Source organism: Columba livia, chromosome 5, assembly GCF_036013475.1.
Source record: "Columba livia isolate bColLiv1 breed racing homer chromosome 5, bColLiv1.pat.W.v2, whole genome shotgun sequence".
Taxonomy (NCBI): domain Eukaryota; kingdom Metazoa; phylum Chordata; class Aves; order Columbiformes; family Columbidae; genus Columba; species Columba livia.
In genome coordinates, this window is record NC_088606.1 from 61,751,772 (window position 1) to 61,874,431 (window position 122,660).

At 36.0% G+C, this 122,660-nt stretch overlaps 1 long non-coding RNA gene across 2 annotated transcripts; it reads left to right on the top strand.

The window, feature by feature from the left end:
- Window positions 1-14,549: 14,549 nt before the first annotated feature.
- On the top strand, window positions 14,550-109,640 carry LOC110354916 (uncharacterized). 2 transcript variants are annotated; one of them, XR_002407166.2, is made up of 8 exons: window positions 14,550-14,656; window positions 50,137-50,271; window positions 50,736-50,897; window positions 102,762-102,862; window positions 103,651-103,802; window positions 107,920-108,073; window positions 109,266-109,357; window positions 109,526-109,640. It is a non-coding gene; the product is annotated as an uncharacterized LOC110354916 (long non-coding RNA). The 2 variants fall into 2 exon arrangements; XR_002407168.2 differs by lacking the exons at window positions 109,266-109,357; window positions 109,526-109,640 and adding an exon at window positions 108,819-108,930.
- The last annotated feature ends 13,020 nt before the right edge of the window (window positions 109,641-122,660 follow it).

Consider the following 122,660-nt stretch of genomic DNA (forward strand, 5'->3'; position numbering starts at 1 on the left):
TATTGGAATTATTTTTGAGATGTGATTTATTTTAGATTAAATGTTTGTCTTCCATAGCCTAATACACTAAATTGTCTGCTCAGCTATGGTGGACTTATTCTGTCACATTCACTTTTTAGTCTTTATAAAGAGTGAAGTCTGCATTTATTCTGAGTGATTTGGACTGCACAGTGTCCATGTTCTCAAACAGGATTTCAGCATCCATGAAGTAAATAATATTGAAGGGAAAAAGTTCTAGCTACACCTCCCAGAAGTTTCTGTTGTTCATTGTACGTCCTTAACACTTCTGGGGGTGCGCTCTCTGTTCAAAACCAAAACTCAGACTCGTTATTGTCAGAGTCCCAAGCTGATGTGATGTTGGCTGCTGTCCTTTGTAAACAGCTTTTCCTTACAACACTGCTAAGGTGTAAGTCTAGGTCTCTATGGTTTTGCTCTGAAAAACAGTATACAGATCTGGGTTTTAACAAAGCTTTTAAATACACCCTCAACTTTAGGAACTGTTACTTTTATAAGATTCATTTCCACTATCTTATTTGAGTCCTTCAATGATTGTTTTCACCCAGGGGGGCCACCTGATTTCCCCAGTACACAGAATATAATTACTTTTTAATAGGCAAAAGCAACTCTTGTAAATGTCTCTGCATTGGGTAATAATAATAATAATAATAAAGCTACTAAAAATTACAAATTTCAAAATATAATTTAGCTTTATAGTGTGATCCACCTGAATCTGCCCTGTAGCCACGCAGAGGCTGAAAGACATGACATTGCTGAAAATCCAGAATGAGTGCAGTGGTGCTCATCAAACCCATGTTTAACTGCATGGACTAGATCAGCTGTGAGCTGCAAATCTGCATTATAGGTGGGAGTTTACAGTCCAATCATGATTTTACTCTCTGAAACTATATTGATGGGCTTTTCCTTTGGGGCTTTTCCTATTGATCTGCCTCCTAAAAATACTGAATGTTCATCACACTGGTTTTGGTGGGAAAAGGATGCTGTTTCTCCTGTATTTTTTATTACCTAAGAAATGTTCTATAGTCTAAGGATGTGTTGTAAATGTTTCAGAACATGGATAAAGGTTATTTCCTCTGTGAACCGGCATGAGTTTCACGGGATGGTATAACGATCGTGACTTTTTTTTCTCCAGTTGTATTTGGCTCAACAAAAAAGAAATTTCAATTTCAATGTCAATGTGAAGAATAAGTAATGTTTTTAGATGAAAAAAAGGATTATTTTAAAATTAGTGAAGTTTGTAATTTTTAACAATAGTCAAATCTAGACTACAGCTATGTGTGCTCTTGAAAATACTTCTACATATGAATAGCTTAACAGATATGAATGTAACAGCCCTGATTTCCCTTGTAGAACAACAATATTGTTTACAGAACCTCCAGTTTTTATTATTAAATCTCAGAGGTGGAATCTTTAATTAATTGGTGTGGAGTGTAAGGAAGCCATCTTAGCTAGGTGGACAAAAATAACATTTTAATGTCTTTTCCCCTAAGTCTGAATCCAGATGATTCAGCAGCTGTGAGTTTTACTCTGTTTTAAACAAGAAACGTGAAATAGCACAAAGACTTGTTAAGGTTCACTTATGTGCTTTTGAGTCACTAAACATTCTAATATTTATTCAGAAAACCTGGAGTCTAATATATTTAGAGCGTTATTCCTTATAATTTAATAGACAAAATTGAGTGCCCGAATATGTTTGTTTCCTCCAATCTTCAACCATCTCGTCTTTATAAAATGAAGACAGCATTTCCAAATATCACGAGTGAATTCAGAAAGTGGATGAAACGTGTGAATTCCCTTCTGGAAGTCCATTTACAAAAGGAAGGTCCAGGGCAGCGCTGCTGTAGCTCTGCACGGTGGTGATGGTGAGGCTTTCCTGAGACAACCAGCAGCCACATCTCTTTTCCCATACATAAATGGCAGTCAGCAATAGCTAGAAACAAAAGCCCCCTCTCTCACTCCCTGAATACAGTGACATTCATTCTCAGAGAAGCAGGGGCAGCTTTTTGAAAGCAGACTTCTTCAGTCCAACAATAACACACAATGAGTTATTGACTTGTTTATATATGGAGCTCTTTTCAGTAACTAACTCTGACTCCCCACAGTCTGGACAAATGATTGATTTCGTTGTTAGAAAAAGAGAAAGCTCTTGCACTAAACTCTGTAGTGCAAACTACTTTTTCCCCGTTTGTTCCCCCAGTGAATAGGACCTTATTAAAATGCACTTTCCAAAAAATACCTGCAGCTGGCCTTTATAAGCATGTTTTGTATATATAAATAAGTAATTTGTCCCACTCTTTTGTATGGTAACAAACCATTGGAGAATCTTGTCAACATATATATGAAGGTTGAGTGTCATAGGATTGTGGTTAGATATTTTTTATATCGATATGCATATAAAGCATAATTTTTAAAGTATTTGCAGTAGCTGTTCGCTATTTGTTTTCAAATACTAACATTAAAAACTTCATAGGCATGACTTTTTTATTGAGAGATTCCTATTTCCTTTTGACACCAGTTGTTAATGTTATATGTCATACATGTGTTTTGATACATTTTTTATATATGATCAACTAAACAAATATGTTAATAAATGTTAACTAATCTTGTAACTTTTGCACATTGTTGTCGCATATCATCGAATATGTTTTATTTTTCGATACATTGTTTATGTTAATTCTTCATATACATACTGGCACAATATTTTATTTTAAAGAATGCGAGCCTTCTTATGTCCTCCTTTATTGCTATGGGGTTTCTTTAATAAGTAAACAAGTATTTAGTTTATTGCTTAGACATTTAAATACTGAGACATTACTTCAAAAGGTGCTGCATTTTTCCAACAGCTGCCTTGCAGGAACAAGTTTTATACAGCAATAAAATGGATGCAGAGTTCTACTGGGCCCTGCAATTTGTTCATTACAAAACATTGTGGGAAGTGCTCATTAGAATGTTGCTGAAGGTCTGTTTGCAATGCATTTTATTAACATACAGAAATGACATGAGGAATTAATGGAGTTAGTGCCACATTACTCCTGCTTCTCCTGGTTCTTGCACCTGTGGAATTGTGTTAGCCAGGGCACACAGAATGTAAAATGCTAGCAGATCAAGTGCAAAATGCTAGCATTTTACTGCAATGTGACAAAATGCTGTAAAAAGCTACTCAAGTTAGAAGGAAATAAAGTATCATATCCCTTTTATCCACGTGAATATTCCTTGTGTTTCTTACAAGAATTAAGGAAGTGTGGATTTTTGATTAGTATGGCTTTCTATGGCTATCAAGAGAGAACTGCAAAAGTGTAAATCATGGATTTCTAACCTGGAATATCAGCCTTGAAACCTGCTGATTTTGTTATTCTAGTTCTGTGAGTTAATCATGTCACACCTTGTTTTTACCAGTTTGTGTTTTTTCCATCTTTTGTGTATGAATTTCTTGTATCTCCTTTCTTTTAATTCTTAATCTTTAATTTGTTTTCCAAACAAAAATATTTTTGCTTATCATACTTACTTCATTATTTTAATATAAATTTAATGATGTTTTCCTAACATAAACTCCCTTTTGGAGTGCTAGCACAGACAGGCCACCAGTTTACATCTGTCATTAATCCTGCCCAGGCAGATCTGATTAACAGAATATGTAATATGAACATAATTCATGATATTATATCAGTATATTCTGAGTATATATCAGAGTATTTATCAGTATATTCCAAGGTTCACAAAGCCTTGCTAGAACCTAGTTAGCATTACCAAAGATTCCATTTTTAAAAAATCCCTGGTGGGTAAGTTGTGAGCAGAAAAAATTAACTAAATGTCTTTGCTCTTATCCATTTTCACGTGAAAAGCTGTATTTTCTATAGAAGTCCATGCGTAGAACAGGAATTTTCTGCAGAAATTAGTGCCCTTCTTGTTATCTTTAATTTCTGTGTGTTGTGCTCTGTGCCTGGTGGGCGCAGCTCAGGAGCTCATGGCAGCGTCATTCTGAACTGGTTGTGGAGGGTCGGGGGAGGAAAAGGAAGAGCTATTCTTCTGTGGAGCGTCTCTCGCCTTTTGTGAAGACCCAGGGATCCATAGGGTTTTCCTGTGATCTCAACGTTTCCAAACTTACAATTGACTTGTCCCTCCCCCTGTGTATCTGAATGTCCTGGGACAGACCCTCGGCTGCAGTGAAGTGGTGTCAGTTGGAGTTGGTGGCTTTTTACTCATTTAATTGAGTGGCACACAAACCTGGACTTACGCCTTCTCCACCAAAGCCTTTCAGGAAATCTCAGAATGGCAGCTTTGTAGAGCTTTTTAGCTTTTATCTCTCCTACAGCTTCAGGTGTTACCCAAGGAAACAGATAAGGATGAACAGGAACAGATCCATTATGTTGCAGTTATCTGAGTATATTTGTTTCATTGGACAGGCTACACTCATTTGACTGGAGAAATATATCTGTTTTCTGTCTGAAATGTAAGCAACAAATTACATATTTTTTCATTTAGTATAGTCCCATTTGACAGTAATAAGCATGATACAAGGACAAAATTAGATGTGTACTGAAGAAATAGGACACAGTATTTGTGTCTTTTTTCCGTTCAACGGAAGTAAAGATGCAGAATGCAAACGTGCAAAGAGTCGTGTCTCAAAACAACTCACAGTATCGCAGTATGTTTGGGATTGGAAGGGACCTCAAAAGATCATCTAGTCCTTTGGCTTAAGCTGTTGTTTAATTTTTCTTTAGAGGTGTTTTGGTTTTCGTTATGCATCTATATGTTCTGAAATCCTTAGTAGTGCCATAAGAATTTGTCAAAATAAAGTTCTCAGATTCTTTGCAAGTGCCCTGGCACTTTCTCACATGTTTAGAATCAGAATTTTAATGTTATTTTTTGTCAAATGAAGGACATGCCTTATAGAGCTGACTTTGTTAGCCCTCTGCTCATGCCAGGAAGAAAATGTTTCTGTGCTAAGGCTAACAGTAACCATCTTTAACTTTTATATTTACTTAAAAGCTTCCCCATCTGCTCCCAGTTCTTCTGGTTCTGCTTTCAGCTGTAATTGCTGAAGACCAGTGGGTGTACTGGTGTCAATCAAACGTCCTGGTGACAACAGGCATGTACAGAGCCTTTTTCCTTTTGAGACATTTCATTTCCCACACTTAGATGAACAGTTTGAATTGTTGCAGACTTCGGGACAGTAGCTGAAATCCGGGTTTCATTTGAGTTAATAACTGGTGCTCTCAAACCGATCTCTTCTGGGGTATCCAGAGAAAGGCAAAAACTTCATGGAACACCGACTGTTCGGAAGCGGAAAACGCAGATGTGAGGCCAGAACTGACCATAGGTGGGGTACAAGTATCATTCCAATAGTTCCACCTCAATGAGTTGGAGACTGGGAGTTTTAAACAACCCGTACAAAAACAATGGACTACTGTCAAAAGTTGCCTGGTTTTAGGGTTTTTTTTAACCTTATCTCCACTGCATATGAATTAAGACGCTGTTTTTCTGACTTTAAAATACTAACCGCTGAAAAATGTGTATGAAGTTTTTAGGTTATTCATTCTAAAACATTTTATATTTTCCTACAGTTTTATTGCAAGTCACACAAACCTTAATGACATTCAAAATACCTTTTCAGGCTGATGCAGAATAAAAAACAAATGCACATAGAAATTCTTATATGAAAATATATAAGAAAATATCACATATGTTTATATCAGATGCTTCATATGGGTTTTTAATCCTTGTGTATGTAGTATGTTATTTTTCATTTCTCAGTTGGGTTTTGCTATTGATGTTCACAAGGGAAAAATCATAAGATATTCTTTCAATAAGATAGGAATTATATTTAACACAATATGAAGTTAATTGTATAAAACAATTTTGTTGACAATCAACAGAAAAAAAGACCATAAAGACTATATTTGAAGGCCAGAAAAGTAATAATTTGTAAAACTAAATTTAGAGCTGTTTTCAATCTCCAAATAAAAATGGGACACTTTTCTACCACTGTGTTTCTTAATGACCCAGTAAGGCCAAATGCCAAGAATATTTTCATATGTCTATAGGATAGAGATTTCTCAATCTTTAGATTAATGTCTTTTTTCTGTGAAGTATTGTGGTGCCCAGATGCAAAGGGTAATTTTACCATCAGATAGAGCAAGAGCTCTACTAGGCAAGAACTAACAGCTCGATATTCTTCTGTACGTTGACTTTAGGAACACACAATAAATTCTCTGAGATGCGTATATACGTGTGACCCTATTTTAAACTTAGTCTCTCATTGGCCTATGATTCAGTTCCATTAATAAATATAACCGTACTTTCAGAAACAAACAAGTACCTTGGAAAGTCAGGATTAATAATGACTAGAACAAAAAAACTCAGTCCTTATTGAAGTAAATGAACTTTACAATGAACGATGGCTTTCATGTATAATATTTTTCAAAAATTATTCGTATTCTGGGATGTTTCTGTATATAAGGCATTGGCCACTTTGATGACACTGGATCTGTTAAAACTTGAAAAGTATTTGTAAGTTGCTTAGATTGGCAAGGTTGGCGACTGATTTTCTCTTTTCTTTGTGAAAACTATTTCCTTTCCCCCAGGTTTTTTTCCTCTTTTTAATTCTATATAGAGTGGGTCTGACGTGAACTCTTTAACATTCTTCTCTTTTCTAACCCTTTCTATTTACGTATTTTCTACAGTGTAAAAATACATTGAAGATTCACTTCTAGCTCAAATTAACTCAAAAAACGAGTAGTGTCATTAGCATCCATGGTTACAATCAAATATTCTTTTTTGTTGACATCTAACATTGATTAAAAAAGAAGTAAAAGTTGCTAGTTCTGTGTAACAAGCAGTGCATACCTAACTATTTGGCTCTCAAACATAATTTTGGTAAGTGCAATTTCATTCCCGTTTCCTCACTCTGCCAGAATGGAAATAAATTATTTCAGCCTTTTTACTTGCACAGATGATTTCTCCCTCATGACCAGTTTCAGTACCTTTACTTGAATGATGAAAATATATAGCAAGGCCTAGATCCTCTGTCCTTATTGCTACCAGCCTGCTTTCTGCTGATGTGTTTGGAACAAAGGAAAAACCCCCAGTGGTTGGGTCTTCCCACTCAAAGGATGGGTGGGAAGCTTGAAATGAGGTAAATATTCAATATATTCCCATATATTCTGTGTAGCAGCTGTAAATATGTTTAATGTCAAGTGTGACTCCAGCGCAGTATCCAACCCCATGTAGAGGATGGATTCATCCTTCCTCTAGAGGAAACCTCCCTGACTGCAGTGATCATAGAAAATTGTTCTCATATACTCAACAGAAGTTTTGGTATATGTCATATTTTTTATCAATTCTGCACATTTCTAAGGAAACTAGGGTTGTTTTCTTCAAATTTTGTTTCCTACATTTTTATATGCAATCCCTTTTACTAGTAAAATAGTATTTAAGAGATTTTTCACCCTAGCAAAATATTTAGTATTCAGTTCAGAGTTTAAGTAATTCCTTTGCTTTTGTTAGAACTGTGTTGCTGTTCTAAAGAAAAATGTTAAACTCTACTCTGTTACATTCTTTTAGGAAAAAAAGTATAGTTTACAATGTGAATATTTAGTATGTTAGTCATAAGATTATTCAGGAAATATCATAAGGAAAAAACATTAAATCAAACATTTTGCTTACAATAGCTCATCATAGAAAGTTGACAGTGTATTCTATAAGTGACATATTAATACAAAATTCATTTTCCCTAATAGTAACTTGTGTTGGACATGACTTGTTTTCAGTAACATTATTTTCGTTGTTATCTACTAATTTCTAACAAATCTTAAAGAAAGCAGGCTCACTAAACAGTGTCTGCATGTAAATCTCAATCTTGAACTCCTTACTTCAGCAGAAATCCAAACCCATCTGCCTGAGGTTGGAATGAATAACGTCTCCAGTCTAATGCACTTGGTAATTTTATCTCTGCCTGCTGAAAAACATGTACAAAAATAAAAAGCTTTTAATGACCCATCACTTATTACCAGAAATATGGAGATAGAAAACAAACACTATTTATTATTACCATAACAGAAATATCGCCCAGAACCACCCTTGAGATGTTTAGGAGGCCATGATTATAAAAAGGCACAACAAAATTTAACTAGAGAAAGAGAAATATGTGTTAAGTGGGTAATGTAGTTACATCTTTTTGGTTCTAGATGCATGAGATCTTCCTGTACATGTTATTCAGTTAATTTACAAACACTGAAATTTTTATTTAGTGCTCGCAAATGAATACCCTGCATATACAAATCCACAAGTTTTATTTTAATTTTTGTAAATCGCATGCAATAGCCCTTCAGGGTTTTCATTAATCTTCAGCAGGGTGTTTTAACTACCTTCCTAAAAACTTCTGGCACAGTGAAAAGTATGGAAGTGGTGCCAGGTACTGCAGTACCCAGTCCCCAAGCACCTGATACAAGAGACGTCACACGTGTGTTTGAAGGAGTTGGAATCTGAACGGCAGAATTCTCCATTACCAATGATGAAGGACCTGGGATGAAGTAAGAAGCTACTCCAAACTACTCCGATATTGCTCAGAGGATGTGGGCTCATTTACTTTGTCTTTTGGATAACTCAATCGGTTGTCAATATTTCACATATCCTTTGACGTGCATATTAATTTTAATAACACTTGACATTAGCATGGATGATAATACTTCCATGTTAAATGATCCAGCTTTATTTTTAAATATTCCTTTTTTTTGTAATTTGCTTAACTAAATAATTTCTTACAAGTGTAATTCAAATAAAAGATGTTGTATCACATTAGTGGACATATTATTTATCATCTATATTATGAAAAATAATGAAAGTAGATATAGTTAGTCAATCCAAGATTAAATTTTTATCGCTAACAATGAGATGCTCAAGCTAGCAAATAGTGACCGATTGTTTAATGCGATTGGTATCACTTCAGTACATGGTATTTTTTCATATTATTTAAAATGTGCCAAATCAAAGCATTTGCACCCATAGTAAATCACTAACTGTGGCACCATCACAGCCTTGCTCTTGGATTTTTTTTGTTTTCTGATTACCTGTTGAATAACCTTGTTTCTGTTTTACAATTTAAGTAATAAAGGTCCATGAAATTTCCATGTCTTTCTGTCCTTAGCATTCCTCCTGTGAGATTCTAAAACGTGAGTGCTATCAAAGCCATATTTGGAAAGCATTTGGGCATATGAACATGCAGGTAGGTACAGAATGTGATTTTTCAGATTCTGGGCAGTATTTTCTCTCTATTGGGAGTGAAAATGCTGGAAACTTTGATGAGGAAGTCATCACTTTGCAGAATTACTTACTCATTAAGAAAAGCCTTCCTCATGACTCCTGATGCCATTTGTTTTGCCTGGTTTAGAAAATAATTACACATGCTGAGCTCGGATCCCAGTACAAATCAATACTGAAGTTGCTGAAGCTTGGCTGATCTTTACCAGCTGAGGATTTGTTTCACTAAACATGAACTCTTATTGCTGTTCTTACAATTGTGTATCTCCTGCCCCTTGTTCAGATCTCAATTGACAGGTTCAGTGCAAAGTGGCTCAGAGCAGTCACTGATAACATGAGTGGACTCTGAGTAATAGAGCACTTAAACTGACAGCTGACTTCGCGGGGCCAAACTGAACAGGAGGGGCATGAAGAGATACTGATCGTAGACTTTATAGGTAGACATGATAAAAATAATTGATACTTGTATTTGCTGTGGGTTTGCAGTAGCACTAATAGACTTAAACTTATAAAATACCTTACAGGGTTGTCTTGAAGCCTGTGTACTGCATAATCATAGGCAGTTCATTAATTCTTAAGGTATTATAAACATTATATTATAAGTATTTACCAATCCAGGTACAAATGACACAGTCATCCCTCACCTTTCTGGGCAGAGATTCTGGAAGAAGAAAACAGTTTTAGTGGAGCAAGAAAAATACGTTTCTTTCATAATGCAGAATTTTGTACAGCTGTGATATACAGGGGACCTCAACCTCTCTCCCGTTACCCTGTTGTTGCCAGCCAAGGAGATGACCCTTCTCTGTTTTTAATGAGAAAAGTAGCTTATGCTTTGCATGTGTTTTGTTTTTCCTTTTTTTGCCCTACGTTGTGTTCATTTACCATTCCCTCACCCAACTCCTGTACAAGTGTCACTTCCATGATGAGTTTTCCTGGAGAATGAGGAGTAAAATGTGTAGGCCCTCTGTAGCACAATGAAAGCACGCATTTTTTTCAACTTATGCGTACGTAAGCCTTCCTTTGTGAATAAGACTCATAGGGTCAGATAATGTTTAAAGGGAAAGGCTTTATGTCTCTCAGGCCTGCATGTTTCCACATGGATGCTTCTACACACACACAGATTGAATTATGAACAGACCTATTAATGCTGGGATCACAAAAGGTCAAGTTTTGTCTTCTTTTACCTCTATTCAGAATTGCTTTTGAAAGGAGGGAAAAAAGGGATTTGGAGAAAAAAAAAAAAAAGATTCATGATGAAGAATTTTACAGGTTTTGGGGTTTTTTTCTGTCCTTTTGCAACATCTGGGAGCTGGAAAAAAAAATCTTCTTATGTAAAATAGTATTGTATAACGAGATTTTAATATATCTCACTTGGGTCACTTGTAGGGCTACCCTATGGAATGACCTGCTACCTAAGGAACAAAAACACTAAAAAGGAACTTGAGCAAAATTTTCCTGCTACTATAGTGGATATGTTTAACTCAAGAAAAATCATAAAAATATTATATGAAAAAACTTTTTTTTTTTTTTTTAAATAATAAATAGAGGTCTAGACCCTAAAATACTTTCTCACGAAAATCTTACATTGAAGTTGAACTAATGCTTCAGAACCTTCAGAGTATTAATTTGAAAAGTTATATTAAACTTGTACATAGAAATGGATGTTACAAAGTACTCTGCCAGATCCTACCATATGTATTATTTAGATTATTTTCACCAATATCTTTTCAAGAGGAAAATCAAATCACATTGTTGAAGACTTTTTACTGCTGTATTTTCATGTTCTATATCCAGCTATGCAGACTCATGAAATCACTCTCAGACCTAGAAATATTTTCTGCTATATTTTCTACAGAAAACATGGTTGACAAACACAGAACTGAGACTGAAATAATACTTTTAAGATGCCAAAAGGCTAACATTATACCCTAAAGCTCTACATTACATTTGGTCTCTTTTTATGTTTATATGTTTGTATGTGTGCATGACGGAGAGCAAATACTTGCAAATATGAATCTCAAAAGTACACTACTGCTCACTTTTTGTAATGCTAAAAATGTGTTACTATGTCTTCATGCTTTGTTTGTATTGGCAAAAAATGGTACAAGATATCCTGAAGTAGAAAAATGCACAAGTGATACTGAATTTTTAAATTGATTAGGGCTTGTCATTAGTCATGCAGGTTCAGAGAAACCTAAGCAAGCCAAAGAATTAGTAATTATGATAAAGAATTAAATGCATTAATAGCAAACGTGATACATACTGGAAAGAATAATTGGTGTTTTTAATATAATTTAAAAATTGCTGATTCTAAAATTGACTGTTACCGCTCAATAAAATCATCTAGTAATCCCTATAGGCTGGATTAAATGAGAGCTATTACAGGAAATCAACTCTGATGTTGTATAAAATCAGGAAAGAAAATGATAGCAAAATATTTTAATGCTCTTATCTAAATGGCACCATCTGAATTTCATACATATTTTCGCAGGAATAGGAAAGTAAGATACAGTAAAAATACAAATGGCTTGAAGATTTGTTTTCAAAAAGACTACAAATATTTTATTTATAGTAAAAATGGAAAGTCTGTAGCTCAACTAGGATGTAAGTTATAACTTGCATAAAATAGAAATTCCAGATGAGATTCAACAAAAATAAGGCTCATTATATTTTTTCTTCTATGTACTTAATGAAATTCCAGAACTCACTTTTGCAAGATACCATTGATTACTGTATCTTTGATGTTTGAAACAAGCGAAAACAAACACATAATTGTTCTACTGCTTCAGAAAATCAAAGTTTGCATAATATGGGGAAAAAATGTGTAGTAAGTCATTGACTTAGTAGGGCTGATACTTCCGTGAAGAATGTTTTGCGTCTCTGTAGTAAGGGTCAATGCCAGAGACCCAGCTGGACTGGACTGGATTGAGTGGTATGTGGCAAAGTTCATACACTTTTTTAATATACAGAAATCTGTAGGCCTTCTTTTTCATACCTGAAGTCTTTTATCAGTAACGGAATAGAATAAGACATATAATGATCTAGAAATAAAGAAGCATAATCTGTATTTGAGCTGTTGGATAACCTTTCCCCTTCAATGTATGTCCTTCAAACAAAAAGCAGAATAAATAAAACTGAAAAATCTCATACAATTTAGAACTTCATGGTTGCCTTGATAGTGTGAATATGGGCTTCTGTATGTACATACATACTCTACAGTAAAACAGAATAAGAAAATCATGTGATTGCCCATGCAATACAAAGCTATAACTCTTTAATTGCCATGCACAATCTGTCCTGGTTATTTCTTTTAAGCCATTAAAACTAACAGTATATGTAATCTAATTTTCTTTAAGTTAGATGCACAATTACATACGTGTCAAGGGTTTAGATCGTGGGGTGACAATAAAACCCTGGCAGATGTGTTGTTAAACTCCTCTCCTCCCCACTTCCCCTCCCTCTCCCCACTTCCCACTAAGGACAGGCAATCAGGAGGGAAAGAATGACAGAGAGAAGAGAGTTGGAAAAAATTAAAGATGTTTTACTAATGCTACTAATAAGAATAGAGAAAATAATACAAAATGTACAAAACCAATCTTGAAAGTCTCAGCAACTGCAGAGCCGGCACCCAAAGTCCTGGACTGGACTCTGAAGCCAACTGGAGCTGGATTCAGTCTGTTACTAGGCCTCAGTTTGCAGGAGCGACTAGCAAGGTCCTCTCCTAATGTGGGCCATAAGCAGAATGGAAAAGGGAAAAGCAAAGGGAAAAAGGGATGAGATCCTCATGATCTCCCACTTTTATATGAAGTATTCACGTGAATGGAATGTTATACACAGTTGGTCGGTTTCTTGGTCACTTGTTTCTTGTCACCCCTCTCGCGAGATGTCCATCCATGCTTATCAATAAGTTTGCATTCCATTGCTCGGTTTACCAAAACATGTGTCTGGTTCTCCAGGAAAATGCAGCTAATATGAAGGTCTTAGCTGACAGGCAAAATTCACTGAAAGAGAAACTTGTTTTTTAACAAAACCAGGACAATATGAAAAATGAATCTGGGAACACAAATGGGGACCACTGGAGGCATTAGCTCAAACATACTGTGGTCCCAGTATTTTATTTGTGCTTGTAAGTGTAAAGCTTACATTTTCGAGTAAGATACAAAGCTTGATATTTCCATAATGAAAAATAACGCCATCATTGTAGCCATCATTTAAATTACATAACTGGTCTATGGGTGGTGAGACTTTGCAATTCAGAAACGTGAAAATTCTGAAACCAAAAGGGTTGAGAGAGTTTGAGATGGCTTTTTGGAAGTATGCCTCTTTCGAGCATCCTGCTCATTTTAGCCATTTCTGAACGCTAATTTCATTAGCATTTCTTAATGGTTTATGAAATTTAACAGTATGATGGTGATGACCTATTTTTAACGGGTCCAATAGTGTGAATTTTAAACTGTAACTACACTCTTACTCTGTTTGTCCAATATACGCATTTCAACACTGGAAAGGCTCCCTTTATTTTTTTAAAAGGACATGTAAGGATAGTCTTGATTTTTGAATGCATGGCAGGGATGTTTTTTACTTTATTTAGACTTCTTTGGTTTGACACATTCTCTTGTCTTTCCCAAATTAATAAAGAATAAAAGTCTGGTTCTAATAGTAATGAAAATATGGCATGAAAGATGTGTAAACATATTGAAATTATCTTAATGAAAGCTGGAAGAATATGTGCTAAATATATTCAAAGAAACATGTATAGTTAATAAATATAACTTCTTTTGGAGTTAAAGAATTACTTAGTCCTTTTTTTTTTTAATATAGGCCATAGGTTTGTGAGTATGGAATTTGTAGATTACAAATTATGGAAATAATGTATGTGTTGTTTAAGATAATTTTAAGTGTATAATTACTGGTGTTTTGTGTGGTTGTCTACTGAATGCAAAATAAAGTGGGAGAAAAACTCTATTTATTCCTTGCATTTCCCACTCTTGTATGTGGTTCTGCCTCTTTTTCACTAGAGGCATAAAAACATACCTATATTAGAAATAGGTTGATATGTAGAAGTTACACATATGTATTATATGTCCTGTCCAAGTTGGAAGAGTAAAAACCCCATATTTTCTAAAGGTTTATGAGGAAAATTCTGGTAGGAGTGATATCACCTTCAGCTCTTCACCTGTTGTAATTTAACCGTGCAGGTGAGAACACTGATTGACAAATTACAAGCAGCTGTGCAAAGCTATAGAGGTCATTGCTCTAAACTTCCTCCACAACCACAAAGCAGGAGCAGTGATGTCTTTTCTATCTGTGTATATATAAATATAAAAAGAAGAGCTTCCTACAAACAGAGGTTCATTGTAGGATCTGTATATGAAGCAAGGTATGTTTCAAAAGTGGGGTTTTTTGGTGTGTTTTTTAAATATGTATTAATACCTTGATTTAAAAAAAAATCTTGGCTTCTACTTGATAATATTGTGTATATCTCTGAATTCTGAGGTATATTTGTTCCAAGGAGTGTGTTTCTCATCATTTGGAGGAGGGTGCTTAGTGATGATTTCTAGTAGTTTTTAAGTTGTTAAAATAAGTAGAAGTTACCAATTTATTTCACGAATTAGTTTTGAAAGTCAGTGAGCAGAACATGTATGCATTTAAACTCCCTTACTGAAAGCTAAATTGTCTGAAATTAAACTGCACTTCCTAGTAGTTTTTTCTGGAATGTTAAAAACCTTAACAGAATTGTTTGAAGATCTATAGTATTCATGAGAACGGATATTTATAAACTCAGGAAAACACGCTTTAAGTTGCGACTGTGTTCTAAGGTATGCTTGATGTTACCTTAACAGGCAAATATTCAAAGAAATTCTGATCAGTAGCATATCCACTTTGGATGTGGATATGGACGTCCACTCAGACCTAGTAGATAGCCATGTGAGAACCAAAATAATTCAGAATTATTTTTACACAGTAAAGTTTGCTTTACAGCACCTACAAGAGTGTTAGGTACCTCTTAAAGAGTCTAACAAGTTCAAATGAAGACAACAGGAGAATGTTGCTGATTTTGTTCAGTTTGGGTCAACTTCACGAACAGCTTGGAAACATGTTTGGAACTTGCTGTTTTCACTTTTTTTTTCAGCTTAGCCTGTCCTTGTCTTTCAACAATTTTGTTGTTATAGTGATAATTCTAAATCTTGTTTCTTGGTCTCTGTTACATTAGCAGTGTAGCTGATGTCTTCTTTCTCTTTCTTTGCTCTTTGTCAGAAGGAAATTGGATGGATGTCTAATTTTCAGATATCTTTTGTTTGTACTGAGTACTGTGGGTCTGTTATATATCTACAGGAAACATCTAGAATTTGTTGTTACCGCTAAGAAATTAACTTTCCATATGGTCTACCTTTTCTAGGAAAGCCTAGTTCTAAAACCAGAATTTTTCCTTTTTGTATTATGGCGTTTTTCTGTATTATAAGCAGTGGTAATTTCAGAGTTTGCTTTGGAAAAAAAAAAATCTTAATATATTTAATTTATTCACCACAGAAGAAAACAAGTCTTATGCAGTTCAAATTGTGCTGGTGTCACTTTACAACTGTTCTAGCAAAGTCTCTAGAAAGTATGTATAGCTCAGTTGTACAGCAGTGAGGAGACATTACATAGACTGATATTCAATACTAAACATTCAGGAAATTAAGAATACCTCTTTATTTCTTACCATGATACCCTGTTCAAGCTGGATAAGGAGTGAAATATAATGTGAGGTTAATTAATTAAAATCTATCACAGTTGGTGGCATGTGGTGGTTTTGTTTGGTGGTTTGGGTTTTGTTGGTTGGTTGGTTTGGTGCTGTGTGTGTGTTTTGTTTGGGTTTTTTGGTTTTGCTTGTTTTTTGTGTGGTATGGTTGGTTGATTTTTTTTTTTCTCCCATATTCTGGATGTGAGAAACTTTTAAGTGAGCATAAGGAAATCTGTGATTGTATCTGTCAGGATTATCCTGAGAACAATCAGCTTTGAGGTCTAGAGCCTCCAGATGTTGCAAGTTATCTCATTATTTAGTTTACTTTAGTAACTAGTGATTGAATTCACTAGTGATTCAATCAGTTTAGTGATTGAACATGGTACCTACATAGCAACACAGATGTGGGAATTAGACCTATACTTTCCTATTTGGATATTTGTTACAACTAAACCAAATCCATAGTAGCACTTTGCTCTCCAGACACATTCAAAGTGAATTACTGGCTGAAACTAAAATACTTGCCTGTCAATATGCACATATATAGTTAACTTTCATGTTTTCCTGAACTGATCAGTGAGAAAGTAATTTTGACTTTGCATCATTCTGGCTTATGCTATTCAAATATCCTGATTTTTCTGCAGCTGTCCCTAATGTCTATGGTCTGACCAGGCAAGAATCAGGGCACCTGTGACCTCAGGAACTGCAGCGCTTCTGAATACGGAGGGTTGGTGGGGCTCTGGGTGTGGCTGGAGCCAAGTGACAAGTCTGAGTTTGTTGTTTGTTTTGTTTCTTTTTTGTGTTTGGGTGTGTTTTTTTTTTTAATGACAATATTTGAAATTCTAGAGGTTTTAAAGCAGCTTTACAGAATCACAGAATGGTTGTGGTTGGAAGGGACCTCTGGAGATCACCCAGTCCAACCCACCTACTAAAGCAGGTTCATCGGAGCAGATCACACAGGAATGTGTCCAGATGGGTTTGAATGTCTCCAGAGGAGACTCCACAGCCTCTCCAGGCAGCCTGTTCCAGGGCTCTGGCACCCTCAAAGTAAAGAAGTTTCTCCTCATGTTTAAATGGAATCTCCTGTGCTTCAGTCTGTGCCCATTGCCCCTCATCCTGTTATTGGGCACCACTGGAAAGAGTCTGGTCCCTCCTCTTGACACCCACCCTTGAGATATTTATAAACATTGATAACATCATCTCTCAGCCTTCTCTTCTCTTTAGGTGTTTTGGGTTTTCCGTTTCCTTAAATTTCCTTTCTTGGGTGAGTCATAGCATGGCTACTGAAGACAAGCTTGTTCCACCTCCTTGTGTGGTGGAACTGTATTCTCCTTGTGTGGTGGAACTGTATTCTCCTTGTGTGGTGGAACTGTATTCTCCTTGTGTGGTGGAACTGTATTCTCCTTGTGTGGTGGAACTGTATTCCACGTGTCTTGTAGGTAGGCGTATTATCATACCACAGTTGTATGCTTTCAGTCAGTTGGCTTTGGTCTTCTCAAGCTTTGGTATTGTTCCTAAATAGTTGAAATAAAACATTTTTAGCACTACCTAGATATTTTTACTTTTGATTAAGTTATGATTGTGGGTTAGAAAAAACATTTCTGTAACTTGAAGTACATCAACAATTCACTGAAAATAATTTATTTTTGTGACATTAAGAGCAATACTTGCTTGTTAGCATGTATTGGAATCTTAGGTATCTATCACAAAGATAGTTGTCATCTTGTATAAGTCACTTAAAAAAAAAAGCTTTCAGTTCTCTTTAGAATTTGTGATGACTGTTGTCTTTAGTGTATCTCTGTGATACATCTGGACTGAGAGTGCAGTGAACATCCTTATGGAAGCTTTAACACTGTCTGACAAAAGCTATGTTGTGCAGAGGAGTACTTGTTTTAGTTTTCATCACCAAACTACAAAAGGAGAGTAATTGTCAGCAGGCAGAAACTTTTTCTTTTTTTTGTGTTTCTGTGAACCATTTTAGTCTTCAGTAGACTTGATGGTGGGGTTTTCTTATTGATCATTTGAAGCAATGCTTTTGAACTTTTTTTTTTTAAGGATTGTGCTCTCATGACTATTTATGATATATACATTGTAATTTGCTGAAATATGTTTTCACGTTATACCTAAGAATCCCAGATTGAATCAAATATATTCCACACATACTTCAGCACTGCACTTCCTAACTAATTCATAGATCACAATAGGACCCTGATATTGACTTTACTACATGCAGGAATAGGGCTTGAATAGCTTTTGATTGAAACATCATGTTTAAGCTCATGCTGAATTAAAATGTAAGTCAAATATATTTCAGATATAAAAATGTATTCCGAGAGACTTGTATGTTGTAACAATCAGCCTTGATATGTAGATTTTTCAACACTTTTATCTGATGAGAATTTTTTTCACTGCCTTCATAGAAATTGAGAATATTTCCTTACAAGTGCAATAGAAAGACTATTCATGTGGTCAAGAGTTTAATTTAAAAAAAAATGCACAGGACGAAGTGTTGTTGCTCATAGAGCTGAGTTGCAAAGTGAGATGCTCTTTATTTTAGGTGCAATTTTGACCCCAATCTTTTTATTTTATTGTTCTCTGGTTCATGGTTATTTCTTATTACATTACAAAATAGCTGCAAGGTTAAAAGTTTGTTTCATTGTGCATTCCCCCACTTTCCCTTCCAGTACCCAGTAAATACTTGTCTAAGCACTTCCACAATGCTGACACATCTGGCTATCCATCTTAAATTGCCATTGAATCAAGCATTGTATATGTGCAGACTGACTCTTAATTAAATCATATATAACCAAACCATACTGTAGGTAAAGAAGCATGTTCCATGGTTTTTAAAAAATAAAGGTGACTGACGTGAATGGAGAGTGTACCACACAATGCATTCTTGTAATAAGTGCTGTGCAGCACTATTTGCTTTAATCCTTCGGTGTCTGCACTCACAGGTTGAATTATTTTGAAGTGCCTGTGCTTACTTCTGTAGAATGCCAAGATATTACATCATACGTCCACAGGGAATTTAGGTCTGGGTTTGTAGACTAAGGTTGTTTAGCTCTGGTTTGCATACAAAACATTTTCTTTTGTATGACATTAAAAGATAGCATTTCTGCATGTTTGCGGCTATAACTAAAAATGATGCATTTTGGTGTATTCTGCTGTTTTAGGTGAATTCCAAATACCCAGCTGCCACTTGATAGTATAGTGACAAAATTTTTAAGCTGTTTGTGTAGCGAGGTTTGCGCTGGTTATCTGACACTTTTCATCAAAAGATGGTGTTGTTTCATCTATGCAATTATGCACTGACTGTGCATTTGGATTAGTGTTTCTCACCAAGGGCCTGATTCTCCTCATACAGATAAAAATTTCAACTTGGAGCAAATAGCTGAAAGAATCTAAACTTTCAGTTAAAAGCAGAGTTCAGTTTTTCAAATTTATTTCTTGTTACACAGATCAAACATGGATATGCATATATAAATGCCTGTGTATTTGTGTATGGTATGTATGTATTTAAAACAACAAACAAATTGTCTACATACCATTTTCACAATTGTCAGTTCTTAAGAACTGCCACGTTGGAAGTTTGTAAACTGCTCTTCAGGCTTCAGTTTTCACTTTATTCTTCAGAGAGAACTTCAGGGATAAACTTCATGGATGGTCTATGTGTCTGTTTTGAGATGGATTGCATCAAATATGGAAAATGTGGCACCAGTTCTAGGTAACTTCAGTGTCCTTGCAGCACCAAGAGTTGAATAAAGATCCATGAGAACTGGAAGCCATAAAGGGCGGCTTCTGTGTTTGTCATGACTAGGTGATCTGGTTTACTTGAGCTGATTAAAGTTGTGGGGGTTTTTGTTTTGTTTTCGTGTTTGTTTTTTTTTTTTTTTTTAAATAGATAAAACATTAATTCTGAGACTTTGGTCTTTAGTTGTGTTTCATATACAGACCTTTTTTAGGGAACTATCCCAATCTGACCCTTTAATGGGTTTTACTTTAAACCATTTTATTCTGTAAGAATGGGATTAAGAACGTGGCTATGCTCTGGATTTGGGAAGCTCTAAAGACTGCATTAAGTATTTAAATTTTCTTTGGAATCAAAAAGGACACTGAAAATATCTGGGTATTTTTTGTACTACGCAGTCATTAAAAAATACAGAAAATAGTCTAAATCTTTTCTGAATAGATTAAAATCTGTTGAGCAGCAAACATTCATGTCTACCAAATTTTTGTTCTTCCCAGACACTGTAATATGAAAATACAGATGTAGAAAGGAAAGTTAAATAGGTGGGAATTAACAAATACTTTCCCTCTCCTAAAAGAATGATTTTATCAACTTAAATGAGAGGGGTTTTAGAGTTCTCTGTATTGTAGCAATGACAGAGTCATATTTGACTCAAGTGGTTTGCTTCCAGCTCTCCAAAAGTCCTCTGTACCTGAGAACTCATCTTTGCATTTGTTATCCAAAGGGCAGTAAAGCACAGGTTCATCTTCCTTGCCTTCCCTCCATCTTGGCAGTTATTATATCTGTTTGTCTGTGCCTGAGTGAGAAGTAGTTTCTGCTATAATGTAGGAAATGGGAACTGCTCAGTCTCTTGGTGTAACACCTGCTGTGAGACCTGGTTTAGTGGTTTAGTCACTTGGTTTAGTGGTGCTGGAGGGAACTAGGGTGGGCCCTGTGTGTTGTCCAGCAACATCACCTATTGATTTGGGTTTGGCAGCTGGCATGAGCTTCCTGCTGATCCAGAGATCCTTCATTCTACTGTGCTACAGCATCTCAAAGCAAAGTAGTGATACTTGAGGCAATATAAATAGCGTTTTCTTAATTTCAGAAAAGCCAATGACCATACACTCAGCCTTTTGGAAAGATTTCTTTAGAAGTGTCTTGCCTTGGGCTTTTTTTAATGTTATCTCTAGCTGTAATAATTAATTCCTCTGCCTTCTTATGTGTATATCTATTGTTCTGTTTATCCTGTTGTAGGAGACTGTAGCAACACATTCTTTCCATGACTTAGACAAATGATGAAAAAGATATCTTCCAATTAACATTTAGTTTATCAGATCAGTGATCTTTGTTTTAACTGTTTTTAACAGTAGGTTGTAAAGTATGAACTGTTGTTACTTTCTCTGTTAAGACCTGTTTGCTGAGATCCAAGCCTGTGACTTGCGCCTTTGTGGCCCTTTATTCCTTTAAGGGTTAAAGTATTGGATCAAAGGGGAAGTTCTTTCCACCGTGCCAGACATTAAGAACTTCTGTTGGCATTGCTTAGGTGTTTTGAAGGGGATTGCCTTCTGAAGTTCACTTAACACTGTCTTATCGAGCCTGTTGTGGTGCTGGCCACCTGCCACTTTCCACCATCCACAGGTTGCAAAGCACAGGGTGAGGGACCCTTTTATCAAAACTAAATTTGTTGTGAGAGGAAAGTTTCTTTGCGGTCTCAGAAAAGAGGGCTGTCCTTCTTATTTTCTCCTTAGAAGGTATCAGGTTTGGGTAGTATGGGCAGTATCTTCCCTCAGGAGGTGATTCTTTGGATCATTTTGTCTCAGTTGCAGAAGATCCTGGATGAGGACAGACTTAAGGCTCAACATGCTTGTTGCTTTTCAGCCAGAGCCCTTTCAAACTGTGTAAGACATGTGAAGAACTACTGTGACATGGTTATGATTCTCTTCTGTGAAGTGATATAAAATAAAGTCACCCTTGCTGTCCTCACAGTGTGCTGACATCTGAAATGTCATATTTCCTGTTTTCATACCTTTTTTAAAAAAGTGGAAGGGGGCATAAAGAGGCAGTTATGGAAGTTGCTTCTGTATGCAGTAGTAATCGACATGACTTACTACAGACTACATGGAACTGACCTCGTGGGAGATCCTTACCCACAGAACACATAAAAAGGTTGTAGTGTTTATATGCTGATATATGAAGCACAGAGCTCATATAGAGAAAGCTCTAAATTTTGTATTGCCTTTGCATTGCTTCAGTTTTGCTGAAAACGCTGTTGTGAAGCATTTTCATATGAAAGAGAAATAGTTGCTCAGAGGCTAAAATAGAAAGTACAGGACTTAACATTCACAAAATATCTGATAGATTTAAGGAGCATTAGGCTTTATGTAGCTGAGATACTTCAGAAAATTCTATTTAAGACTATGAACAGCAATGGACTATGTCCATCTTATAAACGAGAAACCCCTGTATATTTGGTATTTTTCATACAGTAGCGTAGTACTTTTTAAGTGCAGATTTTAATGGCACATCAATAGTGATAGCTATGGAATTTTCAAATTCCTCCTTATTTTCTTTTAAGGCAAAAGACAGAGAAACACCAGGAGTTTTTCAGACAGTGTCTGTGTCTAGTAAGGAGGCTCTAGATAGCAAATGAGTGAATACTGATGGTCCTGCAAACACTCTAAATGCAGTTTGGTAGGTTTTACTTGATTAGCTCATGTGTGGTCCCTGGACTGAATGACTTATTTGTGATCAGGGCACATCAGATATGTTGCTGCAATGCAATGTTCTCCTTAGCTTCATGCCAAAGGAATCCCGCTCCACATTCCAAGACACCGGCATGGGAAGAATGTGGGAAGTGGGGATGGCTGGAGATCTGCCTCAGAGCTGCTTCTCTATGTCTAAATTAAAATGCTGGTGTAGATGAATCTAAAGGATTGCTGAGAGATGGTAGTTTTATTTTGTATCTTTAACTTGTGTATATTTGTTTTTCTGGTATATGAAGATGAGAAAGGCATATGGTAAGTACTGCTTTATTCATTAAAAATAACCAGGAAATTACTGAGAATCAATCCAGGGCTATTACCAAAAAAAGTAAATGACCACTTCTAATCCAGGTGTTCGATTGTTCAGAATTAAATTAAGTTTTTACTTAAAATTGGAATCTTACAGCTTTGATTGGTGACCACTAAGGTTGCCACAGGGATTGATATGTGGGGCCTTTCCTACATTGGAGGGGCAGCAATCACCATGTGCAACAGGACACTTGCCAGGTAGAGATGCACAGCTCGCTGTGCTCAGGCATTTGAGATGCCATCATGACACTGATGTGCAGGCAGAATTCCCAGAGGACGAGTGACAATAGAACTCAAGCCCTGGTACAAGCCTTTGCTGGCATTTCTACTCCATAGGTATTTAATGGACATAATGGGCTTAGCTTTTATCTATGTGACTTTGAGTGAGAGAGCAGCTGATTTATCTGCTGCCATGTTATCTTAGCTCATTCCTTACATAGCCAGCATTTTTTGTGGTGAAAACATGTAGAAACCCTCTTTATTCCTTGTCTAACCAGATGGTCATATAATATCACTTGGTTAATTAATTTGAAGTTTGTATCTGGATGAAGGTGTTTAGTTTCAAAATGACTGTTTTCTTTTGTACCCCTTCTGGCAACTGCTTTTACAAAAGTGACAAATGACTTACACTTTCTTCATAACTCTAATACTTTCTTCCAGTTTGATGGGCATATTAACTTATAGTGTAGTTCTGATAGTGCTTCTCATTCTGTAGCCCAGCTCTCGTGCACAGAGGTCTTTAAACTATAGATTGTCAATACAGTTGCAAAGTTGGTCAGACTGCAGTTTCTGTGTAAACTTCTGTATTTTCTGTAAGTAGGTGTCTTTCCTTAATTGGGAGTTATTGTTTTATTAGTAAAATAGTCCAGCTCTGGGGAAGCCTGGTAGAATCTATGAACAAGCTGATCTATGCTCAAGTATGACTACTTGAAAAATAGATTTAGTGTATCCATTAATGAATAAAAATTTGAATTATGTTGCTTGTCACTGAAACACCATCATTCATAAAAGCTACATTCATCTGCTTTGAAAGCAGCTGGTCCCATTCCTAGAGTTCTTTATTGAAAATCTCTTTACACTAGTGACATTTCCTTTTCTGAAAGTGTTTTTCAGTAGTGATAATTTCTGGCAAACCACAAAAAATTGTCCAGAATTTATTTAATTGCATTCAGAGCTACATCCAAGTTCCTGTATGAACTAGTTTTGAATGTCACTTCTATCAGTAGCTGTGCTTTATACAGCATGCTTCTCCTTCGGAGTCAGGTGTCTGTAGGAATGTTTATTTTAGCCAGGTCAGAATACTAATTCGTTACTCCAGCTGACAGCCCAGATAAACTGAAGACTTTGACATGTGAGACTTCCTACTTCAATTGTTGTGAACAAAGTACACTGAATGAGAGCTGTTTGGAGGGGAAAAATAATGTAATAAACACATACTTTAGGGTATTTGAAAGCAGCTTTTTGCTGAATTCAACAAATGTGCAATGACATCAGAATATGTAGCTGTTACTTTAAAAATGCTCTATATTTGTGATGTCTTGTACTCTTTTATTCCTTCCCCACTGAGGCTTTTTGTTTCATTCTGCTTGTTCCTTCATTTTTGTTTATGGCAGAACACTATACTCAGTACAGATCCAGACATAGAGTGTGTTGGTTGATTAGTGTCAATCTATTTCCATACCTGTTTTAAGTTTCTCCTGTTATGTGATTTAGTTCTGTAGTTTAATTTTCTTTTACTAATTAAGATTGACTACTGAGAACTCCACCATTAGTGCTATCTTTATGTCCAAAGTTCACACATGAAGAACCTGTCTGAGGTGACATAATTCCATCCACAAGTATCTTTTTATTTGTGAACAGACTAATCCAAGAACTGCTTCAAGGGGGATTATTTTGTGAAAATAAGTATTTGTCATAAATACAATATATCTAATCTGAAGTTGTTTCTTTTCTGTCAATGTTTCAGCATTGTTCAGTTTATGTTGCTGTTAGTAAAACAGCATAGGGGAAACTGTGATGCAAATAACGAAGACTCTCACTAGAGAAATTCTTAATCCTTGCTACTGTTGATATCAGTCCTACCCTATCAATACTGGAAACAGTGGAAGTCTCTTCTTGCAAGCCATTAGTGTCAGGCTTGTTTTTAAGTAGATCTGCTCAAAGTCATGTTGCATGACACACAACGTTATGTGCTGGGTTGTTACCGCTATTGATTGCCAATGGCGTCTGGGTGAACTCGGGCTGGGGACGATGATGTTAAGGTTTGTGCACTTAGACAAACCTATTTCACCCTGAACAGAAACCCAAGAGCTCCCAAATGATTATCATATCTCAGTTGAAGGGCAGTGACAAATAGCTCAGAGACTATTAAATCTTAAATTACTCTATTTTTTTGGATAAAGTACATGACTACCTCTACACTGCATACCTATGATATGAAATTGTTAAGGTATGTTTATGAATAAAAATACCTTTCATATGAAAAAAATTTAGATGCTTTAAAATGCTTTTCATCATTTTCAGGTGTTCTATTCAGAGACCAGAAAACCAGAAAGGTGGCTGTGTGCAGAGTTTAGCGCGGTGATTCCTGGGTCTCAATGTCTTCCTGATGTACAATCCTCTCCTTGGAAAGATAAGACACTTTACAGCTTTTGTGTATGAAAGAACCCACCATATTACTGCAAACTTATTTGGAGAGGAGAAAACAAACAGAAAAACCCAACAAACCGCAATACACACCACCAAACACGCTCCATTGTTTTTCAAATTATGCCTGATTTGTTCTACTTTTGTCTGCTAGATTAAACATTCCTTCATATAGGGAGTCAATGCACCACTCAATATCAATGAAACCCACATTATTTGTAGATGAATGAACCCACATTTTACTGTAGGGGTCTCTGGGGATGGAACCCCTTGTTTCTGTTCTTGAAACAACAGGGATTGCTACCTATAAGGCCTTTTGTTCCTGGAATCTGTGAGTTGATTAAAGTTCAAACAAAAGATTATTTATTTATTTCCTCTACACATAAAAGGGACATAAAACAAGTTGTAAAAATAAGAAAGGACCCCTATGATCTTATTTACACTTTGATCTTTTCTTGATGGTTTCTTGAAGTTCATGTCAGCTTCTTTACTATTCTGTATGTAACATGCTCTATCTTTGCCTGTAAATTTCCTTGCTGGTATATTCTCTTTTATTGACATACCCTTGATTTTCTCACTGTTTGCACAAGCTCTTCCTTTTTTAAAAAAACAAACAACAAAACATTTTAGTGCTTTGCATCTTCAATCCTAGACTCACAGTGGAAAAAATAAGCTTTGTCTAGCAGAGAGATAATGGGGCATTTGGTAGTCCCATACATCGTCTTGTTTGGGGGGTTATTTCTCCTCCCATATGTATCATTGATAAAATTTGTGTTTCTCCCTCTGCTTCGCCTCTTTTCTTTCATGTTGTTCAGGAATACAATAATGCATTGGTTATGTCTCTGGAGTTTTAAGTGACCTGTTAGTCATTCCAATCTTCTTTAGCTTAGGTCTTGGTGCCAATCTTGGTAAGCTGCCTGCTAGAGTTAAGGGAGCGTGATTTAATTCCCAGCTCAGTCAAGGTGTGTAGGAATTGCAGACATCTGCCCATAAGTGTTGCTTGATAAGGCTTCAGTGTTTTCTCACCCAAGGGTGCAAAAAAATTCCAGGGAGGCTCATTAGGGTGTTGGTTTCTTTTACAGCTTAAATATGATGTTCAGGACTTTAATGGTTCCAGTCTTTGGGCCTGTGGCCACCATTGGAGAGATTTTACATCATGTTGATTGAGAGCATAGAAGTAGTCTAGCTCTTAGACTAGACTGATCTTATACACTTGGGTTGTCTTGTTGTTTAGCACAAGCTATACCTATAGATAGTGTCTAGATTTCTCTCCTGCTTGTTTCCTGACTTAATTTTAACTCAAGACTACTTGGTTTTCTCCTAGCCTTGCATCTTTAAGAATTAATCTGTCCAAATCTTGACATGAGAAGGGGGATTTTTGTGGCTTCCTATTTATTAAATACTTAGTTTGTCAATGAGACATCTGTTGGGATGGTGCTCTCCTTGTCAATGTGTTACAGGATGCATTAGAGCCAGTTGTGAGTTTCCTGAAGGGGGGAACTTAAATGGTGTCAGATAAGCTCAACTGGTGGAAAGATGGGGAAGGATGAGATACAGATGTGCCTTGCATGGGTACTTCAAAGGCAAAACCTCCTCATTATTTGATTAGAAGAGTTATCAGTAATCATGACTGTGGCCTCTGTATCTATTGTGTGGCATAGATATTTCATTATTCCAATGTTTTCATTATAATCAAAATATAATTTAATATTTTTGCATGGAAATTATGTTGTGGGTTGGTTTGTTTGTTTTACACAGAAATTCATGCTACAGTCCTCCTTATTCAAGAGACTGGCTGGTTGGGTTTTAGTCTCTGTCAACAGCAATGAAATATCTAAGCTAGTTGTCTAAGCTGTTTATGTTACCCGTGGAGAGAGATATATAATGATGCAAAATGTCTTGTTTAATTCTAAATCCAGTATGAATTGCCCCAGGTAGGTGCCTGTCTCATCTTATAGATTATAGAATAATCCTGAACAACTATTATAGCTTAGAATAGATGACTTTTAAAAATCTCGTTTCTTCTAAATGAAACAAGTACTCCTTTTAATAACTGGTGGCTGAAATAGTTGTTGTGGTTACTCAAATTTAAACTGTCATGCCTCCATTCCTTCTGTAAATGTATGGAAGTGAATGTGCTATCTATAGGCTTTTATTCATCTTCTCCTGCATATATGTATATCTCTGATAGGTAAATTAGTGAGTCAACTAAACTTAGAAGCATGTTTATACAAAAACTCAGATTTCAAATAATACAATGCATTTTTTAAATATTACTGCAGACTATGGAACAATAATGTAAGATTAAGTGAACCATAAGTGTAACATCAACTACTGGAGTATTACCTTTATTTTTCCATGAGTAATCATTAGATACTTCAAAAATTGATGTGAACTGGCTAATGTTCTTGGGTTCGTAGGAACTGAAATACCAAGGCAATTGTTGTAACAGTCTGGAAAACACTGTTTGGTGTCTAGTGTTCATTTCTAGTATTTAGTTACCCACCATCATGTAACTGGTTACTGAAGATATGGAAGCCTATATATGTGCTTGTGTGTGTGTATATATGTATATATGTATTTATGTGTGTGTATATATATATATATATAAATATATATATATGCGCCTGACCTCCATTCTTGAGCTCAAATTAGAACTTCAATATATGTAATATATCAATTGTATCTATTGCTCTGCCTAACTATCCTTCTCCTTCCTTAGTATTCCTTCCTAATGTGCCTGCACTGAGTGTGATGAGGAGGTAATTGAATGCAGTGGTAAGATGGGCATGATAACGTGCATTAATGTTTCTTCTAGTGACAAATCTTTTAAAGTAGTCTCTGTCCTTGGCACTTCATCCACATATTGATGCCCCATTTTCTCTTGTTTTAAGAAAAAAAAGAAAAACAAACACAATCTTTTTATCGCACAGCTACAAAACCAGTTATACCGTCACAGGTGAAGAGCGTGTTTAAGTTTGGTAACAAACACGTAAGAGGACATAGAGCAGAAGGAGAAACGAGGGTTTCACCAGAACCGTGACTGAAGAAAAGCAGAATATAAGCGACTGTGCTTTGAGAGTTATTATTTACAGGGAAGTTGCTGTTTAAGTCAGAGGGGGGTGGGGGGGGAGGGAAGTCCTGAGGATCGGAATCACCTTTACAGTGTGACAAGACAGTGAATTGTGTATCAGTGCTAGTGCTGGGGAGCTCGATGCCACTGATGGGAAGGTGAGGTCTGTAAATGAAATAGCCTTCGCGATGAGGTTGTGAATCGGTTCGTGACAAAGAAACGCCGCCTGGTCAGGGCTGCTCTGGGTGGGACAAGCAAAAGAACCACAGTCGGAAGTTACAGGAGGTTTGCGGTATTATTGCCAAACTATCGATCGTCCGGGGGGGTCGGCAGGAGGGAGAGGAGCTCTCCCGCTAGAAGCTGAGCAAGCTCGGTGAGAACAGAAGCGAAACAGTTTCCAGCGTGGGCACGAAACCCTCCGGCCTCCCGTGGGCGCTGGGGGTAGATGGTGGGGCTGGCTGGTGGTCCTGGCGCGCCCCCTGCCGGAGCAGCGCCGCGCTCGCCTCCTGTCGGGGCCGCGCCCGCTCCGAGCTGCCCTGGGAATTGATGTAATTACCGCTTGTTTGGGCTTCGCCGGTTAGGAAGTAAAACCGGTTTGGCGTAGATGTTGTTCTTGCTGGTTTGTTTTTCTTTTCTCGTTATTGTTGGCGCGATTTGGCGAAGGTTTCAGTGCTTAACGTGTCTCGAACCTGCGGGGCTCGGTCTTCCTGCTTAGTCTTTTCGTGAGAAAGGTGAAAGAAACTAAAACTCTGCTTTTATTGAACTGAATGGGTCCCCCCCCACCCCCCCAAAGGAAAACAAACAAACAAAAAACCCCAAACCCACAAACCCCCCCACCCAAAACAAGAAAAAACAACCAAACAAAAGAACACAAACAAAACCCCAAATCCCCACACAAACCAACCAAAACCCAAACTAAACCAAAACCTGATCAAAACAAGCACCCAACAATGCACACACGCCTTCCCCCCCCCTCCCAAATAACAACAACCACCCCCCCCAACAACAAGAAACCAAAACCAAACTTTGCTTTATTATAGTAGAGACTACAGGTAGGAGCGAAGTGTTTGCAACTGTCAGCAATATCTTCCCTGTCAAACTAACAAGAGGGGAAGTCTGATAACCTCCAGGTAAAAGCCCTTTGATTTTTATTTTAAATTCTGATAAAATTTTAGAGGTCTTGTTTGAGGCAGGATTGTTTGTGGAATATGACATCTCTGTCTCTACTTTCTGTCTTAATGCCTTGTCATAGTTCTTGATGTCTGCCTGTCAGCACAGCAAGAGGGATTTTTTCATGTCTGAATAGTCACCTTAATGATAGCAGATGGAAACACCACAGGGGGTCCAAGCCCATCACACTGTCATTGTCACAGACTGCCCTGACCTGCTTCCACTCCGCTATTTTTTTGTCCCTTTTAAAAGGAGAAATGGATGGTAATTGAAAAGGATCTTAAGCAAGACTTACGAAGCTGAAGACAACATGATTCCCCGCTATCTCACTCTGTTTTCACAAATAAAGTCTTAACCTCTTAAGCACCAATAAGAGTAGAAAGAAAGCTAAATTGGTAAAGCTTTATAAGGACTGGCCTACCAAAGCTTTTTCTTTCCCCTCCTCAGGAGCATCCAAGCTGTGTTGCATCCTTCTCGTGGTTGGCTCGTGTTTAATTCCTTAGATATATTGGGTTTTGAATAGAATTATTGATCTCCTAATGAAAACTGTGCATGCGCTATTAATTCAGGGCTGTGTGATATGTTTTTATCGTTACAATATGAAGATATGGTTATCAACAGGAAACTTCTAGGCTCAAGTCTAAAGCTAGTTGTGACAACTCATAAATACATTGTTGTTTGCATTGGCATTTTAGGACTTTTTTATTAAGACTCTCTAATCTGACTTGAGAAAATTGTATTAAATCAGAAGCAGTTAGAAATTAGGTTTGGGTGTTCTGATAAATTTTGATTTTTAAAAAAAACCCTTAATCATTACAACTTTTAGAAAGTGATATAACAATGGAATAGTGAAAGAGAATTTTAGTTGTGTGTAGGCTTTTGTTTAATATCACATAATACTTAAATATCCTTCATATCCATAGAGGGAAAATCAAAAGCTATCAGTGTTACTGGATCATAAATAACTTTGGAAAGTTAGGACTGCGGTGTTTTACAGTGAAAGTGGGAGTTCTGAAGTATCAACAGCTTATGGATTTGAATGTCCTTTCTGCTATATAGAAGTAATATTATTCTGATTTTAAACATTAGAATAGTTTTAAACTATTTTTAGTACAAATATTTCTAATAATTTTATTATCTTAAATTTTGGCAGGAATATATAAAATACATTAAGTTACAATAGCATCATATGCTAATTATCTCCATGTTACTCAGAAGCTATTAAATAAAAATGAAGAATAGCATGAAAGCTGGGTTAACTTCTTAAAATTTTGGATGATAACAAATTCAGGATGCAGAGGAAATAGTGAAGTAAATTAAATAATTTTGTAGAGTATTCCATTTAAATGAAAGTGACACACTGAGAATTAAATGCTTCTAGGTACTAAAAGGTGAGATCAGACACTTGCTGTGTTTGATTTATTGCTTTTGTTTTTTTTTTCTTATTTTTATTTTAGAATTACCTTGAAATGCTCACATTTGACAAAATTAAATGTATTAAGTGACTGTGCACTTCTGGAAAAGCTACTGAGGCACCTGTCTAAATCCTTAGGCAATGAGTTACCTTTAAAAGCCCGGCTGTGATCTGCATGTTTGACTGCACCAGTGATCAAGTTAATTGATTTCTTTTTATTATTTATTTTTCTAACCAGCGCTAAATCTATTTTCAGTAACATTCTAGGTAGTTTCAGAGTAAGTTAAAATTGCAAAGTAAGCTTTAAAAAAACCCCTTAGTGGCAAATCTTCCTGTCATTGTTCGGAAAAGATTCTAACTGAAGCGTTAATCTTTTTATTGTAGTTTGTTCATATAAGCCAATTTTACTATTTCATGCATTGGAAAGGGATTGCTGTGGCTATCATATCCATATACAAATGGTCAACTTTAAACCAATAAAACATACTAATTCATAACTTAATGGAATTACATATTACATGAAGGTTAATAACGAATAGCAATAGTAGTCTGACTTTAAACATAGTTTTACTCTTTTTCTCCCTGCCTGCCCCCATCAATTTATGATGGATTTACTTAAAAGTACAGTAGTATATTGTGTGAATAACTTATGCTTTCTTGTATAATTTTTTAACATATTTTGGTGTGCATTTCTTCTTTGTTTTGGTGTTTTTTTTTTTTTTTTTTACTGTTAGGGAGTTGTATTTCGGTCCATTAAAGGGTTTTGATTATAGAGTCAAACTGACAAACAATGCTGGCCAGTTTCACCAGAATGAATGAAGTGGTTTTGTTTGTTTGTTTTGAGCTGCCTTGTCAATATCCCTGCAGTAAAACAGAACAATAAACCCACGGGGAAAAATAGGATTTAAAAACAAACAGCTCCCCAAAAAACCCCAAGAAGCCACCAAACCATTAACCTTGATTTTTGATTATCTGCCTGAAATACCTAAATAGACAACAGCAAGATAAATGCTGGTGTAGTGGAAACCATTTATGTGCAAAGTACTGTAAAGTGTACACAGTGGAAAATGTTTTCTAATTTATTTGAATAATACTTATCCTAGCTGTGACTTACATCTGAAAATAATGAATTTTTAGGATGTCTTACCATATCCTTTATTAAAAAGAACATACTTTGCTGTTTTTATTTCTAACAGATTGAATGCTTTCAGATATATAACTGTAATAGGTCATCTGTCGGTAACAGTCTTTGGGTATGTAATCATTGTAGTTCAGGTAAATAATATCAAAATAAGCATAATTTCCTAATTTTATCTAAAGACATGTATAATGCTTGTAAATCATAAACGATAACCAGCAACTGCCTTTATCATATAGTTCACATATCTTTCTTTTCAAGCAGTTCTTATTTGTGCCATTATAAAAGCTAGTGGTAGAGATACCATCACATTGGATTATTTCCTGTAAACTATAAGTTAAAAAATGTAAAAAGCTGGCTGCTGACAGAGTTTAGTATCTGAGTGGAAGCAGCTGAACTGAAACCAGAAAGTGGCTGTTAGGTTGTTAGTTTTCTGTACAGTATATAAGAACGCAATATAGTTGTTAGCATTGCCTTTCTTAATCACTCTGCAGAACATCTATTGCTATGTTTTTTGCCAATGTGTATCTATAATCTCATTACCAGCTTTGCAGCTGTTTGGTTTTACCCAAAGATCTGCTTTGAGGTTATTTCTGTTTCCAGGTCTCCCTTAAATTGTGTTCTCAGGTTGACCTTTGGCAGTGACCACAGCTGAAAACAGTGGTATTGCAGTTTATTTAGAAAGCTTTTCTGGATCCTAATGTTTACCTGCTGTTTGGATGTGACAAGTGCGTTAATTCCTGCTTTGTCAAAGTTCTGGGAAATAGTAAAATAGTTGGGCTTAGAGTGGGAAAAGAGACTTTAAAACAAACAAACCAACAAAACAACTTTGGAAAGCTGGCCTTGTGAATCTCCTTAGACGTGCTGATTGATAACAATATAGTTCAACATTATCACCAGTTCTTTGTGGTTTCAATAGGTACAACAATTAATTTATTACATCTTTCTTATAACAGGCTGTGTCCTACAACAAATGTGAATGTCATCTCCCTTCCTGTCTGCTGAAGTTTAATAGGTTATTTCAGTTCTGTCCTTACTGGAAATTGAAATAAAAATAAAGGACACTTGTTTTGACATTTGCTGAAATGTATCATAGGTGAAAATTACCAATATGCTAAACCAGAAGCTGTTTTGGTTTCTTAATGCCTTATGTGCCCTTTTGTCCATTGTGTTATCTTGATCCTATAAGTGCCTGCATATCCAGTTTCCCAGTGGTCAACATGAAGTGTATGAGCAGCTTTGTTCAGTTTAAGGAGAACACATATGTGGTCAGCACAGGCAGACATCATTGTGTTTTGTAGAATTGAGATCTATTTTTCCATTATTACCTGTATGCATTGATTTTTATTTTTTTATTTTTTTTTTTTAAGTACTAGCCAAGTCGGTTATCTACAATAATAGTCTAAATTTGTCTTTTGGAAGTCTCTCATTGCTCTTGCTCACTGGCTGGCTTTTTGAAGGATGGTTGAGGTTTGCACAAGCAAGTTCTGTGTGTTGTTCTTTTTATTATTATTATTATTATTATTATTATTATTATTATTATTATTATTATTGTTTATTTAACACAATGCTCACGTGCATCTCTAGCAAGTAATCATGACATTTGCTTAATGTAGTTTTTCCTTTTCCATTATCTCTCCCATGCTCAGTTTTCCTGAGGTGCCCTAGGTAAGGTTTGAAGGACTTGGCTGTGAATGCCCAGATTTTCTACAGGACAGCTCTTGTGTGGCTACAGAATCCAAGTTGATTCTCTAATGAAGAAAACCTTGGGAATGTATCTGTCAGGATGAACTTTAGTGTAGATTTATATTGGTATGGGACAAAATGAACTTTTTGCAGGGAAAAAGTAGCAGCTTCAGGAAATGGAATGTACACCAATTGATGTTGGTTACAGATGCTGGAGGCAAACCTGCCCATCAGTGAAGTTCATGGCAAAATTCCAAGCCTGCAGGAAACCTTGTATTCCTCTGGATCTGTGATGCCAGAAAACTGTTTCACTGTCATTATCTTCCTCTCTAGAGCTTTCAATTTGGAGCACATGTTAGAAGCCGAGAGAGAAAATATGTCTGGACATCACTATATTCATAATCCCTGGAGTCAGTATTGCTGTGGTTGTTTGGAATGGTTGAGTACTGTTTTATCCAACATCTGTGGTCAGCAAAAATGGAATTAGATGATAATTTATTTCTTCTTTATTCCAGTTTAACTGAAAGGATGGCATGGAGCTTGTGTCTATTTTCTATGGTTTCAATTTACTTCAGCTTTATGCTGATTACTGCTATACTATTATAAAACACTAGTTATGTCTTATTGGTACACTTCATTCTTTTTTCTGAACAGTAATGAGGCCAAAATGGGAATCTCAGAAGAGAAAACACTAGTTCAAGAAAAGACATCCTTGCCAAAGTTCTAAAAATTGATATTTTTGCTTTTGTTTAGCCTGAGTTGAGACACCCACAAAATGTTCAGTGTACAGACTGACCTGCATTTCAACAGCTTGGCCAGGATTGACATGAAAAGCTGTTATATCCAGTAGAATGCCAGTATGTTCATTTTTGTTGTAACATAATAAAAGTAATGTTACCTAATAGTTATTTTATGCATCTGATTCTCACTTCCTGCTTTTTTACAATTTAAGATCCTAAATTTTCCTTGTATGGCCTGTGGATCATCAGGATCCTGTTGCAGTTATGTTAGTTTTTACGAAAGTACCATAAATTCACATCCTTCAAGGATTAAAGACTTTTTTTTTTTTACAGCATTTATTTTCGTATCAGGTTTGGAAGTGAATGCATGTTAAAAATATCTATAGGAAAAGATACAGGAAGCATATCTTTATTTATAAGAGATTTTAGAATATTATTCTGAAACCATGATTTTCTTACATAGTCTCAATGCAGAAGTAATTAGCATATGAAATCAAGTGTATTAATAACTGAATACTTAAGTGTTTAGGTACAAATTAAACTTTTTACTCATGTGAAATGAAGAGACAATTTATCTGTAAGAAGCAGGTACTGAACTAGGATTGATAACCCATGTGATATAAAGTAGTTATCTAGACTACAGTTAATTGAGGTGAATACACATTTTTAAAGAGCTATTAATTTAATCCTGAAGTAAATTTCCAGATTTCCTGAATTACACTCCATTGGTACTTATTTCTCATAATTGGCTGTGAAACTGGATTGGCCCAGATGTAGATATTGGAAGTGACCTGAGATGAACCTCCTTTCTATGGCTATTCCTGACTCAGCAATGGGCAAGTGTGTTGGCTTTAGAAGAATTTCAATAATTTTGGTTAGGGGGTCTTTACACAGCAGTTTGCCACAATGATCACTGCAACACAATGATTTTTGGATGAATTCCTGATCTGATTCCACTACTGTGTACAACTCAGCAGACAGCACTGGACCAGTTGGTTCCATTTGTTGATGGGATGTGAGAAGAGCACAGGCAAAAGAAGCAAGAATTAATACTCCCCCAACTTGAGTTTTGCCCAACTTCTTTTTGACAACAGAATTGTAATATGCTCAGCATTTTTTTTAATAGTCAATTTAAATAGTGTTTATTCTTTATGCAATGGTTTTATATTTTATCAACACAGTGGTCTAATTTCTCTGAAAGCCATTTTATGATCAGAAACATTTGGATATTCCCAGTTGAAATATATTATAAAATGAAAGAAGTAGCTAATACAAACTTAAAATCAGAATTTGTGCTTATCTGTTGTGCCTTTTGATATTAGAAATCAGGATGAAAGAATTCTATAGTCAAGCATCTGGAGTGAACACTGTATTATAAATTGTAATGTGATAGCTTCAAAAGGGACTTCTAAAAGCTAAATTCAGGGTAAAGGTGCCAGATACAGTATTCTTATTTTTCAGAAGCTTATAGTTCAGTGAGGTACAGAGAGCACTAAGAGGATTACACTAAGAGGAAGAAGGCTCAGATGTGTGTTCTGTATGTATATACTTCAAAAATGTCACCAGGTCTAGGTATTAGAGCAGAGCCCCTGGCTGTTACTCTTAATCTTTTGTTGCCAGATAGAACCTCTCCAGCAGAGGAGAATTCAGGAGGTATAATCCTTGTGTGTAAACCTGGGATTGTAGTGAACCTTGACAATTACAGCCTGTTGTTCTTTTATCACTGTTGAGAAGGATCATCTATAAACCAGCAAGTTGGGATAGACAACCATCAACAGACACAATTTCAGCATTTTAGCAGCTGTTTGGGTTTTTTGGTGGGGGTGGTGGCAAGAGACTTGTTGGGGTTGTGTGTTTGTGGTTTGGTGGTATTTGTTTCTTTGGGTGGGTTGGTTGGTTGTTCTTTTTGACAAGTGCTGCCTTTGGTACAGTCTATTTTGGTGAAGAGTTATCCTGCCCCCTTCTGTGTTTGGTCTGTTGTAGAATGTGGAACAACTTAACTTTCTCTGTAAAGGTTACTAATTTCTTTCATTCATAGTGGGAAATTGTCAGTGTTTTATGGATAATTCAAGTATGACTCATGCCATTGCGTGCTTTACATTCCCATTCAATTAAGGTATTTTGAATGGAAGAAAGCATAACGTGAAAATAATTGAGACCCATTTATGAATTAAACACCTTAAGCAGAGCTTTAGCACTTTGTCAAACAATAGTTATTAAAATATATGTTTGTCATTATTAAAAAAATTATAAGAGGAAAAAGCTTGTTACCTACAGTATTGGTTTGCTGTGCTGACATTTTTATTGAAGTCCTTTTCTCCTCTAATATATTTTTAATATTACAGACTTTCATTTAGCTGACCAATGAACAAACCCTTCTCATGATCCTATTTACCCTTTTTGTTCTGTAGGCTGTTATTAGATGTGTTGTACTCTTGTATGTGTTTCTAAGTTTTATAACTTTATTAAAGGAGAATTTAGTGATTTTTGTCTTATGAATGCTTAAAGAAAACTCCGAAGTGTGACAAAGGCACCCTGTGTAAGAAGTGTGATAGAATGGTTTTGTGTGGCACAATAAAACAATCAGTATAATTTTTCTTGCTATTTACAAACTTCACAAACTCTTTCAACTTTGACTGTGACCGCTCTAGCTCAGCTAATTCCTCTGTAACTGACTGTCATGGGCTGGTAGTCTGGAACAAAATATAAAATACACTGAAAGAGTTTAAGTCCCTCAAAAGAAAGTTAATGGCCAGTCATTTCTATAGATGCCATTATTGCTGCTTCTGCATTTTTAAACATTGAGGTGGTATAAGAAGAGCATGATGTTGACCCTTTGTGTGCTGTCATAACGATGATGCTTCTTTGTATTCCTGGGAGTTGGTCAGTGATCGGCCACTAAATGAAATATTGGAAGGTTAAAACCTTTAACCTAAAACTAATTCATTAATATTACTATGCTTCACAGATTTTTTTTTCTTCATACCTTACGCAAATAGGCCAATTTGTAAAAGAAGTCATATACACAGAAAGAGAGCTTTGCATTGTAAGTCCAAAGTGCATTTTGTGTTAATAGATATACTGTGTTGTTAACAAATTGTGAGTGTAATAATATTAACTTATCTTGATAGGTTTAGGTGCTTTGTGCCTTTGCCACAGAGAATGTGATGATGGCATTTCCCAGAGAAAACACTTTCGGAAGCTATCAGTACTCTTGGTGTTCTGGCCTCCGGCTAACGTATGGCTGATCTCTACATATTGTACCCATAGCCTGTGATGCTGTTGTGACAACATGAAAAATCAGCCATGAACAAACTCTGTGGGAATCTGAATTGGGCTCTGCAGTCTGACCATCTAGCTGAGAACTTCTAATCTTTCCTTGAAAAAGGCTTGAAAATAATACTCATTGTCCTCATGAATACGCTGTAAATAACTATAAGGAACAGAAAAACAACTGAATCAGATAATTCCTGAACAACAGGAGGAAGTTTTGTTTGAAATTGTTTGAAATTGTTACCACTCCTATCTAACTTGAGACTTTTTTCACTTAAAATACCTCTTCAACTATTCAGATGCTCTGGTGAATTACTTGGGTCAGTAAGTTTACCTAGAGAAGGCGTAAGTTAGTGCAAAGTTCACTTGGTTCTAGGCTTTTATTCCAACTAGCTCTTGTTCAAAATCAGATTTTAGAAGTGAAATCTAATAATCAAGTTTTTACCTCTGTGATTCAGTTTCAATGGAAAACAAAATACCTTATTTCCAGTCTGGAATTTTCCTAACTAGGAAAGTGATGTTTTGAAACTTCAGTAACAATAATTTGTTCTCAGCAGGAAACAACTTATCTGTATAGTTTTAATCACATATTTTATAGCATTAAGATCAGCTAGTTAACAATAAATATTATGGACTTCTATGGAGTTTTTTTACAAAACTTTAGAAAAATGATAGAGGCTATGTAGTCAACATCTGCTTCTTGCATATTGTTTTTTTAGTGCATTTGTTTGTATTGTTGTTTTCTCCATACCTTTTCACTGCAGGGCTGTGTGGGACTTTTACTGTTTGTAGAGTTTTCTGTATGTGCACTTACAGTACAAAAAAGACCAGTATAAGGGAGAAGTTGGTAAACTTGTGTGAGTCTAAAGGGCCACCAAACTGGTCAGGGGGCTGGAGTGAGATGCTATGAAAAGTGGCTGTGGGAAGTGAGCTGCTTTAGCCTGGGCTAGGGAAGACTTGTGGAGAACTAATAGAAGTCTTCTGATACCTGTAAAGAGGTTACTAGTAAGATGAATCCAGGCTCTTTACAGAGGTCCATGGTGGGAGAGTGAAAGGCAATGGTCATAAGTTGAAAGGGGAGAGCTTTATATGAGGAAAAAAAAATCATCCTTTTAAGGATGGTTAAGCATTGAAACAAGGTGTCCAAAGCATTATAGAATCTCCGTCTTTGGAGGTTTTTAAGACCTGAAAAGACCAAGCCCTGAACAACTAGGTTCAAATTCAGTGCTGATGCAGCTCTGAACAGGATTTTGGAATAGGTGAGCCTCCTCAGGATCCTTTTCAACATGGATGATGCTGTAACTTAATCTTTTACTTGTCACTAAAGCCTTACAAAAGGGCTTTTTTGATGAAATGCTTCCTAGAAACAATGGAGCTGATGTGATCCTGCATTTGACTGTGGTCCTTCTACTTTATTCCAACAATGTAAATCGTGTCATATTGTTAACAACTATACTGACTTTATAGGCAAGAATTTTTCCTCTTTTTCCATTCTCTTAGCTGACAGCAGAGGGAGTGTATTCAAATGAGAGTTCCTACTCAAATTCTGGAGTGAAGGGTAGAGGCAGGATTTTTGATACAGCCAAAACCAAGTTCTTGGCCAGCCCAGAGTACATAACTTGATTTCTTGGCAGGGATCCTGTTGGAGACAATGGCAACTGGGGGGGGAAACTACTGCTCCTGTCCTATACTTTACTTACCCTCAATTAACAATATAGCATAATTGGATACAATAAACTGCAACTGCTATGACTTCTGAACTAATTGCTGAAGAAAAGGAGAAAACTGCTATTTGCCACTTTATAGTGCACTTCAACTGAAAGCAAGAATATCAAACCTTTTAGAGAGCTTTGAAAAGTCTTAGAATATGTGTTTGAACCCAAGCTATACTGATCTTCACAATGAAAGGCTGGAGTGTATTTAAAAATACTTCTACATGAAAAACAAGTGACATAACAGTAAAAAAATAAAGCAGTTTTGTGATATATGTTTTTAAAAAGTATATTGCATACCAGATATTATTAAAGCCTTGCATAGCCTGCAGTCACATGCCAAAGACCTTTTATTGATGTTCTGGACACTGATTGCTTCCACTGCATTACATTTGTTGTGAAGCTTCACCTCCTGATGAATGTAACCAGTTGCTGGATGCTAAATCAGTCCTATCAAGTTCAAGTCAAAGGGCTGGTGACAGCAGAAACTTTCCACATTCACCAAGTACCTCAGCATATTGCCAACTTTATTGCTAATTGTGAACTACTTTACTGTGCGCCTTTATCTGAAAGGAGATGGTGATACCCTATGTAGCCCATCATTCAGTCAGCAGAACAAGTACTTACCCAATTACTGGTTTAGCCTGGGATAGTGTTACACTAACTATTTTTTTGAGTTTTGGTTTCTGTCAAGAATTAAAAGGACAAATTATACAAACAGCTCATTCTAGGGGTTTACACTCTAAGTTGTGTCTAAGTGATGTACAGAGTTTAGCTAAAGTCAAACTTATTTCTGTTGTTCATAGGTGGGTTTTTTTTTTGGTATGTTTGTTTTTTACTGATACACCTAGATGGAAGCCACATGACTGTGACCATCCAAAGTCCATTCCTGAAGTCTCAGTGTATGCCTTTTCTGAATTTATTACTTGTAGTTTATGTTTTTAGTGTGGCTTATGGGAGAGATTAACAGTACCCTTGAAATATGTAAAACCATATCAGATTATTTTTGATAATCCTATCAAATCTGGATGTTGATAGACTTTTGAACTGACCTAAGCTAAATCTCTATTTCACTGCAGAGAAAGGAATATATTTTGAAGTGTCTAATTCTGTTGTGTGGCAAACAATGAATTGAATGCATTTTAAGAGGCTTTTTTTATTCTCATATAAACTTGTCTGAGTAAGAGTGTCTGGTAATACAGGTCTTGTTGTGGTTCCAAGATACATGATTGACAGCATAGTACCTCAGTCATTCTCCAGCTATATTATCTTTATCATATTTGAGTAAGGACAAGTGGTCTTTGTGTAATAAAAATATTAATATTTGTGATTTAAAAGCTTTTTTTTTTAAAAAAATTCTTTCAAGACAAGTCTCTTTACATCTAAATATTTGGCTTACTGATGTTCAACCTGTGCATGAAGTATATAACTGGAAGCCAAGACTGAACTTAAGACCCTCAGAAGCTCAGTTAAGCCAGGACAGGGCAGTCAGAAAGCTCATTTGAATCCACCTGAAAATGCTTTGGCATGGAAAGCTCACGATACTGGCGCTTTCATGATTTCCAGTCTTTGCTGTTGCAGTTAAGCTGGCAATTCAGGAAAAACTCGTCTCATGGTGTTTCCATTTCTGGCCTTAGGCTGCAGAAGAAAATGCAAAACCAGTGAAAGTTCAGATACAAAGCTTTATCAGAACCTATACAATCATTCAGTGCAGTTTTTGGATATGCTGCTGAAACACTTATTTTCATGCGTAATTGAACCAAATAATGTTTTGCTGGTATTCTGCAGTTCACAGGTAAACTTCAATTATTGTTTGTTTGTCTCTTGCTGTTCTATAGCATAACATTGAAACATTTTGAGATATTCAGCTATATTCATATAGCAGGTTTTTCTTAGGAATGATAAACCATCTTTGCAAACTGAAAATTTTTGTGAAGTTATTTCTTAATCAGTGGCTCAGAAGTATTATTTATGGTTGTACAGAAAGATGTATAAGCAGAAAACCTTCATTGAAATACATGTAGAAAACCTACCAATATTCCTAATATAGAACAGCTATTGGGGCATTTTCTGCTGTAACTTTTTGAGAAGGACTGAAATTTGTAACTGTGTGAGTCACTGTAACTGACACTGTCCTTTATAGAACAATTCTCTCTATTTCTAATTTTTTCTTACCCTATAGCCATTGTAGTAAAATGCTGAAAGCAAAATAATGACTTTATTTTAAAATGGAGTTAATTGAAAAATATTTTGGAGCTGTTGATTTCTAGCAGAGCTTTAAGTGATCTGCTTCTGTAGTAAATGCACACATTGGAAGCAAAAGCAGTTGGAACTGGACTTTAGGTATGTTTAACCAGCATCATTTCAGACTTGGAATAAAACTTTATATTGGCTCATAGAGTATAGATTTGTTTCAATCTTTGCAGTTCACTGAACTTTTTTTTCTGTGCATACATATTTCAAGTAAACTCTGTAGTTATAAGTATAACAAGTGACACGTTATGGACCCTAAATCGTTGCACTGTGAAATATGCACAGAAAAAGGACAAATGAAGATATCAAGGGTCTGTTCCATTTCGCACTGAACTGTAAAATGCCACCCTTGTTGTACAGAAGATCACTGGTTCTGAGCAGGGCTCATTGACTGCTAAGTTGTGGATAGTGTTTCACTTTCTGCAACTGTTAATATCCTGGGTTATCCAGGCATAATGACCTCTCTATTTGTGACACATTGTTGAATTTTCTGGTTCTTTTAACTTATTCAAACCTTTTTTTTCACCCCCCTTCTTCTTCTTTTCTCTCTCTCTCTCCATTCATTGGAAGGCTGGGAGCATTCTGAATTGAGCTGCAGGACAGAGTTGCCTTGCTGTTGGTCAGCCAATTACAGTTGAAATTGGTGGTGGTGGCACATCTGTAGATGAATATAAACCAAAGTATACAGGAGAGGTACTCTACATGTGAACAAGCTTTTCTGTATGTATATATATATGTGCATATACTTTGGATAAAATTGGAACAACTGCAATACTGTTTGGTAGCTGTTAAATATGATATAGTAAATAATCATGCTATTGTAATCCAGATTATGTTATAGCTGGCATTTGATATTTAAATTCTGTCTGGAAGTAAATTCCAGCTTTATAACTAGCCACTAAATTACAATTTAAGCATGATAACTCATCAATTAAATATTTTAAATGCTGATAAAGATTTGTACATTAAGAACTTTGCCACTTTAAGATGTAAATTAAAAAAGGGGGTTATATCTAGTGTGCCAACAGCTGGTTTCCAGGGCTGAATGCTTCCTCTGATCTTGTAAGGATCTGAAGATGGTGGAAGTGTACCGTCTTATCTCAGATTAGGACCCATGCCTATAATACTTTTCTTCTCTTTGTTCCCCACCAAAACTAAAAGTGTTTATTTGGTTTTTATTTCCCTGGTGTATTCTGGATAGCTCCAGTTTACTCTGGCTCTACAGGTGAGAAAGCTGAATTTTGGAGTTTTAGCTGCCTCCAACCACAGGCAGAATGCATTTGTGTATACCTGGAATATATCAGGTGTATGAATATTTTGCTTATCTTAAACGTTGTTGTCCTCTTCTATACTATGTTTTCTGACTCACTCCCTCATAAGATCTGTAAATCTTTCCAGACTTCAAAAACATAATAGAAAAAAACTTGCTAACTTCAGAGGACTTGGAAACCCAGGTTCCACATAGCAAATACTACAGTGGATCTAATATTCAATACCTGAGCTTTTTCTCCTTGTACCAATCTGTGTTTTTTGTCTCAGTCACTGAAATGTTCTGAAATTCTCTGTTAGTAAACTGAAGCCTCTATAATGTGTTGAGCTTATACCAGAAAAAGCTGTATGTCAGATTTAGATATTGATGATAGTCTTCCATATTCTTGAAGAGCCTTAAAGGAATCCACCTTTTCTATGTGGCTTTTATAAAAGCACCTGCAAATATTTACAGCATTTGCTATAGCTAAGCCTAGGCCACCACAGATGCGTCAAGGGGAAAGTTCTCTACATAGATTATACCTATAAACTTGTTCAGCATGAGACCTCATTTGCCAAGATGGAGATGTTCCCAGTGGCCTAGCTCTGAGGTTCACTGTGCCTTTTATGCCTGGACCTCACAGAAAAGAAACAACTGCACAGGATAGGGCAAATGTTTTACTAGACCATTGGGCACATTGATTTTTATTTTCATGGATATGTAGATCAAATTGAAATAACCTAAAGGGGCTGATGTGATACCCTGGGACTGTTAGAGATGTCAAGATTCATAGTAAGGCTGTATGTTTCTAATTCTTGGTACTCCCTGTAGAAAAATAGCATGGGGTGTCACTGAGATCTGTCACTCGCTGACACTTATGGAAAAAATAACCCTTACCTCTGCCAGATGTTCCCAAGACATGTCCCAGATGAATAAGATTGTGTACTGAACCTAGTTTTGATTTATTTACATTTAAAGCAAGTGTTATGCAAGTCAGACTCGCGTGATCCTGGCTGGCTGATATATCCTTAAGCAACTGTCTAAATATTGGAATGCGAAGAATTCTCTTTTGCCTGATGTAGGACGTTACTTCAGAAATGTGTTTCTGTAAACACCCTGAAACTACAGAGCAGGAACAGCTTCTATTTTAAGACTTGATAAGATTACATCTATTTAAGCAACCTCCACTATAAAATGTCAAAATTAATAGTGAATGAAGAAATTTGGAAAACGGAAATTAAGAAAAACAAAACAGAAACAAAAACTTATTTGAAATTTGAACTTCTGAATTTGCCAGGAATACTACACTTTCAACAAGTTTAAATATTTTTAAATGAATTTTTAGGGCTTGAGGAAAAACAGTGTTATATGAGATACTTAAATCTCAGAGAAAGTAGGAATATAAACTGTATTTTAAACATCAGTATCACTATACTTTTCAGTATGTGTACAGTGCCTTTTTAGTTTTTCTTTTTTTGAAGCTGTTCTTCAGTTCCAAAAAACTGTATCAAACTTAGACCAAGATAAAGTTTTCATTACAACATACAACTTTAGCAGGTTTACCTGTGACAATTTAAGGTGAACTTTTATGATGATCTGATTTTTGTTCAGTTAATATAGATAACATAAGCTTATCTAATGTGTAGAACTTGCCAGATTATCAGGGATATCACACTTCTTGCCTTATAGGAATACAAACTTTTCTTCCTTCTTAGCATGGTGGTGTTCCCAGTTTGCATATCTAGCATAGAAAAGTTGTTTGGACTCTCTCTTGATATGTAAAGAAATGTTGATTGTAATGAAAAAGCATCCACAAGAAACTAGTTAGGGACAGTTGATTAATTTTACATAGTCTGAATCGGGGGCTGATTTTTTTTTTTTCAACATGTAAATAACTAAATATTTGGACTGGCTTCAATAACCTTACTACAAAGGCTTTACATTCCAACATGTTAGACTTCCAAAGCTCCATAATTTTTTTGTAAACCCTTGGAAATGAAGAGAATTCTGAGGTTGAAAATCAGGTTTGGATTATTATTCCAGGGAGATATGATGCTTTCTGATGTATTTATTAAGTATTAATGAAATAAAATGAAAGTACTAATGAAATAAAATCTTATATATGCACATACAGATATATATCTTTGAATCTATGAGTAAAATAAGATATGTAAGTGTATGTGTTAAGAAAATGAATGGGGCTACCTCTGGCTGGTGACAGGTTGCCAGAGGTATTCCTGAGGGCTCAGTTCTAGGGCCAGTTCATTTCAGTATCTTTAGCAATGGTGTGGATGCAGGTGTTGAATGTGCCATTAGCAAGCTTGATGTTGATACCAAACTGGGACATGCTGTTCATGATCTTGAGGGACAAAAGACCTTGCAAGAGAAGACTAGATAGATTGGAGCACTGGGCTATGATTAATGGGATGGAATTTAACAAGTTGAAATGCCAAATTCTGCACTTAGGATGGAGTAATGCCAAACACAAATATAAAATGGGAGAGGAGTGCCTGGAGATGCAGATCTCATCCTGGTGTGCATCAACACAGCATGACCAGCCATACTCAACGTTCTTATGGCCTTGCCTTGAGTGCTGTGTCTGGTGCTGCACCCCACAATTTAAGAAGGATGTGAAGGTCCCTGAATGTGCCCAGAGAAAGGCAACAAAGCTGATAAAAGGGCCGGAAGGAATGTCCTGTGAGGAGCAGCTGAGGAATTTGGGTTTACCTATTATAGTTTGGAGAAAAGGAGGCTGAGGGGTGATCTCATGGTTCTCCACAGCTTCTTGAGGAGGGGATGTGGAGAGAGAGGTCCTGATCTCCTTTCCTTGAGATCCAGTGATGGGATGTGTGGGCATGGTTCAAAGCTGTGCCAGAAGAGGGTTAGATGGGACATCAGGAAGTGTTTCTTTACCAAAAGGGTGGCCAAACACTGGAAGAGGCTTCCTGGAGAAGTGGTTGATGCTGCAGGCCTGTCAGCTTTTAAGTGGCATTTGGACAATGCCCTTATTGATAAGCTCTATCTTTTGGTCAGCTCTGAAGTGGTCAGGCAGTTGGACTAGATGATCATTGTAGGTCCCTTCCAAATGAAATATTCTATTCTGGATAGAAAGAAAAAGAATTTTCAAAAATCTTTTTCTTAATGTGTTTTGTGTTCAAATTGTGTGAAATGCTAATGGGAAATGGAGTAATTTGGAACCCAATTTTAAAATTCCAGTGTCCTCGGTATCATGTAGAGCTAGAAAACTGTTCTGGTGGAGGTGGATTTTCTGGTTTAGTTTGCATTATTATAAGAATAAATTAATTCCTTCGCATTTCAAAAAGTCTTAATGTGTGACTCATTTTGCATTCTTTTTATCCAATCTAATAACTGTAGAGAACTTATATCTCTTTCGCATCTTTATTTACTGCATTAGATGCTTATTCATAGTGTTAGTTTCAGAAATCAAGTATGTTTTCCCTTGCAAAATCATGCTATTTGAAGTGTAAATGCCATTTTCTCTGCTAATTTATTTTTGTGCTTTGGTAAAATGAGATATAACTCCTTGAATTACTCATTTTGTAGCAGGGACAAAAGCATGATCTATCAAGTGAGCTTAAGAAATAATGGCTCCATCTACTGTGAAGTATGGCATTTTCTCTGCATTTGCTGAATGCTGGATTTTGGGAGACTTTTTTGTTTTTCTACAGGGTGTTCCCTTTTTCTATATGGAAACCCTCAACAAATGATGTTTGATGCTGTAATATTATTTCCTGTTCATGTTATTTTTATAAACATTTCTTATTTATTGTGTAAATAGAAACTGTATTTTATGAAAACGTTCTTAAAGTTAATTGAACCAGTTCATTATTTTACTTGTGGATTTTGATTTTTTTTTAATGCTGTTTCTTGAATTGTATTGTACATTTGATTCAATTATGTAGTAAAAATAGATCTTATTTAATCAGTATAGTAAACTGTGATAACTAGAAGTCAGTCTTTAGAAGAGAGGCAACTCTTTTAGAGTCTAAAGAGCAATTTGCATCTAAACTGAGCTGGATGCTTCACTGATTTTATATAAATTTGTTAACAGAGGCTTAAAATGCATTCTAGGATAGAAGTTAAGACCCTTAAGCTCAAGCTTAGTAGCTACTAACACATTCCACTAACATTTAACAAGCACAAAATACAGATAATTAATTTGTAGAACAAACATGGCAAAAAAATTTAGTATATAATGAAATGTTCTTTGTATTTTTATTGTAAATCATACAACAACTTTGTGCAAAATTAATGTGCCTTGGGGAGAATTTTAAGATGCAATCCTTGATATTGTTACAGATGAAACTCAGTGAGTCTTTATCAAAACAGGTGTCTTAAACTAGCACTGAATAACTACAAATTTTTTTTCTTCAGGTCTAAGCAGAAATGCCAAATTTAGAAACACCCTTTCCCCCAGTGAAGTAGAAAAAGTAATTGCAATAGAAGATTTTTTCAAAATAGCATTGAAGTACTGTTTGCTTTTGCGAATTCTTGCACAGGTGAAGAAAAAAAGCCTCTTTAAAACAGTTGATTAAACCAAAAGGAATTTTCCTGGAAAAACATATTGCTGAGAGGTTCTTTTATAGTAAGTTTGGTCAGATCAAGCATTTGAATGACAACAAAAATCTAGATGGTGCCAAGGGGCAATGGCCTTCAGTGCAGAGTGACAGAGGAGCTGTTCTTCATTTGTGTCTGTTATGGTTGGGGATCTCGGTCAACAGCTTGTTCAGAGTCTGTTTCGTAGCTCAGGTGGTTTGTACAAGTTATTATCAGGATCTGCGAGTGAAGTGTGGTACAGTACTCACAGAAATGTGGTGTTATCCCCAGCAGTCTTGTTCTTGTCAAATAAATAAGAGGTTTTGTGTTAGCGTAGCAGTGGGTTATATCCACTGATTTGTGCTGATTCTTTGAATTGTTGACATAGTCTTCAAAATGTACCTTTTTTTGAGTTCCCCAGAAGTGTTTGGAACATCTGCAGTACTGTTCATCTTGGGAAAACTGCAGAGAACCACTGTCCAGTCAGAAGTCAATACCAGAGGCTCCAGCACCAGCCCTCCTTTTTATCCTTTTACTTGGACATTAGATTCTGTTACTTACACAACTCTAAGAGTCTGAAACAGATACCATGTTCCCTTTGCTTTCTCTCTTAGCTGGAGTTATGCCACAACAATGGGTAATGACTATCATCTTACACTGTTAATTTGAACTTAAGTCAGTTCTCTGCTTGTATTCATTGCATGGTTTCTTCTGGCAGTAGTGGTGGGGATCAGGCAGAAAAGGTGAAAAATAGGAGGCAAAGAAACCAGAATCCCTTTCTTAGCAATGCTGCTGAATGTGAAGTAGTTCTAGAGGAAGAATTTGTTATTGAAAGAAACAGAATCTTAGCAAGTTATCCATGCAGCCAAGTCTGAAAAATACACCAGAAATCTAAGTGTATTACATCAGAATTAAAATACAAGTGGAACTATGAAGCAGAAAAGTTTCCTAATGTATTGTCTATACAAGGTGATCAATAGCAGGAGAGAGAGAATTATTGGTTGGCAAAGAATTCTTTTTCTCAGGAAATAAAAGCACAGCCCTGTTTGTAGTACCCTTACTGTTGAAGGCGTTTATTTTAAAGTAAATATAAATAGTCCTAAATTGGAAATATCTGCACTGATTGAAAAAATTTGATGGAAGGCTAAAGAAAAAGTGAGGCAACTGAAGGTAAAACCTGAGCTTTATTCTTAGGAATGTCTAGTAAAATGAAAACTTAAAAGATTTTTTTAACATCATAAAGTATTCTCAAAATATGAGCAAAAAAGGTTTTTTTAAGACCTTGAGGGCAGGTTTCAGTTTTGGTATTCTGCTTGCTACTTGAGCTTAGACATTTCACTCAATCTGTGGGATGTCTGTGCAGCGTTGGCTTTAGAAAATATGCTCAAGGTGTAATATTACCTGCCTTATAAGTGAAATTGCTTATGTTTATTCACTAATGAGAGGTGGAACAGAAAAAGTTGGCTTTTCTTATACTCATGAGATGCTTTAATAGATTATTGATTTCAATTTGTTGAAGTGTTAACTGTCAAAGTATTTGAATAGCTCCTATTTTTTGATCCAGTTTAGTGTAGTTCATACCTATACACTTTCTATTAAAAATAGTACATGTGCTCACAGAAGTTTAAACTATGATTTTCACTTTAAATAAATATTTCATATAAAGCCCATTTCATCATGAGACAGTGGACTTGAATTGAAATAGCTTGAATTGAATGCTTGAATTGAAATAGCACCTCAGAAACTGTCATGCAGTCACTTCACAGACTGAGCTGAAGAGATAGAATTGATCATATTATTGTGGTACGAGTTCTAGGTATTATAAGGTTAAATAGCTGAGATGTTAATGTCTTGAATTCAGCAGAATGTAATTATTAAATTGTGATTTTATTTTTTTTTAAGGCATTTTGCCATGTAAGCAAGGAGCAATGAAGGCAAATTGGCTTAATTAAAGCAGTAAAATCTTCTTTGGTTTCAAAACCATTAGGAAGGCTTTTTCTCTGTGTGATGTGTTTTGATTTCAGAATATGCTGTTTTAAATATTTTTAATACATTCCATCCAAATTCATACCTTAATGTCGCCTATACTTAAATATTACCTATAGACAGAGATACAAATTTTTCTTTCTTCCTATTTAAAAGAATTATAATTTCATGAGCTGTCACTCTTTATTCTGAAATTGGTATATAACATTAAAATGATTTATGTTTTTCACTTTGTTGCATATGTAAAGGTCACTATATTAGGCCGACTTTGAAAACTTTGTGAAATACAAAGTTATTTAAATGCAGCAACTTTAGTGACATTGCATACACCAACAACCACTTTTCCCGTTATTCCTGGTGTTTAGACTGTTGTGATTCTGCTGATGTAGCTGATGTTTTCCTTCATTATTCCTCTGCCTTTGTCCTTTCCTACAGGCTTACCCTGAGTTTGTCCTGACCTACCTAGAGGAACTAAATGAAAGAGAGGAGGTGACCCAGACAGAAAACCGCATTCACCATGGGGCCTGGTCTGCAGCTCATCAGGAGATAGACAGCAGCTCAGCAGAAGAGGTCAGAGCATTAAGCCAGAGGCAGGTCAGAGACAGCCCTTTCAAAAACACGTCCTGAAAAGAGAAATATCAGTCTGGAAGTCAACTTCTTTCCTTAAATAAATAACCTCATTTGATTTCTTAATTTAAGGAGACATTTATAAATTAGAGAAGTAATAGCTATATACAGGATTTTAATGGATAAACACTTATACACATTTATGTCTCAGAACAGTTTAAGCTTATAGCCCATGTAGGACAAATCTTTGAAATTTCATGTTTCCTAGATGGAAAAACCCAAGGGAGGGAAGGAAACCAACAAAAAAAAGTCACTAGATTTCCAGATTTGTGCTTCTTGATGCATCTTGACATAGCTATTTGTATTTCTGACATTTTCTGCTAATCAACAGCCTTACTTGAAAAAGGAGACACACATTATTTTAATTAGCAATAGATAAATTACATGGTTGTACTTCCATCTCTTAGGTTCTGAAAAAAAAAAAATGTCAGCAACCCCAATCAGAAACAACTTTCAGGACCTTTGGACGCCTGTTTAATGCCTGCGGATCCCCTAGGGGAGACTCCACAGCTGACAGTGGCACTGGTGAGGAAACCAGAAGAGAAACATCCTAAGGCCTCAGCTCAAAGGTAAGCCACTGACAGAACTGATATTTATTGTTCAATGACATTAGATGTTTTCCTTCAGTTTCATGTAAGATTGATTTCCTGGATACTATTGAAATATCTCAGAAACCCTCTGGCTGATAAGCAAACAGGGATTTTGACCAATATTAATGAAAAGGGGTGACATTTATGTGCTTTTTTAATTTATTCTGGAGATTGATGTGGCTGATGTTTGGTAGTAACTTTTTAATTTTTATCTACAGATCTCACATCATAAGAATTACATAAAGAAATAGGACTTGTAGCAACGTTGTGACACATTTTGTGCCACAAGACTTAAGTGTAAATGGTAAAGGCTCTGTTAGAACTCTGAAAGTCATACTGAGCCAAAATATTAAGTGATATAGTCACTTTCAATATAGTACTGTATTTTAATTTCAATTAAATAATAAATAGGAGTGTTCTTAATAGAGCAGGCAGAAGACTTTGCCTTTCTTTAGATAACTGAAACTGTCTTTTACAAATGGCATATAGCCAGTAATTTTGGGGTATTTGGGTATTTTTAGATGCTTTTGAAAATGGACCTCTTGGATGAAAGACCATGACACATCACTTGTTATTAAAGTTGAACTTGTTAATGTTGCTACAACTGGAAATAAGTCAGTAACAGTAATATACTGGTAACTGCAAGCAACAACTGGATTTGTTTTATCTGTGTTATTGTAACTCTTCCCTAGGAAGTATCACCCTTACAGAACCCATAGATTTGCTCCTCTGGTCCTCCTTCAAGGACAAGTAGTTCTGGTGGTTCATTTATAACATTATCTTGTAAATATTCAGACTTAAAGTATCCAAAATATTTCTCAAATGTGTCTGAAGACTATGACATGATTGAGGTATCTCTAGGTATTTGCTATCAGTAGTTTTGGGGGAACTGCATAGGTAGAGGTAGATTACCTGTAACTTTGTTTTTTAATGAATCAAAGAAATTTAAAGCTTTGTTAAACATATATGATTTAACTACTAGTAAGTACTGTTGCATTTTTACAACGTATAATCAATATTAACTTCATTATTTAGTTTATTGGCTCTTTCAAAATGTGCCTTCTGCAGTGTAAGGTGAAGGTTTATACAAGAACCTTTTCTCCACAATGCTTTGAATGTGAATTGTTACTCTTTAAATACACGATATGATTCAGGGTCACCGTATTTAACTTGATTTAAGTACAACAGGATAAGTTCTTCACCTAGATGTTCATGCTTTTAGCCTCAGGTAACAGCGTATAAATATTAAGCTAAAAAATCTCTTCTTGCAGAACACAGACATCTGATTTAGAAAGCTGTCTACAGTCAAGATAGCCTTTAAGCACTGAATGCTTGACTTTCTATGTCTTCATGCATCTCTTCCCACCAAAAGTGGAGTTATGGAGTCCAAAGCATTTTCTGGAACTAGAATTAAATCTAGAAAAATACATTTTAATACTAAAATAACACTATTGTACTGTCAGAAAACTTTGCTATTAAGTAACAATGGTAACTAAAAACTTCTGCATTGGGAGGTACTAAGTGATTTAAATCCTCTTTTGCTATTTTTTCACTATACTGTGATAAATACTAGTGTATTCCATTAAATAGCTGCCACATTCCAACCTGTAGTTGGTAGAATACTTTCAATGCCTGAAAGGTGATATAAGAAATAAGAGAGATGGGTTTTTACTTATCCTTTGTGATTTGAAAAGCTGATCAGTTTCCAAGTAGCAATAAAATTTGCCATATTTTACAAAATAACATGAGAAACCATTATAAGTGCAAATAAGACATGAATTCTGTGTTAGTAGGGGAAACTATATATCTGTGTACTAGAAATTTTGTTTCAGGAGTTGGTCCAGCTGTATGAGTCAATAAGGTGAAGATTATTATCACTATTTTTACTGAGAAGATCAAATTGATTTTTTTAAGACTCTTTTTGGTTAACTGCCCTGCACAACATATTTGTAGATTTTTGCAAAACTTTGACATACTGAGAAAGGAAGGGAACTATCACTAAAGGGAGATTCAGCTGCCCAGACATAAGTGTTTAGAGCAATTTTTAGGTGTTGAAGAGTGTATCACTAGGCTTTCAGCTGTTCCAGATTACTACAAGTCTCCTATCAGACCTGTGTTGTATCTATGAGAACATGCAGATCCTTCGGGTACATCAGCAGTCTCGAATACCAGCAAGTGTCTATTTTTGAGCTATTAAGACCTGACCTAAGAAGTTCCTTTTCCATCTTAGTGATTTGGAGGGATATGCATTTCAGAGCTGTCATTCTTAGTGTTTTTCTGGTTTGGATTCTGAGAAACAGTCACACATTAATGGTGAGCCACAACAGCATGAAGTTGCAAGAAAACCTATTCTATAGGATGCTACTGTAGGAAGAGTGCTATGAAAAGGGCTAAGTTTCAAAACATGTGGTTGATTAGGCTGCAAGATTGTCTGTTTGCTGTGATTTTCATACAATTAGACTTTGTTATTCACTTTTGCTGGTTGAAGGCTGCAGTCAGCACCTTTCTTACCTTCATGTTGTTTAGCCAGTTGCGTGTTACCCTGTGGTACATGATAGTGAAGATAACAAGGGAATGAGCTTGCTGGTTGTGGTGATGGTGTTGTGGTAGTTTTGGTTTCATTCTTGTTTTGTTTATGTTGTATTTGTGGTGGTGTTTGTGTGTGTCACAGCAAGTCATTAGCATCTTTGGGGACATCTTATTCAGTGTTCTTTCCAATGTTTTTTCAATGCATCTGATACTTGTACCAATTCATGTAATACCCATAAGGTATAAAAACCTGAACCTCATCTCTGATTTACCTGACTGAATCCCTGAGTTTTTATGTGAAAAACTAATCTATTCCAACAAACAATATTGCACAAAAAATCCTTTCTAAATGACAAGTATTGTTGCAAACAGACTAAAATGCAATCATAAGCCACTTGCTAGGCAGGGAGGGTTCAAGTTGCCAAAAAGATGTGGCCTTCAGGATATGGCTGGGAGGTGGGCTGGATGGCTGGGATTTCTGTACTTCCTGCAGTGCATAAGAACTAATGACTTAAGTAACTAATGGCCACTAATTTCCTTCCCATCCTTATTCTCATCCTTGCTGTTCATGTATAGAAAAAAGCAAATCCCATTTTTTGTTGTTTGTTTTTTTAATGGACACTTGTAGAAAGACATTACATGGTATTATCTTTGCCTTGATGAAGATAACAACTTAATGTTTTGGGTGTTACCTTGTGGAACTGTAACCCCTGTAACTACTGACAGTATTTTAAGTTACTTCTCTCATTCTTGTGATCTTACTTATTGGTCACAACTAGAAAAGTAAGAGAGTGTTCTTGTATCATCAGAGGTAACAGATTTGTACTGTCCTAGCAGAATCCTCAATTTGTGAGTGTCCCTTTAGAAGACAGTAGTCACATTTCTAAAATTAGTCACCTGTTGTAATGCAGTTTTGGGTATGGGCCTTAGTGAATCAATTTGCTTCTGTAAGGAAGCTTGATTTCATGAGATTCTGAATATTTTGTTTCCAATCCAGAAATGCATTTAAGTATTCTCCAAGTACAGTACATGCTAGGTACAAGCATTCTTGGATCTGGGTCAGAATGCTTGTGACCTTGTTGTTTTCTATACTAAGACAGACACATCTGGGACAGTTGGTTTAATTTTAATTTTTCTGAATCAGGTGGTTAGATTCAGTTACTACATTTCTATAAGACTTATTAGTGTAGAAAAATGATTAAGAAATACTCCTAAGGAGATGGAAATGTTCTTCTGATTCCAACAAGATACGGCCATGAATTGGTACAATTGTTTGTAACTGTTAAGCAAATGCTTGAACCTTGATTCTTTATACACTGTTCATTCATTGCAAATTCCAAGTGGGCAAAACATGGCTAAAAGTTGTATTCTACATCTTATTGTAAATTATGATTACTCTATGAAGACGGATGGGAGTGTAATAAATAAATTTATCTTAAAAATCTATTTATACATGTTCCACTTAAAACAAAAATGCTGCATTTTCTGCACTTAAAATGTATGTATCAGTTTTAAGTACACCCTCACATTTCTATTTGTGAAAACCACCTCTATGAGAAAAACATCTTTCCACTGAGTTGCATTGATTTTCTGTGATGTATATCTGCTATACAAGTGTTCTAAAGGTTAAAGCTTTGAACTGGTGGCAAATTAGCTTTCATTATCTGCTTTAGTTGCATCTTGACAAAATTATTCTAATAGCTGTGTCTGCTACAGATACAGACCCACTTCTCTGCTCATCACAGAGAGAAAATGTGATACATCCTTTTGAAAATGAAGGGAAGGTATAAACATTAAATTCCCATTTTCAGGAAGCATTTGAAGATATTTGTTTACATTAGGATACCAATTTGAGCAGCTTACCTTTATTTAAATGCAATAAGAACTGGGGAGTGGAGGGGGGCTGGGGAAGACTGTAGCAGCCGACAAAGCATGGTGACCCAGCTTGTCACCCAGTGACCTGTGAGAAGGAAATAATGAACTGTGAGTAGCTGTCATCTTAACTGTTTCTGACAGTTTGGCTATGGGCACATCTGTGTTAGTTGCATGGAAAGGCCTTTGTTGTTTTCCCACTAGTGACTTTGCAGACCGCTGTGGGGTTTGCTGGCTGCCCTGCTCTTACACTTCCCCTCCTTTTTTAGTAGTAAGAGCAGCTGCCACTGATAGAGCTGACATTTCTTTTAATGATTTACTTGGCATTTATACCACTAAAAAAAAGAAATTACATCAAAATGGAATTTTTGGTTATTATAAATGAAAATATTTGCTGTATCTAAGATCTGATGTAAGCACACCTATAAACAGTCATATCTATGTAACTTGCAGCAGGCTTCAATGTTTGTTGGTACCCTTCCTTCATAATATCTTGTCATACTTAACTATTTTGAGTGAATTGAGACTACTCATAATATTTTACATAATCCAGTGTACAATGAAACTAGGCAGCTTTTCATGGTTAAATGACATATTATGAAACAAAGACACACACACATGCACACACTCCCCATTTATTTAGCATTATAGGAAGCAATTGCTTCCTTTTGCAGATTGACCGAATGATGCATGGCTTTTCTGGTACAGTACTGCTAAATCTTGGATAACTTTTCACGCACTATTATTAGCATTTTCAGCTAGGAGACTGTTAAATATAGGCATGCCTGCTCTCATAATAGTCGTTAGTTAAGAAAAACATGACTTATGGAAATTGAATGGCTAACACAAGAACTTCTAAAGTTTAGAGCTATTTTAACAAAGTGTAAATATTTTATATGGTTGATATACCTTATTGCTTTTATGTTATAATATGCCTGGAGTAGGTTAATACAAATTGCTTTGCAGGAGTTGAATATGAAATACTTCAGGCACTAAACCAAATGTACAGCATGCTGAAGCTGAAATTTTGTGTTAATTGTTTTCCTGATGTAGGTCTTAGGGACCTTAAAGTTGTCTCCTCATATTCATGCATTTTTATTTTTTTATTAGTCTCTTTAGCTGTTTCTTGTTCTAAGTTTGAGCTGTACTTAATAGCGTTCACATGCAAGGGAAAAGAAATTTGTATTTCAACTCTGAGGACACAGATTCATGAGTTAGATCCTTTGGGGGCTGTAGCACAGCATATGCAACATGATCTAGAATACAGGTCACAGTCTCTTGCCTAACTAGGTGGTGATGGAGTCATTAGACATACATAATAACAGGTCCCATTGCTCTGTTTTTGCTCTATCACTAGTGCAACCCTCTGTCCTTGTTCAGAGATATTGTGATGAACAGGAGCTATGCAACTACGGCACGATTCTCTACTGTGTGATACAGAGTTTAGAGAGGGATTGTTGGTGTCTTCTGAATGGATGTTTTCATGTATGTGTAATATGAAATAAGTAAAAAAAAAGGCAAAAAAAACCCCCAGAATTTTATTGAATGATGATGGTCTTCTAATCACAATGAGATCTCGCTTTCCTGAGGATGTGGAAAAAGATTGTGCATTCTCTGAGTAGATTTGCAGCCTATTTATATAACATAAACCAAAAAAGGTTTAGTGAGAGGATGCCTGTATAAAGAGAGGAGGTGACTTGCCTGGGTTTGTGTGGCTGCCACTGGCAGAGTCCGGGTGCACCAAAGGGGATGATCTGGTTCCCTGTCTGGTACCTGCTGGACCCCAATGCCTCTTAGCTGTTAAAAAACCTTGTGTGCCTCCTGGGTATGAAGAAAGGGTTTGTACGTCTTGCATCCCACCCCAGTTGTGCCTCCTCACTATGGCAGTACATTTCACGAACTGGGAAGTGCAGCAACAATTGCAGCTACACTAATGGTTTAATAATTCTTTTGTCATGGTTAGGTAAATATGAAGGCTAGTCCATAGAAGACTTGCAATTTGTTTTTTCTCTATATTGTATGAAGCAGTGAATCAGTTCCACACCTCTGCATTGGGCTATTCAGCTCTAAAAGTGTTTGTGAAAGGAAGGTGAATGTATTAACTAAAACTTGAAGTTATAGATTACTTTCTCCTGGTGGAAGTAAATGAGAGCTGGGACACCAAGAGCTTTTTTCAAAGTCATTGAAGTCTATTATTTGTCTTAGCAAATGTTAATGTCGTGGAGAAACTTTAAATATTGCTTGAAGCCATAGAGTTGCGTAGAAACATCTATGAGTTTCTGTAGCTTGCTTATTCTTTGCAGAGTTATTACCCTGCTTTCACATTTATATTTGTGTGCATTTAACATAGCTTTGCTAGGTTAAAGGCATTATTCTTCTCGCTAAACTGCTGTTGAAAAATAACAAATTGTACGTTAATACATATTACAAAGTGGTAGAGATAGTGCTCCTCAACTTGGTTTTGAGAAAATGTTACTAGTTTTATTTGTATCACTTGCAAAAGAAAAATACATAATCTTAGGATTCTAGCTTGAGACTTTTGGTGATTCAAATACCTCATTAGACAAGTGACTAATTTGGAATATTTAATTGGAGAAAAGGGTTTCAAATTAATTAGTCCTCTGGGTATATTCATCCTACACAGAAGATTTAAGGAGAAGCAGTTAAGAATAAGAGTATCCCCTATAGGTTGTTTTTGTGCTTTTTTTTGTTGTTGTTGTTTTGTGTTTTTTTTTTTTTTAAGGTAAAATTAACCCCTAATTTGCGAAGTAGTTTGCAGTATCTTGTTTGGGGTGTCGTCTTTAGTACAATCAGTTACTCGGTTGCATGTTTTTGTTTTCTCTGGTTTTGATGAATTGCTAAACTTGACCTTGGGGAGAACTTTGCAATATAAAGTACACTGATTGAGTCCAAGGAAGGACATGGCCTGTCTCTTTATAACTCCCATTGGGTTTGAGCATGATCAGCACTTTTCTTGCCATTTAAAGCTGAGGAGGTGTGTTAAAGTTGTGATATGTCTTCATCAAAAAATTTACTACAGCAAGGAGTTGAATAGCAGATGCATATTTTGACAATTTCACTTAGAAACCATATCCCTTCTTTTCAGAACTTTTCAATATTTGGGCTGCAGGAATTATCACAGAAACATAAAAAAATGTATTTTAATACAATATCTTAATATGCGAAGTATAGATAAGATAATGAGTTTGAAAGCAAAATGAGTGGAACTCTTATTTGCTGGTTAGTTGGACACTTGCTCAACTTTTGTTACTTGCAACCACCATCTTAACAAAACACCAGTGATTAACCACTAGTCATAAAATATCCACTGTTTGAACAGCGGTAATTGATCTTACATCCCCAAATGCAACAACTACTTCTTTTGACAGAGCCTGTGGACTATTTAATCTGATATTAGTGGAAGAAGCTATATTTATCAGTCTTGAAGGTTTTAAAGAAAATTAAAGTTTTCAATGAAAAAATAAGGATACACTTATTTTTCAGAAAAATTGCATAAATTTTATAGATATATATATATTTTCTTCATACAAAATGCTAGCCTTATGTTTGCTTTGTATATCAAAGTAAATGATGAATAAAGAAGAATCTGAGCTGCTATAAAAAGCTGGAGGCTGAAATCACAAGAGAAACAAAATGGAATGTCTTGCATTATGTTTTTGCAGGATCTCATTTACCCATAGATAAGTGCTTAAGTCTACATAAAACAAAATATGACTTAATTGGCATACTTTTATCTAAGTAAAAATTCAATTTTTTTAACCTTCAAAATGCATTGTTACATTTTTGTAGAGCTCAGTCATGTTCATAATTGCTAGTTAATAACCTATTTAAATGGTATGAAGTACTCTTCTTTTGGGTTAGCTTAAAACAGGCAAAAAACCCCCTCACCTGTTATATGTACATTATGTTTAAAAGCATACACCTATCTTTATCCAGGTTCATGTATTTATCAAGTGCTTATTATCATCTTGTTATCAAGAAAAGCAAACTGAATGAATTAATGAACTTGAATAATAAAGACCACAGCAGGAACTGAGTTACTGATAACATAACTGGTTAGCAAAGGTTGCTGCTTTTTTAGTGCTTAACATACTGGAATAGGAGACAGAAGGAATGAAAGGGTTTCTTAGACAGCCAACATATGTCAAGTATAAATCAAGCAACTCTTGTAATCCTTACTGATTTGTCAAAATTAAAAGGGACATGCTATTTTTCTTTTGATTATGGAATAGAAATAAGCTCATAAACAATCTAACTGTGGTCTTGTCTTATGTGAGTTACAACCTCTTAGCCCATGCCAGTCAGGTTTCAGGATTTTGGTTTTCTTTCCTCCTCCTGTTCTTGGATTTGAAGACACTTCATTAAGCAATAGCAGCAATATCAAGTTATTTAGTTGTATTTAAATTAATCCTGCTTTACAAAACAAACACCAAACCAGCAAACAAAATCTCAACCTCTTCCAACAATACAGGGAGGCTATAGAAAATACTGGAGAGATGTAATTATGAAGAAAGATGGGATGTGCAGAATACAAAAGAACAAAATAAATAAAGAAACTCCTGAGGATGGTGCACAAATACTCTCCTGAGGTTTTATTTTATGTCACAATAAGTGGTTTCAGAGGTTTTTTTGTGGGGCTGTTTTGTGGGTTGTTTTTTTGGTTCAGGGAGCGGGGGTGGTTTGTTTGTGGTTGGTTTGTTTGTTTTTTTCCCTTCTCCAAGATGTAACTTTGTTTCTGAATGATACACAAGAGCAAAGAGAGAAAGGGAAATGTATTTCTTCTTAGTTTATATTTCGAAGCAATCAAACCATAATCCAAATATAATTTAATTAATGAAGGTAAAAGTAGAGAATTTATCCTAAATTGCAGAAAAAATGAATAATAGTTACATAATAGTTGAATAGTTAGTTACATAATCCTTGTTTCTTGCTAAAAAAATAAGTAAATCTGGAAGTCACAGTGAAATTGTTGTATCTGAGGAACTGGGCTGAATTTCTATTGAGATCAGACGGGGTGGTGTGGGGTTTAGTGTTTTTGTTGTGGTGGGCTTCTGGTTGTGTTGTGTTTTGGTTTTGATTGTGAAAATATTGAGACTTAAAGTTAGGAAAAGTTAGAAAATGTGTCGGTGACTCTGAAATTGAGAGAATCTGATAGATTTATTATATGGTATGTGACAAAAAAAATTTAAAAGAAAGCTTTATGCCAGTAATCCTCATGTCAGTGAAAAGTCTTAGGATATTAAAATTGAGAAATGTTGTTTTACTTAGTCACTTATCTCATTACACTGAGCATACATCCCCCCCGGACAAAGATAGAACTGACAAATGTGCAACCACCTTCCCACTCCTAAGAAAAGACAAGCAAATTAGCTCTATGTGCTGTTGGAGCTTCTGCAATAATAATAGAGATTAATTTGTAACTGTGTTCCCCCTACTCCTCCAGCCACCTATAGGTGATGGAAATGGTTGTGAATGGCAAGAAACAAGGAGGAAAACCAGTGGCAGAGATTTCCCTCCTCGCTATGTGTAGTCTATTCTCTTCCATTCATATTCATAAAATGACAGAAATTAAAGATGAGAAAAATTTAATAGGTCATAATAAAAAAATCTTTCAATGAGGACAGGGTTGTTTCCTGCAGTATCTTGTGCTTTACCTGGCTCAATTTTAAAAGACTGAAGGAATGAGACTTCTATCGCTTCCCTTGGGGGTGTCTTTTCTACAGTATAATAGCCATCCTCTCTGTTAGAAATATTTTTTCTGACTTTCAGCCAAAAAATATCATCTGCTCAATTTAGTCCCATCAATCCTTTTGTACTACATAGGTTTGCACCTTTCCCATATTTTTGGTATTAATTTTATCCCACTTGATTTGACAGAGAAGCTTAGTTAAGTCATACACAGTTACTTTGCTAGTCTATTTAAACAAGAAATGCATCTTGCTGGATTTGTCACATTACTTTGACTCACCTCAGTTCTAGGGGGAACTTACGCTCCATTGCAATGGTGCTTACCAGAAAAATGTGTTTCTGAAGCATTGTAACCATTACTTTTTCTACATGCTGACTCGCATGCCTGCCTTTATACTATTTTACACTGTAACCCCATTTGAGTGGTGATTCTGGCACTTCAGAGCCTTAACAGGAAGTGGGTTTTTATTAAGCTTTTATTCAATTTTCCAAATGTGTTTGGAAAATGTAGGATCCAAAATTTAGTGTTCAGAAGTGGCTTTGACACTTTTGTGCATAGCTTTAATGAGCTTTCAATAGGGCAAATATAAGGTCTTAAATATTTATATTGTATTCAAAGCAAAAGGGAAAAGGTAAGCACTGGCAAGTCCTTGCATCATCTCAGCTTTTTGGCTGAAGGCCTTTTTCAAAGTGTTGTGCTTCTGATTTTTTACTTCTTCACTGTAAGATCAGTTTTACTCAATCTAACTACAGGTATTTTTAATAGGACTGGGTGAGTATATTGTTTTTCTAATGCAGTTTCTTAAATAACATTTTCATGCAAATTAAAAAAATCGGTTAATCTGAAGTTCATTCTTAAATGTATCTTATTTTTCTATTAATGTTGCTTCATGTGAGAGTACTGTACCATACCAAGATGGACAGTATTCCTAATCCAAACACATTTATATCAACTAATTTAACTTTGTGTCAAAGTAGTAGTGCCTTTTTCTATTTCCCCCACATCCCAGTAAAAAGTTAAACTGGTAAAAGCATGTTTTCTGTTGTAATTTCAGTGTTATGTTTATCAAAGATCCTCTCCTTTCTTATTTTTGAGTGATTGATTATGGCTGGTGGAACTTTGTTGCATAGATGTGGTCTTAAAGCTCACAAGGATCACTGTTCTTGGTACAGTGGACAGAGAGGTCTAAGTAGCACTGTGACCACGTATTGAGTCATCCTACTATATTACTCATACTGTTTTTTTTTCACATGAAGACACTCGGAAACTAGAAAGTCAGTGGGCAGTTTTTTTGATAGTTTTTGTTTTTCAGAACTCTACAAATTTACCTCTAATACGTGGAATGGAATCAAGAACAAAACTGAGTTCCTTTTACTTCTATATTCTATATTTTAATCAACTTTCTTTAGGGATTCAACTTTTTTTTTGTTGTTGCTGTTGTCTGACATTACAGCTGTTTATAAATGTATTAAAGAGTGCATGTGAAAGCAATATTTAACCTTATTTGACTGTTACAATATGGAATTATATTTAAAAGTTAGTGTGGTATTTTTGGAAATAAAAGAAATCTAAAAGCCCAATGTGAAATGATTTGCCCATTTGCGAAGTTAGCTATTAAAGTATGTATGTGTATGTGTTGGTATTTCTGGGTGTGTGGATATGTGTGCTTATATAAAGATGTCAGACCTGTAAACATTTGTTGCCATAGGTGGCTTGATGAGGGAGAAGGGGGGAAACAAAATCAAAACCCCCAAAAACAACCAACCAATAACCAAAATAGCCACCAAAAAAAAAAAAAAAAAACATCGCAAGACAACAACAAAAACCAATGAATCAAAAAACTCCACAAACAAACCCATCAAAAGCCTGTGGAGATGCTCAGCATCCTGCAGTATCTGGTCCTCCAGCTGCTGGTTCTCCTTATGTTGTCACTTTGGTGTCAGTAGCACTGGGACCAGATTTTGCAAGTCTGTACGAAAGGAATGTACATCTACAGACCCTGACAACTTTATACGCAAGCAAGGATTTGTTAATTTAAATTCTCTTCCAATCCAGATTTTTCAATCCGGGTACTCCCTTCCAAGGTTTTCTGGGATATAGGGACAAGTCCACATTTCACGAGGCATAACTTCTATGTCTGAAACGCTTTCTGATTTAAAAACTAGAAATGAATCACTAAAGAGAGCCGGTAGGGCATTTCCAAAATATCATAATAGTACCTGAAGATGACCAAACTTTTCAGGAAAACATGGAAAATACAGGTTTGAATTGTATGAGATTTTCCCCTTGCAACTGGTGTGTCTTAGATGAATTTTTTCTTGGCTTTTTCCTGTTAACTTTTTATCTTCTACATCTGCCGCCTGAAGTATCATGTGCTGCTCCTTCTTCTGTCTGCTGCATCTTTCCCAAATTATAACAGCAAGAATGATTACTGGTATATTCCCTATTTTTCATGTATTTCATCCGTCTTTTTTCTTCTTTCAGCTTAATATTACGGTCTTTGAGATAATGATAGTTGTTTGCTTTCAGATGTTTTGTTCCTAATTTAATGCTTACTGAATTAATTCATTTTCAGATGTCTTTCACCACATTTTAAGAACAGTTTTCCTACAAACTGGAAGACATGTTCACTAATAATGCACAGCCAACATGAAGACAGTAAGTTAAAAATTTTAAAATGTGATTACTTATTCCCTTCTAATTTGGTTCCAAAAAGGCAGAAGTAAAAGTTACTTAATTTTACTGAATTATAAACCTTGATTTGTGTTAAACAAAGCCACATGACTTTCAATAAGATGCAGATTTTGTTTTACTTATTCTAAAGTGAATTGATAATGACACATGAAACCAATAACAGAAATATTTTATTTTGCCAAACCTCCAAAAAATCTTGAAGACATAACACACATTTTTATTAGCAAATAACTAAACTATTGGAACTTTAGCTTTCTTTATGAACTCTATGGCAGTCATTTTCAAAAAACATTTCTCACAGTGGAGCTTTTATTCATTTTTCATTTGACTTTGCCAGTAGGGACCTCTGTTCAGTGTTTCATCCAGAGAAGACACCTTTGACAGTGTGGTTGCTCTTCCCCTATGAGCACTGTGCCTCCGTGTCATTGCTGAATTAGAGCCTAAGTTTTTGTGTTGTCCTTCAACCCCTGACCATCCGGCCTGAAGGCAAGAATATCACTGGCACAGCTATGCTGAGCAATAAGCAGAGAGCATGCAAAGGTGAAACAGTGGAACCAGTAAAAACTAACCATTTTTGTATGTTTTCCTCCTTTTTTTTAAGAAAAAAGCAAAATCCTGTTTCTTTTCTCTTGAAGCTTGAGTCTGACTTTAGGCAGCTTTGGCTTGTTCACTGACCCAGGAACAAGTACCATCATCCTATTAGTACCCTGAATGTGAGATAACCATACCATGTCAGTCACTTGAACTGCAGTCTGTACGTATGTTTTGAGGCAGATGAAGATAATGTATTTGGGTTTTTGAGGGGGCGGTGGTGTTTCCTCATGGTGACAATTATGATTATGCCAGTATTTCCAAAACACAAAATACTTCAGCCAGATGAGCAGTAGCATATTTACAGGATATATAAGTTAAGGGAGTGGTATTTAAGTAATCAAAATATCCAGACTAAACTTTTAACGGGTGTCTTTCAAGTGACTGGGATGATTTTTTTCTTCCTAGAAATGAATAAGTTTAAAATCAGTTATAAAACAGAAGAAATGAAGGCTGGAATTCGGATTCAGCCTTAATATCCTGACTGCTAATTGTTTACTTTGGAAAATAAAACCACATGATTATTAATTTTTCATAGATTGTAGATGACACTTTACATCAACATGCTAATCTTGCAATAATTGTTACTTAATAAAATTAAACCCCAAGACCTCAGTCTTTCCTTCTGCTGTAGCCTAGTCAGATACTACAAAATGGTTGTAAAGCTGTGAATTTGGTTCCTGGTGGCTCCCAATGCTACTGGGACATTGGACCCTTGTATCAAGATTGCTCTGGCATTTCACTTCACTCTGTGATATAGAGTGACTGAATTAAAGGAACTCTGTGTAATTCTCGATTGAAATTGAAAAGCAGCAGTCAGATGGGGAAGGATGAGGCCCTTTTTAATTTCCATTCTAACTCTTTGTGTCTGTTTCAGCACAAAGCAACAGTAAGCAAGCTAATAATATAGATGCTTAAACACTCCCTATTGCTTAAGTCAGGCTTAATGTAACAAGACATGTTTTATTCTTCCAAACCCTTAGGGAACGATTCAGTTCCTTGGGCATTCTCTTCATCCTTCCCTGATTTTGGTATCAAGAGAACTTATTCTGGCCTTTGCTGAAATTACTTGTAATATAACAAATTTTTTTTCTAAGAATGCTTATTACATAGTCTAAAAGAATTTTTACTCATCTTCCCTCTAACTCCATCAGTTGGGAGAATGGGATATTGGGATGGAAGAGAAGCAGGGGGAGGAGGGAACCTGTTTCTTAAGGTCTTGGTTCTCAATATAGAGAAATTTTGACAAGAAAAAAAAGATTCCTTGCTAGATTATGTAATTTCAAAACTGAGATCCATCACCATCAGTCATTTAATAAAAACATGTATCAAATACTTTATTAAGCATTGCTGGTATTTAAATGCAAAAGAACACAGTAACAAGAAGGTAATAAATGTATATAGTATAGATCAGAACACTGTAATTATCTCAGGAAGAAAAGCAATGTATTTGCTTTCTCGGTAGTTTTGTACCTAGGTACACATGTTTGCGGTAAATAGCGGCATTTACTGAAATTCCAAATTATTATTTCTAAAACTTCTGAAAATACATTCCTTGCACACTTTCATTAAATGTACTTTTTAAAATCCTGTATATATGTTAGAAAAAGTCAAATATGTTCCAAAGGAACACTGAATTCTAGGCTTTGCATAGATACAGCACTTGTATGTATACTTAAAAAGAAACAGTGTTTTAAAATTACTTCAAGACAATGAAAAAAATAATCTAATCCTTAATTGTTTTTTTTTTTATTTTCAACTGTAGTGCTTTTTTCATCCAGACAGATAATTTCCTGGAATGTTGCAATACCTTGCACAGATTCTGTCTGCTTAGTTTAAATGAAAATTCTGTGTATCATATAATCTTCTTATTTAAAATGTTGATGGAAATGGTTTGCTCAACTGTTATGACCTTTATCCTTATGAAATGTATAGTGTCTAAATGATTAATTTGAAGCCACATCCATTCTGCATATTTTCTACTGTACATTGTGGCAACATAAATGCCTGAAGAGATATGAGCGTTCCTCTACCAATCATCATTTTTAACATAAAATATATCACATGCATACTGAAATACTATTTTTAATGTGTTTAGACTATATATATATTTATATGCGTTTTTCAAGGGGAAAAAATATGAAGAGGTAGGTTCCTTACTTTATTGTCCTTAAAAACCTCAGCAACACCTTATTACTTTGAAGCTTAGTTGGAAATAATGTGTAGCCAACAAATACAGACTTAGGTTTTATGGATAACAGAGAAATAAAATAGATTAGAAGGAACATTACCTAGGAAACACTACACATTCATTTTGTTCCAGTGTAGTTGAATATTTAGATTACAATGATTGTTCAGGATTTAATGGCAACTTGATAGAAATAATTGTATAAATAGGTTGGATTCTAGGAAAACACTTTTTTTACTATGAGCAAGGTAATATTGAATCTGAAAACAATCTTACTAGCCCTGATATTGATCTGTGGGATTTACCTTGCAAGATTCTCAGCTTTTTTTTCCCCAAATATAGTGAAGCCTTTATGCATCTGGTTAACTGAACAGTATTAGTGTTTAATTTTTAGGGAGACTTTTCAGATGCACAGGTTTGCTTTGCTTAACGTTGCCTGTGTGCTCAATACAATTTTGTGTAGGATTACAATATCTGATTTGTCAGAGTACAGAACTACGATGTAGGAGATGACTCAAAATACAGGGAACTTTTAACTGCAGAAAACAGTGTCTGGATCTAATTATTTTCTCCTTCATTTGTCTAACTTATAAGCCAGAGCCACCCAGGTTCCTACCTTTGTACTGTTAATATTATGGAATTACGGAATATTAGGGGTCTTAGATCACCCTTCTGCATACTAAATATTTCTGTCTCTGCTAATTAAACAAGTTTTTAGACATTTACATTGGATGTTTGGTGCATTTAAATCTATGTTCATAGCACTGTCAGTAGAATGTCTACTGTAGGACTGAGATTATCCTAACTTTTGATTTGTAAGAGAAGGCTTAAAACCTGCCATTTTCCTCAATACTGGTAGAACTGAAATAGTTTTTAATGTGCCCATAAGAGAGCTAAATAAACCTTTTCTATTGACTAACACGTGAAAATACAATCGGTAATTCTTTTGTAAGAGAGATGATGTCCTAGTATTTTCCTTATTCCTAATGGGTCTCTTGGTATGCCAAATGAATATGGAAGTGGGAAGGAAGGAGTTGCATTTTGCGCTTTTAATACATAATACATCATCATACTGTGTTATAATTTTGTTTTGCTTAAGCTCATAAGAACCCAGGTAAAAATAACCGCGTTCAGAAGTAGTTTCCTCCGCTTAACAGTCTCCAAGGGAGGAATCTCTAAATTAGTTTCTTCCCCCCCGCTCAAGCAAACACACAGCCCCTCACGTTGGTCCCATTAACGCTCGGTAATAAGTTTAGTCTTCAAATATCAATAAGACGATGCGGTCCTGATGGAAGTTAAATGTCCCTAAATCCCATGAATTGATCTGCGGGAGCTGTTTTTCCGCCTGAGCGGCGCGGGCGCCCAGCCGTACATCCGCAGAGCGGCGGAGGTCATGGGGAGGAAGGAGGAGCGGGCTGGGCGGCGCGGCCGCGCTCTGCTCCCGACAGTGGCTTCGCTTCGGCAAAGGCAAGTGAAGCGCGTAGCCCATGCTCAGTGGCATTTCCAAATGCAGCTCAGCTGGGGGCCTCTGCTTATTGCATCAGTGGCACATACTGAGGGGAGAAGGGAAAAAAAGGAAATACATAATTTTGTGGAAGTAGTAGATCGCAATCTCCCCCCCTTCTCCTTCAAAATCGTCACCAGCACACACTAATAGCTCTAATAGATACAGATTTTATGCATATTTCAGTCACAGCAGTATTTCTAATGCATATGTGAAAGGGTCCTTAATTTATGTCTACCAACTGTGTGGTGCCCTTCTTTTGGGTAATGTCACCGTCCTAATGGTGTTTCTATTATACTCAAAGGTAGCAAATGAGGCTTATTGCAGGAAGGTAATTGATTTTCACTGAGTGAAAATGTAAATAGCCACAAGAAATCCTATGAAAGACAAGCAGTTCGGAATTGCCAGAAAAAAATTATTCATATACATTACTTATTGGTGTTAGTACCTGTAAAATATTTCTTATTATAAGAAACCCACAATGACTATATTTCACATTAGTTTATTTCAAATTGAAGTAAAAATTGGAGAGTGTAGATGATTTTTGCCTTTGCCAGTTTGACTGTGCATTTTATGAAAATTACCATCCTGTTTGGCAAGGGTGCTTCATTTTGTCAGGTTTCTCTCAAGTGGAAGTGAATAAAATTCCTGATATAGACGTGTAAAGAAAAATGGTTCTTTGGGATTTCAGTAGTAAGAGGTAGTAATTTAATGCCCCCTTTTTGTGGATTGTCAGTGTGAGCTTTCCTTTGCATCTTGAAGGGTTATTGAGGATGCTGTGTTTTACTCAGACCTTAGGATTCCAGGAGAATGCATGAGTTAAAAAGAAAACATGCTCTTCATGTTCTGGCTGCATCACAGCCACCGTTTTAGGGAATTGTTTTAGGTCAGCAAAAATAGCCACCTGTGGTTACAGTCTTTCTGTGTATTTTGCAAAGTGTGTAGGGTTTGTTGTGGTGGTTTTTTTCCGCTCAGAATATTGTCTTCCCATTATTTTTGTTATCCACAGTGTGCTCCTGATTGCCAAAGTGATACCTGCTACGAAGGGCAAAGCTGATTAGATGCACATTTATCTCCTTTCAATGTTGCACTGAGAGTTTAAAGTTCTGTGTGTTTTATGATCAAGGACTGATGGCAATAGGTTATTTTTCTCCCATGAATAAACTTATTTTTGAATCTTCCAGTGAGTAAATGACAGGAAATCCTGCACATTTTCATCCCTGCTGACTCCATCCATTATCTCCTAAGTCAGTTTTGTCCCAGCATAGTTGTTTGGAGGTTTTTGTCATGTAATTATTATTTTAATAACTAAAACTCACTCTACAAATAATTAATTTTGTTTAGATTTGGAACACTTTTGGCTTCATAACTAATGAGCAGTTATCCTTCTGCAGTCTGCTTGAAGGAAAATAAAAAGCACAACAGAGATTTCACTTAAACTAAGAAGTTGAGAATGCTCCAAGTTTTAACATGGAATAATAATACCGGTGTTAAAGATGAATGTAAAAGTTCTCATATTCAAAAGGTCTCAGAAAGTTACAGATGAAATTGTATTGGTTTATTTAATGTCTACATTTAGTATTTTTCTGTACATTTATTTTGTATATTCTGGCTCGTATATATAAGCATAGTTCAAGGTTTGGAATGTGTGGAAGTGCAAAGCAGATGAGAAAGCTCTAATTATACAATGAAGCAAAAATTCTGAGTGTTTCTTTTATGTCAAATGCCTGTCTCCAGTTTTAGGAAACCTACTGCTTGACTCTTTTTAAAACCTATGGGTTTTTTAAAAATAAATACTTTATTTGTTGAAATAACTTTTCACTTTTAATCCAAAAAAATTACATCTTGACTTTCAGAAATCTTGTATAGTTAGCAGTATTGCAACCTTAACTCTAAACAGATGAGAACTTTAGTTTAACATCTTAGATGTACAGAGTACCTGTCTGTTATTCCCTGTTTCAATTTGGCATTAATTCATGAATGCTGTTTGCATCTTCATATGTGGTGTTACCAAAGCAGTGGCTCTGGTGCTTTTTAAAAGTGTTTTTACAGTAAGCCTGTTTTTGTCTCTGAAAGAAATCTGCAGATTGTCTGGTACACTTGTTAATGGTGCACTCGATAGTCTTTTAATTTGTAGGTCTCCAGATTAGAAAGTAAAAAAGGTTTTAACAAAAGTAAATAGAAGGACTCGGGAAACAAATCTGAATTGTATGTTTTGTCTCCATAGTTTCAGTAGCGTGGCCTATTCAGGCAGGTCTCTACTAATAAAACTATGGAGGGATCAAATACAAAACAGAAGGAAAACTTCTGTGCAGAAACATTCCACTGTTCAGCAGAGAAAACCTGCTTAGATAAGAAAATACTTGGCAAAATGTTAAATCTGTCCAGTCATTACATGAATATATGGCTGTATTATATAGCCATAGGTTCCATTGCTCTAATTATTACAATCTAACAGTGAAGTCTGACATCTTATGTATTTTTGCTTAAAACTAAAAGAGTAGCTGGCAGTGTGTAATTCTATAGGAGAGATTTGAATCTGGAAAGTTGAATACTGGTTAATTGAGAGTATTTGAAACTTGAATCCAAATGCTTTTAAAAACTCATGCCATTTTGTTGTTTGACACTAATTTTCTACACAGCATGTATTAGCAATGACTGAAATTAGCTCCCAGTGAATTGTAGTTAAGCTATTTTACTCATCTGCAAGGAGTTTCTGATGGCAGCACTATCTGTTTTTTTTTCTTTTTTTCCTTTAATAATTGAATTCTCTGAGAATTTAGAGCTCATGGAAAATGAAGTTGACAGCCTTGTAGGCTTCCAGCTTCACAATACCAATACAGCATCATTAGTGGAGTTTCCACCACCACAGGTCTCAGCCCTGACCTAGAGATGCAGATTTAGACTCTAACCCAGTACCAATTCTTACAGTTCCACTGAACTTGACTAATTCAATGAACTGGCAGTTTACACCAGGTGAGGATTTGACCGCTACTTCAAAGTGACAGTGGCTTTATGGGGTCATGGGTGAAATCATAACCAGACCAAGATCAATGTGGGTTAGTTAGCCTTTGACTTTTGTGGGACCAGGACTTCACCCCTCGCAACCTTCCCACTAAACTGTTCTTGTTACCAAGAATGTCAGTGGTGCCAGGTCTGATGGCAGGTTTCCAGAAACAAGTCTTCACTAGAAGTTACATTGAATCTATTTATCTTCCCAAACCTATTCTTTATATTGAGCTGACTAATCTCAGGCAGTATCAAAGTACTTCTCGAGCATTAAAGAGTACATGAAAAAAAGAACCATAGCTAGGTTGGTAGATGTGCGCTTACCCTCTAATTTTTTTCTTTTCTAACATTTCTATAAAATCCACATGTGCTATATTATGATATACTAGCACATGTTTTGAATCATACTGCATACTATGATCTAGTAATTATCTAATGGATGTGGAAAATACATGTATCTCCTGGAAAAGAGGGATGATTCTTTGAGCTTTGGACATGCTGGACTTTATTTTGGGAATTTGAATCTGAAACATTACAGCGTAAAATTAGCAAAGTTGTGTGTTTTCAGATCAGGACTTTTAACAGGCGAACAGATTTGCAGTGGTAAGGTAAAGGTGGTATTTGACCTTCTTCACCATTCTCCACCCCTTACAAAGCAAATAAATTATGATGGCTAGTTAGTATTCGTAAGAAGTCACCAAAGAGAGGATTTGCCTTAGAATAAATATGATTGAATTAGAAATGCATAGTACTGATACCCTGACCTCAAGTAAATGGGTTCCCTGTTTATGAAAATGTACTGAGATAGACTTCTCTGTTAGTCTGTTAATTGTCTCTGTCTATTAAGTTTGTAATTCAATTCCAAGCTTAATTGAAAGGCTTTATGCAGGAAGGTATGAGGGGAATGGCAGTTCATTCAGACTTTTGCAGAAACTAATCAGAATACTCTGAAAATTGATACATATCTGCATCTTAAAATAGGAAATGTCTCTTTTTATAGAGTAGATCAATTATTTTTAGGATCTTAATTAAAAATTATTGTAAATTGCTTTAAACTTTTGTAAGGAATTAATGTTAAGCTTTGGAGATGCTGTTTCTTTAATATTGTTCTGCAGTTAACATTTCTAAGCTCTGAAGCAACTGATAAAGTAGTTGAAGTAAGTAAATAAGTAATAAAAAGCACATCAAAGTAGTTATGATGAGACAGCCAGATGGCAGAGAATTGCAGTTCTTGCTGTAATTTTATCAAAATTACTATTGTCATGGCATGTTAGTTTTCATAAGAATTTGTACAGTCACTGATCTTATACAGACAAATTAATTTCAGGTTCTCTCATGTGTAGTCACATAACAGCTATACTTGAGCACGCACAAAGGAAAATTAAATAATCATAGTCACATAAACTTGAAAAGCGGCACAATTTAAGTTTACTATTCCATAACGTCTTGGGATCAGTGATCATTTTTCTTATGGCAGACTCAATTTGATCTACAGCAGTTCTGCCATTATATAGTTTCTGCTGCATTTAATCTTCATTATGAAAAGATATAGTATCATCTAATAGGGTGGAATTAGTAGTAATGCACAAGCATTGTAATAATTCCTAGGAGTTATATCATTTCATGGAGTTTCATACTTTTTCCCCTCTCATAAAGCTACTGGGATGAAAATAACCATTAATTGAACCATTTAAGTTTCATAAATATGTTATCGTTACGTGTTCCTTTCTTCGGTAAAGGATACCCTGTATATTATAAATGCTTGCAGAGGGGAAAAGATTGGGAGTTACATACAGTGAAGACATAATCCTATTTTGGTTCTCATCCCAGGTAGAATAATGGCAGGTTTGAATCCTCTTTTCTTCCCCACCACCATGCAACCCAAGGGAGGCAGCCCCATGGCAAACCCTGAGGGGGTTCCTCTCCTGAAACTGGACTTTCTAGGCAACTGGTTTTTCCTGCTGTTTCTGTTGTTACATGATTCTGTGTGAATCCTCCTGCATTAAGAAATTATGGGTAAAATAGATATGTAGGCATAGAACATTTAATCTGGTTTTAAAGATTGCTGTAGTAGATGTCTTTTGTGTCCTTAGTTGATTTAAGGCGGTGTAAGACCACCATTTTTTGGAGTTGCTAGTTCTGAGGCTTTGGGACTAGCTTTTTATAGACTCATATTTCTCTGTGTTGAACATGATTTCCTAAATAAAACAAATAAATAAGAATAATAATAAAAGAAGCTGAAAAACCTAACGGAGAAATTATCAAGCCAATATAATAGTGATAGACCTTCATGGTGCTGGGAGCTTGTCAGCTTCCTTAGTAATGCCAAGAAAAACAACAAAGTAGAGGAACCCAAAATGTCAGTTATGTTTTCACTTTGCTGAAATTATATTGACTTCAATTTTTCCTGAGTTTAAAGTCAACTATCTAAAATACAGTCTTATTGTAGTTGAAATTACTAAATTAAGACTTTTATACTCTTACTTTAAACATCTGTGCCAAAGTTAGATTTTTATGCACATACTCCTTTTATCGCTTTCTAACAAGTACAAAAACATCTCAGTGCAAGAATGCAGTTGTTCAATGTGATGGTCATAGCAGTTGGCCCAGAAAGTGGTGCTGATGAATTAAAATTAAGGGAGTCTCAGTATAGATGATGGTATGCTGACAGTATGAAGGTATAAATGAAATCCACGTTGTATTTGTGCCGGCTTTTTTAGTGTAGTTGTTTGACTGACTCCTTTGCAGAGACATTCTTTGTCTACAGAGATTATTGGTGGGGTTTTTTTAGGCTTTACATTACAAAGGGAAATGATCAAGAGCATCAGCAGGTCTCCTAGAGAATGATTTAAAAACCAAACAAACAAAACAATACCCCAAGCAAGTGTGAAATAGTAACTAAAACAAAAAATGTGATTATGAACAGATTACTGCTCATGATATTAACATTTGAAATGTAGAAATATCTCTATATAAGTGCATACAAATTTGAAGTCATAAGAACATAGACGTATATATAAAGAGATACCTTGAAAACCTTTATTTGAGAATGAGAGAATTTAATGCTGGTTTTTAAGTGTAAAATCAGCATAAGGAAGCAAATTTAGTGCTGTTCTCTGAGTTTATTTTTCATCCCTCTGTAGCTCCCCAGTTATAAAAACAGTCAAGTAGAGTTCTGAGAATTGTGCGTGTGGTTCTCATTGATATCAAAATACTTATGATATTTTAATCACTGAAATTTGTTAAATTCTAGTGACTGTTTAGTGAATGTCTAATCACAAGAATGTGGCAAAATACCATGGAAACATCAGATTATTTTTCCATAAACAGTTATCGACACATCTGAGAGAGTACATTTGGCATGAGAAATAATTATTGATAGAATTCTAAGAGCAATTTGCAATTTGGTGGGCAGGTTGTTTCAGTTTAGTCCACGACCGACTTCTGTTGCTTGGACAGTTTTACAACTGAAGTTCTGCTGGGCTGCTATAGTGCTGCAGAGCTGGACATTATTGCTCCATAGGGTACCAAACTGATGGATGCTTGCATAAGTAAGCTTAGACTGAAGCTAAAGAATTGGCTCCTGAATGGATTATCCCACTGTTACAGAATGAAATAGCTGTTATGGAAAGTGGCCTTATTTATCCTGTACTTTGTGCTGTTTTCACATGTTCTGTTTGTGGCGTTTACTTCACGTGAATGTGGTTTCCAGTCTGCAGATCACCCGCAACAGACATGTGCAGGGAGAGAAAAATTGCTACCATTTTAAAAGGCTACAAGCAAACTCTGAATGAGAGTGAATGTTAATGTAGTAATTCTTCTTTGATATAAATTCTAACAATATATTGATTTTGATGAGCTGATGGTATTTTTTCTTGAGATTGTAAGCAATAAATAGAAAGCTGAAAATATACTGTGAAGCTGTGTTCAGCCACACATCGAACTCATGTATATTTATGCAAAAAAAAAAATCACTCCAACTGGAATAACAATGGTCTGATAAGATGATGATTTTAATTTAAAATAGCAACAATAAATACACAAACCTACCAACATTATGGAAACAAATCCTGCTTGAGAAATCTACCACAAAATAGAATAGTTGAAAACTACCATTGAAACACCTGGAGGGAGGGAAGATCGAAAGACAAAAGGAAAAATTAAGCAAGTAATAATATGAGCAGCTGGAGACAAAAAAGAGGGAAAAAAAAAAATAGCGGTTGATGGGAGAGAGGAAAAAAAAAAAAAAAAGGAACGTTTTGTTGAAAACCTATTATTACCAAGAAACAATTTTCAATGTGGTTAAAAATCATGTTTAACAACAAAACCAAAACTTAATTCATTAAATACCCAAAAGCCACTTTACTTGGAGGCTAGTGAAAATAGTTTTAATCCTGTACTTTTTTCCTGTTGGGTAAAATTGAAATAAATGTTATTTTAAACAAAGGCTTGCATTTCTCTGTTTTTCAAAGGGTAAGATATTGGTAACAATGGGAAAGAAACAACAGTGAGCAAATAATCTTAGTATATGGGATAAGGTGTCCCCAACAGGCCCCTGGATACTGATTCAACAAGCTTATACTTGTATGGTAAAAAAACCCCACTCTAATTTAGCTGTATTTTAAACAACCAATAATTGGGCTCCTAAATATATATATCAAAAAGGAAAAGACATTAGACAATACTGAAGTAGTCAAGGTAGATCCATGTTTGAACAGCAGTTCACCCACAGGACATGGATTGCAGAATTATGGTTACATTTGCTTCCTTTGTATTGGGGTAAATGTTTAATAGTTTGAATAGTCTGGTAATATTACTCTTACATTCCACTTATCTCCTCTGTTCTCTACATTGCCATGCTGTTGTTCTGAGACTGAAAATATGTATCGTTTTGCCTTTCCATTTAAAATTGGTTAAAACAAAATTAGAAATAGGGTAGACCAGATTTGATGTGCTTCAGGAGACATGAAGTAGACATTTCCTGTTCTGTCCTATTGAGTGATTCCTCATGGAGAATCCATGTCCAGTTTTGAAGACTTGTCAGGGGAACCTCTTGGTGATTCTTCTTATTGATCTTGAAAAAAAGAATTTTCAATCACTTTTCTGTGCTTTCTCTCTTCGATTTAACAGTAACTATAAGTCCTAAGTATAGCTCAGGGTGAGTGGAATGTATCTTGTGGCACTGAAATGCCTTTTAGCAGCTCTATTTGTTATAGTAATGTGGGATTTTTGTTCTAGAGGGTCTCCTGAATATATAGGGAAATCTGGATTATTGCAAATACCCGAATAGGTGCTGTCTGAGTATAGGAAAATTTATTCTATAAAATATCTAGTTTAAATAGGGAGAACTCTTCCAAAATGTACACTTAAAAACCAAACTTGCAAATCCAAAAAACAAAATGCAAAAAAACAAAACACAAAACGAGAAACCAAAACAACAACCACCAAAACCCCAAAACTTAAACAAAAAAGAAACCCCAACCAAAGCCAGTCATAAGGTAAATCTAATGAATTTCTAACAAAATCAATTAAGGTGCAAAATTATAAACAGGGACATGTCCTCATGTGGAAGTGTTAATTCCACAAATGTCATGCTGCTCATCTAGGGAGGTGGATTTGTGGCCATGGTGTGTGGAGCTGGCCCGGTGTCTGCCAGTTGTCTGCCCTCAGCTCTTCCTCCTGGCACTTTTGGGAGCAGCCAGGCAACTGTCAATGATGATCAAACTTTATTCAGGAGGGGCCACGTAGAGAATCTTGTGTTTGTAAAAGGAGCTGCTGGCCACTGCCAATGGACAGTGCCCTGAAGGAGGAGAACATGGGCAGGAGCAACAAATAATGTCAGTGAGAAGGAAGCCAAGGAAGGTATGGTTTAACAATACTGCTTTTTGGTATGTTCTGTGTCAGAAAAGTGTATAAACAGTTATCTTTACTGGCAACATATGCTTCTGTGTGACACTTTTACCTTCTATACACAGATATGCATTTCTCTTCACCATGCTGAGAGCTAAAAAAATACTTTTATTTTTTTTTAAAGGAACTTATTTAGGAAAAAACTCATGTTAAATAGCTTTTTAATGTGAAAATGCCTACTGCTTTGTCTAGAGATATACAGTAATAGTACTCAATAGTGGTTATTAACTACTGGAATAACCAGTTCCCCGTGTGGCAGAGCTTTAAGTGACACCCAGAGATCATGGCAATGGACAGTGAGATGCAGAGAGACAATCTTCACTGTCTCTGTGCATTATACTTTATTGGCCTCATGGACAGATAGAGAGTGCCTGCTTGCTGTTCCCGGGGGAAAAATATTTTTAGATATGTTAAATGAAGCATGCTAGTGTTGTTTATGTTTTAAAGGACCAGAAGTACACATAGCACTTTACAAATGTGTACCAAAGCAAAGTTCCTGCCCTTGAAAGCACCTGATGCACAAAACGAACTTTAATTGTATGGACTAACAAGCAACAGCTACCTGGAAACAGCAGAGAGAGAAAAAACCTTCTTTCATTAGCTATGCTAAAATTAATACACAAGTAGTGTGATAAATACATAATGGAATTATCTGCAGCAGGGCCAAAAGACTCTCTTCTGGCCCTTGTGTTTTTTGTCCTCTCACCTTGCCCTTACTTCCATTGCCTCCCCCACAAAAACAAAACAACAAACAAATAAAAACAAACAAAACCCCCAAAAAAACACAAACACCACCCAGAACAACACCACCACAAACAAAAAAAACCACACTCTTCCAAGAGAAACAAAAAAAAGTCAACCAACCAACAAAACCCAAACACCAAACCCTTGAATTGAATTCAGTTCCTTGCAAGAAGGTTTTACCACCAAATGGAGACAATTTATGTATATTTTCATCTGCGAAGACAACACCTTGAGTGAATAATTTATGAGGAGGCACATCCCATTCTCAAATGAGAACTTAATGCACAGATATTCACTATAGAGTGCAGATAGAGTAGGCTTTTAAATTTTATTTTAGACTGTCGTGATTGCCTATGCTGACCCACTTGTGTTGCTTTATTGCTTGTGTGACAACATGACTTCTTAGCCCTTAGGCAATCCAGAGATAGAATTCAGACAGCTGTTTATCCTTAATTCACTGACAACAGGGTCTGTTTCCTAAGAAGTACTCAATTGGTTGTTTAGGTACTCAGATTCTTAAGTTTAGCATTTCTAACTTTAAAAGTATGATGTGTGTTTTTTTGAAAGTGCCAGAGGCATGTTAACTTCTGAGTAGAACACTCCTTGATGTGCAATGTCCTCTTCATTTGGAGTCATGAGATAGCTACAACAAAGCACTTCTCCTGCTGTGATGGCATGCAGGAACGACAATTTCTAAGACATCTTTCAGAAATCTTTAGGTCACACTAAAATCTATTTATCTGCATGTTTTCAAATTTAGTAATTCATTGTTTTCATAAAGTAATCATACTTTACTAACAGAAGGTACTTGCTCTTCTTTCCAATGCTTTCTTATTGAATTTGCAGTGAACACGAATTGTTTAATCAGATGTTTTAGTTAAGAAAATGTGTGACTACTTTTGGAAAATCTACAGAATTTAGTATAAACAGATTCTAAAGTTTCTCTTATACCTTTTAGCCCTTCTGGGTCAACAAAATAGACAAAAGATCGAGGAAGTAGAGAAATATTACTGTCAGAATTTCCTTTAAGTAGGTAGAAGTTTATGAAGGCACAAAAGAGTAGTGGTGATAAGGCTACAGCTTCTGAAGTATTTTAAAAATAGTTAAGAATCACTACTACATGCATGTTTGTCTAGTAAATGGGATATTCCTGCCAGGCCTAACCTATTAACTTTTTCTTTTATTGGTAAAAAAGTTATGGAGCCACTAAGTTATTTCTTGGTATTCTTCTGTTTCTGTATTGCAGTGAAACAGCCAGATGCTTTTTCAAATATACATCTCCCTCCCAGTGGTATCTCTTAAAATTCCCAATGTAATAAATACATATCCTTTGTATATTTGTATACTGAAAATAGGTTTTGAAGATACACTTTAAAATGAAAATTCTTTTCAAGCTTCTTAACAACTTCTGTCTGTTGCATATGAGAACAGAGAAGGCTGCTCTTGGAGATCAGTCTTGGATATCTTGATTTGGATTTTGTAGTTTGGAGAATTGAAGCTGGTGTGGAGTGTTGTGCTTTAATCCCAGCTGGCAACTAAGCACCACGCAGCCGCTCGCTTACTCTCCCCTGGGTGGGATGGGGGAGAGATTCAGAAGAGCAAAAGTGAGAAAACTTGTGGGTTGAGATACAGGTGGGTTAATTGGTAAAGCAAAAGCCACAAGTAGAGCAAAACAATGAATTCATTCACTGCTTCCCATCGGCAGGCAGGTGTTTGGCCATCTCCAGGAAAGCAGAGCTCTACCATGCGTGACACTTACTTGGGAAGGAGAACATCAGAACTCCGAACATACACTTTTTTTTTTCCTCTTCTCCCAAAATATATACTGAGCATGACATTGTATGGTATGGAAAAGATCCTTTTGGCCAGTTGGGGTAAACTCTTCTGGCTGCACCCCCTTCCAGGTTCTTCTGTTCCTGGCACAGTGTGAGAAACTGAAAAGTCCTTGACTACTTAGCAACAACTAAAACATCGGTGTGTTATCAACATTATTCTCATTCTAAATACAAAACACAGCACTATATGAGTTTCTCAGAAGAAAAACAACTTTCTCAGTCAAAACCAGGACACAGAAGAAAGTCTGTGGAGCTGATAAACATAATACAGAACCTTGAGTAACCTGCTGTCCTTTTATTGAAAACTTCTAAGTCTATAGGGACTGTAATCAGTGAACATCAAGAAACTTGTCAGACAAAGGTATTTATGTAATATTTTCTTCAGATAAACAGCAGTCTGGATTTTGGTGAGCCCCAGTACTGACGGACTTCTCTAGGGGAAAGTCCCCTCTGTGTAGAAGCCCTGATCTGTACCTGGCTTTTTGCAGCCAAAGAAAGGAATAATCAGATGGGAACATTTTCCTTCCTACTTTTCTTACCAGAACATGGCTGTCATTAATAAACTGGTTAAGCTTTTGTCATGTTTGGTAAAGGCCAGTTGTCTACTTCTCTTACCAATTAGATATAATGCTCAACTTTTTACAAAATGTTCCCAAATTTGTAGAGACTCTCTCAAATCCAGAAAGACTTGCCTGTGTACAGCTTCCCAACAGCTGGTCCTATGCCTAAGGAGGGATGAACTAATATATTTTGTTCCAAGGATCAAGATGAAAAAGTGGAGAAGGAGCTAATGTTTGAAGCAGATTTTTCATCGTACCGTATGTCTGGAGTAACCTCAGAGTAACTGAGTTGCTGGCCTATATTAGTAATTTCTTTTGTAATTTCTTTGTAATCTTCACTTCTGGTAATTTTCATCCTTCTGTGAACATTGCCTTCCTGGCTAGTCACATTAATCAAGAGCTCATGATATTCAGGCACTTGTGATTTCACAGAGACCAGGCAGCTCATTTGATTATAGAAAGAGCTTATTATTATTATTATTTAGTAAGTCATCCAACCATTCATTTAATCTGAAAGGTCCAAAGCCTTAGCACTCTCAAGTTCAAGGTCTGCCTGGATGAATTAAACCATATTTGAAGTTTGAGATACCAGAGTTCTGGAATCATCAAGATTTTGTTTAAAATTTTTTTTAGGTGTGATTTTTCTTGTTCACTTTCTCTTAATACAAAAGCTGTAGCTTTTGCTCCTTCACTTTTCAGATCACTTGTTGATTTCTCTACAAGAGATCCGAAGAGTTTGTCAGAAGAAATAGGGAAATAACTTGGCAGAATATATTACTGTTGCAAATGATGCTCTTTCTCTTCTCGGTTCTTCAGAATTCTTTTTAAGAAAGAGAAGGGGGCTTTAAGTCTTTCATTACCTCAGGCAGGACTCACAAATCTACACATAATGTGCATTGCTGTCCCCAAAGTCTAACTGCTTTTAAATTGTTCATAAAGTGTATGACACTGCTGTTACTGTGTTAGTGAGCAGAGGCATTAATTTTGAAGGAGTTAGTGAATGCACCTATAGTATGATAAACCTCCATATAGTAAGCCAGTCTTGCTAACTAGAATTTTAAGGAGAAATTATTACTTCTAACAAGGAGTTGGATTTTCTATAAAATACTTTAGCTTAGAATAGGAAAGCATTCCAACAATAAAAAATAATTTTTCTGTGTGGTATGAAGTCTATAAACCGAATTTATTGTAGAACTATGTAATTGGGACTACTACTGGTAATATAGTTCTAATAGCTCTAATACCTAGAAATATCTATCACAGACTATTCTGAAAATTAAGCAACTTAGAAAATGATGTAAGTTATAGCATTGTTCCACTGTGGAAGCTATTACATCCCAAGCCACATAAATTTAATTATTACTAAAGCAAATATCTTACACAGAAATCAGTGTGCTACACAGTAGGAAATGCTATAAAATCAACTGACTCCAACAAGATGACACTTAACTATATTTTCAGTATTCTATGCCACTAGTTTTCCTCATAATCTCATGTGAAGTGTTGCATTAGTCATTTTAATAACAATAAAGGTAGAGATCAATGCTGCAAATCCACAGTATTAAAAAACCATTAATGTCTTTCCTAAAAATCTTAGAGGAAGGAATGGAAATTGAAAGGAAATCTGGACTCTAAAAAAAATTCAACACAGGGTGAATATGCTCCCTCTGTAATATTTAATACTTTTTTTTACTTGCTTCCCTCTTTAGTTTTCTCTTTTCTGCTGTGGTAATTATCAGTGTATATATCCCATTCTGCTCAAAGGAGTATTTAGAAATGAATGCCTCATTCACCTTTAGCGTCTTAATGATACTACAGGGTAAGCAAGCATGCTCCACATTCTGCATTTTATTTTTAAGGTTGGAAAACACTAGTCTTCAGCAAAAGAAAGTGGTATTTGTGATGTTAGTCAGTAAAGCCCCAAAACTTCCCTGGGGGTTTTCACGGGCCATTGGGAGCAAATGCCCAGTTTGCAGGTCAAAATTCGCAGCGCTGCTAGAACCTATGTACATAAAATCTGATGTGCTCCATTGAACACTGTATTTCTCCTGTCTTGTTCTGACATTACTCACAGTGAAACAGCCAAAACAATCTAGATCAATTCAGTCCTTTCTGGGTGGTAAGCAAGGAAACCGTTCAAATCTGTTACTTTGCAGAGATTTGCAAAACTTTAAAAAAAATTCATGTTTTCCTTTAACTTGGAGATCATGGTTACTGTGGAGGAAGGGAAAAAATTGTTTCAAAACTAATAACTGAATTCTCTGCTAGGATTCAGCTGGTACATTTCCTAGGAAACTTTGTCTTGCAGTAGAAACAATATTGGCAATTATAACCAGGTCTTCTCTTTTGTTACCTTCCCTTTTTAGAGTGATTCAACTTCTCTTAAGTTTCCACATAGTCTTGTGAAGTCTCTTTATGTCACAATTACGTGTTGTGAAAGTGACACTTCACATCTATGGACAAGTTGGAAGTGTTTAGGAAATAAAGAATAGTTAGAAAAACGTGGGGCAATCTTCTGCTACCCCGTAGATAAGTAGCTGAGGTTTCCTAATACCTCCAAAGGGAAAACAAGCATAGAAGAACTTGCTAACCATTGTGCATTGAGCTGTCACCTTCAATGTACCTTTGAAATTCCGGCTGTTTCTTAAAGGGGAAGATGGGAAACAGAAAGTGTGTAGTTTCATTCGCGTAGACTTTGTCAGAAAGTGCGGCTGTGATATGATTTCTGTCAGAAACAATCTGCTTGAAATTTTTCTGTCTTTACTTTTGAACATGGACTTGCTTGTCTGTATTCTAACCCTAGGTGATGGGATCTGCTGCCTTGTCAGATAACATTTGAGTTCACTCACTACCTGCTTGTTGACTAGCGCACAGACTCACTGTGGTGGCAGGGAAAGCCTTAAGGCTACTCAGCATCTGTCTCTTCTTGTAATTAGTTGCAGCCTTGTGTATAGGGCAAAACAGAGAATTTTTTATTTTTTTATATTTTTTTTTTTTTCCTGTGGAAGAGTAATGTGCACAGACAGGAGTTTTTAAACTGCAAAAGAGTTTGCTAGTACTTGTCATTCTTCTTTTTCAAGATGGAATAGCTTCTTTTTACCTACTGGGAATGAAGTGTTGACATCCTTTTTTTTTTTTTTTTTTTTGTTTTCAAGTTACTCCAAGGACATAGATTTTTTGGGAAAGCTGAGCCCAATATTTCTGTTCTTACACCTGATGGAGCCCATTTTTGTGGGAGATTGGTGATTATGCTTCCTCAGACTCCTGCTCAAGTGATTTTGTTGCTTCATGTAAGAGGATGCCTTGCTAGCAGACTGAGGATTTGCATGTTTTAAGTAACCAGCACATGCTGTCATCACTGAACGCTACTCGGAGAAGCCTCCATGAATCAAACTTCAAGGAAAAAAAATATCAAAATAGCAGTTTTGAATATTTGAATGCCTGTTTCACACATTAACATGACAATTTTATATAGTTAGCAAGTAAATAAGTGTATGCATTCCTGGGATTGACTTTAATCTTCATATAGAAACACAATAAATTCCTTACAGAGCTTGTGGTAGTTTGGTGTGAGAGCAGGAAACATAATCTGGATTTTTAGAAAGAATTTATCTATTGCTGTAGATTTTAATCTCTTGCAGCATTATATATATATATATATATATATATAAATGAAAAAAGATCAAGAAAAAAGCTGTGCATTGATATAATGCTTAAAATTTATAAAATAGGGGAGTAGTAGATTGGTGTAACACACGTAAATCATCATTCAAGATGTAAACCAAGCCTAACTAATATAGATGGGAGCAAACTTTTTGAAGAGGCAAATCATTCTTTAGTTGGTTGTACCTGAATTTCTTCTGTAGAAGCCACCATCAGTGGTGGGACTTGATGGATCTGAGTGTTGCTATGGCAGGCACTAAATATTAGATTTTTAAAGACCTTATCATCATTAAGAGTAGTGAGGTTTACGAAAAAGAAAATCCTATTCTGTATTCCACTTTTTCCATTTTCCAGCTTAATCTGACGTGGACCATAATTTGGGTATTTTCCATTCCCATTTTTATTTGAATGGGCACAATGTATAACTAATGCAAAGGTGGAGGCATTATTTTAAAAATCTGTTCTCAGGATTAAAATATGTCATTTAGATATTTCTGTTCTAGGGTATTATTTTTTATATCTGAGGAGTGGACTGAGCTGAGCTAGACTTCTCACTCAGAATTTTCTGGTGAGTTAAGATACACTTTTCATGTGCTGCAGCAAAGACAGACATATCAAATCTCTAGAAGGCACTATGTAGACATCATTTAAATAATTAATTATACCAGAATAATAACATGAAGAAGTTTGATGTCCATTTAAGGGAGTAGATGACATTTGCTAAGTTCCTTAGAACTTAAGTGGGAGCCAAGGCTCGTCTCAAGTCAGTGGGAAACTCTTCAGAGTTTCACCTGTACTGACTTCTTACTGTGTTCTGACTTGTGGCACTGGTGGCAGACTGGTCACCAGTGGTGTTCCCCAGGGCTCGGTGTTGGGTCCAGTTTTGTTGAATCTCTTTATTAATTATGTGGATGAGGGGATTGAGTGCACCTTCAGTAAGTTTGCAGACAACACCAAGTTGGGTGCAAGTGTTGATCTGCTGGAGTGTAGGAAGGTTCTACAGAGGGATCTGGACCTTCTGGGTTGTTGGGCTGAGGTCAATTGTATGAGGTTCAACAAAGCCAAGTGCTGGTTTCTGCACTTGGGTCACAACAACCCCAGGCAGTGCTACAGGCTTGGAAGAGTGGCTGGAAAGTGCGTGGTGGAAAAGGACCTGTGGGTGTTGGTCGACAGCTGGCTGAACATAAGCCAGTGTGTGCCCGGGTGGCCAAAAAGGCCAGCGGCATCCTGGCTTGTATCAGGAACAGTGTTGTCAGCAGCACTAGGGCAGTGATCGCTCCTTGTACTTGACACTGCTGAGGCCGCACCTCAAATACTGTGTTCAGTTTTGAGTCCCTCACTACAAGGAAACCAGTGAGGTGCTGGAGAGAGTTCAGAGAAGGGCAAAGAAGCTGGTGAGGGGTCTGGAGCGCAAGTGTGATGAGGAGCAGCTGAGGTAACTGGGGCTGTTCAGCCTGGAGACAAGGAGGCTGAGGGGAGATCTTATTGCTGTCTACAGCTACCTGAAAGGAGGCTGGAGCATGGAGGGTGTTGGTCTCTTCTCCCAGGTAGCAAGGATAAAAGGAAATGCACTCATGTTGCACCAGGGAAGGTTTAGATTGTATATTAGGAAAAATTTGTTCACTGAAAGTGTTGCCAAGCATTGGAGAAGGCTGCCATAGAGCTCTTTATGTATTAACATCTGTCTCCCTCTTTTCAAAGAAAGTATTTATCTCATATTATGAATATTAATTTTATCTTTCTGTTATTTTGGCAGTAATACTTAACTTTGAATAGAATTTTTCACTTACGATTGCAAGGAACTTTACAAATCAAGGTAGTATTTTCTTTTTAGAGAGAGGAAAACTAAGGCATGGATACATTAAATGATTTGTCAAAGGCTAGCAGGAAACAGAATCTGTGTTTCTCAACTTGGAGCCTAGTAATGTCTACTGATGTCTGTGTAGAGAAGTCTGTATTTAGATTAGGATGAATTTATCTTTCTAATATGCTAATATATCAAACTGTCTTTATTGTACATTCATTTTTCCAAGACTGTTTTGATTATAATATGGACTTCCAGAATACACACTGCATGACTTCTGTTGCTAAGATGATGAATGGACTAGAGCATCCCTTCTATAAAGAGGAGCTGGGGCTGTACAGCCTGGAGAGGAGAAGGCTGAGAGGGGGATCTCACTGTGTACAAATATTTCAAGGGATGATGTAAAGGAGATGGGGCCAAGCTCTTTTCAGTCATGCCCAGTGACAGGGCAAGAGGCAATGGGCACAAACCAAAATGCAGGAGGTTACTCCTGAATGTAAGGAAACCTTCTCTTACTGTGGGGATGACTGAGCACCAGCACACGTTGCCCAGAGAAGTTGTAGAGTCTCCATCTTCAGAGATGCTCAAAAGCCACCTGGACATGGTCCTGGGAGACTGTTTCTAGGTGGCCCTGCTTGAGCAGGGGGGGTTGGACAAGGTGACCTTCACAAGTCCCTTCAAACGTCAGACATTCTGTTCTTGTTTCGTGGTCAATAGTGAAGAAATGAAGAATGACATTCTTCTCAGTCAGTTTTCAATAAACATTTTCAGCAGTAAACACTTTTTTATCTGTTACTTTACCCCCTTTTTTTTTTTATTCTTGGATCTATTCTTTTTGCAGGATAAGAAAACTTTATTATTCTTTAAAATATCCTTATCAATAGTATGTAAGGAAAATGAAGGAGTACCGACCTATGTTCAGTGACATCACTTTGAGCTTGACCTGACAGTGTGCTTTGTGAGAATCCAGAGAACTCGACAAAACACCATCACGAAGGGAATTGTGGAAAGACTGTTATCAGGAGTACAAAGCTCAGTTCAGATCAAGTTCAGTTAACTATTGTGAACTATATTTGGGTTCTAGATGTATCTAAAAATCATAATTATTTAGCTTATGGTAGGCTGTGTGCTAGTCTGTGCAATATGCTAGCTGCATCCGTTTGGGTGTCCTTCAATCACAGGTCTCCCCTAAAGTTCAGGGATGACATGGTGGTAGAGGCCACATGTGAATCACCCAGTTATAGAAACAGAGGCTACCAGCATAATAATTTTGTGCTGTGAGTACTAAATTCACTTGAACAGTACAAAGATACTCCAACAAGTCTGTTCTTCTAGCAACAACAGACATCCCTCATTATTTTTACTTCGTTATCTCAGCTGCGCCCACGATAATGTCTGCATATGCAACATCTGTCAAATATTAAGAAGTCCACCAAAATAAACATTTAAGATTCCAGGTAACAGCAATCAGAGTTCAGGAAAATGTATGAAAGGAACAAATGAGAAATAATTTAGCCAAATATTTCTCAGTAAGAATTACATGCAAATATATTTTTGTCCATATTCATAAAGTATGATTTCCAAGTTTATTCAATTTATTTTCTCTATCAAAAATTGTCTTAGTTCCAAAATATTTCCTTTCTGTGACACCTGTATTTTTTTTTTTTTGGAGCGTATAACTTCAGTAAAAGTTTTTTTTTTTTTTTTGAGCATCCACCCTGATAAAAGATATTTTAAGGACATTTAAGTTTGATTCTCTGCTTTTGGGTCACTACGCTCATAACCAGAAAGGAAAGTCTGTTGTTGTCTTCCATGCAGCACTTCCCTCTGAGCATTGTGCTTTCAATACATGGGCATGATGCCAAAGGTTGGTACCTAAACAGCGAAAATGGAACAACTTGCCACCTGACTTCTGAAAGGAGGGACGTGTCACAGTGGCAGTATTGCTTTCATAATTTCCTTTGCTTTCTCTCTTTTTAGTTTTCATCATACCTCTGTCTTTTTGCACTATTAGAGTGTTTTTGTATTTTTCAAAGCCTGGTCCCTGTGCTTGGAGCCCAGCTCTCTCCTCATGCCCATTCCCTGTTGAGAGCATCACTCTGAGTTCAAGGGGTGCGGGTGTAGCATCGTGAGGGACACACTGGGTCTGCCTTGGTGGTGATTGTCTTCAACTTCAAACTGTGGCTGAACCTGTCAAAATCACTTCAACTGACAGCCCTGAGGAAGCCAACAATGCGACTCAACATATCTCCTAAAAGTTCCTTATCCGCTTCCCAGATTGACAAAAAAAACAGACCTTGCAATCCATGTGTGTGTATAGGAAATCCATATATATACATATATATATATATGTAAAATCTTTTCAATATATATTACTCTCTTGTTTTTTATTAATTAATTAAATTTAATTTAACCAAAGGATGTATATGGACTTCTTTTTTAGGCTGGAATATACCGACAATATTTTTTCTCCTTTCTGTTCTCCACGTTTTAACTGAGAATACATAAATGTTACATAAATGTTACATAAATGTTTATTTTTGTTTATTTTTGTTTGGTTTCGGAGCTGTTTTACAATACAATGGCAAATAAGGTACCAGCAAATGGTCTTTGAGAAGAGGGGGATATGCATACATTGTGGTTTTTAATGTTTCCACTCCTTGCCCTAAAATGTATGCAGTATGATCATGTGCTGTTAAACAACTGGTATTTTCCATCCTGGAATGTTTGCCAGTGGCTGGTAAAGTAATCTCTTTATGCCTGTCTTATATCCCATAAGATTATAGTGGTAAGTATTTGGAATTAAACACCAGGATATCACTTTTAACGTTTTCAGTTGATTCAGAACCCTCAGTGTAAGCTGGTACATAGTACTTTTTCATATATTACTTATTATAATAGCAGAACTATTCCAGTAGAACATTATGACTACAGCTTATAAGAAATAATATGGGTATCTGTGACACAGAGTAATATATAGAAACCTGTCATATACGGAAGGTGGACTTGATAAATATCTTGTTGCATTTATGTATTAATACAGTCAGAGGATATTTTCTATAGAAGATGCTAAAGCTTTAACAAAAAGGTGGTGAATGGTAACAATTTTAAGCTTGGTTCCATTTTACAGCATTCTAAATAGGGCAATTGATCTTGTAATATTTTAAACAGGTTTTGCTCTTTATAACCTGGTCTTTTCCAACATTTTTTTTTTAAGGCAAAACAGTCTCTTTTTTTAAAAAATGTAAGTAGCTAATGTTCATTCCTAATGCTTTAGGTTTCAAAATTCTTTTTATGAATAGCTGAATTGCATGATTTGTGTGGTCAACCTGTTAGATAGGATGCAAACTCAGTGCAGTACAGTCTTTTTCAAAACCCATAACTACAGGGATTGAATATCTGAACATTAAAAATGATGGGTCACATGTTGTTGGATGTGTTTAAGAGCATCAGATGTGGCGTTCTTGGCTGGAGGCTGGACGGAGGTCTGGATTTATGGAGAAGGGTATCAGGACTCTTGTTGGCTTTGCTACAGTGGTGATCTCAGCTGTTATGTTGGTAGTTTATTAAGTGACATGGAACTTGCAGGATTTAAGGAGCTGGTCTGAGCATAAAAATGATCGTGTCTGCGTGCATGTAAACGTATATTCTATTTGGATATGAAATAACATCCATTCAGCAGTACAATTTAATGAAAGGGAGCTCATTAAATTGTGGGTTAATCAAACCTACGAAATAACAGCTTTCATATGTGTAATATATAAAGGGGCATCATTTTCTCTAGTGCCATAAGATAATCTGGTACATGGGTCCCTTTTTTTGAAAGTCTAACTGATAAAGACCATCTTTTCTGTGTTACACATCACATTTACTCCTCTGAGATTAGCTTTAGGGATATTGATTTGTGGAAAAACTTGTAAAAGGAGTCTCTGAACATATTACATTTTTCAGAACACGGTTCTGAAGAAGAACTTCTCAAAATTCAGCTGCTTTATGAGAGATCACTTTTCATGAGAACACATTTGTACACCTGGATACAAATTTCAGGTGCAAATTAGAGGAACAAGTGTTCATATTTCTGATTGCTATTTATTTTACAGCTCTAAAATTTAAAGTTGTGGTTGATATTGCCTTCTTCCTTAGTGCCACAGAGAAACAGTTTTGTTGTTTTCCTACAGGAAGATAAATTTGTTTTAAAATAAATAACAAGATGAGTTTTTCACACTTATACTCTTCAATATTAGTATAAGTAATTATATAATGTCCATCAGTATAACCTGCTAATCTAAATTATTTTTGAAAGCCTGTTGTCTATCAAACTCTTAGTTTTCAAATTTGATAGCCAGATGCATACATACAGATGTATCTAGAGATACATACAATAAGGCAGAATGTATTCATTTGTAAACAGAACTTACATATTTGTGCGTGTTAACAGCTTTTACTCTAGTGTTATAAGATTGTTTATGTAAAGCCTTTTCCACTATACTATACCACTGGATGATTTCTTGAATTCTATCTAAAAATATAAATAAATTAGGTACTCTAAGTATGCTAACAAATGCATTTTTTTTTGTCTTCACTAAGCAATATATTTTTGCAAGTACATTTGGTTTTATTCTGAAATTGGAAAAATCTCCTTATGTCACTTTGCCATCATCAAATGTTTACAAGGGCATAAGGAATATAAAACAAAAACAATTTTTAGAATTTTGTTAAGATTCATGTTTATCACAGTGTGGACAAAAATGCAAAAAGAAGCATTTTCTTTTCTATTCCTGTTACATTAGAAAAGTTCATGCCCTGCTCTTAGCATTTTCCAACACAGCTGTAGAGTAGTTTAAAGCCTATTTTTTAAATAAGTGATGCTCAATTTGTCTTTGATGATCCGCATGATTCAGGTGAGATGGGAGCACGGTCGGGCCCTTATTTGCATAAAAATTAATCACAGAAAAATGTAAATTGATAAAATTTTGCCTGGCTTTTCCCCCCTATTCGAAAACCCATGGATGGCTCCCAGAAGCAATCATCTCAGTATGGTGCCGCGTTGGATGCTACACAAATGATCACATTTGTGTTGAATACTCACTCATTTAAATGTCAGCACTGACGGGGCGGTACATCACTAGAAAAAAAATGAAAAATAAATACACAGCAGCTGAAGACCATCAAATCTCTGAGCACTCTTTAGAGATATATGATCTAATGTGAAAAAATTGTAGATTAATTATCCTTTTTCAAAATGGTAATTGTTTTAGTATCACATCAGAAAAAAAATGTGCAATTTATTTGGAATCAAACAAAAACCAGTAATGTTAAATACGTCATTACATCATTGTGTTTATTAGAAGGCTACAATTAATTCCTGAGGCTCCTTTGGTCTCCAGAACTGCATAAAATGAAACAAAAGAGCATTGCTATGAATCTTCAAACACATTTTAATCCTACAAATAATTTAACCAACACAAATGAAGTAGTAACCATTCAAAATCACAAACTTTGTATTTTTATCTGCAAGATATGTTTTGTTTTTCTAAACTATATACTTGCGTGACGTTGCTGTCGTACAATAGCATGTCTTAAACCTTTATGAATTTTTCATCTTTCCAAAGGAAGGAAATGGTTTTCCTTATTTTATATATGTATAACTGAAGCACGGGTATTGTAGAAAAATTGCAAAAGCTCCTGAGAGTCGGCAGCACAAAATCCAGCCCCTTCTGTAATTCTATATGAGAATTAAACTTACTTCTGCTTCCTTATGGTGTAAATTTTGTATGAGAGTGTAAATAAATGTGTTGTCCTGGTTATGGCTCTGAATTAGCATTTCTAACTGAGTTAAATCCAGCACAGACAGAAGAAATAGTAGTTTGCACTTTTTTTTTTTTCCCACCTTCTGACTTTAAGACGCAATCTCTAGAAAATTATAGCAACATGAGGACTTCTCTAATTTATAATCATCTGTAATAGGTCGGCCACAGTGCATTAGATTAGTGTGTTAGATCTTCAGGAGCTGGAATGCAGCATTTCAATAATGTAGCCTGAGACTGAACTGAGAGGACAAATTTAAAGAAAACCCCATTGATTATGCCCACATGGAGAGCTTTGAATATTAGTATGATAAACATTGTAGGCTATTTTTTTTTTCCTCCTTAGGATTTTTTTATTTAGAGGGATCTGGCAGTAGTTGCATGTGTGGATTATCAGAGATGTTCTCTCACTTTAATTCACGTGCCTCACCTTCCATACAATTTACTGTGCCAGTATATTAAATGTCTAATGCACATACAAAAAAACCACCTTTACCATCATTTCACAGAACTAAATCTGATTTTTTTGCAACTATATTAAATGCAGAAGAATAGTTCCACTTATAGACAGGATAATGTATTTTGTGGCTTTTGTCTTTTGTTGTTGGAATGGATGATTCAAATCCTGGCTGCACTGAAATCAGTGGGAGTTTTGCCAGTGGTTTCAGTTCAGCAAGAATTTAACTAAGGGTATATATTATTTATTTTATGAAAATGTAAAGTAGTTGTAGTTTTGCATGGAAGCAATTATATTTATATTCTGTGTGGGAAGAGAATATATGGCTGATGAAGAAGGCTTCAATAGTATCTGATAGGTGAGAATGCTGACTTAGTGCCTTTTGTTGTTTAGTGGTTTATTGGCATATTATGGGTGAGAATTTAACCCCATATTGGAGGACTGGGGAGTTTTTGAGATTACTGTCCTTCACATTGTTCATGTATATCAGTGTCAGTGCTGCTACTGTTGTTGTGTCTTTATTTTTCATCCATTCTGGTTGAGCATTTAGACTGCTTTTGGCTGGCCTATTGGGCACACAGATACTTCTCTTATACTCCACTGTAAAACAACCACTGTTCCTGTGACCTCATGCCTACTTATTGTCTCCTTGTGTTTCTGTTTCTTTCTGTGTTCCTGCTATACATTTAAATCTTAAATATTCATGCTAGACGGTGCCTACCTATATAATCTGGAAATAATCTGCAAGAAAAACAATTAGGCTGTACATGGAACATGAAGGAATAAGTGTGTGTGGAGGGACATTGTGACCAGGAGCGGGAACATGACCGTATGAGAAAGATGCGGTTAATACGTAAGTGATAGCATATGTGCCACGCATTGTTCACTTGAGAGTATCTGCACCATAGATAGCTACTTCAGATTCTGCATACTGGGCTTGTTTTCCAAAATTTGCTATCTCTCACTAATTGATACCTGCTTTAACTCTTGTAGAAGTGGGTATGTCATCAGCTCTTTGGGTCACCTCCCCACCCCAGCCTTCTCAGTGGGGATAAGAAGTCTACACAGGAGGCTTTTCTGCCTTCTGCAGTAAACCAGAAGTGCTGACCCTGTTGTCCCCAGTAGGTGCTTGGAGAGATGTACCCTTTAGGGTAGGATTGTAGATGCCACATATCACTCCAGATCAACAAACTGATGCAGCATCTCTCCCTCAGCTACACTGGACTTCTCTAGTGGAGGTTGACTCAGAGCTAAGGCAAGAAATATTAATAAAAGGAAAATCTCAAAAAGCAATGGCCCTTTCCTAAAGTTTTTTTCTTTTTATAGGTAAAAGGGAAAGGATTTGTTTTCTTTCCCTCTCCCTAAACGCCTGTATGTGAAGTCCAGAATATCTTACTTGGTCAGATATATTTGGAGAGATATCTATAAGTAGTGTAATACTGATATGTAAAGAATATGCAGTTTACAAGTGGAAAGGAAGTATTCATTTCCATCAGATTTCATGAAACTTCTATCTTTTATAAATACTAAACATAGGATATAATTTTGACAAATAAGTTAATTTTAGCTTAGATTTCTTCAAGCCTAATACAAAAAGTAACTGGATTTTCCAGAGCACGTACAGTTTCTGCTGACTTCTAGCTCCTCACTAAATAGTCTTTGAAAATCTCTTTACTCTTCACAGCAGAATTCAGAGTGCAATTTTAAATGCCAAGGTTTGACAACTGTAGATGGTATTAAAGAACAAGGAAATTAAAGACAGAAAAAGAAAAAATGTGTATTTATATGTTGCAGGCTGAATAACTGAAGAAAAACATTTGTCCTTGGCAATAACAGAATCCTGATCTGTTAATTTTTTTTGTATGTGTTTAATAAAGATATGCGGATTAGGCTACTTGGGGTTCACCGAAGTAATTATTATGTACAGTATCATATTCAAATTATATATTGTGCTGCAGTTTGCTTCACTGCAGTATTAGAAAGGATATAATTGTTTGATGGAAAGGTCCTCTCTTTATACCTTGAAAACTTTTATTTTTAATCTTTTATTTCATGTCTATCTTTCACGCAAGAAGAAATTCATATTACTGTCCCCATGTAATGGGAGCCTTCTGAGAAAATATGGGAGAGAAGAGTTTTGATTTGGGGTTAGTTGGTTTGTTTTGAGTGCGTTTTGGGTTTTTTTAAGTTATTTCATTGCTGCCTTTAAAAGAGTTCATCCTACCAAACAGGCATATCTACATCTTTCTCTCTTATTCAGAGCCCTTAGACTCAAATTATCGAGGGGAAAAACACTGCTCTGAAATTCACTTCATCATCACCAAAATCAAGTCCAAGGGATGTGGTTACCCTGTTGCTTTTCATATCCCATTACAGATTCTCTAATGGCCTTTTATTCCTGCTTTCCTCTGGTGGTTGTGGATACACAGACCCAGCATGGCTTGTGGAAGCTTTTTATTATCAGGAAGACAGACTATGTGTAATTACCTCCTCCTCTTTGGAAAAGAAGTAAAGGAAAGGGACTGTGAGTGCAACAAGAATAGCCCTAATTCAGAAAAAGGCTAAAAAAAAGCAAACACAAACCACCTGGTCTAACAGGGACTCTGGCAATGCGAAATCACTGCAAATCGTAAACAAACATTGTAGTTGTTTGAATATAACAAACCACTGAGTACATGTGGATGGCTGAATAGATACCTATTTGTTTCCCCAAGCTACTTGGCCTGTAACATTTTCCCTAGAAAAGCAGAACTAGACTCAAGTTTTGGTAGCAATAAACAGTCCAGTTATATGAAATACAGAATACATGTGAATCATTGAAAGAAATGGAACCGAGAAAAAAAGCTACATTATTATTGTCGTCGTTGTTCATCTGCCAAGTGCTGAAGAACGAAATACCCTGCTGGTAAAATATTCTGAAAGGACAGCCTGGATTATTTTCAGTATGGACCACAAACTATACATAAAATCTTCCATGCCTTGGCTAGGACAGTAGTTCTCACTGATCAGTTTCATATAAGCAGGTAGGCATTTTTTTTTCAGGGTAGATGTCAGTACTGAATAGTACTGACCTAAAGACAACAAAACAATATTGCTAAAACTTCTCATTTCCATAATAGTCAGAAAAACTCATAATCTTGATTAAGATATGAGTACTTAGATGGAATCAGGTGGAAGCACATATTGATGATTCAAGTTCCTTGCTTCCATATTACAGATAAATTTGCTGAGTGGTTACCAGGGAGGTCAATGTATATTAACTAAGCTCAGCCATTGACTTTCTGACCCTCAAGCAGCCTGCCTAACTCTTTTTTTTTTTCTTTAATTTTTCTCTTCCTCCCTCTTCACACTATTTAGAAATCTGTAGGACAGCTATAGACCACATCATCATGTTCTCTTAGAAGTATTATCTTCTTGAAAAATAACCCTGCATTTTCTTTAGCTTGGGTGTGCTGTTTGTCATATCAATCAGCAAATTTTAGTACATTCACTTCTTAGACAGAACTGAATACCCTGAAGAGGACTCAGGTGAAGCCAATTCATCATTCTCACTCTCGAACAGAAAGTCGTGAATGGCTTCTACCAGTACGATAATAATTGATGCTTTACTTCCTTTTCTCTTTGAAAGATGCAATAGTGCAAACAAACCTAAAGAAATCAGCCCAGGCTGTATTAATTCCAGCCTGTTTGTGATCAAATGTCAGCAGTCTGCTAGTGTAATCTGGCAAACACCTACTATGGCTCTGCTACCCTGAGCAGATGTTTTCAAGAGGATCCTCTTGGATGTATTGTCCCAATGTGGTTGCATACACACACTGCAGTGAGCTACAGCTAGGCTCAGCCAAATAAAAAATGAAGTTTGATTGCCATTGGGAAATCTGCCCACACTTCAGTTCCATGTGTTTAAATGATTTTTAAGTCAAAACATCATCAGGAGGTCCCATCCTTCAGGCAATAGGGAGATAGTACATCAGCACAAGAACTCCCAGATACTTTTACCTTAAACAGCAGCCTAAATAATAGGATTTACTATTAGCCTGATTTTTAACTTTATATAATTCAAACATGTCAGATTTCCTCACTGTATTGTGTAGTTACTTTCTGCTAATTATGTGCTCTCTCACTCTGATGTCACCTTCTTAAATCACTAGCCACCTCTTACATCTTAACCCAAAATATCTGCAAAGTGATGTCCTGGCAGTTGTTTAGCTGCATGCAATTATCTTTCCCTGTTGGCTTTTCTCTTTTAGTGTCTCTTAACTGTTCAAAACTTGTTCATATGAAGTTAAAGAAAGAGAGCAAATGTGTGATATCTGTCCTTGTTCCTGACTGATGCGTGAGAACCCTCTCTAGCTGCTAAGTGGGAGATTGTTCTGTGGTAAGGACAACTAAACACATTGTGGTAGGCTCAATATATTGACTTGATGTGGGGAGAGTGAACTAAAACATATGGATTTATTTTTGTTTATTTCCAGGAGATTAAAAATAATCCTTGATTTCACAAAAATTTAATCAAGTATGATAATGTGTTTTCTACTTCAAACAAAGTAAATTTCAAAACATTGGTAAGGATTTTTTTTTTTGTGGCTTACATAAAAATATAATCAGGAGTTACCATTGCTAAATAAATATCACACATATTAAGCCTGGAGATAAAACTCTGGTGCTTTGTTTATAGTTTGCCTTGAATTTTGTGAGCTACATCTGCATATATGTGGGTGACAGAGATTCAGACTTGCTAGTCAAATCATGAGTTAATTTTATTTTCTTTGAGACAGCTATGAAACAAACAAACCAACCCCCAAAAAACCCTACAAACAAAAAACACACCAAAAAACCCCACAAAAACAAAACAAACAAAACCATTCGCAACCCTGCAATCTGTAATAAACTGAATACAAAGATGAAGTACGTTTAGCTGGCAGTTCCTGTGGCTCAGCAGCTAGAAAAGGGTGTCAGGAAGCGTTGTGTGAATCACTGTCTCCACCTAGTGCTGGCTGCAAAAATCAGACTTCTAAACCCTCAAAGGTGACACTACAAACATAGGAGATTCTGTAATGATATGAATTTTTTTTTAAAATATATAGTTACTATAATTGTAGTCATCAATCCATTGTAGTTTAAAATATATCAGCTTTTCATTTGTAACACACAAGGTTTATAAATTGCCTATAAAAATTCACCAGGTGTTGAAATTTGCCAGCCTCACGGGGTTTTTTGCAAAAACTTTTTGTTATAAACTGTGTTAATAATAATACAGAAAACTTGGCAGAAACTTCACAGAACAATGAAGTACAGTCATTGATATTGAGCATCTGGTTCAAAAGCCTTTTTTAGTACCATTAGGATCAGAAGAAATATAAAGATAAGGACTAATTTCCAGCTGGCAAGGTATATACATTAAAAACTGGCCACTACGTTGTAGGCAGTGCTCTGAGTCAGGAGAAAGGAGGCGGGGGCAGTGCACAACTTAGTTCAAGTAGTTGAAACTGAAACAATTACACTACAACAGTTTCCTAACAGTGAAACAAATATATTCTATTTAGAGTAAGAGAGGACTGGGAGCTGCTATAAAAGGTTATAGTGCTATAAAAACCTCAAAACCTGACTGGGGTCCTTGGGTTTTTTGGTGGGTATATTGTATTTTTTTATTTTAATTGTGCAAGTCACAACAATAAGGGAAATTCACCATTGTAATTTTAATCTAACCCATTTTTATCCCTTTGAATATTTTTAAATCAATTTTTTTTTTTTTCTGATCATGAATACTAACTGATTTATCTGGTCTTGCTCAAATTAGACACTGGCACATCTCACTGGTTTTGTAGGATAGCTTCTAAACTTGTGTATGATCAATTTAAATTCAAGATTAAGATTGAGTCTTTGCTTTGAGCTACAACAGGAAAGTTAAATAAGGCAAGACAAGAACAGTAATGAATTGTTTTTACTCATTTAAAACAGACTTCAAGCATTGTTTAGATCAAGTTTTACTACTTATTATACAAAACATATGTATTAAGTGGAAAGGTTTTTGTCCTTATCTTATCCAGACATTGGAGACAAAAAATTGGGGTAACTTTTACTGACTCTGAGCTGTGACTCCTCAGGAATGTAGAACATAAACCTCTGAGTGTTGTGTCAGGTGCTTTCCTGTATCTTCCACCTGAGGATAAATATGACAGTAAAAACAATTAGCTATTAAAATGAACATAAACTAAAACTTGACATTATAGTTTCAAATAATTAAAATAATTTGCAAGGTGAATTGAAATTTTCAATTTTCACTGTACTGTTGTGTGGACCTTTGGATTTAACATTTCTATAAGTAAAGTTGTCCTAGTTCCGGTCAGTCTGACCTGGAGTCAATTGTGAAGATTAAAATAAACAGAAAACAAAGCCAAATGGAATCTCAATCTGTTCTGTTAAGCCCAAACTAAAGAAATAAAATGTATCAATAAAAATTCACTTATTTTTTGTGCATAAATTACACAGAAGCTCTAGCAGCTTCTTGGTAGAGAGCAGCATCTTTCAACTGTTCTGTCTGGTCTGCACTGTTGCAATGTTCTTTTGTGAGGTTTTGTGAACATCCCTTGAAATATGTGTGGAAGTTTTATCTGGACATCTCCTTAAGCACGTAATGCAGACTTCAAGCTTCAGAATTCACACTTTTGACTTGCCTACCTGTAGTTTCACAAGAAATCTGATAAAAGAATGGAAGAAATTTTACTTAATCATAATCTTCTGTCGTAATTTTCTAAGACTTAACTATGTTTTCAGATGGCTGTGAGAGGAGAGGCATGAAGGGACAATGAAACCTGGCCAGTGGACACATTCTAAAGAGAGAATCCCTTGTGGAATGAGGTAACATACATGTTGCCCATCATTCCAAATGGATAATTTAACACAGTAATTGCAGCACAAGAAGAAATAGCATTTATGGTAGTTGGTTTAGTTTATTCTAAATCTAACAAAGCAGAGTAGGCTTAATTTGCTGTGCAGACATACCATGTAAAGGTGGCTATTTGAAAATGAATAAATGAAAATAGTTTGTGGTTTTGATAAACTACAAGAAGTGTAATTAAGCTTTGGAATTTGCTTTGTTGACCTTTTAATGCTGAAACACCAAGTTTTCGGAGACCACTGTTTCCCTAACAGCATCATACTGAGTGTTTAGCTTTTTAGAGAAACCTTTTTTTTTTACATTGTTTATTTCATTGATGTTCACCTGTAAATCAGATAAAGTCACCAATAAGAGACACCTTGTTAGCACCGGATGAACTTGGCCCAGTGATATACTTCCACACCTGCAGTACTTATTTCCATTTAACAACTTGATCTGTTCTGTTTGTTTGGTTGTTTGTTTTTAAATATACCCAGAAACCTTAAATTACAGCAACAGCAGTTTTATTGCTTGAAGAATACAGCTCCATTTTTAGTCACATTTAACATACTTGTTGCAATTAGCAGCTACTAAGTACAACTTGGAACGTTTTAGGCTGACGTAACTGAAGTCTGAGTGATGAAGTTTTACAACTGTATTAAATCTAGACTTGTCAGATCAGCTTTGCTCAATAAAATAATTAATCGGCAATTGAATCAAAAGTTGTCTGCTTGACTAGGTGACTTATCTGTCAGGCTGTGTAATTTTAGTAGCCTCCACAAACCAATATATCTTTTCAGATAGAAGTAAAAAAATTACACAAGGGGAAGGAAAAGACACGGTATAATTTATGTACGCTCAACACTCATTGAAGAAGGGGGAAAACGCCAGTCATATCAAAAACTGTTTAAAATAGTTGGATGCGTTTCTAATAGTAATTTCCACTAGGGATGTTCTCCAGTCGCATCTGATTGTAAAATTAGAAGGCAAAGTATTCTGCAAGACAGTATAACCCTAATCCTGAAAAGCCTTAGTTATGCTTCATTTCTGCAAGCCAAGGGAACTCTTCATGTTAGTGAAGTTTAAAGGGCGTTTGTTGTATTTGCAGAATAAAGGTCATATGCAAGATGTAATGGATCCTCTGGAATACTTATTTTGAAACTTCAGATGATTTTGCATATCCAAGATTGAGAAGCTAGAAATATCTTCATTTGCCTGTCAGTCTATGTGTTCTTATATATTAGATGTTGTTGTTCTGTATAAACATTTACTATATACTTGTGTGAGGTTAATTTTAAATAAACACAGTGTTCTCTGCAACACACTCTGCACTAATAAGTCAAAGCAGAAATTGAGAAGGTTTGTTGGAGCAAATGTATCAAATGCAAGTCACGTTTTGCTCTTTCACTGAAAGCATTTTTACTAGCCACTTGAAGTACTGCTTATTCTTAATAGCCCATTCACTATAGAAGTCCCCAGTCAAGAAGCCTTATTGCTTTATACCTTTGAAACTGCAAGTTTGATGTAACGGAGATAGAGACAAAAGCAAAAGCCATCAGCTGCTATTGGTTGAGATATCACAAATGTGTGAAAAAGATAATGAGGAGACATTAATTCATTTTAATAGAGGTATAATATTAATTTATTTGAATGTGGTTATCTTTAACTTGAGTACATATTCAACTTGAAAAAAGTCAGTTATCCACAATTTAATCAGAAAATTACACCAAAAGCCGCAGTACAAAAGTCACCACTTTTTATTATGTAATTAATTCATTTCTTAGTTCAGACAGACATTGAAAATTACCCTTTGAGCATATCTGACCTTCTCAACAGTTTTGCATGTACAGAGTCTCTTCCTTCCAGTCCCTTCTGTTATTTTCAGAAGTAACTTCTGGACTTCCAAGCTAGAGTGGATGTCTTCCTTTACATAGAAAATGTGAGCCATATAGAACTTGGGAGGATTTTATTATTTTTTAGTATTTTTTGCTCCATTACTGTTTATACAATCCATGGGTGTGAGGCCATGAAGATGGAAAACAAATATTTCCAGTTGAAGTTTATCAAAAAGGTGTTGCCTATTGGCATAGCTCTGGTTCTGCTGGGTAGTGACGTTCCCAGTTCTTCACTAACCTGCCCCACTGAGGTTCAGTCTGTGGTGGTGTAGAGAGTTCTGGCTTGATATACACAAGATTTTAACCTATGGCACTCCCTGTGAAAATGCTTTTAGAAGGTGCCTGTTGGTTGGACAGGGACTGGGATCCTAACATTGACAACAGGTTGGAACCGCTGACTCAGAAATTAGTGGTTTTCTCATTTATAGCTTTTGGGCAAATAGGTGCTCGTGTTTAGCTGTCTTGGTCAAAACTAAGATGGCGTGTTTGTCATTGTATTGGTGGCCCTGAAAAGATTAAAAAGGATAAAATAGAGACTCATATGATGGGTTTATGAAGACCAAGTTTGAATCTTAATAAAGATGGTTTTGCAATATAGAAACAATATGTGATTTATTGAAATAACAGTGTGTGTTGGAAATTACCTTATTCTGTAGTAACTATCACACTGAAAAGTGATTTCATGATGACCATGAGGGCTGTCCTGTCAAAGGTTTTTGCAGCCAGCCATTTAAAACACACATCAACTCTTAAACAGTTATTTAAACATCTCTCAGTAAAATATTGAAAATATTTGATCCATTATATATATAATATATTTAATAAAGTTGATAAACCCCACACATTTTACATTAAAATTTTATGTGAAAAAGTATAACACATATCCCATTAAAAACTTGGATGAAAGAATAAGTTGAATATATTGTTTCTTTTATTGTTAGCAGGGATGTTACCTTTTGACCTTCCTTTTGAGATTTTTTTAGAACGTTTGATGCTTCTGATTGTAGTTTAATATTACTTTCTTCACATTGATTAAATACACTTCATACATCACTGAACAATGAGTAACATTCAAATAAGGCTGTCCACTGAACTGTCTGCAAAAATGATAAAGTAAAAAATTAATCTCCGAAGTAAAGTCAAGCCTGAAATTGAAATCTTTGACGCATACATTTCATAATTAGTTCATTCTGCTATATCTAAAATGCAAATATAGTGCTCTTAAAATAATTCGGATCTTCTTGCATGGAACATTAATGAATTGTTTTAGCTTCTGCACCTCTGACTTCGACAGACTTTGACTTTGCTGTAGTTTTCTTTCTCAAGTTGTTGAATTTTCTCTTCTGTGAGACTACTTAAATTACTCCTCCTTATCTCCTGGGTTGCTCTAACATTTATTTCAGTCAGTGGATCCACCTACATGTCAAGGGAAAAGAATTTCGCAAAATATGTGCAGAATCAAGGGTATAGTTGAAAGGATGTAAGGATATAGTTGAAAAAGTCCCCCCATTGCTCTGTCATCAGCCACTTCTGTGACTATTTTTAATGGCCCAGCTCTGTGTAGGACTATTATTTAAACTTGAGCAGTGAAATTATCCTGTCACAGGGGAGTGTTGTTGTTTTGGGTTATTAGATGTTTTGTTTCGTTTGGGTTTTTTTGTTGGTTGGGTTATTTTGCATGTGTGTGGAGGGGGATTGTTTTGTTTTGTATTTACATGTGTTAGCTTGGGTCATTTTCATCAAACAATTTACTTGGTGACCACAGCAGCATTAAGCAGGTGAAAGCAAGAGTTTGATAATGGGCAGCAATGTTGTTGACACGCCACATCTCACCAGAAACCTTCTGGAGGGTACAATGCTCTACTTGCATTCATATGGCAATGGTCTTGAGTGGTAACATTAAAAAAAGGATAGAGTTGCTGTCTTATGGCTTTTCTAGGCTTAATTTTTGTGAAGATTTTCAAGATCAAGTTTTGAATTTATGTCCCTGAATCTCACTTAAATGTCTAAATCATCCTCTAGCTTGGGCTGAGTTCCTGTTTTATGTGAAAGCGCTGATGAGTTAACATATTTCATGGTTTTAGCCTGATGAGAACTGAAGGGTTAAGTCATAGGTAATAGCTGTGTTAAAATAAGAAGCAGATAGTAATGCTCTTTGTCACTTCTAAGACAATAAATTGTTACATTTCAGGGTGAAAACACTGGAGTAAATGACGCAGCTTTACTGATGAACAGAAGGAAAATGAATCTTATATTGTACTCAAAAAACATGGCCTCCTACACCATTCACAAGTAAGTCTTTTGTTAGAATTCAGCTTATGAATAAGGAAAATCTTCATTTCATAACATGATCTAAGCAAGAAAAATAATTACTAAGGAGGAATATGTAATGCTTATGAAAGATCAGTCTCCTATATTCTAAGAAAACATATAGATAAGCTGATTAAAACAGAAAGCCAGAAGACTGAATCACTCAGCTACAGTACAAATGTGCTCTCTTACTTTCCATGTCTAATCCTTATTTAGGCTTGTATAAAATGAGCATTTATTAACAGATATTTTCCTGCAACTTAACAAAATAGCATTCAAGATCATGGTGGAAAGCTCTGAACAGCAGGTGGTATAAAAGTGATGTTCTTTTAGATGTATGTGTAGCTCTTAAAATGACAGCAGGAGAAAAGGTAAGGATGTCAACAGAGGAAAGGCACAGCAGAAAATCAGAGTGAAAATACCAGAGATGGGTAAAATAGATTCAGATATCACTTATGATGTACACCTTGAATAGTCCTATAATTTTGCCAGTATCCATGTCTCAGTCTTTATGTCTGGGGTTTAGGATATAGACAGGGGAAAAAAAATGTTCAACCATAATGATGTCTTAGAAGTCCTGAAAGAATTCTGGAGATTGTAAAGTTGGGATAAATGTTCAAAATTATTGTATTTCCTTCAAAAACTGAGATTCTTACTGATTTTTATACAATAACACAAGTACATTTTTGTCAATGCTCTAGCAGTGCTTTGTTACTAACCCTTTACAATGGTAAAAAATTAGACAATGGTATCTATCTTTGCATTCATAGCTAGCTGTGGAAGTAAAAGGCAAGAACTGCTGGAGCCAAAATTTCTGTGGGCAGATGTTCTACTACTTTGGGAGAAGAAAAAAAATTAAGGAGCTGGAGGAAGATATAGAAGAAAAAAGTGACAATATGGAAAAGTACTTAAATCATAATTTGTAAGTAATCTGGAACTGTCGTACCAGTAGCTGCGATCCATCACTTTTAGCATAACAGAGGTAGATATATGAAATCCTTTAGATGCAGTTACTTATAGATTACAAACTATTGTGGTATTTCTACAGGACTATCCACAAAAATGATCTTTAATCTAATTAGGTTAATTTTCCTAGACCACCTCTGTGGTTAACACAGAAATTCAGTGCCCAATGGACATGATAGGAAGCCCATTTTTTCTGCTTGTAGATGAGCCCTTGTGAACTCAGCCTTGTGGATGCTTATGAGACTGTGCTGCCTGTATTTTTAAACAAGGCATTTCATTTGTGCCTTTTGGAAATAACACATTATTAACAAAAAACCCCAAGACCAGCCTTGCATCAGTGTTGAACTCTTTGTAGCTCTTCTATCCGAATGGTTGCACATGCAAAGTGATAATATTTGTCAAATTCTCAAGAACTTATAGACCAAAACAGGAGGGAAGGAAATGAGGCATGATTTGGAATCAGGAAGTAACAGAAGACTAAGAAAGAAGAGAAAGCATGAGGATCAGGAAGTTGAAGTGGGAGACAGTTAATCAGTAACTAAAAACCAGAATAAGATTTATAAAACTCTTTTGAGACAATGGGTTAAATTCGCACTGATCATAGATTTTTGCTTTCCTCTTGTGATGTTTGCACCACTTTCTGTCCCCTCAGGTGTGTATCAGTAAGAATTCAAAAGCTAAAGTTTGAATTTAGATGTTTGAGTTTGATAGAACCACATTTCACCTAAAAGAAAGCAAATTTCTCTAACCTTCTATAACTTCATATGTGACTTGTATTCTGACTTTTGTTGATAAAACGAGAATAAGGTATAATTTGACATAGGAAATTATAAGTGTGCAAGCTAGTTGGAATAAACTGTGGATAAAGCAAACAGTTGTAGATGCCATACATCTTATTTGAGGTTGAAGGAATTTTAGTTTGCATCGAATTTTTCACTTTATTTTCTTACCCATTAAAAGACTATATATTGACCCTGAGTATCTGAGAAAAAAGAAATGGGAAATTTTTAATATATAAAAATGTAAAAGCCTCTCTTAGATATTATGTATTTGAAATTTAGAATGCGTGTGTGTTAGAATAAGATTGTCGTTGTTCCCAGGTCATTCTGTGTTACAAATTTTAAACTGTGTTGAGGGTTTAGGTTGTGGGGTGACAATAAAACCCTGGCAGATGTATTGTTAACCTCCTCTCCCCGCCATCTTCCCCCTTTTGCCCCTCCCTCTCCCCCCTTCCCACTCAGGACAGGTGATCGGGAGGGAAAGAAGGACAGAGAGAAGAGAGGTGGAAAAAAAATTAAAGATGTTTTACTAATGCTACTAATAAGAATGGAGAAAATAATACAAAATATACAAAACCAATCTTGAAAGTCTCAGCAACTGCAGAGCTGGCACCCAAAGTCCTGGACTGGACTCTGCAGCCAACCGGAGCTGGATTCAGTCTGTCACCAGGCCTCAGTTCGCAGAGACCACTAGCAAGATCCTCTCCTAATGCCGGCCATAAGTTAAAAGGGAAAAAAGGGACGAGATCCTTGTGATCTCCCACTTTTATATGAAGTATTCACGTGAATGGAATGTTATACACAGTTGGTCAGTTTCTTGGTCATCAGTTTCTCGTTGCCCTTCTCATGAGATGTCCATCTGTGCTTATCAATAAGTTTGTATTCCATTGCTATGTTTACCAAAACATGTGTCTGGTTCTCCAGGAAAATGCAGCTAACATGAAGCTTTAGGTGACAGGCAAATTGACTAAAAGAGAAACTTGTTTTTTAACAAAACCAGGACAAACTGTTTCCACAATAATCACCTCAGGCCATTTGTTTCATTATAGCATCAAGGTAAAAGTCAAGAGTTTTTAAGTAACACTGACAGCACTAAATGCACTGTTCTTCCTCAGCAGCTCGGTGGTTGGCCACCCAAGCAGTTAATCTCTAATAATTAAAGAAATCTCCCCTTGCTCAATGACAGAACACCCATAAATGATTATACAACCCCATTATTGAAAAAGAAAAGTATTATGCTTGTTTCAACATTTTACCATGTAAGTTCATTGAAATTCATTAATCTGCTCTAGTGTGAAACAGCTTTTTCTGGAAACAATTGAATTCTTAAAACAGCAGAGGTAGGCAGAGGGCAATGTACTTGCTTGAACATCAACTGTAGAAAGTAGCTGCACTTACTGCAGGGAGCAACAGATGGCGATATTTTCCTATATGTTAAGAGTTAAATACGGTGTCTCACTCCAACAGTTGTAAATCAAATATTGACAGTTATTGAAATCCAGCATAAAGATAGTTTTTCAGAAACTGAGTTCATATGTGACTTCTGGATAAATGTTGATTTTTAGAAGCAGATTACTTTGTAAAAACAACAAACAACCTATTTTATATATCCAGAATTTAAATATAAAAATATCCTAAAGTCTTTCCCTGCTAAAGGTCACTCTCTAGCTTAATTACTGCATGACTGTTGAGCCCAGAAGATGATATGATGTGAGAGAACACCAGGAAAAAGATGGTCCCCAGGGAACATTGTTAACACAAGGGATTTTACCTGTTTAGAAAAGATGCAGAACCCAGGTCTGCAAAAGGTGAAGGGGCTAATTTTGCTACTTGCTGAAAAAGGCTCCATAAATTTCCCATGCAGCAACAGGACATGTACTTGGCCTTTGCATGCGAATGTGAGGAGGTGGCTCGTAGCAAAACGAAAGAGCTGGTTCTGCCTGCCAAGCCCTTGAGCGCCTGTAGACACACACAGGAGCTATGGGACTGTGACTGTGTCCAGTATTCACTGGTGGGTGCCCATGGGAACTGCCGTAATTTCTGCTGCCTTGTCCATAAAGCACACTGATTCTCAATCAATCTTTTAGCCTGTTTTTCTCTAGTATTTAAAGTTAATAAAAAGTGAGTTTTTCCTGCCTCTAACATAGAGAGGATAGTAAATTATAAGTGGGACTGTTGCTGCTCCACAGCCAAATTCCTGCCACATCAGAAACTATGCTGGGTTCTAGTTCCTAGAAAGAAGTATTAGTGTGTTAACATACTGCTACTGGATTTAAAAATAATAATAATAATAATAATAAAGTTTTTTTAATATATATATATATATAAATATACACAAACATAAAAGTGAAATCATGACTGTGCTAAAGAGAACAAAATCCCTGTCATTCACTGTAGAATACATTTCACAACTTTGTCTAAGATATGGATATACCTTTGTGGAGGCTTTTGGTTGTTTATTTATTTATTTTTATTATTATTTTATTTATTTTTTTAAAAGGAATTTACATACAAAGTCAAACCATAAAGAAGATTCTTGCATTTTAAAATATTAATACTCCTGGCAAAAATTGTTGGTGAAATTGATGATAAAGCTGGATCCTCAAAAGACGAAGAAGGATCATTTAAGAATGATGATCTGCTAAAAATCACAAGACAGTGATTTATTTATATTTTCTTTGGAATATTTTCCCATCCAGTTCCCCTTCCTCTGCTTTTTGTGGTTTTCTTTTAAAACCCAACCTTCCAATTCTATCTCCACAAGTCTGCCACAAGTACTTACTTTTCTATTTTGGTTCTCATAATGGAGTTAGAAACCTGGGCTATAAAAAGTGGACTCTGAAGACTAATATTTGTGTATAACACTCAATATTTTAAATTCACTGAGCATTTTATCAATGTGAAATTCAGCTGTTTATTCCGACCTCAAACACAGCTGTCTGCAGGATTTAAGAAAGTGCAACCCAGCAGTTTGAGTTTGGAGACCTGTATGTTATAAACCAGTCATTCCCAGGCCCTGATTTTGGGAGTGTGGGACTATGACCTGGATGCTGGGAGGTTACATTATAGGAAAGTCACTGGATGATAGAGATCTCACTGGGGAAAGGGAATGACAACTGACAGTGTCATGCAGGCTCGTGTCTTCATCAGTGTGATGAACGCAAACTCTTTTTATTATTTCTTAGAAAATATATGCAACTTTGTAGATGGTTCTCCACTTTATTGTGTTTGAGAAATAATTGTGTTTAGTGCTTTAATGGGGCCTCAATATTCTTCTGTCATTTCCTTTATTAGCCGCTATTTCCTGCCAAGAATCCCGCAAATGAATTTGAAGAAAGTTAATGAGCTAGTCTAATGATGGATTGCTTTCAAGACTGATCTCAAGGAACTTTCTTCCCATCCAGTGCATGAATCATCGCCATTCAGCAGTGGACTGTTGGACAGACAGGTGAAGTGCTCTTTGCTTTAAAGCTTTCTCAACATGAGGAACGATCTTAGGACCACAGTATCATCAAATAAAAATGCTGTGCTGTTATGCAGACTCAGATTAGTATTAATATAATAAACCCAGACACTCTGTCCTTCAAAAACAGAGAGAAAACATTAGCATGTATGCACCATTTGCCTTTAATCCCAGAGACACACTGAACTTGCTCAAAATGCCAACATTTTTATAGATTGCTGTGCAGTTTACTACACTTCTTTCCCTTAAGAGATGAAACACAGCAGCAGCCTGACAGAAAATACATTAAACCAGTCAGAGGACCCATGAAGAGAGAAACTCCATCTTTCTGCAGTAATGAGAGAAATTCAAAGTAGGTTTCTTCAACAGAGGAAAGTTTCTGACTCCCACAGCAGCATTCCCTTTGCATCTCCTGTAAATCAAAACAAGTTCACAATACTGAAGATTTATATGTCCAGGACTATATTTTCAAGTTCTTCTATACATTTCTGACAAATTTTTCACTATATCTCAACTTGTGCAACTATTTTGCGTGAGAACTAAAATCCAAAGAAAACTCAGCAGAGTTCACCTATTTTAGTACTCACAAATTGATTGTAATAAGAAAAGGTTTTAACTTTCCTGAACGCCTTTTGTTTTGTTTCCTCTCAAAAATAGAACCACACATGCTTTTGTTTTTCTTCTGTAGGATCCAACGTGCTTTATTTCCTCATATAAAATCTTTTTTCAGAGACAATACTCTATGGTTGTTATTACTGAAATACTTAGTTTGAGCTGGCTGCAACTCTATGTGTTGTATGAACTGCATCGCCACAGAATTGCTGCTGCAGTTACACTGGAGGTACAGTTCAAGTTTCAGAAGGCAAGATTGTATTGTGTTATAGAAGTAGTTTTTCTTACATTAATATGGGAAACGACGCCACCTTTTGAAGGTGTTGATGTTGCTTTAATGTTATTCTTTATCCGTGCTTGAGAAGTTGTTTCTAGTTAAAATATGTGCTGGTAGATGCTAGAACCATTCCAGAAATTATTCTAGAAACTAATCTAGCAGACAACTAAAGCTTTAGTATAGGACTAAACTGTCACTGGCTGATTAGCTTGGCAGGGTCTTACTAACTGTTATATTCAAGAAGAGCACCTGCAACTTTCCTCCTCTGGTTTTGCAACCATTTTTCAGGGGCCAAGTGCGTATTATCTGGCTGAGTGCAAAGACTGACAAGTTTCCTTAGTGAAGGGACAAACTGTTCTGAGAGATGCCGGCTTGAAAAGGTGAGTAATTTGAAAGGGTTAATTAACACAAAGTGTACTAATAGAGCATGGATAACTGGATAAATCTGAAACTCTACTCTTCTACAGCAGAATATATTGTGACTCTAAAAGCAACAACTGAAAATATGAAAAAAAAATCCACATAATTTAACTTTTCTTCAACAACAGCCATTGATAGTGTCATGGATTGTAAATGAGCAATATGAACAACCAGGAAAGGAGCATGAAGGAAGAGCTGGAATCTGGAACATTGCTGAAGGAATGACTATGGACACTGCAGGTAATGAGACAATCTTTAAAAGTCTTAGTTAACTGTTTTTTTTGTGTGGAATTGTGTGTATATGGTTTTTCACACAGGTACAGCATTTTGTTACAGAGGTGAAAGAAAACCCTTTCTGAATAAATGCTTTAAACTATCTTTAGAAATCCTTTACGCTGACTTTCACTTTCTTACAGAAAAACGAACTCTATTAGAAAAAATATTAACATTGTAAAAACATAGTGATAATTTTTAGTTTTTATTAGCTTCTTTTTAGTTTAATCTTGCCTCCAAAAATAGCTCTTTCAGACTAAGTACGAATTGCATTACAGATAGATTTTACTTTGAAAAGATTGTGAAAAGTTGAAGGGAATACACCTATAAGGCTAGAAGTCTACATCATCCAAAGCAATGATGTGCCTAATTTGAGACCATAATTAATGTCACTGTAGGTACAAATTACACTAGTTGCTACCTAACTGACCATTACTTTTACAAATTTTTAATCTATGTAAACAACTGCAGTTATTGCACCAGTTAATTAAATGCTATTGAAAATCAGACTTGGTGTAAAGGTTATATTAAGTAAATATCAGACTACTTAAAATTATTAATTGATCAGTATTGTATGCAAAATGATTTACATTTCAGAGTAAGCTTTTGAAGTATCTTTATGATATCACTGTTAATCATTTTTATTGCTTCTGTGATGCATCTGTGAGTATGTAAAGATTGATTGTTCTTAATACCTTTAAAATAATTGGGAGAAAAAGAGGACTATTAGGATTGCAAATCAATTTTATATGCTAGTCAATCAAGAGAGTAAGAAAAAAGAAATAAAGGTTGGAAATTAACTCAAAGGTATAACAAACATTAAAAGTGTCAAAGAATTTTCATATTAAATTCACAATTATATTTTTATATTCTGAGTTATTAGATGAATATCAGTCATGTAAATTCAGATAAGAATTACAACCATTCCAAAATATAATTTAGTTTATTGAAAGTTTTAAAATTTAAGTCATGCAATAAATTGTGGGAATTAGATACCACAAACAGGTGGCTCCCTGCCTCACACAATACCAATTAATTAATTCATTATGTTTAAGGCAACATGAAGAGACATTACAGGAGAGGAGAGACCAGAAATTAAGTTTTGCTAAACACGTAACTAATATGCAAAAGAAGAATAGCACTTTTGGGGTTAATGTCTCTTTGTCTTCATTAGTTTTAAATGTGTAATAGCCTGTTTTCACAGTGATGAGATTTCTCATCAATTGTATTGTAGTTTATATTATAAGAGGCTCCTGAGAGGAACACAAGCAGAATGAGGCCCCTTGGCTTCTTTAATGACACTTTAACAGCCAAACTACAATGTAAAATAGAGGATGCAAACACCTACGCTGTTTTTTAATAAAAGTAATGTGGCTGATTTCTCTTGTGCTTTGCTCTGCTGTCAATTTGTGAAAAGACTTCACATAACTAGGACCCATGAGGTTCAACCTGGAGATCGGATGTTATCTTGGGACTGAAAAAGCTGACTGGAAAATGACTTCCATGTGCATTTGAAGCCTAATTTTAGGGACTTGGGTTAAAACATCACTCTACAAGAGAAACTGAATTAAATCAAGGACTACAGACTGAAGTACCCAGCGAAAAGCATGTCACTTTCTTGGTTTATGGGTGACTTTCTTGGTTTTCAGTGCCTTCTCTTTCCAATCACCTTTTATGCACCAAAATAAATATCTTGATGTTGTGCACAATTTCTGTCCAAGTGCTGTGACAGCTGCACACTTGAATTCTTCCTGTAACTCTGAAAATCTCCAACAACACTTATTTTTTCAGCCCACAAGGTGATTTCTTCTTCACAGTGATTAGATCCATGCTTATCTCATTTATATATATATTTTATTTTCCTTCCTCTTCCAGTTCTTAACCAATATTCATTCATCCTTTGTCCATCTTCAGGCAGCTTTTACCTGGTTGCAGCTGTACTCTCACCCTCAGATAATCAACACCATTTACCTCTCGTAAATATGATAAAGCTCAACGAAAGGTGATAATAAAGGGATAATTGCATGGTAGTTATCACTCTGTAGGTATAACTAGTAACAGTAGGGATTCCCAACATATCGTCTATTCTTCAAAAACTGTCAGTGTCATTTCTTTTTTTATGCTTTTGCTAGCAAAACTGAATCGATGGACTAAGAATGTATACAGCTAACTTTAATGAGTGGCCTAAATGCTAGCGTGCTGCTTAGAGAATTAATAGATGGCAGATGATAAAACATGTATCTCTTTCACAAAGCTATGATGTTGGAAAGAATTGTGATTTGCTCTATCAAAAATAAGTAAACAAAAGAAGCAAATCTAGAAAGGGAAAGCCAAACAAATTGAGGAAGAAAATCACTTTAAAAACTGGAAAAAAACCCATATTTTTAAAATTTTAGAATGTTCAAAAGCTTTTCTGGTGTTGTTGTGCTATATAAAATGAATGTAAACCCCATTTGGTATTGCTTCAAACAACAGCAGCAGTGGTATTTTCAAATTGTGGCTTTAACATCTTGTGTGCTTTGACTGGTTTAAGTGTTATTCTGTGTATTAGTAGCGGAAAGACCAATATATACACAGTATATTTTTCCACCTTTTTGATGTCAGTGAAAATTTTTCTGCTTGTGTTTCAAATACAAATTTTGTCACTTCCTAGAAGAAATTTGAGACTCCTTAACACTGCTTATTAAATTTTGAATTCTAGTTAATTAATAGTGTGTGACTTGGTTACTGGTAAGACTCTCTGTTCTTTGTACCTTGTTATGGAACAATGGACAGAATTTTAAAATGTGGACATATACTGACTCAGCATTTTCTCTTCAAGCATCTTAGCAGAGCTATCCAAGCTACAGTTTAAGAATACAATTCTAGCATTAAACAAATCCTGGAATATGTGTGCAGAAGAGATTCTTTTGGCCCCAAGTCCTCTAATAATTTGATTTACTGGGTAAAACTGCCCACACGCTGAGTGCTAGCTATCCTGAGGGAAACTTTGGAGGGAACCAGCCATCCAGCGAGACCTGGACAGGCTGGAGAGTTTGGCAGGGAAAAAATTGATGAAATACAACAAGGGGAAGTGTAGAGTCTTGCATCTAGGTAGGAACAACCCCAGGTTCCAGTATAAGTTGGGGAATGACCTATTAGAGAGCAGTGTAAGGGAAAGGGACCTGGGGGTCCTGGTGGACAGCAGGATGACCATGAGCCAGCACTGGGCCCTTGTGGCCAGGAAGGTCAATGGCATCCTGGGGTGCATTAGAAGGGGGATAGTTAGTAGGTTGAGAGAGGTTCTCCTGCCCCTCTACTCTGCCCAGTTGAGACCACATCTGGAATATTGTGTCCAGTTCTGGGCCCCTCAGTTCCAGAAGGACAGGGACCTGCTGGAGAGAGTCCAGTGCAGGGCAACAAAGATGATGGAGTGGAGCCTCTCCCTTATGAGGAAAGGCTGAGGGAGCTGGGGCTCTTTAGCTTGGAGAAGAGGACTGAGGGGTGACCTCATTAATGTTTACAGATATGCAAAGGTTGAGTGTCAGGAGGATGGAGCCGGTCTCTTCTCGGTGTCAGCCAGTGGTAGGACAAGAGGTAATGAGTTCAAACTGGAACACAAGAGGTTCCACTTAAATTTGAAAAGAAACTTCTCAGTGAGGGTGACAGACACTGGAACAGGCTGCCCGGGGGGTTGTGGAGTCTCCTCCTCTGGAGACATTCCAACCCGCCTGGACACCTTCCTGTGTAACCTCATCTGGGTGTTCCTGCGCCGGCAGGGGGATTGGACTGGATGAGCTTTCGAGGTCCCTTCCAATCCCTGACATTCTGTGATTCTGTGAAGAGAAGATGCAACATTTTTAGTTTTTAACTGTATATAATGCAAATTTGGATGATCATGCTTGTATCTACTAATTTCTATAGTTAAATATCTTTTATTTGTCTTTGAGAACCACAATGAGAGAAAAAGCAGGCAATTCATTCCTGATCTTATTTGCTTTAAATCTCCTATTTAATTGTACATATAACAGTATCACTACATAAATTGTTAAAGTAAAAACATTGTGATTCAGAACAGAGTATCAAAAAGTTAGCTCTAGTCAAACTACAGAGAAATTATATGCTTTAATCTGCTTTTGGAAAGTTAACTTTTAAAGCTTTATTAACATAGGAAAATATTAAATATTACCATATTTTATGCTTTTGCATTTGGACATACCATTCCATGTCATACAGTTTTAGCCATAACATAACCCTGAATTATAATGCAAATAAATTATAGATTTAAAAGCTGCCGTCTTCCTACTATAAATAACCAGTGCTGTCACTGAAAAGTAGTAGGCGAATAAATCTGAGTGTTTTACCTTCCCTTTTGCTAAAGGCAGCGTTTTAAAGTAGTGTTTACCTGGCATCAGAAAGCCAAATATTCTGAAAAAAAAAAAAAATCAGTTGGGAGTTACTGCACATTATGTTTCCATCTTTTATCTGTTTAAGAGAACAGTAACATAGTCTTATATCAGAAGTAAAAATTGATCTCATTGAAATCCATAGGATCTTCAGAACCTAAAGAACACAGGAATTAAAGGATTTGGCTACCAGTAACAGTTTTTTTGTATTGTTTAATGGCCACAAACAGCCTCTATGGAACACGAACACGTTGCGGAAAATTTGCTATATAATTCATAGGTATGCAATTATTCCACACCATCTTCGCCTAATGAAATCCAAGATTTTGTACCAGAACAGGCCTGTTCCCAAAGTACATTATCACTCCCTTACTCACATCATACATGCTGGAATTTGAAGTTTTTGCTGAAGCATTCTCCTTTATATGAGGCAAGCAAACAAGTGTGTCATGTGTGTGACTGTGGACACAGGGTCATTGCTGAGCTGGGTCTTGGTGGCAGAGAAGCGTATGAAATGCTGACGGTTTCATTTTCTTGCTCTTCTTGCCTTTGTACTAAGTATAACACGACCAGAGTAACCATAATGGGTGGACAATGAAGTGATCTGGGGGAGGTACGCACATAGATTAATTTCATAAGATACTTCATACTGGTTTAGGTTTATGCATATCAGACAAACCCAACATCCTGAGCCCTCCGGGCAGATGAAGAATGAAAAGGCTGGATAGTTTTATGGAGAGTATGAAAGACAAGTTAACTGTTTTTCCTTTGTTAAAGATCCTCTGTTGTCCACTGTTGTCCACTCTTCAGCTTTTTCCTAGGCAGGTTTAATAATTTCCAGAATTTTCTAGTCTTTCACAAAGTAATTTTTGATTCGTCAAAGACCATCTTCATCTAAAAAACTAAGATTCATGACCTAAACAAAATCCATTCTCAAGGCCCCTCAGTTGTTTCAAAAAACATTACTGAAGGTACATATCAAAAGGCAGTCTTATATCTACAAAGAGTTACAGTATTATTTTTCCTTCCTGTAATTAACCAAACAATTATGAAACCTTAGAAACTACAAAACTACACTGTACACAAGAATTTGCCTTTCTGTAATTTTAGTTTAGTTTAAATGAGTTTTGGTAGAAATCTCACAAAGGTTGTTTACTCAAATTTTCTTCTCTAACCCTATAAGACTTCAATGCTCTGTATCCTTTATCTTCCAGCAATGACTGACTATATTTGCATTACTATATACAGCTCACTTTTAGTACAGACTTTTTTTTTTAAAACATTGAGAGAGAGAAGGGGACATTTTGTACATATTATTGTTTTTTCCATTGTGGATCATTAACAATGTTGCCACCTGCCACTGTGGTGGTATTTATTATTATTATTATTGTTGTTGTTGTTGTTATTATTATTACCTTCTGTGATGCAACTATTAGAACTCAACCTTCTATTTAAATTGTGCTTTATTAATATCTAATATATGAACAAATGAATGAAATGGAATGTAGCTAGTTTTAAGTAAAGTAGCAAGATCAGAATAAAGTCTTTATTCTAACATGTTCTAAAGTTTTTCATGGCCTCTCTGAAAATACAGGAACAACAAGAATGAAAAAATTGGAAAAAAATATCACCCTTATCCATAATAACTCCAGGCAGTATAACTATTATAGCTGATTATTTCTTTGTGTATGTTCTCAGAAAGTTAACAAGAGTCTGAGCTTCCTGTGAAGAACTTTTTGGCTGAATGGTACACGCTTGCTGTGCATCCTTCCTCCTCTGTATGGTACAGAAAGACAAGATGGGGTCAGAACTGCCCTGTGTTAAATGTCTGTCCCTGGTGTACATGTCTGCCTTTGGGAACGGAAAAGCAATGAGTCACAATTGCCTTTCCCCAGGGGAAAATCTGGGTCTGTCTCATCTACCTTATGTCCATTTTTATGTAATTTTTAGGAAGGTAATATACCCTAGTCCTTTATTTGTCTGTCAGGCTGGAAAGAAACTAGCCATGAGGTCTGAAAGATGTTATGGGAAGGAACAACAGACAAACAGACCTATCGCTCTTGCATGAGCCTTATTTCTGCATCTAGTGAGGATGATTTTCTGATCATTTTCATTTGTAAGAGTAAAAGCTTTAAGCTGTGGGTACATGTTAATAAAATGCAATAATACCACTTCACTGCCTTACAGAAGTGTGTAATACTAGAAAAGTAAATGTAATAAAAGCGCTCAAAATAAATACAGGGTTGGGTTTTTTTCTTTTCACTTTCAAATACTTTTGTAAATCTACAACTAGAACTTCTTTAGGACACTTACTTCCAATTATTTGTCTGTAGTTGAATCTCCCTAATTCATCATTCTTTGTCTTTTAAAAAGGTATTTTTCATGATACCTCTGATCATACTAACATATTGCTGTAAATCCATATGAATCTATTAATGCAATCATTGTAAGAAACGTTAACTATATGAACATTAACTATAGAAATACCATATGTATTTTATGACACATTTAGGAAAAGAGGTAAAGATATTTGTCTAGAAAAGACTACATTTTTGACTGATCTAGATGCCACAAAACTCAGAGAAAGCTACAAAATTGTTAGCACTAAGCATACTGCAATGCACTGTTATTTGTGTATTTAGGAATTTTTGTTGCAAGGTATTACGAGGCACAAGTATTTTTGCGATATAGATTTGTTCATACAGTTTAGCATTTGGGTACATTCATCTTTTGACCTAGAGAAACCTTTGTGCCATGTGAAGTTCCACCCGCACAGATTCTTGGCAAGAGAGATCCCTTGAGAGGTGTTGGAAGAATACTTTTGTCTGTGTTGAAGAAATGAACTATTAGAAAGCAAGTTAAATGATGCATTTTAACAAATGAGGTATAATGCTTGGGCTTGGTAAAGCCAGAAAAAGTAAAATTCACTGTAGTTTTTATAAATACATTAGATAACTCAAGGCAACTGGCAAGCACTTAATATTATAATGTAGTAGATAAACCTCAGTGTAGAAAAAAACAGTTCAAAAAAAAATACAGTTCAATATAGTCGTGTTTAACTCTGCATATCAGAATGGTGCTCATGTAATAGCTACTCCCCTAGGATAATATTAGATAGAAAGCACTGGCAACAGAAAGAGAGTAAATCACGGTTATTTTCAAGCACCTAATCCCTTATCCAAAAATATTTCTTTGAACAATGGGAAAAGGCTTGCTGTTGGAGAACAAGACAGAAGTTAAACACAAAATGGAAAGAAAATTACTTAGGCTTTTCTACTTTAACATCTAAACAATTTTTTGTACATATGAATCCTTGGACTAATTCAGATACTAATCTGATGAATAGATTGTTTATTTTTTTTATTTGGTCTGAAGAGAGTGATATATCTGCGTTTTCTATAGCTTTATATTCTTAAATGCTGCTTTTTAATTTTGCCTTCCAAATCACTTTTTCAATATTTCAGGCTCAACAACCTGAAAGATATTATTTCCATCTTTGAGAAATGAAAAACAGCCTTTAAACCAGATAGGTTGGCTCACATGAGGAGCCCTATCCACCCTGTGGTAGTGAAAGTATGTTGCAAATATACAGTATAGAGAGGTATTTCAATACACTTTGTGTGAATCATCTACAATATAAAATATTTTTCATGTTATTCAAGAACTCTGTCATAAGGACTTTGATTTTTAAACATCTCAATGAGATACTGATCGGATAAATTAAATAGATGCTATGTTGCAATATTTGTGATGCCCTGAAAAGATCGTCGAATATACATGCATTTCAGGCATAAATGTATTTTGACTGATTAGAAGTCAAGAATAATGACCTTTGCAGAGATTAAAAAATAGTTATATGGACATGTGAATGAATAATTACATATAGGACAGTAAAACAGGCCTAATGGTTTCAGTGCTAATAACTCCTTAGGGTAACTGTCAAAACATGAAAAGAGCAAAGAGTGAGGTACAGTTTACTTTAGAGGCATCCAGAATTTTAAGAGTAATTTTCATCCATATGGATAAGCAGCCAGTATTTTAGCAGCTGGTCATGCAGAGGTATGTGATCAGATCTTAAGATATGATACATGTAGTAGAACTGGAGATGATTTTTTTTTCTTTTGGAAACATTTTCATCAAAACTGTATTAAAATTATAGGGATTATAAAAACCAAAACAACAACTGGTGCTAATAACCTTAATACTACGTTGCTGATGTGTTATGTAGTTTGTTGATGGTGTTGACATCATGAAATAAGGCCCCACTGAAGATAACAAGGAATGCTTCAAGATTAGACTGGAGAGATTATCTAAGCATATGTTGTACAACATAAACTGTGCACAACACATATTTCTTTTCTGAATATAGAAGGTGCAGGAAAAGCAGCATTTTTTTAATTGAGCATTATGGCGTGAATAGCTGTTTTCTCCAGTATGAGATGTGTAAAGATATAGCGATGAAATATAAATCAAAAATAAAATATCCTAATTACAGGTAAGCAATATTTGCACCATCTGTTGGCTATAATCAGCTCCTGAGTTAAATATTACTCAGCAAGATGCATTCAGCTAAGAATATGTACCTTGATTTTTAAGATACTACTGAAGTACTTAAAATGGATTGTTTTATTTATTTACCAAGCTTAAAATACTGAGAGAAATTTGTGATAATTTAATTCCCTGATTATTTCTTTTTTTGCCATATAGACACATTACTCAGAGTTACAATTCAAAAGGAATTTTTTGTTATTACTTAAACTGCCACCACCTGAACAGAGATGTCTGTATGATCAACCAGCTGCAAAAAAAGTTGTGCTTATCTGAGTGCTTCTAAACTTGACCAAGGAATTTATGCCTTGGGAAAAATAATTGCAGAGGTAAAGGTACTAAAAATGAGATCTGACTGTCAAAGGATGTCTTGTCTGACAGAGCAGCCTACAAGGCTCAAACCACATTGGATAAACACAGAGATTCAAGGACTGATTTCTTTACTAAATTATCTCCATGGTTTCCTACGGTGCAGTCAGATTGATGAGGATATGACCAGAGAATCAGGGGTTTGGACTTTGTTGTTTATACAAAGCTATTCTATGTATTTTCTATATATTATATGTATGGTATTGTATATGTGTTTATTACGTAACTATTGCAGAAATTGTCAACATTTATGTTCTTGATGCTGTCTACTTTTTGGGGGGTTCACCTGATGGTGCTTCTTTCATGTGTACCGCCTCTCGTTGACCCAGAATGAAAAACTATGTATTTATCAAATCAACATTAAAAAAAAAAAATCTTCAATAGTATCACAGAATGAATTTGTGCTAAAATATTTGTAGTGCTCTTCAAACAAATACAGTAACCACCTACAGCTCTCGAGTTTACATGGACTACGGAGTTCTTAGTACTCTGCTCTTGTTTGTAGCTGACACCAGGCACGTGGGCTGGCCCCAGTTGCCTCAGTTTGCACCAGGGGAGGTTTAGATTGGATGTTAGGAAAGATTTCTTCACGGAAAGGGTTGTGGGGCATTGGAACAGGCTGCCCGGGGCAGTGGTGGAGTCACCATCCCTGGAGGGGTTTAAAATGCATTTAGGTGAGGTTCTTAGGGACTTGGTTTAGTGTCAGAATTAGGTTATGGTTCGACTCGATCTTGAGGGTGTCTTCCAACCAAAATGATTCACTGAAAACAGTATTATAGAACGTCTTTTAATTCTTTCTGTAAACACGTGCATTCACATGTGTTCACCTGCTGTTCTCTGCTTATCCCTTTCTTGAATATCAGTTTCATTATCTTTGGAAAGTAATGCATGATGTTACAAGATTGTGATGAACTATTGCTAAAATTTATCAAATAATGAGCTAGATCACCTCTCAAACCAGAAGGAGCTAGGCCAAAAAAATCTGAACTAGTATAAAAGAATTCAAGTTAATATATTATTTGAAAAAAATGTACTCTTAAAAATACTTTAGGTGTCTCTGTTGACAGTGGTAAATGTGCTAGAATATCCTTGATGATTTATGATAATCCTATGTTGCATGGATCACATTCAAAACATTTTTTTTTGTTTGTTTTTGTTTTTAATTATTGTTTTTTTTCCCCAGACTCTCATTAACAACTGTGGAAGATTTGTGTAAGACTAAGTGTAGTCTCAGCTGGGACTGCAGCAAGAGATATTGTCACATTTCTTTTACTGGAGTGTGTTGTATCATTATGCACCAGCATTTTTTTTTAAATTTACAGTACTTAGAGACTTCAAGTAAATATTTGAAGTTGCTACACGAACACACATGATGATTAGTTTCATATTTTCTTTTTTTTTTTACCTGCTAGATATCTGCACCTTCCAGTCAAATATGCAACAGCCTGCTGAAGCTCTCCGCACACCAGACAGCGCACTGCACAAGCTCTGGAATGAAAGAAGAGCAGTGTGGTTCTGTTTGTGTCTTCAGGACAACCTTTTACAAGCAGAAAAGGTAATTAATCTGAAGTATCCTTCTACAAAAATTGAACAAGTTGCTAAGTCTTTGCCAGGTGGTCAATGCCTGTTATTGTGTAAAAATGGACTATGACTTAACTGTGCAACGTGGGTAAAATACAAACCCTCTTGAAGCCAGGACTCCATCTAAATTTAATATATCACAGAATCACAGAAAGTCAGGGATTGGAAAGGACCTTGAAAGCTCATCCAGTCCAATCACCCTGCTGGAGCAGGACCACCCAGATGAGGTTACACAGGAAGGTGTGCAGGTGGGTTTTGAATGTTTGCAGAGAAGGAGACTCCACAACCCCCCTGGGCAGCCTGGTCCAGTGTCTGTCACCCTCACTGAGCAGAAGTTTCTTCTCAAATTTAAGTGGAACCTTTTGTGTTCCAGTTTATACCCATTACCCCTTGTCCTACTGTTGGTTGTCACCGAGAAGAGCCTGGCTCCATCCTCCTAACATTCATCCTTTATATATCTGTAACCATGAATGAGGTCACCCCTCAGCCTCCTCTTCTCCAAGCTAAAGAGCCTCAGCTCCCTCAGCCTTTCCTCACACAGGAGATGCTCCACTCCCTTCATCATCTTTGTTGCCCTGCACTGGACTCTCTCCAGCAGTTCCCTGTCCTTCTGGAACTGAGGGGCCCAGAACTGGACACAATATTCCAGATGTGGTCTCAACTGGGCAGAGTAGAGGGGCAGGAGAACCTCTCTGGACCTAGTAACCACCCCCCTTCTAATACACCCCAGGATGCCATTGGCCTTCCTGGCCACAAGGGCCCAGTGCTGGCTCATGGTCATCCTGCTGTCCACCAGGACCCCCAGGTCCCTTTCCCCTACACTGCTCTCTAATAGGTTATTCCCCAATTTATACTGGAACCTGGGGTTGTTCCTACCTAGATGCAAGACTCTACACTTTCCCTTGTTAAATTTCACTAGGTTATTCCCCGCCCAACTCTCCAGGCTGTCCAGGTCCCGCTGGTTGGCAGCACAGCCTTCTGGTGTGTCAGCTGCTCCTCCCAGCTTCGTGTCATCAGCAAACTTGCTGGTAGTACACTCTATTCCCTCGTCTAAATCATTGATGAATATACTGAATAACAGAGGCCCCAGCACCGATCCTTGAGGCACTCCACTATATACAGGCCTCCAACTGGACTCTGCCCCATGGACCACGACTCTCTGGTTTCTTCCCTTCAGCCAGTTTGCAGTCCACCTCACTACCCGGTCATCCAGACCGCAATCCCTCAGTTTAGCTGTAAGGATTCTGTGGGAGACTGTGTCAAATGCCTTACTCTAGTCAAGGTAGATCACGTCCACCGCTCTGCCATCATCCACCCATCTTGTTATGTCCTCATAAAAGTCAATGAGGTTGGTCAAGCAATATCAGTAAGACCACTCCACTTCTGTTTAAAACTTTGGTTTTTAACAAACTAAGTTTTAAATCATAATTCGGCTTAAGCTAATGAACTGAGTTTTAATTTGGTCTGTTTTCCTTTAGTGCTTATTTCTGGGATTATTGACATTTTGTGATAAAATATCCATATTGCAAGCAATATATCAGATTGGCTGCTGGTTTCTAAACTAAATTTATGTTGTGTTCAACTGGATTGAACATCTGATAAGACAACAATTATAAATGAAGGAAACTGTTCATTCTGTGATTCTTCAGCTTTCGAAAGGCAGTCTTGTCTTTCATCAATTTGGATATTTTTGAATTACATTGTAATTTGACTTAATGGAGAAATAATGAGAAACTGAGTGGGAGCAAAAGATGCATGGACACCCTCTGAAATAAAAAATAAACAGTATAGGAATTAAATAGTAAGGGATACAGAAATTACAATGGAATTCATTGATGTCTTATTCTCTAATAAAATGACACATATTCCATTCAATCAATATGCCTGTGGTAATTGGCATCACCAACCATATTTCAAAGGAGCACTGTAGAATGAGATTTACCAGAAAAGAATAGTGAATTAAATGACTGCATGTGAGGAGCACAGATAGACTTTCCCCCTCATTTATTCAAGACTGAACCTAATAACCAAGGAAAACTGATGTAGCTAACCACTTCTGACTTTGTAAATTGATACGGGATGGAGCTGTCATCTCCTAATCAGATTA